Source organism: Micrasema longulum, unplaced genomic scaffold, assembly GCF_059751315.1.
Source record: "Micrasema longulum isolate JH-2025_06_02 unplaced genomic scaffold, ASM5975131v1 h1tg000503l, whole genome shotgun sequence".
NCBI classification, from domain to species: domain Eukaryota; kingdom Metazoa; phylum Arthropoda; class Insecta; order Trichoptera; family Brachycentridae; genus Micrasema; species Micrasema longulum.
The window spans coordinates 508,317-652,495 of NW_028277700.1; the positions used below are offsets into that span (position 1 = coordinate 508,317).

At 30.4% G+C, this 144,179-nt stretch overlaps 1 protein-coding gene across 1 annotated transcript; it reads right to left on the reverse strand.

Annotated features, from left to right (window-relative positions):
- Window positions 1-22,475: 22,475 nt before the first annotated feature.
- Window positions 22,476-81,821, reverse strand: LOC148281031 (zwei Ig domain protein zig-8-like). The gene is made up of 6 exons (XM_088227436.1): window positions 81,587-81,821; window positions 32,722-32,918; window positions 30,394-30,604; window positions 28,513-28,640; window positions 23,803-23,971; window positions 22,476-22,767 (listed from the first exon to the last, which is right to left on the reverse strand). The coding sequence occupies exons 1-6, from the start codon at window positions 81,693-81,695 to the stop codon at window positions 22,649-22,651; spliced, it is 933 nt and encodes a 310-aa protein (XP_088083562.1). The 5' UTR covers window positions 81,696-81,821; the 3' UTR covers window positions 22,476-22,648.
- Between the last annotated feature and the right edge of the window lie 62,358 nt (window positions 81,822-144,179).

Below are 144,179 nucleotides of genomic sequence, written 5' to 3' on the forward strand. Positions count from 1 at the left end.
TGATGACTTTCGTAAAGTTAAAGAGCTGAAACCTTGATTGATGCGGGTAAGATTCTTCTAAGTGAATTTTAAAAAATAACAATTTCGAGTGTATCCAAATGCTTGCAGACTGACTTGCTGGATTTCCTCCCTAGGGAGTTATTCATATTTTAGTTTAGTTCATTTACTTTACAAAAGTCAACAGATGAAAGAGTTAAGGAAATGTGGATGTCTAAACATGGTCAAAATGTTGAATTTTACACATTGTGTAAAATGGCCACTTAAACCAGCCAATGACAGATCGTAAGCTCTGTAAATGCCTAGACTTCCATATTCTCTAATTAAAAATGTTTTCCCTCTCAGTTGAAATAAATTTGAATAAAAAAAATGTATAATAAATTATAAAACTTCATAAAATTATACAATTTACACCTGTTTTTATTATATACATTCAAACAAAACATAAATTTATATTATTGTTATTACCTTATACTTTAATTATTTTAATTTAAACTCTTTGATTTCCATAATTACATAAAATCATGATTTACAACCCCTGCTTGCACTTGTATATAACATGGGAATTTGTTTAGTCCCCCACCATTCTGAAGATGTTGGTCGCGACGAAACCCGGTCACTGGTACAAATTTATAAAAAAAGTGAAATAAAACCATATACGTATTTTTATTATTATAATATAAATATTTATAAATCATATAATATCAGGTATTTGACTTATTATTTACAAAATAAATTACATTCCCAGAAATTATTATAACTTTATTTGGGACTTAATAAAATTATAAAATTAGTATAATTATAAAAAGAATAAAATTATAATTATTTTGAAACTCACATATTAGAATACCATAGAAACTAAGCAATTTCAACATCTTTATGACTCAGAACATCACCTACAATTAGAATTATTCCAATATATATACGAGTATATACTTCTTTGAATATTTGTTCTGTTTGAAGTGTGTCTAAACTTCAATTGTATTTCAGTCGTACTTTTTACTGGTTAAATATTTACGTTTGTTACCCCAATGAGACGATTCAGAGCCACAGTCACGATAAAAACAATTGGTTTTGGCATAAATTTTTTAAACAAAAGACTCACTCGAACGGACGGGACGTAGGGTACAAAATACAGAAACAATGGTGACAAAACTACCACTTGTGTCATTCTTTATTCTGTCGCATTGGGATGACGTCACTGGTTCTGTTAAAGTATTTAAGCTTAAGTTTCACCTCAGAGGTCTCCGAGACCATAATTTTCTTCCGATTGTATCAGCACAAACCTTTGAGTTGCCATCGTACTTAATTTTTTAGGTCATTTGACTTGCGTGTGCAATTTACTTCACTGCAATGCATCTCAAAAAATAAAAAAATCAATGTCAATGTCTTTTTCAATAAATAACAATAGAAGAAGAACTGATATTACCTCTGATATCATTGCAGACAATGAACATCGACTTGAAAATGGAATAAACATGGATATGATACAAAAATATCAGAACAATATTGCACACAACATTTTTAGACAAATAAGGACAATCGTGACTTATAAATCAGGGACTGAAATTATATAATAAACCACCAGACAGAACAAAATAAAAGACTCGAACAATCTTTTCAAAAGGGGTAAAAACTTTTATTATTAATAACAGAGTATGAAAAAAAATAATTTATACATGAATGTTATGATCCGTACGGATTAATTAATAAAATTCAATATAAAATAAAAATAACTAATGCGGTTGTATTTGGACTAACAAATACAAAATAATCATAATATTAGTCTGGACAGGTTATCTATAAATGAGATTTTATTTTTTGGTAAACGAATCAAATTGGCTAGTAAAAGTTAAGACAATATTTTTTAAATTAGCCTACTAGTCACACCCCTCCCGTCTAGAGTGCCACAATTCTAAATCCGTTGAATTTAGAAAAACGACATTGAAGATTTTGACATTTAAAATATTTTAACACAGATCAATATAAAACAATGTAATTATTAACGTTTGTCCTCTCCATACAAATCTCCCAAAATATCAATCTTATAAACTTCAATCTGTTTTCAATGCAGCAGCAAGGCTTATCACGGGAGTAAGAAAATATTCTCACATCTCACAACATCTTAGAGATTTGCACTAGTTAAAAAGCCCAGAGAGAATAAAATACAAGCTTTGCTGGACAGTATTCAAATCCCTTCATGAAATGGCTCCAAAATACCCATCGGACCTTTGTATTAGGGAAAATACATGTCAAAGAAAATCTACTATTAGGTCAGCATTTGATTCAGGAAGAGGAAAACTTGTCGAAATCCGGCGCTCCCCAAACACTAGATTTGGAGATGGTGCTTTTGCCGCTGCCGGCCGCTCTGCCTGGAACCAATTGCCTTCAAACTTACGAATCATAGACAGTCCCAGTCAGTTCATATCCCAACTAAAATCCCACTTCTTTAGACTATCATACCCTCAATTTTAAATCTGGAAATATAATATATCACTTTAGTTTAGTTTCAATGTAAGTTTAGGTATACAATTGTAAAGCGCTCTTGAGGTGATTTTTTAACAAAAATGGCGCTTTATAAATCAGCGAAATATTATGATTATTATAAACATTATTAAAACAATACACGACAATAAAAAGAGCAAAAAAAAAACATTAAAAAAAAACATTAAAAAAAAACATCTTTAACTCGCTAAAATGGATTAAAGATTCGAAATAAAAGAAAATGATTGCTCTGAATTTTTGAACATTTTCATTAGTTAGAAGTTGAACTCTTTATTTCTTCTAGACTTTGGTTTAAAAAGTGGGATTTGTAACGAGTTTCACATATATATATATATATTAAACATTTAATAAATTTCATCTTAGTGAGCACAATTGCTTCAATAAGTTATCGCACAAAAAATAACAGCGAAACTTAAAAAAATAAAACAAAATTCAAACAGAAGGTTAAAAAAATACGTGTTAAATAACTTATTAATAAAATATTACAATAAACATTGCAATTGTAAGGGGAAACATAAAAATGTGTGCTAACTTTCAAGATAAAAATAATAAAAATAATATTAAAAATAATAAATCAACAATAAAAATTAAATGAAGGGTCAAGTATAAGATAACCGCCATGGATAAATCTGAGATTGGATAGATCTCATGGACCTACTGTTCTACGACCTGTGACCTCATGAGCTGAGCATACGTTATTGCGCAAATAAGGATGAAAAGAGGGTCGCAGAATGTTTTAAAGGAGTACAGAAGAGAGGGAAATGACAAAGAAAACTTTAATAGTTAAAAAATCTAAATAATTACTATTAATTATTAACTAATTACTATTACTATACATTGATACTATTTAAAAATAATTCATAATGCAATTTTTTGAATTCACCTTCTTTTTTTCTTCATTTGAAATTAAAATGGTTTGTATTATTATAAACATGGTGTTTTGTTAAAAACATGTAATATTTAAACAGAAAAGTTTTTTTTAAAAATTCAATGATTATTTTTTTTTATATTTTTTCTTAAGCTTGAAGCGTGTATTATGGTTATGTTTGAGAAGAAACTTGAATGTATTACTATTAAATTGTTCCAAAATGATCCAAAGCTACAGTAGTCCTCGAACAGGTAGAGTTTTGATTGTTTTGTACGGGAGATCATTATTACTTCTTCGTTCGTAAATCTCTGCAGGTACAATTCGCTTAACTATAGAATACTGTAGACCCTGGATCAATTTAATATTAGTTTTAGTCGAATGTCCCCACGACTTTATACCATATCTTATTATTGATTCTACTAAAGAAAAAAATAATAATTTAAGAGTGATTTTAGGCAAAATAAAAGATAACTTATAAAAAGTACTCACAAGAGTCCGCAATCGATCACAAAGTTTAAATATGTGACAATCCTATTCAAAATTATGATCAATAAAAATACCCAAATACTTATACTCCTCCACAAATTCTATGAGTTCACAATTACATGTGTTAGAAATACCATCATGCAAGCAATTTGTGCAATGAGCAATAATATTAGGCAAAACATATTTTTTGGCATGAGGAGATTTTATGTATAAGCATTTAGTCATTTTTGCATTTATAATAAGACCATAGTCATGAGCCCATTTTAACAATTTATTAAAATCACTTTGCAATATCTCTTGTGATTCAAATGGGTTTTTATTGGAAATAACTAGTGCGGTGTCATCTGCAAAAATAAATCTCCTTACTTCTTTAAAAACGTTGCAAATCACTGACACATAAATTATATACAATTTAGGACCCAAGATAGACCCTTCTGGCACCCCTGATAAACATTTCCTTGCTAGACTTAATGAATTCTTTATTTTTATACTCATTTAAAAAGTATATTCAACCCTTTTCTTGGCAATGTATCGTAAAGGATACATACAACGTTATTTTATTTTCCAATCTTCTTGCATTATCACAATCTACAATAAATTTTGATCTAAGAAAAAAAGAATCTTTTTGTGAGGGATTTTGAAGTTTTTTCAACCATGAATGTGTAAAAAATTTCACTTTGCCAATATAAGGGTTAATTGTTCATTTTGACACTGAATAAATATGCTATGGCAATAAATAAATTTCACGTTAGAGTGCCATAATGCACTCGTATGCGATTATAATGATTTTTTAAGTTATGTCAGTTTTGCACAGTTCACATTCCGAATTGTATTAAATGTCATACTTATTCTTAAGTCAAAACACAGTTTATTTAACTTAAAGTAACCTTAACGAGGGTGAGCAAAATGTACAATAAAGGTAAGTGTTTCGGATTCATGTGTATTTTGATTCAAGTGTCAAACAATTCTATCCTTAGAACCCCTTGCTCTTGTTTTGATTTCTGCAGTCCTTGACGTCACTTCGTTCCCTGGTGGCAAGTCAAGAAACCACAGTACTTTATGTTATATCGCAGCAAACAACACGGAAAAAACGCATGTGCAAAATCAATTAAAAATAACGTGCCCGGATCAATTCAAATAACCTCAAGTCCGAATCAAATAATCGAGTGCTATTCGATAACAAGTGCTTAAGCAAGGAAAACGTAAGTCCTTATTCTTTTCTTATAATTCCTGGATTGACACATTTGTTATAGCGCATATTGAAAACCAAACGAACATATACCAATTTTCTTCGAACACCTTTCGAGAACAGTCAGGTTATGTTAACAGTCCATCAAGGAGCCGAAGGAATAACGAACAGTAAGCATTGCCAAAAATAATACTAACATACAAATTATTATTACCTTTTATATAAATATATTTGTTCGTGTGTATGTCTCTGAACTCTTCAACGGCCGGACCGATTTTGATGAAATTTTTAAACAGGTCGACTACCGGTTAAATCTTTTCTAACTACAATAAAAGTATCGAGTTGCATAGAATAATCATATTACAAAATCGGAAAATAATGATCGACCAGTTATTTTTGCACAAATTAATAGACGATAAAATTGATTCCCAAAATCTATTTAAAATACTTTCATTCCGTGTGCTGCCATCTAGACCGACAAGACAAAATCTTTTAATTTTATACAGACAACGTGTTAACGAACTATTTAAAACAATATTCAATACTTAGAATATGCGAGCAATATAACAATAGATTTACCGAGGCTGATAATATTCATAATAATAAACGTAAATTTAATTCAAACGTTATAAAAAGGTTGAGAAAAGCAGATTTTAAATTAAATTTATTATTCAATCCATCGTTTTCATTTTTAATATTTTAAATTTGTTATATTTAACATAATTGGAATGATTCATTTAAGTGTAAACATTTTTTTTGTTATGTGCGTGTGTCCAACACTAGTATACAAATAAATCTGCATCATATTTTGTAAATACAGTTTGTTTACAAAATATAATAAATTAAAGAGCTGAAACCTTTATTATGTTGATGGAGTTTATTTGACTAAACTATTTCATCTTCTAGGCATTTTTTTACTAATTAGTTCAATAAACTTGTGATGAATCTCACCCGCATGCAGATGGTTTCAGCTCATTTATTTCACTAACATCAATTAAACATAAGCACAATAGTAAATGTGACACATCAAAGTGAACACTTAAACCAGCCAATGACAAAAAAATGTTTTTTTTCCTCTGTTGCAACAAAATTTAGATCTAAACTGCCTGTCTTTCTACATCATCTTTATTGGGTAGATTCATAATTGTTGACTGAATGCTCCATTAAAATAAATAAAAAATATAAAAAAATATTTTTGCTTTTTTTAAAAATAATGTTGTTTTGTAAATCAAAAAAGATACGTTTTCAGTAGGTATGCTTATTCGATACAATTCGATTCGGCTTATTTAAAATTCCAAACATGATAATCTCGCCCGATTCAAAGCAATCCCCATTTAAGGCCTCTTCTCTATCCGCGGCTTACATTCTTAAATCTCGCTTACCGTATCTTAAATCTGTACATTGTGTCTCAATAATTGAAACGTCTACCTATGTTAAGTCTTCGGATATTTTTCTCTGAGACAATAAGGCATCGGGATCCATTCTCGAGAATTTTCTATTGCGAGATTCTGTGTTCCTTCTATCAAACTAGCCCAACTTTCTAAATTGACTTTGATGTACAAAAAATAACATCGTTTCTTGTTTACAGGTTTAGAAAATTAAAGACTTCTTTTAAAAACTGACAAAGTCCAAATTTCCTAAATCTGATTCAAATGAATCAAACGATTTACTGTCTTAGTCTATCATCGCCGTTTCTTAATTTGTACTAATTGGTACTTTAATACCAGCATATTAGAGATAATTTATTTGTAATTGAATAAGATTAATTTTTCCATTCTTTGCCAGTCCCATGGGATTTGAAATCAGTACTCGTATAGATGTTAAAAATCGCCAAAAAATGTTCATCTTTCAATTTATTTTTTATTTGTTTGTTTAGTAAGTAAATTAATGTAACAAAATGTTATTTAATATTTGTATATAACCACATACCGACTTTTCTATGTCTACCTGTTTCAAGACGTACCCGTCTTTTCGTCGTTATATACAAATATTTAAATAAATTAAGTTGAATATTTGACCACAAAGTCAATCCTTTAAATATTAATTATTAATTAATGTTGATTTACGAACTAGCTTTATACTTTTTTTTTAATAATACAAATATACTTTCCCTAAATTTATTTTTAAATCTTCAAAGTATACACATTATTCATCCCTGCCCCTTATAAACCAAAAACATTTTTCTTGATATGCTTTAGGCTTTCCTGAGGCTTTTTGGCAACTCAATAATCATTTAAAAATCATAAGAATAATGTTTTTATTTTATTTTCAGTCAGTTTTTGGATATCACCTTTCCCTCAGCAAAGACGGCATTAGTACACCGGTAAGTTAATTAAAGTTTATTTGAGCAAGGATATTATGGGTATCTATACAAGAAGTTTATGAGATGCCTATAAAACAAATCGATCTTATTAAAACACTTCACTCAAGTAGCGAATGCCAAATCACAATTTACGATTTTGTCACATATTGGTTTAAAGTCACCACCGGAGTTTGCCAGGGTTGCGTCCTTGCACCCTTCCTTTTTATAATTCTTATGGACTTCATCTTCAGGATGTCAATTCCACTAGATCGAAGAATATCTATATTTCCCTCGCAAAAACTCTGCGACCTAGATTATGCTGACGATGTTGATGAGCTAAATAGGTACTCCGCATGCATGGGTTTAAAAATCAATATTGCAAAAACCCACGTACTGTATTGATCTGTTACTTCGTGCCTTGATACTCGAAATACCCTGAATCGAGAGTCAAGAGTTTAAGATACCCGGAAGTATTTGTTACAGAAAATGGCAGCTTCCAGAAAGAACTGGGAGTACGGTTAGAAGTAGCAGGCACCACATTCAAAAGTATGAAGGATGTCTGGAGATTGAATATCTGTACCTTAGAGGCAGAAGGATGCAAATCCATAATTTGGTGAAATGATATTTTAATTTTCGTATACAGTTTGTGATCATGTCTATTGATTTTGAAAAATGTTTGTGAAAACGAAAAATTTAAATACTGAACATACAAATTAATGTTCTAAATTATTAAAAATCACTTATAGAAAGTAGATTCTTTAGTCTATTGTTGAATATTTGACGTTGGGATTTGCATTCGTTTGCCTCTGAGATACAGATATTTACCCAGTAAAAATGAATGCTGCCTATATAACACCTGCATAACACCAATTTTTCTCTACGTATGCAAATTGTGGCATCTCACTAGTGCCCAAAACAGCAAAATTCTGAGTTTTGAAAATAGGTGTCTCAGAAAAATCTTGGGTGATCGGTGGTTTGACTTTGTGAGAACGAACGCACCAAATTCCGGTGACAACTGTTGTCAAGTAGGGGCGATACGGTTGGCTAGACCATATACTGCGGATGCCTCCTGAAAGCCTTAACCACGCTTGCCTACTTTCCAAGGCATTAGGTTCTCGACGTCCTGAACGTCTACTGCTGACTGTTCGTCAGTAGTTTTTTTCAGAACTTCGGAACGAGAACCTGATTTGGAAAGACGCAAAGGAGTTGGCAGTCGATAGAGATGCATGGAGGTTATTTGTGAATATCATATACTCCAACTAGGAAGCGGACCTAGAATGATAATGGTGATAGTATAAATCTAGATATTATTTTCTGCGAGAATATTAAAACCGCCATCACCCTTCTGAATTCCTAACAAAAAATGTTCTAGACGATCATAATTGTAAGTTTAAAGATTATTATATTCTAGGAGTTATAATTTTGACATTACTCTAAGATTCTATCCATTTAAAAATATTGACAATTAAACGAATTAACGTTGAATTGATTCAATCCACATAACTCAAAAATAAATATTATATTTAGGAAACCATATTTTGGATAAATGATTTCTACAGTATTATAGCATTTTTTACACTTTTGAATGGCTTAAAAATTTGTTAAATAAATCCACAGATTTTGGATGCTCTCTTGGAGATGTAATCAATGTGATGGTTGAATTGAAGTGTGTTATTTAAAGTTATCCCAAAATTTCTGATCGTCTCAACGTTCATTAAAATCATGTTATTAAGTGAATTTTCAATTATTTTTCTTGTAAATTTGATAGACGTACATTTATATTAAAGAAAAAGTCGTTTTAATGAAAACAAGATTAAAAAAAATCTAGTTCATTTCGTAATTTATGACAGTCATCAATTGTTTTTATAATTTTGAATATTTTAAAGTCCGCCAATGATATAAATTAAGAAAAAATATTATTTAAAGCAGAGTAATTTTAAAATATCAGACATAGTAGAGGGAACTTGTAAATAAAAGTTAGAGCATTAAACGATATTAACTTTTTTATATAAAGGATACTTAATTTCTCTAATATAAATTCAATCCTGGTATATGGACCACATTTTAATACCACTCTAATTGTCTTGTTCCGTGAAATCTGGTTTTAAAAAAATTGCATCGTTTCCAAGGAACATAACAGTACAGCAAAAGTTCAAATACACTAGATTGAATTACTTATTTACTTGAATATAAATAAAAATCGACATTTTAGGCACCGGAGGCGAACATAAGCCACAATGGGCTATCCTATGCTCAATGCCTTTTTTTAGAGTTTAGCAAAATTATTATTTAAAATTATTGTCTACTTCAATTTAAATATTTTTTTATCTAAATCTTTATTTTTTCTTTTTCCTATTTCTTATATAAAACGAAAAAACTTCCGAATTTTATCTTATCTTACCTTAAAAGATAAATCACGGGAGTCATATTTAACGAAATGTACAGAAAAAAAGATTTTATGATTGTGCGATTTCCAAAACATGATATTTTTTTAACCTAATAAGGGAATTTATATATTTAAAAAACTTTCAATTTAAAACAATTATTATTTCAATAATAAAAATACTATTAAAATATATTTTCTGGGGTAACTGATGTTTTTGCATTAGAACAAAGTGGATATGATTTTTTATTCAACTAAAAAAAAACACTTTTGTTATAAATGTGGGCTAGGGTATTTTATTTGAGTATAAAATGGTTTATTCAAAACGGCAAAAAGCTGAATCACATGTTTTATATTCAAAACTACAGTTATTTAAATATACATCTACACCATAGATTTCTAAATATATTATAGATTTAGAATACTCACGCATAGGGCGTGCCTATGTAGGATTAAAAAAATAAAAAAAATGAGTTTTATAAGAAATTGTAAACAAAAAATGTTAATCAATAAATAAAAACAATGTTTTGAGTATGTCCAAATGGCAGCAGACTGGCTGGATTTCCTCCCTAGGGAGTTAAACATACGATAAAGGTTTCAGCTCTTTTACTTCACAAAAGTCAACAGATGGAAGAGTTGAGGAAATGTAGAAGTTCAAACATAGGCACAATGGTGAATGTTACACAGTGTGTTAAGTGGCCACCTCCATATTCCCTTCTCAAAAATGTTTTCCCTCTTTGTTGCAAAAAATTAAAAAAATAATAAAAAAACGGTAAAATAAATCTGTTCCCCTTTAAATATTTTTTTTTCTAGTTTGATTTTTTGTAGCATCTTTTATTGACAAACGTTTAAAGTTAAAGTTAAAGGTACTTAGTAAAACACTAAGCAACCGCCGTGTTTTACATTTAAATACTTCATTTATTTTGTGATAACATAATTGTTAAGTTCTTTGAATGTTCCGTTTAGTTTCTTCTTAAAACAGCGAGAACATTGACCTTTTATTCATTATCTAATTAAAATGCAAAGTATTTGTTTTTAAAACAAATGCAAGCTGTTTATTTACTAATTCATTTTATTAAAAGAAGAACCAGTTGCGCAGTATGTTAAAAAAGTTGCTGTCAAATAATGGTCACATTTTTACCAAAATTGCCTACATGGAAATAAATAAAGAAGCAACGTATTTTGAAGAAACAGTTAAAATGATTTTCAAATCTAAATAAAACAGTGGTATTTGGTTTGAATATTATTATTGTTAAAAATAACGTTTTTGACATTCGAGGTTCTTAAAATAGGATGTTCAATTCTCAAATAGAGTTTGGCGAGAACACTATTCAATTGTGAGAGCTAATCAAGTAGGTAGGTTCTTTTAAGAGTTTTCTCGCAAACTTCAAAAGAAGAAATAAACAAGTTGATGAATGTGAATTCGATGCCGAAAAATATATCAAAGTTTAAAAATAGGGAAGTTAAGTGTTCCAGCGAGCTCCGAATCTTTTGTGTCAGGAATTCATGTTGAAAGTTTATTTGGAAAATGCTGCCGAAAAATTAGCTAAACGAAAGTTGTTTATATAAGTAGGTATGTACCTTCCATAAGATATATAATACCAACAAAGCTGCTTCTGAATTATTATTAACAGCCTAACCTACTTATATATATAACATACAGTTTTAAATATGCCATTCGAAGAGTAAAATGAATTATTTAAGAGGAAAACGTCTTCAATAAAACTTTTTTTTAAATTGCGTAAATCCGAATCATTCATTTTCTTTAATGTGATTTCACATAATTACATTAGAGCATAAAAAAACACGTTGAAAAATATTCCTTCTAATAGAAATTTCAACTGAAATAATTATTTTATTAATTTTTAAATAATATACAAAATAATTGATATTTCGAACTTTATTCGAAAAAGTCTCATTTAGCAGTAAATAAATGTATGTGCTTTATACAGACGACCAAAAAAAACCGTAGTTCATAGTTGCATAAATTTCTTAGAAACAAAAATACTTGCGTATGGAGATATAGAAAAAACAACAAAAGTAGGAAATTTTGATATCAATATACTAGAAAAAGACAATGTAGTAACAAATGAATATGTTAATACGTATGTCAACATAATTGATATCCGTTTTTTTTTTTCAAATGAAGAGAAAAAAAAGCACAACAAAAAAAAGTACCACAATTAGTCCATATTGTATTTTCCGTCATTATTTTACCACAAAATAGTAAATAATTCTTATATTCATCATACACTTTACAAATATCACGAGCAGTTTTGGCAGGTTTATCCCTTCGACTTAACGCGAACAAAAAAAGGTGCCGAAAATGCTCATTTTCGTCTACCTGACATCCCATTTTGAAGGCTTGTAATCAAATAAAATAATATATGTAACGTAAAAACCAAAACATTTTACAGAGCAGAACATTTCGTTTTGGAGGATATGTTGTTTTACTTTTGAAGATCATTTTTAAAAAAATTGAAAAAAAGGACCCAACTTTAGTAACCAGACAATAAATTGTTTTTTTTTTTTTTAATACAGGTTTTTATTGATAATAATAGAACCCTGAATCCTAAAAGAGTGATTACGCTCAAAAACTAATATCAACAAAAATATGAGTGGATATAAGCGTCTGGCACCTTTTTGTACTAAGCTGGAGTTAGATTATCGGCAGGTTGACCGTTTGGTATTTAATGTGGTCCTACGCTGTAATATGTTATTGTTTTCCTGGTCTAGAACTTAAGCAGCGTAAGACTTACCTTCCTCAAGACCTTACCTTCCTCATAGCAAAAATGATCCAGGTGCGCAGCAATCGGAGTGTCAATTCAGTGCTCTTTACACCACCGGTTGCTAAGCCTTAAAGTCGTATCTGGTGAATCGTAAATTTTACAGGATATTACTGTTTAATGCTTTTGCCAAACAGATTTAACCATACATATTTTTACAACAAAATCAGAAATGTATATTTAGCTTAGTAAATATGCGAGACTGCCGAATATCTATTACAAAAACAAAAAAACAAGAAACGATTTTTTTAATTTCGACTTTTAGGCTTATCATGGCAGTATTGTGAAGGTGCAGTGTGTGATTTACACGTGAGTGTAATAAAAGTCCTGACGAAGAGAAAACTTAGCTTAAAACCATCCAATTAGTCGGTTACATGAATTTCGATAGCCGCCATAAGATTAGCGGAAAAAATGGCGAATATTCTTGCAGGCGTAGTATCGCGTCGTAGCGGAAAAATATAACATGTGACCAGAATAAAATATTTTTTTGATACAACTCGAAAATTGTAGAAACGGAACGACTTCACTCTGAAATGAGAGTAGCTCTGTTCAGCTACGTGCATGAGAATTTTACAAATCAAGTCTATATTTTTCGTACCCGTATGTATGTTCTTAACTTTTTAGTAGCAACGGAGGAAAAAAGTAAAATTTTGTTTCGTTCTTGTTCTCAGGAGATACAAATATATTTAGTTTATTTATTATATTACGGTTATTTAAACCAATGAATGAATATGATTTTATAATCGTGTTCCTATTTGCTTGTAGCGTGGCACTGCTAACTAAAATTATATGAAGATTTGTGAGATCTGCATAGATGAGTCATTGTAAAGGATCTAGTCAAGACTGAGATGAATTAAAATGTAAAATTATTCCATTTTAATCTGAATACGTGACAAAATATTTAAAGAACCAGACAAATTAAAGAAAAAAATCATTTAAAATTAACATACATCACAATTTAGTTTTTTTTTCCCAAAGCGGAATTCCACTGTCATGCGTCTCGAAATATATCGACATCCAAGGCGATACGCTTAAATAATAAGATCACCGGCATAGCTGCTAGTAGGTTGGTTTTTTCATCGTAATATAAATAACAACGACAACAACAACACGCCGTCACGCCGTTTTCCCGTAGGGGTACGCAGAGAGGATAGAACGCCATAGCTTTGCATACAGATCTCGCTTCTTCTACATTCATGCATTTCATCTACGCTCGCCCATTATTTCTACTTTTGACATGTCCATCTTTAAGTATCTAATGGACTTGATCGTGCCATATATTTCTCGTTCTTCCTCGTTTTCTGCATCCATCAACATTCGCATCGTAGATCCTTTTAGCCGTTCTTTCGCTGTCTATTCGCTCTACATATCCAAACCAACGCAGCACCCCTTTCTTGATTCTGTCGATAATGCATATTTCAGCCTTACATAGCTCACGGATCTCGACATTTGTGCACCTATCATACATCGTTTTACCACACATTCGCCTGAGGGATAGCATTTCGACAGCATTTATCCTACTTTCATCATAATTTTTCCAATTCTTCACTTCCATACATTTGAGTTGGCACTAGAACTCCATTGTGAACTGCTAGTTTACAACCTGGGTCTTATTGTAAACTTGAGGTATAATCTGAATTTTTTAGATTATCAGTGTCAGCTGATCTACTATCGTATAGGACATTGCAAAAACTAAATCCCGATTTCCTATGTAAAAACAATTGATTACCAAAATATCTATATTATCAATATTTTATATATATATTATAAATAGTTTGCCGAAACTTTTGTAGAATGGAACCCCTTGGGGAGCTGTTAATATTAACATAATACAACAGAGATGAAGAACATTTAAGAGAAGGTAATATAGAAGTCTAGGCATCTACAGGGCTTATGACCTGTCATTGGCTGGTTTAAGTGGCCACTTTACACACTGTGTAAATTTCACCATTCTGCCCATATTTGAACATCTATATTCCTTTATTTCTTTCATCTGTTGATGTTTGTGAATTCCCAGCGATCTTAATAAATTTTTTCTACATGAAGATAAATCTTACATGATCATCTTGATCAGTTTTACGCTTCAGGTATCAGTCCAGGGACTACGAAATATTCAAGTGTAAAAATACCCATTAAAATAAATATTTCATATCAACCATACGGAGAATTGAATCTAAGATCCTGCATATTATGCAAACGCGCTGACCATAACACCACGTGGCCGAAAAATCTATTTAATTTTCAACAATGTTTGAGTATCTCCAAATGCTTGCAAACTGGCTGGATTTCCTCCCTAGGGAGTTATTCATATTCAAATTTATTGCAACAGAGAAAAAAACATTTTTGAGAAGTTTGGATGTTTAAGTGTATAAAGTAGCCACTCAAACCAGCCAATGACAGGTCATAGCCCTTTAAATGCCTAGACTTCCATATTCCCTTCTCAAAAATTTTTTTCCTCTCTGTTGCAATAAATTTAGGTATTTTATTTAAACTAAATGGACTGAATGAGTTAGAAAATAAATAAAAAATATTCCCTCAAATCATTTCCTGCTTCATTCACATGATCAAGTTATTACTAAGATACAGAAAAATGCATAAAACATCAAATGTGGTACTATACTTGGCGATGTTACCAGCGGAGTCTTCGTGCTCGGAGTTCCAAGTTTTGTGTGTCAGGAATAATGCATGAAATTGACATGAATATAAATTGCAATCTACGTGCATGCTTCTCTTGGGATTAGGCGATAGGGAACACAGAGCGAGTAATTCATTAAGAATCTGAATTTACATATTCATGGAGTTATGAATACATGCTGACTTAGTGTCGTTTGTAGTTTTACGGGTGTTATGAGACATCTCGGAGAGACTAAATTTTAAGAGGCAGTAAACCGTTTATTGCGCAGGGAGCTTCATTATTTTAGCGATATGATTAATGAAGTTAATTCGCACTACTACAATCCGAAAATTCCACTTAGCTTGTTCATAAGAAAGAACGTCACAAGATACTTGGGAATACTCACAATATAAGATTGCTATTAAGAAATGGATAACGGAGGTGGATTGCGCGCGGATCGATGAGTGGATCAAGCCAAGTGACAGGCCAATATAAATTGGATATGTTTTTTATGATTTTTTATGAGTTTATACTGCTTATTATGTTAATAATAATTAGATTTATTACGTTTTTATTTTGTTATTATGTTAACTTTGTTAAATAACTAATTTAATGCATGTTTTACTGATTGTAAAATTTTTCTCTCGGCACGGGACACCCCAGTAAGGGAACATTATTATGTATAAAAAAATAAACAAACATTGGAAAAGTATAAATAAATCGATAATTTTAGATTTTATGCTAGTACTCGGTATTAACATCAATGAAATTATTAATAAGGCATTTAAAATGCTTAAATTTTAAATTCGAATTTCTAAAGACTTCAAAAATATATAAACATTAACACTGCTTTATAAACCATATGTGAAAAGACAATTAGAGTATGCTCTTTGTTATATGAAATCCCTTATACAAGGTTAAAAGTAATAACCTATAAAAAAAAATTACAAATTCAATAAATTTCAAATTTGATTTTACTCTAAATGCAATTCAAACGCTAGAGTTCAAAAAATTGATTGCAGATCAATTATTCGTATTTAAACTAGTGAATTATGTCATAGATTACCCTTTACTAACATTTTTTTAGAATGTCTTGTGCCTGATAGGATACGACTCCAAACTACATTTAAACGTTAGTTTCTTTCGGCCAGTTTACGAGCAAGATTCAGTGAATTCAGTCACTATCAGCGCGTTGTTACGGGCGGATTTCTTGCTGGCGCGTCAGCCGATGGTTTTAGGTATAAAATTTAGAAAAATATTGCTTTAGACTTAAATGATTGCGCCAATGATCTATGAATGTTCATTTTAGCATGTTTTTGACACGTTCGTGACGTTACAACAAGAGGTTAAGCGACATTCAGCCCTTTCATTAAACGTTGCATTTAACATTTTGTCTAAGCGTCTGTAAGCTATTCGAATGCCGGCAGATAACGAACGAATATAAAAAGGTGTCGAAAATGTTCACTTTCGTCTACTTAACACCCCGTTTTATAATCTTGTGATCAAATTAAATAATATTCATGATATAAATGCAAACGCAGTATCTTGTAGAGCGGAAAACTTAATGTCTTTCAAATGACGTAAACATTTACCATTTTTTCTACTTTTGGCATTCGTGTTAATACCCAATACATTACGATATGTTCCGAGAAACAAGTGTAATGATGTCATGTACATGTGTACAACATATTGTGTTCAACTATGGCTTGCATGCACCAATGTCCCGATTGTGTCGTATTGTAAACTCGAGACAAGATCTGGACTTTTTTGGTGTAAGTCTTTATAGATTAAAAAAAAAACAATTAGATGGACCGGCTCTTGTCTTGAGGTAGTAATTTTTGTTTTGTCCTAGCCTTAATTTTATTAAGTTGTATTTTATTTTATTAGTGCTTGTATTTATAACATGAAATTGTATTTACCATCGTTAAAATGGACTGCATAAGTCCGTCAAATAAATAAATTAAAAGAAATCCACCAATAGAAAAGTAAGTTTATTGTATAATATTGTGTACCAGATATTATGTTATTATCCTTTATATACTTATTGTAAACTAATTTTTAATATTTGTTTTTAACAATTATTTGTAAATACATTTTTTTTATACGTATAAGTATATATATACTTATATTTTTTTTGTTTAAATTCTTTACAAGTTATTTACAATTTGCTTTTTAATTCAATTACTTTTCTTATATCAATGACTCGCCTACAGTCTGTATTGAATGCTGCAGCGAGACTTATTTTTGGAATCTCTAAGTTCAGTCATATCACTCCACTACTTCGGAAATTGCACTGGCTACGTTTTCCACAGAGGGTGGAATACAAACTCTGTTGGCTTATGTATAAGTCACTGCACAACTCTGCTCCAGAATATCTAAGGGAACTTTGCATTCCAGATGAACTAGCTGACAGACGTCTTACGCTTAGATCAGCTACCTCTACGTCGAAAAGAAAAGTTATTATACCTCTACGCAAACAGCGCACTAAATTCGGCGAACGTGCATTTTCGGTCGCAGGCCCTACGGCATGGAATGCTCTCTTAGCAGAAGTCCGAAACTGTGAGAGTGAAGTTATGTTTCGGAAGAAACTTAAAACCCACTTGTTCTCTTAATCATTTGAATAAATTCTTAGCATGTGGTGACAAAGAACAATATTTTTCTTAGTTGGAAAAGTTAAAATTAAATTTATATCTATATATAATCACTTTGTAAAGCGCCCTTGAGGTATAATATAACGAAAATGGCGCTATATAAGTTATCCATTATTAATAATATTATTATTATTATATCCATATATATTTTTTTTCTTTTTAACTATGTAAAGTTTCACTTTTTATTTTTCATGGCAGTATGCTTTTTATTGTTTCTACATGTAAACAAAAAAGCATTGTTTATTTTTTAAATTATTACTTACTATGTTTGTACTAACCTGTATGTTTTTTGTAAATGCTCCTTGGGCGTATTGTAAAATTTAATGAAAAAATAAATAAAATATATCGTTGGATTCAATGCAGACTTCGTTGTTTTCCATCTTTAATAACATGTATTCAAAAGGACCACTTTTTGTATGATTTATTGAAATATTATCTTTCATATACTTACACTGCGGCTTACTTAGTGCTCTGAAAATCGACGCCTTTATGATCGAGGATAATAGTTTAAGACTACATAGTAGAAAAATTGAAAATCGAGGATATCAGATGCTAGTAACTATACCCGGCAGTAAATAAAGTTAATCAGAGTACGTATTCTGATGGAAAGCTCAAATTTATCTTTAATTTTATCCACTAAGAATAAAATTATGAATTTATCTGTACGAAAAGTAGAATATGTGTACATTTTTTTTTCTAAACATGTTCAGTTGCCGATTACCAAGAAAAATACTTAAGTATACACAATTTCGTACATACATACCGATATTAGTTTATACCGTCTCAGTATATACCGATAAAGATAGCCGTTCATAATCGCGGTCCTAGCTTAAAAAAGAGACCGCCGATTTTGTAGAGCGTAGTCCTTGTCACATGTGTCTGGTATCTGTATTAATGTATGAATGACAAAGGCAACGTCTTACCAAACTAAATTGGCTGGCAGTCTCTTTCTTAAGCCCGATGTCTTTTATTTAATGCCAACTACTACTGTATATATGCATGTTTTTTTTTTATAATCTTTGCTGCCGAAACCCAACCATGGGGTCTTTAGACACTTCGTTGTTAAGCCTAAAAAAATTGATTTTGTAAAGAAGGATTTGCATTTTAGTGTAAATAGTGTCCTGAAAAACAGACAGATATGCCTCTTAACCTATCATCACAGAAATATCGGTGGTTTTATTAAAATATTTACTAACGTTTATTGAGTTATTCGACTCCTAAGTTAATGCTTCAAATATAAGTTATATGAGATAAAGCAACCCGTTTTGCCTATTAAGGCATAAACGCAAATATAATTATTTATTTATGTATTTCAACAAAGATGAAGAACATTTTGTAGAAGGGAATAGACGTTAAAGCATTTACAGGGTCTAATATTGGCTGTTTTCAGTGGCCACTTTATCCACTATGTAACATTTACTAATGATGCCCTATGTTTGAACACCTATATTATTCCGTCTGTTGATATGTGTGAAGTTAATAAGCTGAAATCTTTGTTTATGCGGGAGAAATTCAGACTGACCTACATGCAAGAAAACGCCTGAAAATACTTTTCAACTTTTATACTTCTTCTTTAACCAGCTGGTTTTAGCAACTATATTTTAGGGTTGTGTAAATGTTTGTAGACAAGAACTGGATTCAACCCCCTTGGGAATTTTCAAAATTAATATATTAAAACAGATAAATAACATTTCAACGAAAATAAAATAGAGTAATAGGCATTTACAGGGCTCATGATCTGTCTTTGGCTGGATTAAGTGGCCACTTTACATACAGTGTAACATTAACTATTCAGCCTATGTTCTTCATCTCTGTTGCAAAATATTTTTATCGATAACTCCCATGGAGGCTTAATCAAAATGTTGTTGAACGTTTCATTTAAGCATTTTTTTATGCAACTGGCCCTAGACCAGCGCATACAACTGGTTTTCCAACCCTGTACTAACGCAATCAAAATAGAAAGGCGTACTTTATGGGCTGTAAAATTATGCCCAATAAAGGAACCAAGGAATAATCCAAAAGTTCAATATCTAGGATCAATATTTTTGTGGATCCGCCCGAATCCCAATACCTCAATATAACTTGTTTACGGTCTTTCGCAATTCCGAAGACGTTGAATATGCCATAAATCTCCCCAAAATCAATTCCAGCTACATAAAATCAAGTTCAAGACTTATTTTAAACGTTTATTCGCCAATAAACAGTAACTGAATTCAAATAGCTGAATCATAAAACTAGATTATTTGGTTTTAAAAAGATTTTACTTCTACACCTGGATAAGTTTCATTTTTCATTTCAGGACAAGGGACAGAAAAAAACATATATAATGAATCGTATTGATTTAACGTGCACTACAAAAGCTACCATACCTACTGAAGTATTTTCAGGCATCGCCTAGTATGTAGGTAAATTAATTCGGTTAGAATTGCACCGCCACAATAAAGGTAGCCATTTAATTTCACAAAGATCAACAGATGTTAAAAATAAAGAAATAAAGATGTTCAAACAAAGGCAGAATAGTGAATGTTACACAGTGCGTTAAGCAAAGTGGCGACATTATCGAGTCTTTTTTTAAAAATCAAAAATTTTATTCCAAAAACGGAAAAAATTCTAATGTATGAAGCCTATGTAAAAACTAAAATATGTTATACGCAACTATTATGGGGAGCAGGATATCAAAATGACATAAACAGACTACAAAGACAACAAAATAAAATATTAAAGTTAGTGTATGACCTTCCCTATTTAACTGCAACTAGAGAACTTTTTAAACAAACTAAGCAATTAAATATAACTGAACTCTTTCAACTAGAATCATTAAAATTTATCCATAAATTAGCCACTAATGTTATTGTAGACGAAGAACTAAAACTAGTAAAAAATTGTAGTCAACATGGACATAATACGAGAATATCAGACAAATACCATATACAACTTTCTAAAAAAAGACAAGGACAATCAAGACTAATGAACCAGGGACTGAAATTATACAATAAACTACCAGACAAAACTAAACAAAAGACTCAGACAAACTTTTCAAAAGATGTAAAAAATATTATCTTGAACAACAGAGTATAAATGAAAAATGTATATATTATTTTATGTAATAATCCGTAAGGGTTAACAGCAATACAAAAAAATATACACAACATTGTAAAAAAAAAACCTAAATAAATCCAAATCATTTTTCCACATAAATACATTATAAAAATCCAGTTCTGTTAGATATTAATTCATAGAAGTGCATGAGTGCGAGTTTTTTGTGTAAGGATGCGTGTGTTAGTGGGTGGAGTATCATAAGCTTTGTAAATGCCCCTTCTATAAAATTTTCTTCATGTCTGTTGGAATATATTTGTATCAATATTTCCCTAGAGTCTTGAATCTAGTTAATATCCAAAAAAAAATGGGCTTACTCAAAATAGTGTTGAATTATAATATAATCCAAATCATTTATATTAACGTGCCAAATTTACGTTTTTATTTTTCAAAGCTGCCAAAGTGTATTTCCTTAGTTTGCTAAGTGCAGCTTAAGACGGTGCAACCCGTATGAAGTTTATGTGGTGATTTACGGAAGACTTTGTATGACAAGCAGTGAAGGATCACACGTTGTAAGCTTGGGATAAAGAAAATGGCAGCGTTTGATGTAAACACTGCATATGCTTGTCTAAAATTGAATTTCAATAGCGTAGTATAATCACAAGGAGATTGTAAAATTATGGATTTTGAGAATGTTTTTAAAATTTTTATGCATAGATTTTAAAATAATGTGCTGAAAAAATCATTTGAAGACTGCTATTATTAATCAAAACCGATGTTTTTAAATTTATATATTTCAAAACAAAATTTTACAGGAACGCTGGTTGTTTAATAATCTTATCTACCGTGCAGAACCGAAACCGTCGCAAACTCATAACTTTGACTAATAAACTACCTTTTTTTTTTATCTTGTACATTTTGATTTTAACTTCTTATACTCTAAAGAAGTATCTGCCATCAGTTTTCTTCAAAAACCAACTAAAACGGAGTCAACCTTGTGATATGCTGCATTTAAGGTTTTAGTAATAGCTAAAAGTAGGTTTTATGCAGTATCAAGTTTTAATAATGCATTTCAACTTAATGCATTTCAACTAATTATCTTTCTCAGTTATTCCATCCTTAGTAAATATACTTCCCAGACACACACATGTGTCTACTTGTTTCAGTATAACCCCATTCACAGTGATTTTAGATTTCGTCATACTTGCATTTCTTTAAAAAATCATCATATTCAATTTATTGATTTGCTGATGAATGTGGATTTGCTGATGAATGTGGATTTGCTGATGAATGTTGATAACGTTGATCTACGATGTATAAAAGGTAAAACTGTTATAATTTTTCACAGAATAATGTTAATCGATACTTTTGTAAATAAAAATGTTCATTAAATACATGGATATTTATTAAACTTTCATATTGTATTGTTATACCATGAAACAATTGATTTTTTATTTTGAATATGTCATGTTAAAACTCTCTAGGCGTGTATAATAAATAAATACGTGTGCATAATTAGCTCTACACTTTTAAGGCTGTACAATGAAAAATCCATCTGTAAATAATATTTATTGTTTTTTAATGACACAATTTGAAAGAAAATTTAAGAAGAAGTATTAAAAATATTAGGTTCTAAATTGAAATAATACAAACACAAATTTATTACTTATAATTTATTAGTTCAACATAAAAAGTGCTATGTACAAAACATGTTTAATTTCCTCAACATTTATTTACAACATAACAATACATTTATTATACAGCTTTAATAATAATTTTTATTTCTTTACAATTTTTATGTTTAATTTATTCAACACCACCAAAAATTTTGTCATCTCTCGAGTTCTCTTAATTTTTGCTGAATAATCGGAATAAAAAGTAATGGAAGGATGTGTTGAGCACTGCTGGAGAGTCCTGCTGATCCTGTTTGCATGGCTGCCGGCCTTTCTCCTAGTAAAAAAAAAAATGTTTTTTGTTATTTTTATAAGTGCAATGAATTTACTTTTTTCGATTTCGATGCATTTCTTTTTTGGTAAAAATAAATTTTCGCGTTCGTGTAATGAACCTTAATATTTTAATTTTGCGGGCCATTTTCAAGGAGTTGTAAATAACTCACAATAAGAAATAAGAAAATCAGTTTAGGTAGAGTGGAGTTTGAACTTTGGATATCTGATCAGTGAGTCCACGATACTAGCCACGGGACCATAACCCGATTCCAATGTGTTAATTACAAACAGTAGTTATTTCTAATTCATCGATAGTTTTAGTTGTTCATTTGTTTCTCTTCTAATCATCTACTTTTTTTTTTACAATGAACTTAAATTGATCAATCTGTGAAATATTCTTGAGTCATTTTATTTTTATTATTAAATGTTTTATGACAACCTTGTTGGAAATTGAACCCAAGACCTCTTGCATGGTAGAAAAACGGACTGACCGTTTGACTTTGAGACGGGTTTTTATACAACGTTACGTATTTTGTTTTATTTTATTACATTCAAGACATAGTTTTAACAGGCAAGTTTTTTGTTCAAACAAATAAATGAATAAAAATATAATTTTTCTTTATACTATTTCGATTAAAAATGAAAATTAACAAAGAGTTTTTTTTATATAATTATTTAATATCGTGAAAATTTTTAGCACTCAAATATTTTTTGCCCAAAAAACGATGAGTGGAAATGTGTTCGCAGAAACTCATCTTTATAAGTTTAATGAGTAAACATGATCGAAAAAGCCTTTAATGAGGTATTTTTAAAAATTCATTTTTTGAGTATTTTTTTTTATTAAAAAAAATATTTTACAAAATTTATTACTAATGAAAAACTCAAAGCTTTTAGGAGTATTCGGTTATATAACGCTGAAATTTCTCTAACAGTACTATTCATTCAAGCTGTCGTTATCAGGAGTACAGTCAGACAGTAGAGATTCCATGGCTATGCTACGGATAGTATTGCAAAACACATTATACCGCTAATGGCTTACCATTGAGAACATGCACTCTCACGCTGGCCACATCTGCGTTGGATGGACTGCAAGAATATTTCCCCGAGTCGGCGAGGTCAGCGTGCTGAACTAGGAGTCGGGAGGTTGTAACTTCGCCCTTTTCAGTGACTACAGATACCCCACCGCGGATGGAATCATAGCTTATAACCTGTGAACAATTTTGTTTGCATGTGGTATTTTAATTGCTTAAGAATATACAATATTATCATCATCATTCCCTTTCCGCACCTAATGGTGTACAGGACACAGTATTGATACACCAATCGCTGCATATCTAGATATTTTTGTTTACATTAAGGCATGGTGATCAGTATTACGTCTCAGGCGCCAGTGCGAGAACTATGAAATAATCCATCCAACCATCTCGGGAATCAAACCCGAGACCTCTTGCATAGTAGATAAACATGCTGACCACTATACCGCGAGACCGACAGTATTTTTGATAAAAAAAATAAATTAAATTACTTGTAGGCGTACAATTATGTAACCGCTTTGTAATTTAAAATATAAATAAAAACATTTTGTTTTTTGTAACTTATCAATTATGTAATTACCTTCCGGCGTATTATCAAAGATTTCTTATCAAGGTGTTATTTAGTAAAGAATATTTTTTTTTTGGATTAGTTTTAGAAGTATATGTACTAATGATCGAATTTCAACCCCCCCCCCCCTCTTTGCTCACGCGATATCTTCACAAAAATAAAATACTGGGTGACATAGAGACATGATTTATAACCTCCACATGTTTAGATGAATTATTTAGTCGACATTTAAACTAATAAAATGTAATGATATTTTTAGTATATTTCAATGGTTTTACACAGGCTGGATTACAAAATAATCAATAAATAAATCATTATAAATTATTATGAAAATAAAACTGTTATCAGTGTTACACACACAGTGTAACACTGATAACAAAGTTTTATTTTCATAATAATTTATAATAAAGTGTTACGAAGTGAATGCCGATTCAATTAAAAATAATAAATAAATCAGCCAGACAAATCTCACCAACATCAATACAGGTTTAAGCTCTTGCTTCACAAAAGTCAACAGACAGACGACTTGAGGAAATGTGGAAGTATAAACATAGGCAGATTGGTAAATGTTACACAGTCTGATGACAGGTCGCGAGCCATGTAAATACGTAGATTTACATATTCCCACAGCAAAATTGTTTTTTCCATCTGTTGCAGAAAATTTACATTCACGATAATGTCCATATCATAAGTACATATACACAGATGAGGGAGCTTGTGTAGCTTTAAAACCGAACCCTTATAAAATATTTAAAAAGTGTATTAAAGCAAAGTGTTTTTATTTAAACTATAATTAAAATCCACCAAATTGTTTCTGATTTAAAATAAAAAATAAATAAATACATAAATGTAACAAACATATACTTTGAAACTTTACCACATGATTATTTTTCCCTTTTATTAATTTATATTGTGTCAAATAAGGCGGTACGATGATTTAATTTTCATAAATCGATCAGAATAAACGTGTAAAACATAGTAGTTATTGTATTAAGTGTATTTTTTGTGAGTTCATGAGTGTCTTACACTAATAAACAAAGAGATTGTCAATATTTGTGTTCACAATATTTGTTTACCCAATAAAATTAATAATTAATTAGTCTAAGAAAAACAGTAAACTGTATCTTTAAAAAATATATTTAAACTGTTTTTTTGGCACTGACTTCGTAAAACGTCAAGATAATTGACTTAGCATTTATTAATTAAATTCTTAGTCGTTAAAAAAAAGCGCATCAATAATTGTTCACAATGTTTTAAAATAATTTGAAAATTATTTTTAGTTATTGACAACAGACACTTAATACCAAAGCTGACGTTAAAAATATTTTTTTTTTCCATTATTTATAGGAAATCGTTAATGTAACTTTGAAATAATACAAAATATAATTTTTTTACGTGTATTTAAAATACTTTTTAAAAAAAGGTATAATTTTAATTTTGATTGCATATTTTACTTTACTAAGCAAGAATCGTTTGAAGCGCCGGAAACTCAAAAAGATCCTTTTTAAGAATAAACATTTGGGGTGTAGAAAATCGCGCTGGAAAAACCTTTATTGCTTTAATGATGAAAACTTTGAAGGATCTTTCTTTAGGTAATCGTCTTAGAAATATTTAACATTTTAATAAGCCTTCTTAAACCAATTATAAACTAAGCAAGATTTTGGTCGTTCTTACCAAGTAAAAACGTTTCCGTTATGTCTAAGCATGTAGAGGGAAAAACCTACATTTCATTTCAATGGGCCAAGATTTGCAAACTAGAAATAAAACTTTATTCTGGTCATTTTGATTAAAATGGCCGTTTGGTTTTCAAGATAAATGTATTTATTTTAATAATATTCTTATAATAAGAATAGCTTTTATACTTTAAAGTACTCCAAACAGTATTGCACTAATTATGTATTTGACATTTCATTATATTTTTGTTCTAGTATTCTTAGCGCTGCTGATAATCGACAATAAGATTTTTTAAATTTATTTTTCAAAAATATTTACAAAATAGTCTTAAATTAAAGTCCTGCTAAGTTGCTTACATGCAACTTGTCAGCAGGTTCTTATAAATTGCATCGATTATTCACACTAAATCTACATTAATAATAATTTTATAAGAAAAACATTACATTTTACATTATCAAAAATTAAAAACTACACTCATACAATTTTTTTTCTAGTAACCATAATTTGAGTAAACGTCTCACTCCTATATTTAACTCAGTATTTTTAATATTGTTCGGTAACATGTAAAATATTTTAGGTATACTGTATTGCAGTGTCCTTTTGCCATATTTATTGCAATATCTAGGAACAGCTAGCCCTTCCATACTAGTAAACCTGGGGTTGTTATCATGTACCAACGTGTGTTTATACTCGGAGTGCGACGCATGCTAAAAAAAATAATTTGTACCGAAGAAGAGTCCTAACTGATGATTTATTTCCAGATTTATGCATCAATGATATTGAAATATTCTGTCTCTGGCGGTATACATCTTTATTTAAAAAAATCAATAAAAAAAAAAATATATTAGTTTCACTTTATAACCCCCACGATAATTTGTATTTTAAAAGTTACTGGTATGTAGAAGAACCCGAACACTTTAAAAAATATATATTTTTATTCTTATTCTTAGTGATGGAGGTCAATAAAAGCTCCTGACGTCACTGCGACCCGCGAAGATCTATTGTGACGTGTCCCCGTGAATAGTTCTCGCTCTCCAAGTCCAGGTTTATAAAGAGCCTGGCAACTGTGTGAAAGGCGAAAGTTTACACTTTGCTTAACCTCCCCTCCAAGCCCGGATCCGTAAATTATCGGGCTACTAGGTAGGGGGTGAGTTCTTTAATATCCTTAGGGTTAAGCAGTAGTCCTCCGAGGATGAGGCTCCTTTTGTGATGTAAAGCATCAAATTCACATAGAATGTGTACACTCGTAGGTGTTTCCTCATCTGCACTGCAGAATCTACACCTTGAAGTTTGGGAAAGGTTCATTCTAGCAAGATGTTTCTTGATTTTGTAACATTTTAAAAGTTACAAAATAAATTATCAAATTACAACAGGGATGGAAAATACCTTAAATAAGGGAATATGGAAGTCTAGGCTTATGACCTGTCATTGGCTGGAAATCCAGTCTTTTGTCCACGAACATTTGGACAAACCCAAATATTGTAACAAAATAAGAATAAAAATAACTTTAACTTCAAAATCAAAATCAAAGTCAAACTCAATCCTTACCACAAAATATTTTTTTTTTAATATTTGAACTATGGAAATCAATAAACATCATTGAAAATAATTTATTAAACTGATCACAAACATTGTTCTTATATTTATTATTTTTAATTTTGTAGTTTTTTGAATACGCATGTCGGATTAAAATAGGAGCGAACACATTTGAAATTTTGTTTTTGTCGTACAAAAATTACTCATAAGAATATTTTCGGAGTTTTCAGCTCTATGGCTTAATTAGAGGTTAGAACAATATTGCTCAACAGCGTTTAGATGTTATCGTGTTGCTTATTACAAGCCCGGCTACTAATTAAAAGTTTGTGATTACTCTTATAACTCAATCAAAGTTTAAAGATGATTTATATCGTACCCATCTCAGATGGTATTTAGACCTTCATTATCATTGTGTTTCCGTGTGGAACGCAATGCGGTGGAATAACTTTTTGTTTTTTTTGTGGCGTGGTATTATTGAAAATTTCCACATAAAATTAACTTTTAAAATATTATCGATATATTATGTATCATGTATTATGTATCCTTTTCAGTTCGTGATTAAGTCAATTCAAGAGAGATTTTCATACAAAATTGGGTTGTGCTTAGCGAAAAATTTTGTTTTCTACTTTCTTTTGAAATACTAGTCATGTATTTTGACATGATTTGTTTCATTAACAAAACTACTTTCTTCATTTGCTTGGACGTAGACAGTACAATATTTCACTCTCCCTGAACTGGTAACTGAAGTGAATGACAGATTAGTAACGGGTGATCAAGAAACACTGCATACAGTGTTCTGATGTTGTGCCCCATGGACTATTGGGCGAACAGTGGCAAAATGTTGCAAATGATTTATGTAGTGAAAAAGGTCACAAATTATTAAAAAAAACAAATAGTTTCCTAAATAAAAATAAAACTAACAATGATAGTGAAATACCTCATCTTGGTGATACCAAAAAATGTACGCAGGTGGTTCTGGACTAAATTTGATGCTGCACGTCAGATTTATAGTACTTCCAAGGTCCACGTGAAGATCTGGGCCTCCGAGAATCTTGGCAGTGGGAACTGTTAAAAATACATCATAAATTAATACAAGGGAGGAAAAAAGCAATTAGATATTATTATGTAGGTTAGGAAAAGACGTTTAAATTGAGGACGGTTTATTAAAAACTCAACTTTCGCTTAAATTAATTAATGGAGAGCTTTTTGTGATTCACGTCAAATTGCGTGAACAATTTCTTTTTTAATTACATCTTACAACTAAGCTTGAAGGTAATCTCATTTTTGATCTATATATAGTTTATAATCTTCTTTCAAAATTCATTTTCACGAAATATAAGTTTTTTAAATAAAGGACAAATAAACACGATAAAAAGTCGAATTTTGTAAACAATTTTAGACTTCGATATTTTTTAAGCTGGTTTTTGACGTATTTTAGTGAGTTTTTTTTTAGGGTATTGATGCGTTTAAAAGTTGACTTGAGTTATTTTTTAAAACCCAAGATCGCTTTTTTAGATGCGTTGTTTTCTTATGTGTCCTTTCAAAATATCCATTTATGTATTGTTTGTTTTGCATAACATATATTTATTATGTTATTCCCTAAAAATGCATTCTTTAAATTGTCATGCCAGTATAACTTTATTTAGGAGTTAAATCAATAATTCTTAGGTATAGAATATTGAATTTTTTTGAGTCAATGTCACTTGTTTTTTATTTTCACAATAACTTTATTTGTTCTTGCCCGCCATATAACACTGTGATAAAAAATACGGTGAAATTATTCATTACTTTGAAAATCTTTATTTATTCTTCAAAATCTATTTTATCGCTTTCAAAGTACCCCCCCTCCCGATACAATACACTTATGCCAAAGTTTTTTTTTCTATTTCCCGAAACAATAATTGTTAAATTAGATTTTCGGAATAGCGTTTAAAGCGCGTAGCGATTCGGATTTTATCTCTTCAATTATGTCAAAACGGTGTCCCCGGAGCGGTTTCTTAAACTGAGGCGGTTTTGTGGTCAAGACGCTTGACTCACACACGAAAGGTTCCGGATTCAATTCCCGGTGAGAACACAAAAATTAAAATGTGATTTTTCTCAAGCCACGGTGTTCCGTGATGTAATTCAACACTGTTATTAGGCCTCCTGGCCTGTTGTGGTGCAAAAATAAAAAATAATAATAATAATAATAAAAAAGAATAAAGAGAATAGCCAAAAATAATACGGTGCTAAATCAGGTGAATACAATGGTTGTGAAACGATTTGAGTTGAATTTTTGGCAAAATGGTCTCCAAGGAATGCAGTGTGATATGGTGTATTATTGTGGTTCAAAAATCAAGGACTGTCTGCCCATAGTTCGGGTCTCTTTTTGCAAATATCTTTACGTAAACATTGCTTTGCACTCAAATAATATTTTTTGTTAATAGTTTGGCATTCAACAATTTTTGAGCACCAAATCTAAGATTTTTGTCCAAGGCGATTTTTGTTTTCAACGCTTTCTCTGCTTTCTTTAATTGTGTATGGGTTTTACTTGTAAACATATTTTTTTCTCGTAGTCTGGTCACCGAAAGTCTTTTGCAACATTTTCAACGTTTCTGCTGCAGGAATTTCATTCCGCAAACAAAACGAAATGAAAGATTTTTGCTTAATAAAATCAGACATTGTTAAAATCACTAAAATTAACTTTTTGTTGTTGAACATGTGCTTAACTATTGTAAAAAAATTCCAGAATCAAAGAACTCGCGTGTTTTAAATTTTAAAAAAATGTTTTTTCTATCACAGTTGTAAATATCTGATTATAATATATTATACATCTTACCAACTACATTTAAGTTGACGAAAAAACTTTTTACGGGTTGTGTTGAAATTTGACACTCATACATGCCAGCGTCTCTTTGCTGAGCCCATTTTATCTGCAGGGTCCATTCTGCTAATTCTTTGTGGTGCGTTGCCTGAAAGCGCTGGTCTGAGGTATAGGTATAACTGCCTACTGTCAGGATGTGTAGGTCTCTATGCCTTATCCAGGATACCTGTGAAACGAACACTATAAAGTTGTAATAAACTGAAGAAAATATGTTTTTTTAATCTTATAACCAAAATAAAGCATTGGAACTATGATAGGCTTTGTGAAACAATTAACATATCCATTGATAATCCATTAGAAAAGTTTTTAAGTGTAAGTTGGTATTTAAAAAAATACCTTTTAATTAAATGATTTTTTAAATAATATTGAAAAATAAATATAAATCAAATTCTAAGCATTTAAAATGCGTATATCCCAAACATTTCGCTGGTAGGTTAAAGTGATTACTTGGGTAACTAGTGTTCACCAACCAAAAATATAAGCTTAATATATTAAAACGTCAACCTAAGTATTTAAAACCGTTAACTGAATTTTTTGTTGTAAGAAAGCGTTTGTACTTTTTTATGATGATTTCATAAAAAAAAGTATGTGCACTATTTTTTTTTCAAAAATTTATGCGGTCAAAATTCGAAAAAAATTATGCTGACGTTTAATTCTAAATTTTTTTTTAATTAAGTTTGTTTGCTTATTTTTTTATACACATAAAATCCGTATATTTCATTTGATTATCCAAAGTCTAAAAACCACCTTAAAAACGCACGCAAAATTTCGTATTATTGTTATTTGGAATGTTATATTTTCGTTTAATCTGTAAAAAAAATATTTTTATTTTTTAATGACTCAAATAATTATTCATGTTTTATGTTTTGAATAAAAAAAACTTGTTTTTTTCGTTTTTTTTTACTTTCAGAGCAATAAATTTCCTAATTTTCGAATTTTCAATGCATTTTAAAGATGATTTAAAAAAAAATGTTTTTATTTTTATATTGCCATAAGCTATGGGATATAACTTATGGGACCGGACCTTTCACACCAAAAACAAAAAAAGGTCTGTTTTTTTGTATGGAGCGTGACACACCTAATATTTTTTTTAAATTCATGAATACACTTAGGATGTTTTTCTATAGTCTTTACGTAGTATTTTGTCATCTTTTATAAATAAGAGTAAAGTTCAAGTTATTATATGAAAAACATTTTTTTTTTCTTTATAAATTGTTTAAAATGCAGTCTAGCGGAATCTATTAATATATCAATCGTGATTTATTTTTTTTAAACTCTGTAAATTTGATATTTTTTTCTGAATAGAGACATTCTTTGGTTTTTCTTTAAAAATATTTCTAAGAAATTGCCAAACGTTAGGATAAGTAAAGTAGATTTTATTGAATAATTTTACAAATCGACAATTACATTTTCATTTAATTAAAGTTTTTTAGGTACCATTTATTAATTCATAAAAGTCACTCTTCAAAATAATATTTTTTTTTTTTAAAAAACCAAAATAAACAAATTTACAGTGTTATATATATTTTTGGTATCTTTTAAGTGTTGACTACATAAAATATTGACTTGTATATTCAATCAATTTTTACGGTTTTTTACGTTAAATAAATCGAATATGGTCTTATTATTTTTTTTAAACAATATTTTAAAGATCAGCATATTGCAACGGATGAACAAACAATTTTCTTCAGAAGGGAATTATATAAATTCTGGCATTTACAAGGTTAAATGATGTGTCATCGGCTGGTTTAAGTGACTAATGTACATAGTGTGTAATATTGCAACTTTAAAAGGCGTTAAAAACCTTGTTAGGAATATTTCAATATATTATTACGCATTTATGTATTTTTTGTACTTTTTAGTTAACTTTTTATATGAACAAAGGTACTTATTACAGTAAAATAATGTACTCCTTCAACTTCATGAGACCATGAGGTCTGTGTTAGGTTTGGATACAACGATACAATATAAGGATTTTGCGTTTTCATTTTCCACGGTTGAAGTCAAATTTTCTTATGATATTAGATTATGAATAGTTTTATGACCTACCGTTTTTTTATTTAAGAGTTGATTAGGATTTTGTTTCCGTTTTTTAAGGGGTAAATATGTGACAGTTGCATGATGATCGGTAATGTCGCATTGGTAAACATTCGTTTTGAGATTGTTTTTAGATTAAGCAAATACATGACCAATGCAGACAGATTTTGACGCTCTCACTTCACGGGTAGGGACATTTACAGAAGGATTGAAATCACACATAACCATGTATTTAAATGAACTTACGCTTTTGTTACCAAGATTTTTTACTTTACACGTAAGGTACGCTGATTTCCCAACAAGTGCTGTAACATTCTTTGGCACAGCGTGGAAATGTGGCTGGTTTAGATTCAAAGGAGGGGAAGTTGCAGTTCCTCCACTGGAAAGAGAATTGTGGTTACTCGATCCCTTGCTATGAACACCAGCTTGCACCAAAAGACGACCTGGGAACAAAGTAAAAATACTAGTCAATTACATACAGATTCGTCAAAAATTCAATGATTCATTATTACATTGATTACATATACAGATACAGAAGTCTACGTATTTCTTTTATAACTCAAAACTGGCTAGCTGATAATATTTTGTTTATTTTTGACTTGTTAAAGCTCTTCGAACGGTTTTGGAATAAGCATTTTTTTTTAAATGAGTGTTATCCTAAATTAAAATGTTTAATAGCTTAGTAAATAATCAATCGATCTGATTAACTAACATTATTTACCTTTTTTTATCGTTTAAATGCTGACAATAAAATATCTGTATCAGAGCTGATTACAAATAAGTTCCATATTAAAACCAAAACCTTGAAATAAAAAAATATGGTTAAATGGTGAAAAAATAATTTCGGCGGGCGGAAACAATCATCATGGCTCAGAAATTTTAGACAGCGGTTAAACACTAAGCATATAAACAAAAAATGCAAAGATATAAGCTTATGAAATGAATTCTGTAAAGCAAAAAAAGTCAATAAACTGTTACGGTAAGCAAGAAAGACAAATTTAAGTTAAATTAATAAACAAGCATGCATATATTATCGCGAAAAAAGAAGAAATAAAAATATGTAAATATAAAATGCGTATTTGCCAATACTACAATGCAATTAGATATTATAGTAAAAAATATTTTTAAAAAGTACTCGTATAAGGTAATAAAAATAAACAAGTAGGTATTTTTTTTTAATTTATGTAGTTGAATTGTCAATAAAAGTTTGACCGGGTTCAAAACCACGCAAGCTTCTTTATTAAGAAATACTTTAGTCATGAACTCATTTTTTTTTTCAGTGATTACTAAATGTCACATCCATATGTATCAATAATCAAAACGAAAGTAAGTGTTCGTGGTATTTAATTACTCAAAATGAATCACATATCTTCACCTTCATACAGTTTTAATAAATACTTCTGTTTGGCAATCCAAATAGTGTTCGTAATATCCGAATGTTTGTCCCAAGCTGAGACAAAGTTTGGCTAAACGTTCGCCTCCAGTTACCTAGAGTTTCTTGGCATTTAAACTTATTGTTTACTAACGGTTTCCTTGTTTACTGATTCGGCAGACTAAATCATCAAAAGTCGTGCTAGTGACTTAACTAGACTTATGACTTGAAATATGTCGTAAATAGTGTACCCATTAGAGCAAGAGAAGTAAATAAGGTATTAAAAAGTACCGATGGAAGTTCTATCAATTTCTTAAGTTTTTTTTCCAGGGTTTTTCTATTGGTTTGTGCATTCGTTTTTCTAAATTATTATTGTATAATTGAGCTTAAAAAATATTTAACACGTCAGGTGTTTCAATTTATTATAAATACACAACTTTGAGTGGTATTTTTTATAAGATAATAAGGAATTTTTAATTCTTAAAACATAGGCTTGTTGTAACTAATGCGGATTGAAAATGAAATTTATTTTCAACAATACTTTGAGTGTGTCAAAATGAAAGGCTGAATTCCTTCCCTTGGGAGTTGTTAAGATCTCAATTTGTTGCAATAGAGAGGAAAAACATTTTTGAGAAGGGATGGCATTTACAGGGCTTATAATCTGTCATTTGCTTGCTTAGGTGGCCATTTTACACACTGTAAAACATTCACCATTCTGCTTATATTGAAACATCCACATTTCATCAACTCTTGCACCTGTTGATTTCTGCGAATTAAAAGAGCTTAAACTTTTATTATATGGTTGAGATTCGTCGCGGTAAACTATTTCACCTACTAGGCAACGCTGAAAAAAAATATTAATTTGTATTTTTCTTATACAAGTTAGTTTAATAAAGCATGTTTTTCCTTCTCTGTTACAAGAAATGTCAATTTCATATGTATTTTGTTCCAACATAAACAGTACCGTCTTTATTATTTATGGTTTTTCTTTAAATCAGATATGTTTCAATCAGCTGTTCTGTCAACAACATTTTGAGTTTGTCTTAATGTTGCAGATAAACACTGGATTTTACTCTTAAGGGAGTTGTTAAGATAAACATATTACAACGAGATGGAGGTTTGATTTTTCTGGCCCATGAAGATAACTATATAGCAAAAGTACTGAAAAGTGTGTTGTTTATTGTTCATATTGTGAGTTCGATATCTTTTAAAAAGGGCGCTTTAATATTTTTTTGTCTTCAAATACAGTTATTGCGCATTGATGGGAACTTTGCTTGAAAAACCAATTTTAGATTACTAAAAAAATTACCGTGAGTATTAAATAAATAAATCAACCTCACAACAAATCACAAAAATGTTTTAGTACCTAAACGGCATCTGAAGAGTAATATTCACCTTTTTTTAGCCAGCTATAACCTAAAAATCTCATTTTACACTAATTTATTTACACGTAATTGAACGAATAAAACGCTTTTTAATTTATGCAATGTCATATCTGAGCATAGGCAAGAATTTGAACAAAACAACTGATTTTATAAATATTATTATTATTATATTATTTGTTTTGGTTCGTTTAACGAAATCAGAAAAAAACATTTTGTTCTGAACAAGAAATAAAGAGAAAATCATGATCAATGGTCTTAGCATTGTTTTTTTTTATTTTTTAAATAGGGTATTATTAAAAAATAAAGCTATAAAAAGCATCAATGGGCCATAAAAAAAGTTACAAAACATTTTCAGAATGTTTTAAGTTTAAGTTATTCAATAAAAATTATAAATCTGAAAAATAAGTTAATTTTTTTTTATTATTGAATAAAAGCATTAAGAACTAAGTTTCATTTTATCACTATAAGATTTAACTGTGTTTGAATCAAATAATTTTAGGAATACTGTTCAAAACGATAACCTGGTGTATATTAATCAAATATTTTCGTTGAATTTCCGTACGAGAATGAATGAAATATTTTAGAGATTTTTAAATATTTTAGCGTCCAATCTAAGGAATGATTACTAAAAAATAAAACTTCAAGAAGTATTTTTCGATTTGGCTAATTATTAAAAAAAAATAATTTTAAAAGCAACAATGTTTGAGTATGTCCAAATGATTGCCGGATGAATTTCACCAACATCATAAAGGTTTCAGCTCCTTTACTTCACAAAAGTCAACAGATGGAAGAGTTGAGAAAATGTGAATGTTCAAACATGGGCGGAATGGTGAATGTTACACAGTGTGTAAAGTGGCCACTTAAACCAGCCAATGACAGGTCATAAGCCCTGTAAATGCCTAGACTTCCATATTCCCTTCTCAAAAACGTTTTCCCTCCCTGTTGAAATAAATTTAAATTTTAAAAGCGATTATTTAGTTGATAACTAAATTCTTTTCATTGTTTTGTGTACTTTAAGTTTTACATTTTATAAAAAAGGGTTGACTCACATATTACCATTCTCACCCGTGACCAAATTGCACCCAATTCAAAAAATAATGTTCACTTTCCGTTATAACACAGGTCCAGCTTAACAAAATAACCCTTTAACGACAGTTTGCAGTTTTAAAGACATTCCAAATCAGACAAATAAATGTTTTTTTAACTCTTAAAAGACTGTGGTAAATAATCCCTTTGCGCGCGGTGATCATATAATAATAATAATTTAAAGTTCAAAAATTGAAAAAAAAAAAAACATGGAGACATTCTGTTTAATAATCCCTTTTCCATTATTTATGCAAATAAACATATAATTTAGCCCTGTTATAGTAAAATAAATTTATTATCATAAATACGCCACTCAGATTACGCGCGTGCGTTTCCCATCACTGTTATCAACCGGCTGAAATCTGAATCTATTTTACACTTTACTTACGTTTGTTTTTGTCTCATTCACACTAACACCTGCCATAGAACAGCGTTTCTGTCTTCCTTGTGATGAGTTCTATCTTCGTGCTCTTTCTTGTACATATGTGTTACTGAATTAGCGGACACTCTTTTTTCGCGTAGCGAGGATAAATATTTTTTTGTATTAATATCCAGCACAGTTATACAAAATTCACTTTCCAAATACGGTGTGAAAATGTCCATTTGAAGATTACAAAAAATACGAATTCATCATTTAAAAACAAAAGAGAGATATATCAAGTCTTGTGTCTTATGTCGACTAGTGTGACATTACAGCCACACAAGAGTTAAAAACCTATCAAGGTTAAAAGAATATCATAGTTTATTAGTTCATCATATTCCCAAATTCAACATATTCAAAAGAAAAATCTAACACTCAACTATTTGAAACCTAATATCATCCTAATCAAGACTATCAATCGACTCATAACCACAAAATATGAATATTTAATCGGATACACGAGGACAACGTCCTTAGAGAGCGGCTCTTACCTGTGTTGCTTACAAATAAAAAAGATAAATGATGACGTCTGAACTTATCAAAATAAAAGACGTACCTTCCAAAAATAAAAGAAACAAATCTTATTATACTGCAGCCAGATGTTTACATAGAAAATTTTCCTCGCATTTGCCTGCGGCGCGGCGTCTCCTCGTATCCTTTATCCCTATTTACATTTTGTTCCTTGGAGCATCGTAAAATGGAACTCCACAAAGAAAGCAATAATGTCCTTTCTTTTCGTAAAATATTAAGCTTTATAGATTTCTTATATTTTTAGGCGGTAAGTTTAGCCAATGTTTATGTTAGCGGAAATTGGAAGAATATTCAATTTATTTAAAAAAAAATAAAAAGATAAGATGCGTATTATGTTCAAATCGTTATGGACTATCCATCATCATACTAAACCCCAATTAAGATAAGGCACTGCGTAAGAATATCAAAACGCAGAGTGTTTCTCATCTGTTTACACGTTTCAGATTATATTTTTTACCTTCCTCACTGTTTTGCAAACAGATCATAATAATACTATGCTTTACTTGTAATAAACGCCAATTTTTTTCAGCACTTAACTGAATTGTTACGCGAAGGAAAGGTGATCTGTTAAATGTTCCAGTTAGCAGTTTGGAGATAGTGCAGCAATCTGCAATCAGAATTAAACCATATTTTCACGTCTGCGCTGCCTGGAAATGAACCTAGAATCTATAATGGTAGACAAATACGCCAATCACCACACAACAAGACGGAGTTATCTCCAATTTATTTCCTATTTTTGCATGAAAGTATTCATCTTGTTAAATACACTCGTTTTGGATCCTGGTGCTTTTTCACACGCATAGCTGTATTTTTTTTATTTAGGCTACAGAAAAAATAAAAATATTGAATTGCATATCCTCTTCTTCAATTTAGTTTCATTATCTTAACCTTAATGAAATTTACTTCGAAATATTGTCTTATCTTCCGTATGTCACGAGATGTATGCCTTTCACGAAGAAAATAATATTATATTAATGTCAAGAGTATGGTGAACCGAAAATTCTTTTATAAGAAAATAAATTTCATTACATCTCTTTCTTTGTACCAAGCTTCAAGTTTTTACAAGTTATTTTCATTAAAAAATCATATTTCTTACAACATGGTTTTCTTAGACATAGCACGTAGACATCATTTCCACAGCATATTTTATAAAAAGAAAATAAGTAAGTCTTAAAAACGGTTTTGTGATAAAGAATTACAATTACAAAAATATACTTTTTTATTAACCATACACTTTCTTACAAGTTTTTTAAGTAAAATTTTCTTTGGAAGCTCAAGGTACACACTTGTTGAAACGATATTTTTTTATATGTGTTTTTATTTCTAAAAAATAAAATACAAAGTTTAATTTCATATAATATTTGAATTACATTCTCAGGAGATACTGCAACTTATTTCGGAATCTCAATAATATAAAAAAAATAAATTAAAAACACAAATTCCGAGAAAAACAAAAGATATTACAACAAACATCATAAGGTAATACTTATATCACAACGTTTTCAAGAATAGAGGAAGCGTCAATCTGGGACTGAAAAAGATATGGTCTTTAAAATCGCATACTACGTAGGCGATACAATTATAGTAGTAGTGACCATTCCTGATGATTAGAACTAATTTATCTTAGTTAATAAAATAAAATACTTAAATGTTTTTAAATAAACTTATATATCATCGGTGTGTCCTTGTACTGCTTCATGATTAACTTTAAGTATTTCTAATTTTCTCTCTTTCTGTATTATCTAGATATTTTACGGTTATGAAGAGCTTTGCAGTCGTCGTAAGGTGGTCAAGATGAACTGTCACTAAATAATTGTTTAATTTTCAGTTTTCCGCAAATATTAGAGTAGAGTATTTTGAGGATGTTCAAATGTTTATAGACAAGGCTGGATTTTACTCCCTAGGGAGTAACAAGGATTGAAATTTATCCTCCCATATCAAGTTTAAGCTGTTTTTTTTCACACAAGTCAACAGATGAGAGAGTTGAGGAAAAGGGAATGTTTAAGCATAGGCAGAATGGTGAATGTTTAAGTACTTCTTTAAACCAGCCAACTTCAGATGAAAAGTCTTGTAAATGCTTTGACTTCCGAAGTCCGTATTCAAAAACGTTTTCATTCTTTGTTGTTATAAATTATTAAATTTGTTTTTTGCATATCCTTGGTGCATGAAAACTTTTTGTTTACTTATGCATTTATTTATTTTATAAAAATGCAGTAATGTTTTATAAATTGGTTAATCTGATTTTAAATATGGTGATTTTATTTCAATTGTCTATCAACTGAAAGTCATAGGTTATAAATTGTACTATTAGTGTCTCTCCATTTATTTTAAGGATCATTTAGTTTTTTTATTACTTTTTAAGTAAGAAGCCTTTTTTGAGAGTTTATAGTTGATTTGTTTTTTTGTCTACTAAAGTAGTCCTTGTATGTCATCATTTGTTTGTAAATGCCTATGCCTGCTTCACTTATTTTCTTCTTTGGATACAAATCTGGCACCTCACATAGGTCTAAAAAGAGCGAGATACTGAGTTTTGGGAATACGTAAGAAAAATTAAGAAGAATTTTGGGTGAGCGTTATTTTGAATTTACAGGGGAAGGAGAAATAAAATAACAGACCCAGCAACTTTCGGTGACAACTGTTATTAAACGGAGATGGTAAATTTATATTCATGTAAAGAAGTGAATTTGAACAGGAATGTTGCGTCTCATAAAACGAAATAATACGGACTAAAATGGACACCAAGTCATTGGAACAAAAGGCATAATACGAGTAGTACTACACACGTGCGTTTCCAGAAACTATCTACTAGCCAGCGGGCCACATGGCGACGATATCTACCTACTGTCTACAAAAGCTTCTCTTCGGACATCTATCTCCCTTTGTTAACCATGGAGTTGAAACAGTGTTTGATTTATTTAGTTTTTTATTGCTTACTTCTTGGTATGAACACTTGACCAATTTACTACTATACTCTATTTTTTATAAATTTGTTGATATTGTTTTAACTTTGCTGGAATTCCTCTCATCCATGCGCTTTGTAGCTGCACGATGATTGGTTATCTAGCTTTAATATATCAACTTTAAAATACCTTAATTTTGTAAACGGGGTCTAGAATTTCAATCGTCTATGCGCTTAGTAGCTGCAAGACGTGTTGTAATCTTACTCCTTTTTATTATTCATATTATTTTTTATTTTTTTTAGTATCACTAATACACTAAATTTATTTGTCAATTTTTAAAATGTGTAAATGGGGGCTAAATTTCTAACTGTCTATGCGCTCTGTAGCTGCAAGACGTCCTGTAATCTAGCTCCTATCTGTTATATTTTTTTTATTGATCTTAATTGAAAACGAGGAACTAGAATCCCAACCGTCCATGCGCTCTGTAGCTGCAAGACGTACTGGGATATTTATTAATTGTACAGCGCCCTTGAGGTGATTTTCACAAAAATGGCGCTATATAAATTATCCAACTATATATATATATATGGCCACATAATTTTTATGCCTCCTGAGAGCCTTAGCCTCGCTTGCCTACTTTACAAGACATCCTGGATATTTACTTTGCCCTGCTAAGCCGAAAAGTCGTAACAGAAAAAAATAAATTCTTGGTAATATAAAGTTTCACTTATAAACTGAGCCAAAAAGTCATTTCTGATTCTTAAATGAGAAATTCTTATGTAATAATAAAAAAATAGAAATCAGCTAGGCAATGCATAAAACAGTAATGTTCAATTAAATTTGCAACTAAGCAGATACGACTTTTAACCTTGACAGAACACTACTGCTGATTTTTTTGCCACCAGCTTATGAAAGAATAGAATTGAAGGATGCACAGGAGCTGGCAGCCGAAAGTTACTATGAGGCCCTTTGTAGACACCTTAAGTTTTTTGTCGTCCTTGAGTTCGTAAAATATTCCAAGATGATTCGAATAGAGAAACAGCCTGTATTATCCAGCTTAAAATAATAATCTTGTATATAAGTGGATTCTTCGAGAGGGTTCTGAGTAAGAGGGTGGGGATAAGTTAGTGATAGCCCATTACGCATGCGCCGCTAACTCTATCTTCAATGCCCCGCGAAATTGCGAGAAGTCCCGACTTTACAATTTAAATGAGGCAAAAGATCTGGTGTTACAAAAGATAATCCACAGTTACTCTTCAACCAGTCATAACGACACGGCAGCCAAGGAAATAATAATGTCAACTTAAAGCATTCCAACTAAAGACATTTAAGCTTTTTGCTAGACTTTCTTTCATTGAATAAAAAAAAAACGCAAATGCGTCCAGTGTCGGTGATATATACATGAAATGTTATTTATGTGTGGATGAAGAATACAGTACAATCTGTAAAAAAATAGCAAAATTCTTGAAAAAGGTTGTAAACTCGATGGTTGCTCCCAGGTAAAAATTTTGAAAAATAAATCAAGTATTGATAAATCTGCCTCGTAGTGTAAAAGTTAGAGCGTTTGCCTACCATGCGTGAGTCCAGAAGAATGGACGTGACATATTTTTTTTTAAAGTGTTCTCTGTACACTGTAAAATTTTATTGATTGTGGAATAGATAAGAACTTTGATCGAATAATTCTAACTCATAAAACACAATTTGGACTTTGACTAGAGTTTGTGAAGAAATATGTCTGATCATTCCAATTAACTTTTAAATCAATTGCCCAAAACCGTTAGAAATTTCAAGCAACCTGGAAGATTGACTCATCAATTATCTCCATTAAATTGCGAACAGTATACTTCAATAATATTATGAATTGACTTCATTGGTCGTAAATATTATCACCGTGCATTTTTAACATAAAGAATCTTCTTGCGGTGCCTTGTCTGGTCCGCCCGACGCCGACGTTGGCGATCACTAAAGCAAAAGCATCTGGGTCCTGATGTACTCTTATATTCCGCAGCCTGGACAACTGCTTATTGGATGTACTCGCCATAGTAATTCTTGGAAAAAGGTGACCAGAGTGGTTTTCCGTTGCCTTCTCTGGTAGATTTTTTTGTCACGGTTACCTTTTCTGGTTGGTTCTGGTTTTGAGGCGCCAGAAACTCGCCTTTCATCCTCTCGCTATCTGCTGCGATCACACCGTTATAAGTGTGATCCCATTGCCCGGGGTTTGCGATATGGACGCTAACGAGTGGGACTAGTTAGTAGCGTTGCCGGTGGAATGCAACTGGGCGTTTGCAGCATTTTATAGAATCCCACCCTGTATTAAACAACATAAAGTATAGTTTATACAAATCAAATCTATTCAATCTTTTCAAAGAAAGTGAATGGTAATTTACATTTGTTGATTATTATGCTTTCTATGTATACTTATCTAAACTTTATGTTTATTATTGTATATTAACCCGTATACTTTATTGGATCTTTTCGGATTCTTTTGCTTTTCACTTATATTTTGTATCCTTTTAAACTTTTTTTTTTTTAATCTACTTATGCGTGCATGTCAAAATATCACACTTACATTATGCTTCTCCTTTTTTTTTCAATCTTTATAATGACCGTTTTTATTAAAACTTTTTACAGTGCCCATCATGTTCTTCATATGAAACGTTTGTGTTATTTATGTATGTATAAATAAACTTTCGATTTTTAAAAGTAAATATTTATCGTCTGGTGAGAATAAAGGGATAAAGGCTTTTTATAAACCTGGGTTTGGAGGGCGAGAACTATTCACGGGGATCCGTCACAATAGATCTTCACAAGTTGCAGTGACGTCAGGAGCTTGCATAGCTCTGACCTTTAACACTAAAAATAAGAATAAAAATAAAAGAGAACGAGAGCTACAAATTAACTCTCTGTCTTTTTGGTTCGAGTAAAACTGGTCTTGATCGTTAAAACAAAAAATGAAACGTGTTATTATTTTTAAATACATCGTGTTCCTGAGCTTAGCAGTTTTTGAGGCCATTTCCTGATATTTGAGTTTTTATTTCATGTTTTCCTCTATAAAACTGTGCCATCTGTAGGCCATTCCCGTTACTTTTCCAATTCTCACGTAATCCCAACCCGTTAGTAAAATGAAACTCATTTAATAATTTTTGACACGTTTTGTCAAAAAATAAAAAGTTACTGTCCTCTTACGAGTACTTTGGATGGAAATAAATTCAACTAGTTTTAGTAAATGTTAGTATAAAACCACATACCCACTTTTCATATCTACCGGTTTCGAGACGTCTCTATCTCTTCGTCGGGACTCTCACTACACCTACTTGCAGATACAAAATACACTTTTGCCTTTACTATCGCCCTTTTAAACAGAGAACTTAAGCAAAAATCAATTAAAAAGATCATTAATCCCCCTCCAACAAACATAAAGCAGATACTCGTTATTGGAGAAAAAAATATGAATATGTTAACAATGCCTCAACTAAAATTGCAGAAAATTTTATACATTTGTCTCGGAGTACTCGATATTTTCTTATTTTCGGAGATTCCGATCACATTCTGACTTTTTTATGACTGCGTAGGTTTCAAGCCCATCTCTTTGTCAGGACACTCTATATTGAGATCCATCAATTAAGATACATTGCCATTTTCACTATAACCACAATACCTACCTACTCATTTATTAAATTTATTTAAACAATTGACAAAACCTACAAAATTAATACGTAACATTACTTTCTTTTAAATCATTTGATTTGACGGAATGAGTAGCACTACAAAGAATTCGATCTGTTTTTAATAATATTACAAACCCGAAACGCACCCGGAAACCAATACCCACTGCCAACTTACGTATCTTCGTCAGGACAGTGCAGAAGGTAAATGGTACATTTCTTTTACGTAACAACAAAATAAATTCAAAAAATATTAAGACGTCTAATTGCCGTAAGGGAAAAAAATTACTTCATTTCCCTACTCGGAAGCAATGAAAACAGTATGGACAACAACCATAAAAGTAGTAGAACCCTTAGGGTTCCATCAGTATAGTGAAGTTTAATTCAGACGGTAAGAAGATTTGATGATGATTAAATAAATAAAACAACTTTGTTTTTAACCGATAGTTTTTTTTCCGCCTACCGGTTTCAAAGCTAAACAAGCTTTTTTCTCAAGGTTTACTTAAGAAATGAATTTTTTTCTGATTTTATTTTATCAGTATGTGTAGTGTATTTAAAGTGAGTGCTTCAAATAAAAAATTCATAGGATTAAATTAGTTTAATTAAATCATTGCCGTTATTTTTATGCTTCATAAACAAATTATAGATTTTATTACATGTAATGATTACATGTAATACTTATTGTGAATTCAGTTGATTTGCAGTATTTCATTTAATTTATTGGAAAAATATCCAACTTATGGTAACATTATCGGACTCATAATTTTTTTTATGTATACAAGAGTGTTCAATGTGACGCGTTTCTTGCTGTTAGGAAGTTGTCAAACCACCTTATATATTTACAAAATTTATTTATATACTAGCAATAATTGCTGTTGAATGATAAACATATGTGCACACTGGTCATAATAGTTTAAGGGGTCATATTGTATACACATTTAACAAAATAAAAATAGAATTGAATCTAGTATACCTTTGTATTTTATTTTGGATGCCATACCAATAATAATGTAAAAAATACACATCGAAGCATACCGTCGTTTTGTTATGTCATCTCAACTGGAGTAGAAGCTCCCAACTGCAGAAGAAGCATCAACAAGGTAAAATTCTACGCAGCGCACAACTTGAATGCTTTTTATGTAAATGAGTCATTTGTATAAGCAGTTTTCTGGTAATATTAAAGTCAAACTATAGTGAGAATCAAGAAACTATAAAAACCGAAAGAATTTCTCCCATCAAAGTTTGAACCGTGCCTTTTTTTGTAGATTTGATGCTCGTGGAAAGCATGGGAGATCTTATCCAGTTGGAGGTTGACAGAAGTAAACGATGTTGTGGCTTGAGGCGAATTTATTACATCGTGAATAAATCGTGTAACAGAAAGGAGAACTGCGTAGACGTTTTACGTTGAGTCACTGAGCACTGAACTGGACTACATGTTGGAACTCATTGTGGCTGACCTTACTACGTATTGTAAATAACGATGTTACCACTTATAAATCTACTGTTCAGTGTTCACTAAACTTACTAGAGGTAACTTGATTTTTCGTACTATTTCCTTGACAGAAGCAGTTTAATATCCGTACGCATAAACGATTTGTCTTTAGTAATTTGGGTGTTTTCATAATCGATTGCTTGCACACAGGAAATGTGTGATTACGTTTCTGCACTGTCGTTAATACGATTATAAGCCGGCTGACACTGAAAATTGGGTTCTAAAAATTTTATAAAAGCAAACCATTGTGTACAATATTAACATAAGTGTCCATTTAAATATTAATTTTACTTGACATTTTACTACTTTTTTAACCTCAATAAGGTTAATTGAGTTTCACAAAATCCAATTATTCCAAAGACATAATTCGCGGCTCAAATGAAAGTTAAAACACGGACATATTTAATTTCTCACGAACTATTAATTTCATTAGGAATTTTCAAAATCTAATTATTTCCAGCGTTATTAGGCATTTTACTAATAAAACAAACGATTTTCAATTACGCTAAAATCATTATTGAAGTAGCGTTTTTAGGTGGAATATACAATATTGTTCTATCCCAAGATCTGACCTCTAGTCTCAATCGCGCACAGACAAGGCAGTAGGACAATGGCAACTTGCTCAACGCGCGCGCTATTATTATTTAGGTCATACTTTAATCATTTCAATTCATTTTGTTATAAAAAAAATAATATTTTTCGTAAAATCGCTCGTAACAAACGCTGTTGTGTATTCATTTTCGCAGCGCTAGAGTAAAAACTACGGCCGAGTTTCAGTATTGTTCCGGGGACCTGTCCTGTAGGGTCGAGGCTGTTCTCTGAACAGGGATAAAACAGTATTGTCCTGTCTATTGTATTGTCCTGGTGTAAACGGTACTTAAGAGGAGAATTCGCAAATAAGTTAAAAACTCAATTCACAATGTTTTAACATCTTACACATTTTATTTTTCCTTTCATATTATTAAAATCATTATTTTTAAATCTAACACTACATAAGATGAGATACCAAATTTTAAATGAACGAATTAATAGTACCCTTAAAGCATTGGGTATATTGTAATAGTGGTTGTACATATGCTTAATATTTACGCATGCATAACTCGTTTTTAATAATGTACTAAACATCGAAAACCTTTTTGATTATTGCTTAAATAAAGTATTTACCATTAATTATTATGAATCGGTATGTTCCTACACCTAATAAGATAAGTGTTACACAATATTATTTTTGGTATGTGTATATATATTTACATATTTATACACACACAATTCTGGGTTTTATCCCAAGGGGGAGTAGGTATATTTTTATTTATATCACTACAGAGATGGGTAAAATTTTTGTTTCAAGATTATGGATATTCGAGCGTTTACAGGGCTTATGACCTGTCATAGGTTGGTTTCAAGTGGCCACTTTTATGTAGATACTCTACAACATTCCCCATTCCGCTTATTAGCGAATATCCATATCGGTGACATTTTTTGGTTTTTGTATATATGTCATGAAACAAGAAAAGCTTTCGCTAGCGCGTTTGGAGCGCCATCTATGTATTTGATATTGAGGTTAAGTATTAAAGCAAATTAATGGACCTTATATGCATTTTCAAAATACTTAATGCTTTAAGTGATGTCCCATCTCTGTTGCAATCAATTTCTTTTCATGTTCCCAACCATGTCACCAGAAGTCAAAATCTGCTATTTATAAAATCGTCTAAGAGCAACTTTGGTTTTTATGCCCTAATGTCCAGAATGTGTAGATTAGTCAATTCATCACACGACTTAGAATTTTTCGGGATAGATCTTCCGGCTTTTCGTAGATCTCTTCGCGACTAAACAGTGTGGGATGAAGTTGGATTGGCATGGTTTAGCTCAAAATTTTTGGTCTTTCGTTTTTTTTTTAAATATATTATATACTATTATTGTTTTGCCCTTGTTTGTCTTTGCTAAATAGTTTTATGTTTTTTTTTATTCAGTTTCTTGCATTTATGTTTCTTCATGTAACTGTTGTTATTGGCTTAGGCCGTATATATATAATAAATAAATATATTGTATTTATACAAATACATATATCGTCGTTTCAGTTCATTTTTGTCCAGCAAAACAAAACGAAAAACTGCAGATTTCTGCAGTTTTCCTCTATTTAGATATTTAGAGTTTGTTTACGAAATAGGCATAAATAATCACCACAGTCTAAGACAAATTCGTTAAAAAAACCTTTACGTTTTTTTTAAATTGTTTTTTAATTTGAATTTTATAAATTAAGGCTTTTTTAAAACTCTTGTACACTTAACTTAATTTCATTAAAAATGGTATGTTGGACCAAAACGAACTAAACCAACGATATAAAACAAAACAAATATAAACGTATCCCTTACTCAATGAGGTCAAGAGCCCCGTATTGAGTTAGAATACAGCATAATGGAAAATGGAAGCATGTACATTATTACACAAAAGCAACAATAAACATATAACAAACACATATATTTCAATTAACTTCCGAACAACACGCTTAAAAATTTACAAGTCTATGCAATAATCTCAGCAACTAACAATCTCCTGCAATGGTCTCTTCCCTTAGCCGAAATCCAAAATTGTACACTTCTCCTAAACATGGCTTTTGTTTTGGAGAATTTTATGTGTTCAGATATTGAACACTTTTGGGGTCACAAAACAGATATTCCTTTGAGCAAATATGTGTATGTGACAATGCGTAGTGAATGTAAGTGGACTAAAATAATAATTTCAAACTTGATCAGTTTTTTTTTTAACCTCAACGAGAAAACCTATCAACCACTTTATCAATTGTTGTAAAATTGTCAAGAATGCTCCGGACTTGACCTGTCATTGGCTGATATCATCATAATTGTAAAAATCCGCTCAAAATATTTAATGTATTTTTTACATTATTCTTCAATTGTGAAAACATCCCATTGATACAAAAATAAATTTAAACGGAATGGCGCGTTACGTTTTTTTTCTGTTTTAATGGGAGCCTAAAAGCCGTGATACATACGAACCGTTATCTATAGATTATTCTTGTCTACATATTAGTGATCCATCCCTAACGACTTAACCCTTGTTCCAACTGGTCTCCAGAGTGCTATATAGAACGGCAAAACTGAATAAAATACCGATGTTTTTGTTCAGCTAAAAATTAAACTCACCTGTAAATCGCTGGATACAATAATTGGGTAGGTATTATTTGATTTAGTAGATAAATAAAAGCGAATAATTGTGCAAATCGTTATCAAGAGTATTCTGTGCGTGTGGATGAAAAACCGTAGCTTCTAAAGCTTTATTGCCTAATTTGTCGAACGAATCAATAATTTTGCACTTCGAGCAAAGGTCCTCACAGTAAAAATGTAAAAAAAGATTGATGAAATTCAACCCATTCTCATTCTTGTTTGCATACGTTAAGTTTAATTCCTGTATCTTTCTAAACCCGTAAGCTGATTTCACATTCCTCAAAATTTAATAAAAATACTCTCAACTTTTATCTCCATTAAAAAAAGTTTTAATTTTTCGTAAATCGAGTATTTTTTTAACTTTTTTTTCAATACAAATTTTTGATTACATAATTTTTGTTTTCACCATTTTCTGTTTGGCTGAAAGATATTGTTTTAAGCAATAAGTCCGCTAAAGTATTTTGTATTTGAATATTTAATAAAATATATATTAAAACCAAATAGAATTGAATGTCGGCTCCAGGACACTCCATTGCGAACTGTTAATTTCCCTCCCTGCGACAAACATTAATTTTCCAATTTTAGGTTTAATTTGGCTCTGTTCACTGTCGTTTGAAATATATAATATTTTCCGGACCATGAGGCGTACTTTTTTACTTTGAAAATAAAACTGAAAATTAGGGTGCGTCTTTTGGTCCAATGCATCTTATCGTTCAAAATATTTTTTTTTCTAAAAAATTATAAATTTGAGGCGCGTCTTATAGTTCGATGCGCATTATCGTCTGTAAAATACGGTTTTTGCAAAATTTCTAAATTACAATTCAATCCTATGGAGTTGAAATAATAAAAACAGTGTCAATTAAAACAAGAGACATTAAAAAACTTTTAAATATTTTAAATGAAAACCACGCAGGATTGTAAATTTGCTTTAAGAATTGCAAATTACAGCACACCTGCCAATTACAATGTGCACACGAGTATTATAATAAAACGAGCTGAACCCGGCAATGCTTTGCTATTGCTAGATTTGAGTTCTTGCTAAATAGATTAAATCCTCCTCCCTTTACGGGGAAGCGGCGTGATAGTTTGTTGTTGTTATTGTAAAAAAAAAAACATTTCTTAAGTGCCATAACTCGAAAATACGTGAATACGTTTGTATGAAGAAAAGTCAGACCGCGTTTCCTCTTAAAGTAAAACATAAATAAGTATATTTACAAAAATTTACTAAAAAATCTTCAGTAAAACCATTCGGATAAACGTAAAAAAGATGTTGTAACTTTTCATTAGTAAGTAGGTACCCAGGTACTCGTTTATGATTGTATTCCAAATAAAAAAATAATAGATATTCAATTTAAGTAGGTACCCAAGTACTTGTTTATGTTTGAATTCCAAAACATAAAATAACTAAATATTTCAAATAAAGCATTCTTTGAGCAAATGTCAAACTCTGCTCGGGGATGCATTTGGTAAAGAATGCGATTTTCAAAAATGTATAGAATGTTAGTTGATATTATTTTAGTGTAAACTAAAATCCAGTAAAAAGAAATAAATGGGTAGAAATTATAAGAAATTCAATGAAATAATCTGATTGGGATCCATAAAAAAAACCAATGTTGTCTGAAAACATTCAAAAACAAACTTTTTTTTATTCACAAAAAAATAGCATTCATCTATTTTTTTAAAACGCATTCTCGGTGAATGCAACCCTGGTGATGGATAAAAAAACATTTACTCTCCCAACTTTTTTGTTCTTAATAAATTGAAGATTTAATGAGCTTTAAACCTTTCCGTGGCAAAGATGTACATTTATCTGAAAACCGTACGTAAATCCGTCCGGTAGTTATCGAGTCCATCGAGGAGAACAATTCGAACATTTCCTTTTATATATATATGTAGATGAAAATAAAACAAGTGCATTAATATTAAACATGCTATCCTTGACAACAACAAGAAAACCTTAATCATCAATACATATCACGTTATGAGATTGAGTTTAAAACTGGTAATTCTATCGTGAAAAAAATCCACCTCTCTCCGTAGGCTGTTCAACAAACCCAACGGTAAATTATTCCTGAATTCAGAAAGAACAAATGGTTTGTATTGCCCAGCTCCATTAATTAATCCATTCCGAAGTTTAAACGATAGAATTCTGAGAATTATTTCAATGAAAAACATTCTCCATTTTATTGTTTTTCTTTTGTTTACATATTAAAACATTGCTTTACTTTTAAAAAATATTTTATGTTTCACTTCAAAAAGTATTAAATGATTTTTTTGTAATATTTATTTTTTATTGTGAGCTGTTATTTTACAACAACAACAAGGCATCACGCCGTTTCCCCGTAAGAGTAGGCAGAGAGGATAGAACGCCACATCACTCAATCTTTGCATACAGATCTCGCTTCTTCTGCATTCATACATCTTCTCATGTACGCGCGCCGATCATTCCGTCTTTTGATTTGTCCATCAAGTATTTGTTGGATTTGGTCATGCCATGTCTCTCTAGGTATTCAACTGTTTCTGCATCCATCAACATTCGCATTGTAAATATTCTTAGCCGTTCTTTCGCTGCCCATTCGTTCTACATGCCCAAATCAGCGCAGAGCTCCTTTCTTGATTTTGTCGATAATGCTAATGTCAGCCTTACATAATGTACGGATCTCAAAATTTGAACGTAGTTATGCAGACAGCAGCCAGCCCCCAACTTTGAAAAACTTAAATATTTATTTTAGTGTCATCGGGTACAAAAAGGTCAATTCTATGTTCTGCTAAAATCAACCGAACCGCTTTTACATAAAAAAAACTGTTTTAATCACCTTCTGAAAAAAGTGTCGATCACAAAACGGCATTTCTTAATTTTGCAGAAAACACCCTCAGCAATAGAAAAGTTTGACGGCACTTCAAAAGTCATTAAAACAGGTCAAATACATAATTCGATAATTGTTTGTGATAAAAAAAATCTAACACATACTGTGCTGTCTTTAGACGGAGAAGCAATACCCCGTGTCAGGTCTCGGCTCACTCCGTACTCCGACAACACCTTCCATATTTTTTCTCTGTTAACTCTATCAAACGCTTTTTGCAGATCGACAAAATCGCAGAAAAGCTTTTGGTTTTTAGTAAAAAAAATACACCTTTATTGTGTATTTTATTGTATCGCTTACCTGCGATAGTGGTCAAGGTGTTATTCTACCATGCAAGAGGTCTCGTGTTCGATTCCTGACACAGTTGACAAGAAATATCCAATCGAAAATGTGTTTATACACCAGAATATTTCAAAGTCCCTGGACTGGCACCTGAAGCGTAATATTGATGATCTTACCTTCATATAACAAACAAAATAATCAAGATCTGATGCGATTGGTGCACTTATGCAGCGTCATATGTACTTCTAAGATTAAGTGCGGAAAGGGAATGAAGATGATGATACATTGAAGAAAGCAACGCAAAAAATATTTGATTTAAATTATTTATTGTTAATTCTTGATGGAATTCTATTGTTTTGATGTGTTTACTTATATTTACATATAGTTAACGAATTAAATATACTTTGTACACTTTAACTTATTTGTTTGACCAATAAGAGCTTTTACCCAATGGGCATCTTCGGACTGGCATCTGAAGCGTAAGACTTATCAACTTACCTTAATGTAATGTAGATGATCGATTCGCGCTGCATTTAGTGTACCAATACAGTGCCATGTGCACCATCGCGTCAGAACACGTAATTTACTGATCAGCATATATTATTTTACACATGCGTCAAAAGTGACAAAATTGCTTTATTTTTCTTTTAATTATTATATTGAAAAGTTTATAGAAAATATTTTTACTTCAGATACGTAAAATGTTTGTGTGAGAACAGCGCTTAAATTTGTTACATTGAACAAATACTTCACTGTTTTTCATATATTTTGTTAGTTACGTAAATAACTGGTATTTGAGTTTCAAAGCTAAATTCTAAAAATATAAATATTTTAGACAAATTGTTAAAGAATACTTTTGAACAGGGGCATATTGTTACTTTTAATAATAAAGGCACGTATTGTTTTGAAATACGTTTTTGTTACATTACGTTTGTAGATAGAATGTGAATTTATTTGAGTTATACTGACAATTTTTTATGGTAAATATATAGTGTAAAGATCATTTATATAAAATAATAAATATTTAAGGTGTGTATCGACAAAAAAAATGAGTCGAAAGAGATACAATATAAATTATATTCGAATCAAACACAGTGGGACAAGTTATTGAAACATGTGTTGGCGGTGCGGTGTACTGTAAAAGAGGATTCTATTCTATGAAAATATCTCCCGTTTCATTGCTATGTACAAAGTCAAATTCTCCCTGAATTCAATAATAAATACGGGAAAAGAACATAAGAGTACAATTGACCAAAAATTTATAATGCGCTCTTTTTAAATTTAAAAAATCAAAAAAAAATATGTTGCTCAAGAGAAAGACGTCCGCTGAAAATCTTGCTTTTAGAACGTGGTTTTTTATATTGAAATTGTTTGTGTTTTTCTTTTTTATTTTGGTATTTTTTTTTTCTTTTCGATGTACATGGAAATATATATTTTTCTTTTTTTTCCACAGTAATAAGAGTTTTTTTTTTATTAAAAAAAAATATATTTGCGTTCTTATGATTTACCCAAATATTTTATTTTGAAGGCCCATTTTTAATGAGTTGTAAATAAATCACTATTAGAAAATGGGAATCAAGTTGGGGTAGAGTGGAATTCGAACCACGGACCTTGGTCCGTGAGTCCGAGACACTAGCCACCGGACCACAACCCGATTATATGTTATAGAATTTAAGAGATAAGATTATGTATATATATTAGAACTTACTTTTAAGCACCTGCTGACGAACTGCCTTTTATGCAGTTCAGTAGGATTTGACAATTTTTATTTTTATTTTTGTATGCTTTAATAAATAAATAAATTTAAAAGAATTACTAAATACGAAATAAATTGACCATAATATCTAAATCGTAAAATAAAATAAAAAATAAACGTAATATCTATTTAAATATCTTGGTGTTAAGTATAATTGATCCATTTATATTTTTACAAATGAAAATAATCTATCTACACAAACCTTAAAAATTACTACTTTTTTGAACCAAATTGAAAACTGTGTAAATATTTCTACGTTCATAAAAATAAAATCAACCACTGTAATTTCTGCTTAATATTAATAAGGTCTTTAATAATTTTTAGTTTATAGAGCAAGTTGTTCAATCAGTTATATAATAATTGAGTAAATTTATTTGAATATATATCAAATTTGTTTTGAGTATTGTCTCCGTTACCTCATATTGTATAAAATTTAAAAAAAAACTAATATCCTCCTCGCTTACAAACACACTGTGCAACGCAAATCATGTTCCGAATATTTTCGTCATATAATAAAAGAGAAACGTCCCCAGTTCAATAATTAGCTTAGTTTTGCGCGAATCTGTGAGCTAAAGTAATTGCATGGGAGTGAACGAGGCTTTAAATTAGATACTCGCAGACTTGTTTTCGTCGTTTATCTTTCCTTCGTAAGGGAAATGCTTTTTTTTTCGTTCTCGGAATATCCGTTTAAACACATTTTCGGGATTTTCTCGCGTCAATTAGCTGTCCCGACGCCGACTCAGGGACAGATATGGAGGAATTATTTGTACGTTCTTTTTCTATGATTGAATTAATGGATTTCAGATTAATGTAACCAATTTGTTGCTTTTGTGAAGGAAACTTTTCTTCAATGTTTTTCAGAAATAAGTTTTTCATGATTTTTTGCTGGCTCAACTTTATTCTGAGATCCAAAAGTTTAAATAAATTTAAAAGTACCTACACGTGCCTGCATACTTAATCAAATATGTTCAGAAAAAAACTTAAATAATATGTTACTTTCGGTATAAATTATACGTTAAAAAAGTATCGCAAATTTTGAATTTCCACGGGTTACGTATGTTCCATTGTCGATTTATTTGGGCATTTTTTAAAAACATTTTTTTTATTTGTTTATTTTTCCATACATATATTATTTACATAGAAATATAATTACAAAAATACACTTTAGAAAAATACATACAATTAAGCTATGACATGAATTGGAAAAAATGCCCACAAATACTACAGCGTCTGAGCGTGGGTACTTCCTTTTTAAATTATTAAAAAGTTTATGGCACATATATATGGTATGACATGACCATAAAAAGAAAAGAAAAGAAAAGAAAAGAAAAGAAAAGAAAAGAAAAGAAGAAAAAAAAAAAAAGAAAAAAAAAAGAAAAACCAAATTAACATATGCTGAAATTACGAAAATATGATTTATTTGCAGTATGCGTTTTTTTTTTTTTTTTTTAAGAATGTGTCTGCTCCTTCCATGCTAATCCAAGACCTCGAACCTTCTTTAAACTGTACCAGTGATTTAATGATTTGTAGTTCCTTGGTTAGAAGATTAAAGGATCTTGGACCAACATGTAAGGAGTGCCAGGATTATGTTGGCAATTGGCACTTATATCTCTAACTTATGCCGATAAGTTTGGCCACTTAGAATGTTCAGTAAATTTTTGACAGCTGCTTTGCTTGCACGTGTTTCATCTCGTCTTCGATTTTTGCCTATTCCAAAAAACGGATCAAAGAGTCGGTATCAAATTTTGTGTGAAAAACAAAATAAAGTGCGCGGACGCATTCCAAATGTTAACTGTGGCATATGTTTAAGCTACTTTGGATCGAAACATTGTTTATCGGTGGAACAAAATTTTCTTAGACGGCCGAGAAGATGTGGACAACGAAGAGCGTGCCGGACGCCCGAGCACGTCAACAATAGACAAAAACATTAATGCAGTGAAGAAGACAGTATTGGCCAATCATCGAATCACAGTGAGAAAAGTTGCTATAGACCTAAACATATCGATTGGCTTGTGCCATTTGATTTTTACCAATGATTCGCGAAATTCGTACCAAAATTATTGCTCAGGAGCTGTTGGACTCTGTCAGCAAAGACCCAAATTTGCTTCAAAGGCTCATAACTGGTGAGAAATTATAAGTTTATGGTTATAAAGTGGAAACCAAAGTCCAATCATCCCAATGGAAGCAGCCGCGCGAGCCAAGGCCGAAAAAAGCGCGCTAAGATCGGTCGAATTTAAAATCTTTTACATTGCTAATTACATGTCATTAAAACACAAAACATTTTCACAAACTTTCGAACATGTTCAATAAATCATCACCATCGTTCCCATTTCCACACCTGATGGTGCGAAGAGCACTGTATTAGAATTCAATTTCTTACGTTAACCGATTTTATAGCATATTAAATAGGTGCGAAGGTTTTCACGGTCACTGTTATCAATATTATGTATCTTTTTTGGGTGATACCGTGTATCTTGGATTGGATCAAATCCAACATACACGGTATCACCCAAAAAAAGATACATAATATTTATAGCATATTGTTTTTAAAATTAATAAAAGCTTTGGTTTTCTTACCAGCAATACTTGGAACATTTTTAATAAAATAAATTTTAAAAAGTCTTTTAAACTTAATACGGTAAGGAATATGAAACACAACTTTGGAATAACCAATGACCGGTTTCATCGATTTTGCGACGAACAAAAAATGACACAAAAGCGATGAACCCGATCACTGGTCATTCCAAATTCGTCGATTTGGGTATTACTAGTTTTTTATTTATTTCATTGATCTTTCACCAAGAATTTCAATCAACAAACTTGTTTTTTTTTATATTAATAGTTTGGGTTTATTCTTATTATCATATCGGTGTATAGGAAACTGCATTGGTACACCAATCGCAACGTATCTTGATCATTTTTGTTACATGAACGTAAGATGACCAGTTTTACAGGCTTCTTACAGCTTCAGGTACCAATTCATGGAATATGAAATATTATGGTGTAAAAACACCCTTTTATGTTAATATTTCATATCAACCATGCCGGGAATCGAGTTCTAGACCTCTTGCATGGTAGGTAAACGCCCTGACCATAACACCACGAGGGCGACTTATACCTTGCGTTACACGTTTTATTCTAATTCCTTGACAAGAAAAAACTGTCATTTAACTTTTTTTTATTACAATTTTATTTAAATAAGATAAAAATAACAAATATATTTTTTTCCGTGTGACGTCGGATAACATTTTAAAGTTGTTTGAAAAAAACGCACATTTTGAATTATTGTTGAACTTCGTTTATCTGAACTCCAGTCATCTGAATGGCCAAATATTCGGATCGTTATCAGAAAAAAAAGTGATGCTTTAATATCAAATGAATCTATTTACTTTGCCGGACATGTTTAAGTAAGTTTTTTATGTAATTGCAATTTGCTGAACTATTTCAAAAGTGATCATATAGTAATTTTTGCGTTAGAAGCGTTCTCGGGAGGCATGACGTTTGACATTAAAGGGACGTGAAGCCAACAGCTTAGCGTTTTGTATGTGCTCGCTTTAAAATCGAAAATTTATAAATAAACATTACTTTTTTGCATTGGCACATCATTCAAATTGTTAAATTCACTTAAAATAACATATTATGTTTAAGATTATTTCCGTAAAATAACAAACGAACAAAAACAAACAAACCAAACCGTTTACAGAGAAAATAGATCGCCATATCACTCTGTCTTTATTTATTTATTAACAGACATTGCCCATTTAAACAATTTATAGAGTTTTGATATAACAATAAAAAAAAAGTTTAAAAAAAAAGTTTTAAAAAAAATACATTAACAAACATAAGGGACATCAAGCTAAGATCTGAACTGTTTATTTAGTGCTCGCGTAAATTGCTGTAAACTGAAACCAAAAAAAGACCAGATTTTGTCTTGATTCAACAATACGACAAAGACGGGTAATTGGATCTTGGCTTGGGTCTTGGCATACATTCCTCGCTCCTTCAACATTCAGGCATCTTCTCATGCACGTGCGCCAATAATCAAAATTTTTATTTATTCCATCCTGTCCATCTTGTATTTGTTGAATTTTGGTCAGCCACGTCTTTCTCGGTGTTTCTCTATCTCTCTATCCGCCAAAATTCGCATCGTTAATCGTTTTATACGTTTTTTCGCTGTCCATTTGCTCTACATGTCAGCACCAACGCAGAACTCCTTTGTTGATTCGGTCGATAATGCTTATCTCAACCTCGTACGTATCTCAAAATGTGTGCACTTATCGTCTGTTTATAATGAATTAATTCGATAAAAATTCCTCTCGTTTTGTATATTTTAAAATTCAAATGGTTGACGTCAAAGTTTTTAATTTATTTTCGCAATTTACATATAAAAACGGAGGGTACATACAATTTATATTGTATGTCAAGTCTCGGGTGTATTAAGCTAAGACCGCGCTTAAATCATGCGCAAACTTTTCGCTACATCTCAACACATGCGTATCAGCCAAAATGTTGCCATTTCCTAGGGGAAAATGGTACCCGCTCACATTTTCCTCTGGCATTTCTGTGCTGCTAAGTGCGATAGAAATTTAGTTTTTTTTAAAGGTTTATGAAAAGTCGTACACACGCATTAGGGAGAATAACTGCTTCATATAACAAACTGACTCAAAAATAACCTCTGACTACGGATTTAAAAACTATTTGAACTTTCATTCACCTGGTAACTGTGTTTATACATATTAATGATCCATACTGACTTCTCCCGAGACCTCTTCAGTATAGAGAATGACCTAGTTCTTAATTACTTTTGCTAACATATTAAACCCATAAATGTATAAAGCGTGAAAACTGGCTTTCGAAAAACGTAAATTCGTTTTGATTTGATTATATATTCTATTAAAAAAAAACAAAATTCGTATTGAATACGTTTAAAATTAATTATGAAAATATTTGAATGAAGACATTTCTAGTTATTATTTATGTTCAAAGCATTAACATTTAGGTCGAATGTTTTAATTCATGTTAGTAAATATTAGTATTATAGTTATTTTCAAGCAATATTTTTAGTTTATTTAAGTATTTGTAGAAAAAACTAAATTTTACAGTCGAGGAAGAAAAATCTAGCAAACAATTCCGTATTTTTATTAATTCACTAACTAGATAAATTAAAAATAATCTGGATTTAGATGAATTCAATAATTCATTACAATATTCATTCGAACGGCATAAAAATTACTCTGACTCTTATTATTTAAAGTACAAAAATAAAAAAAATAAATGTGGCTGACAATCTTATGGAGCAGTTCATTGCTAAAAATTTTCGTCCAGAAATGGATAACACTTCTGATATATATATTCTTCAGTGAAACACGTATTAAAGTAAGATGAAATGGTTGATGTTAGTAAATATTAGTATAAAACCACTAACCGACTTCTTATGTCTACCGGTTTCCTCTCTCTCCCCCCCCCCCATACATTTTGCAACATCTCACATACTATTATAAACGTAACTTTCGTACATGTTCGGACATGGTGGTGTTTGCCTTCCCTTTAACTCTGCATGTAATTGATGTATTTTTCGTTAATAATGTGTATTGGTACGGTGATGGTAAAGGTGAATGTGCATTTAAGTATCTGCATGTAAGTGTAGTGAGTGTTCTGACAAAAAAACGGATACGTCTCGAAACCAGTGGACATAAAAAGCCGGCAAGTGGTTATATACTAATGTTTACTAACATCAACCATTTCATCTTACTTAAATACGTGTTTCACTACAGAATATATATATTAACATTTTACAACACAGATGAAGAACATTTAAGAGAAGGTAATATGGAAGTCTGGGCATCTACAGGGCTTATGACCTGTCAATGGCTGGTTTAAGTAGCCACTTTACACACTGTGTAACATTCACCATTCTGCCTATATTTGAACATCTATATTCCTTCAATTCCTTCATCTGTTGATGTTTGTGAAGTTAAAGAGGTGAAACCTTTATTTATGCGGGTGAGATTCATCTAATTGAATTATTTCACCTACATACTAGGCAACGCTTGAAAAGATTATTTTTTCAATTTCTATACTTCTTCATGGACCAGGAAATTCATCAACAATATTTTGAGTTTGTCCAAATTTTTTTAGACAAGGACTGGATTCAACTCCCTGGGGAGCTGTTTATATTAACATTTTACACTTTTTAATATAAACAGCACCCCAGGGAGTTGAATCCAGTCCTTGTCTACAAAAATTTGGACAAACTCAAAATATTGTTGAATATATATATATATATATATATATATATAGGAAGTGTTATCCATTTCTGGACAAAAAATTTTAGCAATAAACTGCTCCATAAGATTATCAGCCACATTTTTATACATAAGACATTAGACATAAGAAGTCGGTAAGTGGTTTTATACTAATATTTACTAACATCAACCATTTCATCTTACTTAAATACGCTTTTCACTGAAGAATATACATATCAGAAGTGTTATCCATTTCTGGATGAAAATTTTTAGCAATGAACTGCTCCATAAGATTATCAGCCACATTTTTTATTTTATTTTTGTACTTTAAATAATAAGAGTCAGAGTAATTTTTATGCCGTTCGAATAAATATCGTAATGAATTATTGAATTCATCTAAATCCAGATTATTTTTAATTTATCTAGTTAGTGAATTAATAAAAATACAGAATTGCTTGCTAGATTTTTCTTCCTGGACTGTGAAATTTGTTTTTTTCTACAAATACTTAAATTAACTAAAATTTTTGCTTAAAAATAACTATATTGTTTTTTGAATTGATGATTTTTTAGTATCACAATTGCCATTATATTCTTACAACAAATTCATTTAACAGTACTACTTAACTGACTAACTTTATGTATGTATGTTTGTAACTTGATTTAAAACCTTTTTATATGTCAACCCAATAAAGACATTAAATTACAAACAAAGGTTTATTCTTGACACACATTTTGTACATTTAAATTAAAAAACATTATAACAATTTTTATTTTAAAAAAATGTTGTGATTCGAAATCGCCAATAAAGAACATGAAGCTTTTTGATTCAGCTTTGCTCTCATATGAATATGAACACAAAGTATTGATTTATGTCACATTAAAAAGATCGATATTTTCCTTTTCGTTTCGCTATTTAGTTTTGCAATTGAACGAACAATAATACGAGTAGAAGCCCCGATTTAGACTTCCTCGCTTCATTATTTCAGCGCTCGGCTCCTGATACGGTCGATGATGAATAGGTTTATTTAAAGCCTGAAAAGTCATGAAAGAGTTTTAGATTCGGTATTGATAAGCCACTGGAAATTTCCGCATGGCTGTTATGTTTTCATGAAACGCATAAACATTGCTTTTAATACCGGAGTAATAAATATTTCGTTTCATTGAAATGACGTTAATCGTGGTCAAGTGTCGTAATTTTTGTAAGTTATGACATTTTACTTAATCGTTCCAGAAGATAATATATTAGTTCCTTGATTGGTTTAAAATACGACTGACTTTCAGTCAAATTAATTGTGGCCAATTTTTGTATGCTTTGTTGGGTTAGTTATAAACACGTCAGTTTTATCGTATTTTTGAAAAATGTATTTAACGAAAAACTAAACACCGATTTTTTTTCTTTATAAAATATACAACAAAATGTGTGTGAATATCTTTGCCATTTATTTTCATATAAAAATGTGTCGAAAATAAAATATTGACGATTTAAACATTTTTTTAAAGTTTAAACAAATACGTTTTGAATATTGGAAATTTCGATATACGATATAAACTACCCCCATGATTTATCATCTAATATTTTGAATAATGTTATAAATTGTATTTGCTTGGTAAATTAAATAAACTAGAATTCCCTTTAAGATGACTAGACTAAGTTGTGCTTTCCACTTATAATCTATTACAGCAAATTATATCCATAGAGTTTTTTTATTGAAATTTATTAGTAGAACGGCATTTTTAGTGAATAATAAAAATTCGTATTCAGTTTGTCTGTACCAGTCTAATAATGTTGGTCATGAAAAAAATCCGGTCAGTGGTAAAAATTATAAATAATTATTTTATTTATAACTTCAAGTAAAGAGAATAAGTACAAAAAGCAATATCTTCCAGCCAACCAAAAGACAGACTGCCCAAAAGAACAGTAGGTCAGATACGTGTCCTAAAAAACAAAAATATAAATCATAAATGGGTACTACTTGCAAACCTGGCAAAATCCAAAATTAAAAAAAAGTGAGATATTGATTGAAACTTTTTCAGAATACATTTTTACAATAATTTTAACATTGTCTTTTAAAAATACGGCTGAAATTAAGCTGTATTTTTATTGTACCGTACATACAAATTGTATGACTTGATTTTTAATTTAGCGGCTTTGTTGTAACATGGCAATCTCTACTTGAGTATTTGCAAAGTTGGTAATGTATACAATTTTATTTATTATTTCACTACTGTTTCTTGACATAATCCTGCTTATGTCATCATTGCTTACGTATAAAATATTTACTGGTTAAAATAAAAAAAATGAGTTTTAAAAAAAAGTTAAGTATTGTATCAGTATTTTGTGATTTTCTCAAAATAATGAAAGATGGATTTTGCCAGGTTTGCAAGTAGTACCCTCAAGCATATATACGTAAAAATATAAATAAACCTAATTAATTTTAAAAAGCAGTTGTTTTTTGTTAATTGGGAGATAAGGCAAAAAAAATTGTGATAAAATAAAATACAAATTTTTATACTAAGTATTTTAATCATAACTTTACTATTAAAATCAAACAATGATTTGAAACTACTTAAACATTTTACATATTTCATGTTAATAGACAGTTAGACAGCCGACTGTGAAACTTACGTCACGGGTTCGATTCCCGCTAGTTGCAAGAAAAAAATCCAAGAAAGATTTTCTTCTCAATTGATCAGGGTGTTGTGGTGAATTTTCCACTACCTTCTTCTATATCCCCTCTTTCCCACCTGCTGACTGTGAAGTACAACATATTTAAAAATTCAGAAAAAAAATGTAATGAGTCATACCTTTGCTACTTCATTATTATTATATTAGTCAATGCATGTACATGCTGTCAATGCGTAAATATGCATATTTATAAAATTATAATGTATTCCTAGACCCATTTTGTCATATTTATTTTTTCCTTTTTTTTGCACCAAAATAGGCCAGGAAGCCAGATTACATTGGTGAATTTCATCACAGAACACCCAGGCTTAAGAAATATCACATCGTTTTTTGTTGTGTTCTCACCGAAAATTGAACCCGAAACCTCCCGTGAGTGAGTCAAGCGTCTTGACCACTACAGCATGGAGGCCGCCACACTACTTACTCGTGTAATAATTCTTTCAGTGATTGTCTTTTCCTTTTATTATTATTTAAACTGTTACTTACTTATTCTATTTATGTTTTTATTCTTAATAATTCAATTATTTATTTACACTAAAACCTGATTAGCCCCAATGAATGCTGTTTTTGTATATTTTAAAACATAACTATAAAATCTTTTCTGTAAATGATCTTTCTGTAAATGCATAGTCAACTCCATTCCCTTGTAATGATATAAAGTGTTTGATAATAAATACAATTGACTTTGACCGGCCTGTAGTTCTTAACTACCTTAACAATATTAATTTATACATGGGTCCTGGAATTTTCTATTATATATACAAAATCTCTAAGAGATGGACATTTCCCTAAGATATGGAAGAAAACGCTTATATCACCTATTCACAAAAGTGGAGATAGATCTAATATTACGAATTTAAGGCCAATATCCAAACATCCACTATTTGGAAAAATAATGGAAAAAATATCGTTGGTAAACTCAGCCCAGTATTGAGACAAGAAATTATCTCTAACCAACATGGATTTTTGGAAAGTAGGTCGATCGAGTCAAATTTGCTCGAATTAATTCATTACACACTATCAGCTATGGAGGAAGGCTTCTAAATTGATACTGTATATCCCGATTTCGCTAAGGACTTCGACAAAATAAGCCACAATATCTTGATTCGTAAGGTACGGAAAATGGTCATTCGAGGTTATCTGTATAGGTGGTTTATTTCTTACATCAAGTGCAGAAGCCGAGCAGTAGCCGTTTAGGGATTTATTTCAAATTTCAATACGATTCACTCTGGGGTCCCTCAGGGTTCTCATCTGGGCTCATTGTTTTTCCTGATATATGTTAATGATAACAATTTTTATCTCCAATTAAATTTTCTTATATTTTTATATATGTCGATACCAAATTGTTTGTAAAAATAATTCTTTAGACGATTGTTCGAAATTGCAAAGTGATCGCGATAATTATGTAACATACTGTAATCGTAATCAGTTATGCCTGAATGTAAGCAAATGTTTTTCAATATCTTTCACCAAACTAATAAAATTATCTTTGACTACAAAATCAACAATACTAGTCTCGTAAAAAAAAAGAGTTGAGAGATCTTGACGTGATCATTTCATTCCATATTCAGGCGTCTGTTTGCAAGGCTTACAGAAACTTGGGATTTATTATACGCAACACAAAGTCATTTTAAACTACAGCTTCTCTTAAAACTTTGTACAACTCCTACGTTCGAAGCCACCTTGAATGTGTTTCTGTCGTCTGGAATATCCAAAATCTTACCTACATAAATCAATTAGATTGAATTCAAATAATTTATTGAAAGTTCTCAACCGTAAAGCACCTGTAACGTTCGATTCGTGTGATGACTCTTCCACTTTCCATAATCTGACTTCTCTCACCAAACGAAGAACTGTTTCTGACATGTGCTCCTTATTAAAGATCTTAAATAATGTAATTGAAAGTACTTATTTTTTGGAAAACATCAATTTCAACTGCCTTACTAGATTTACCAGACAGGTCCGATTTTCGTACAATCCTGCACCATCCAATAAATTCGCTCGAAATTCCTTCATTAGCCGTAGCTGCACAGAATATAACAAAATTGGTTCCTCCCTTGATATATTTGATTCAAAATTATATTTTAATATTATAATATTAGAACTCTTTTAGTGAAATATGTATCACTATCACGTTATTCTCCTGTCTCTATTCTTTATAGATATTTGAAGGGTAATCTTCTCAACAAAATCCCCTTGTGTTTCTTTATTATCCTTATCTTTTATCCTAATCTTTTTTTATCCTTTTCATCCCTCCTAACGCTTTGAGAATTAAATCATTATTATTTCATTCGACTCTCTTGTATAATATATATAAACATATATATATTATAAACTTATTCATACTTTAAATCTGTTCATTAGTATGACTACAAAAAATATTTTCTATATACTTTAACTAGACTATTTGTGTAAAACTTTAATTGCATTCATTCATTATATGAATTGTTTGTAATGTTTCGGTTGTTTTTCCAAATAAATAAAAAAAAAAATATTTTTAATTACATATTTTTCATTTACTTTATAACCTCTTCTGTGTAGGATGCATATCTTTTACCTTTCTTTTCATTGTTTATTGAATTTTTTACAATTCTGCATTGACAAAGCTATTACAATGTTTAATGTACTAATAAAAAAAGATACGCTTGCTTCACGTATATAGAGTTTCAAGTTTGCTTATCTGTGTGATCACAAGAAATATGTGTAATTTTTTCACAAGCCTAAGTGCTCAACTATGCAATTCTACTACTCAAATTAAAAATACTCTACTTATAAAAAACACAAATTATTAAGTAATACATTTAAAAGTTTAATGAAATACTATTTTCATCGACTTGTATCCGATACCAACTCGGTGTTGTAACGCGTATAGTTGTGAGAGGCACTATCCCAAAACAATACTCACTTATAAAAATAAAAACCTACCATACTAAAAAAATGATGGTAAAAAAAGTTATTTTTAATAATGTCATACTTTAATAGTTTATTAATCATTTTATAGATATTTTTGAAATAAAAAAGGACATTCTTTTATCGCTTTCTACCCGATTCAGATTCAATCGGAAAATGTGACAAAGTAGATATCCATTACATCATAAAAATACTTTTAAAGCCAATTCAAGTAAAAGCATTTACTTCTCCAGACACAAATGTGCACAAGATTGCGCCGCTTTAGCTTGATGAAGTGTTTTCATTTAGGTCGTCAAGTGCACAAAAGCAATGTGATCATTCTTACACTTAAAAATCTTACTGAGAAAATGAATTCAATTTAAAAACTATATTTATTTTAAAATCTTAAAATGATACAATGTTTAAAACGTGCACAGTGTGTAAGGAGGCCACATTAACCAGCCAATAAAATGTCATAACCTCTGTAAATGCCTTGTGAATTTCCACATTCCTATCGCTAAAACAGTATTGACCTTTCTTTTGATAGTATGCTGATCATGTAATGTATGTTGTTTATTGATAATTTATACTGTTATTAGATGTAAGTATGCTTACGAACATCCCATCACTATAATTATTTTATTACCATAACATCAACTGATTGGAAACTGTTCAACAATAATATCTTAAATAAACTCATACATTATAAAAAAATCAAGTTGTGTGATACAAATTTTTGTAAAAAAGAGAATGGACTCAGCAAACTCCGGTGACAACTGTCGTTAAGCAAAGGCGATACAGTTGGCTAGGCCACATACTACGAATGCCTCTTGAGAGCCTTATCACACTTGTCTACTTTACACAGCATCAGATTTTCGGTGTCCTGGACGTCTAATGCTGACTGTTCGTTGGCAGTTTATGACAGAACCTGACTTGGGAGGACGCAAAAGAGTCACCTGCCGATCAAGATGCATGCAGGTTCTTTGTGGATACCATATGCTCCAACTAGGGAGCGGACATGGAATGCTAATGATGATATTTAATGTTTCAACAATAAGTAACATCCTAAGAGTATATACATCTTATACTCTAAGGTAACATCATTTGAAAAAGGAATCAATTCGAAATCAATTGTATGAATTTGAAAAATTGACTTGATTTATCTATGATTAGTTTGGTTGGCTTTTCGTTTAAGTTTTGTAGTAGGATTTAACAACAATATGTATATATGGTAGACCTTAATGATCTTTAATAATTTTTTGAATGCAATGATCTAATGAGCCTAATCTATATTACAGTACGGAATAATCGGATGGGGTGGTGTTTTTAAAACAAATATTTTACCGGTCAAAAAAATCAAAAAAATAATTTTAAAAGTTATTTTAAAAAACCGTCTTCTTTTCCCACCGTTCAATTAATTAAAAAGTTAAAGGTTTTAGATATAAAAATAGTGGTTTGCTTCAAATACATAAAGACAAAATGAATAGTAGTGTCTAGGACACAAAACGTAAGTACGCGACCTAGAACAGGTGGTAATATCTTAATTCCCAAACTAAAAACAACTACAGCACAACATCATTATACTTACAGGGAATTTTTTTTTTTATAAAATGAACAAAAAAATAAAAAGTGCAGTCAGGAAAAAAATATATTTAAGAAAGAAGTGAAAAGTTACATTTTTAATTCTTCATTGTGAAGCACTGATTAAAAACACCGTGTAAAATTATTTTTTTATAATTTATATTTTATCCAAAAAATATTAATAATTAAAAATAACAAACTATTGTAAAACGTCACTCCCAATGTATACAATTTTTTTTTTCACGTAATGGGAAGTGTTTATGTAAATAAACATGTATTTAATTTTTTTATTTAATAAAAAAAATAATTATATATTTATATGCACAATTAATATTGTGCATATAAATATATAATATATTATATACAGACATAATTGTCTGTACTCTTTCATTTGATTATTAATTAAAACTAATGTCTGAGCACCCAATGACGATATATTATTTAATGGTTTATCGGGAAAAATTATGAATAATACTTTGCCTTCTTCTTATAATCTATTCACATTGTAATAATTTGTATTATTTTTAATAAAGACTCAATAATAGTTTTTAAAAAATCAAAAAAAAAATCTCGCTAATACCGCGTGAGTGAATCCACGGGTAAAAGCTAATATTTCTCTAACATTTTGTCAAATTATCATTATAAAAAAAAATCATTTAATTTTGCATACCAAATTACAACACTTGAAAATTCCAATGATGAAGTTCAAATTTTTCACGTATTTTAAATACTTTGGACCGTATTCATAGGAACATCAGTTATGTATGCAATGGTGTATATTTATTTAACACATATATTTGCGGTCAGAATTGTTATATGGAAATATCAATTATTACCACAATATTATACATGTTATCAATCTTAAGGCTGTAGTCTGGTAAAACGCACGCTAAATGAAAAAAATCATACGATTTTGTAATTTTAAATGTTTTTTTTTTAATCGCGCAATAATAAAAAAAAAACACGAAATAGATAAAAACAATAATTTTAAAAGGTATTTCAGTTTCAAAATATACTTAAAAGCTTTATTTAACTTAAATGTAATCACTTTTAGACCGGCAGATCACCCCATTTCAAATTTAGACTAAACTGAGGTATTTAGGATCTCAATAAAGACTAATACCCGTATGCAGAGACAAAACTTAAGGAGAGGAAAGTACATTCTAATCTCAAATGCGAAGAATAACCCGAAGGTGAAAACAATAGAATGTACTTTCCTCACCTTAAGGTTTGTCTCTGCATACGGATATAAGTATTGAACAAAAATTTGTTTATATATTTTAAAACATTAAAAATTAAACATGAAAGTGATCGAACAAAAACGTTATTTTTTTGTTTTTGAAAATAAATACAAGTATTTTAAATCACATACATTTTTGTGTCATTTTTCCTTTATTTTTACATAAAATTATGCCTTCGGTTATACTTAAAATAATATTTATTTATTTAAATATTTTAGCTGAAACCTTTTTTTATGGAATTGTATTTTTCTTCTTTTTTTTTTAAAGAAGAGAGTTCTAGTTGTAATATTTAATTTATAAAAATATCTTATTTACGTTAAGCTATTTAAACAATTTCAAACAAAGTATTATGTGTTGAAATTTACCAAATAGCTGGAGTTTTTTACTTCATATTTCTTTTTGGATCGGGTTGCGGTCAGATGGATTGCTGGATCAGAATACCGAGGTTCGATCTCCGCTCAATCACAATTTTCCATTCCCTAATAGTGCGTTATTAACAATTCGTTACAAATGTTAAAATATGTAGGTTAATCATAAAAATGATCAATCATTTATTTATGCAAAACGATAAAACCCTAATAATACGATAAAATATAATATTTTTTATACTTATGTACAGTTTTTTTAGGATATACATTTAAACTAATTAGGAACAATTATTTTATGATGTACTTTTAAAAATATCTTTAAAATTTTTAAAAAATAGCTTTTTATGACTTTTTTTTTGTTGGCCTCGTGGTTATGGTGAGCACGTTTGCTTACCATGCAAGAGATCTTATTTAAATAAAATAAATAAAAGGGCATTTTTACACTAGAATATTTCGTAGTCCTTAGACTGGTACCTGAAGCGTAAGACTGGTCACCTTACCTACCTTACCTTCATGTTACAAAAATAATCAAGATACAATGCAATTGGTGTACCAACGTAGTGCCATATGCACCATTAGGTACAACAAAGCTTTATGCACTGGAAGCAAAATGAGGGAAAGGGTTTGTGGAAGGGATGTAAGTCTGAAAAATTAAGAAAATAAAAATATAATAAAAAATATAAAAAATTACTTGAGAAAACAAGTTCTCAAAAAAGAAAAATTCGACAGTTAACCTTTAGAAATTTTAAACTAATATCATTGTCTGACATCTGTCATTGGGTTAGGTATTTAAAAAAAATTCATTATTATTTCAATAAATTTAAGGCACAGATTCAGATCATTATACCCACCGGCGTTTTGTATACTTCTAAATTATAATATGGTTAATAATAATATGTTTGTTAAATTATAATATGATCTACTAGATAAACTAATAAATGCTATATTACTCTCTGGCATTAGTTTTTGATTTCGGCATTTTAAACAATGATTTTATAATCATTTTGAATACGGTTGCCGCACAGATTGAGAACCGCTATGTATACCGGTGTGGCGTTGAATGTTCCTGTCACAAATAATAAAAATGCAAGAAATACTTTCTTCAACAGCATGGAAGACTTTTTACTATACCAGTGGACATAAAACTTTTTCAGGCCGGTAGACCGAAGTTGAGAGCGAGTTGGGAAATGCTCTTACCCGAGTCAGGCTCTGAAAACTAGAAAATGCAAATTGTTATTTTATTCAACCTATAAAATAAACTCCCTTCATTTTGAATTGAAGTTAATTTAGATTTATATTTTTTCTTAATAAGATTGACAGCAATAATATATACATATAAACAAATAATCTTGTATTCAATTTTTGGGATTGATGTTCGTTGTTAGATGTCGTCTCTCTTTTTAAAAAAATATTTACATGGTTCAGAAATGTCTTCCTTATGTCGTATGTCGGTTTAAATGCCAAAATACGTACCAGATTACGTTTTCACGGGTACAAAGTATATTTGGTGGCATATCACAAACTGGCCCAAAAATATGGCAAATCATGTATTTTCTTAGTATCGCTATAGTGAAAAACTAGTTTAAGTTCATCGACTAACAATTCATACAATATAATAGTAATAGAAAAACCAAGTGCAATATAGGATCGATCGCAGCAAGTTGACAAAATCAAAGTGTTTTAATCTTATATTTTTTTCTGCTGACGCCATGGTTAAAATAAAATTCAATTGGTATAAAATTGACATATGTCTTCTAGACGTAGAGACAAATAGAATTCTAGAGCTGGTAAGAGAAGCTTTGAAAATATGTGTGTCAACGAGTCACTTTAGCCAGCCAATACCTAGTCATAATCCCTGTAAATGACTAGACTTCCAAATTCCTTTCTCAAAAATGTTTTCCCTCTCTGTTGCAACCAATTAAGTTCTAAATAACTTCCTAGGGAGGAAGTCCAGCCTGCCTACAAACATTTACACATACACAAAAAAAATCGAAAATTCCGAACAGTTGTTTTACCTAAGTTGGCATAGGATTAAGGAAAAAAGTGGGTAAATTTAACCAGTATTTACTTTATGTTACATTTATTTCTTATTTTCATGAAACATAGGTATTGAAACAAAAAAGGATCATGTAAAGACGGTATGTTTGTGTTTTATTTGATCCTGTTTTGACATTAGAATTATAAAATAACAAATGATTTATAATACATTATTCCATAAATTATGTTTCATGCGGAAGACGGAAGGATTTTAATGTTATCAGGAAAAAATTAGAACGCACAAAAAAGTGAAACCGTAATTTACGGCATTCAGTTCATTTACATGTAAAAAGATTCGTAAAAAACTTTAATTCCTCTTCATTGGCGTCACAATCCTTATGTCCTCGCAGCTATTTTTACTGCTTTTCCATTTCCTGTTGACACATTTCCTTTGCATAATCTACTTCAAACAAAAGCATACCTTTTTCTGTCGCAAAGCTTCTCTAGAAAAATCTCATTAATGGGCCTTCCGCTCCGATTTGAGAAATGTAAATTTGACGGTTTCTTCTCATTGGTAAGTTATACAAATTGCATAAATATTTCTGCTTGCTCCAAATGAAAGATTTCCTAAAATATATACATTTTTTTACACGTATTTGGTCACATTTTCTTTGCTGAGCCGTCTAAGTTGTTGAGTGGATCATCATCATCATATCCTTCTCCGAACCCAGTGGTGCATTAAGCACCGTATTAAGAAAGCAAATGCGGCATAGTTTATTTATTTGTTGTCATTTACCAGCAACGATAGGAAGGCTGTCTGGAAATTGGATATTTATATCTGTGAAAACCGATTTACTTAAAAATTTCATATAAATTTTACAAATATTAAATTAAATACAAAACGTTAGTAAAGTGGGAATAAGCAAAAAACGTCAAATCATTTAAAGCTGTTTACCTGTTCTATTTTGATGTTTCATGTAGGTAGATAATAGGGGAGAGTTGGATATTGGCGAGCCCCTAAGGTATATTCCATTTTGCAACTACAACTGAACAGATATTTCAATTTTAATTACATTTATTGGTACATTCATCTTTTAACTCTAACAACATAAAGGAAAATAATGGAAAATTAGTTGTTTGGTAAGTTTTCTATGAAAAAACAAAAACGTCACCAAAGCGTGGTATTATCAAACCGGTATGTTAATAGCGTGCCTTTGGTTTGATATTACCGCGCCTTTCTTGACACACAAAAAAGTTTAGTTTAAAATAGAGATTTTCCACAAACAGCGCAAAGCTAATTTTAATCACTATTCACTATGTCATCATCAGAATCATCATCATAAATAAAGGATATCTATTCATTACTCGTTTTGTCGCTGGATTCCAATTGTAATTTCCTCTTGTAAGCTGGTTTTACTTTATGTTTACATCATTTATTGATGTTTTCGTCCTTTTTTTTTGATTTTTCGTTTTAAGCATTGTTTTTAGAGGTGTGGCAGTTAGAAATGGCGCGCGCGGCTTAAACACGATATTAGCCAACTGGGTCATTTTAGTTTAAAAAAAACATATTTAAATAATTGTTGTGAAAATTTAACAAATGTATTGTTTAATGTAAGCATGAATAAATTCAACTCTGTTTTCTATCAAACAAATAGTGAAATAATAAATAAATACCACACACCTCCAATATTTCAATCAAACAAAAATTATAAGAAAACACACCAAGATCGACTAGTCCAACACGTTTAAGACACCGGAAGCTTCTTAAACAAGTGGATACTGGAATCCTACTCCAAGCCAATTGTATTACATTCAAACTTGCATTGTTTAGGAGATAGACGGGGGCGCGCCATTATTAACCGCGCGCCAATATCCAACTCTCCCCTACTATAGTTAATTTATAACTCGACATTAGCGTTTTTTTCCGATAATTCGACAATAAGTGGTTGTTTGTTGTTACCGACATAGTTTTTTGCCAAATTTATTTTTTATTTGTTTACGTACGTGCTTTTTAAAAACTTCTACACTCGTCCAGATAATAAAAAAAAACTTTTTCTGTTTGAGCGTATTAAATTTAACGTTACTCTAATATTAACTCAAAATTTTTACTTAAAGCTTTTTGCCAGAAATAGGATGATATGTTACTGTAGGTTAGATGATTAGTCTTACGCTTCAGATGACAGTCTATGAACAATGAAATTTTGCAGTTTAAAAAAAAATTCAATTAATTATATCACAATCAAGGTGTTTTTTTCGCGTGCGTTCTTTTCGGATTTTGAATTAACATTTTTCACAATATATTGATATGAAATATTTATTCATCATCATTATTTCCCTATCTACACCCAGTGATGCATAGGGCACTGCATCGGTACTCTAATAGCAGCGTACATGAATTGATTTGTTAACATTGAAGATACAATCTTACACTTCAGGTTCCAGTCCAGGGACAATGAAATATTTCACCGTAGAACCACCTTTAAAAACAATATTTTTCACATTATTTGACAGAAATTGAATCTAAGACCTCAAGAATAGAAGACAAACGTACCAATTAATACGCAACGAGGGAAACTTATCTCCACTTAATTTCCTCCAGATTTCTTCAGGGTTTTAACCATAAAGAAGCAATTGAGTCAAGAGTCCAGAGTTCTGGATCTATTTCATCATCTGCCTGGAGGGGATGTTAAGTGGAATTTTGAAGAATAAAATCTGTTATTAAACGTTTTTTTTAAATTAACATTGACTTTTGTAAGTGTACATAAATTTATTACCAGTAATTTTACAAAAATCATGTACAAATTTTTTGATGTTCTCTATTTTAGAGGTTTGTGAGCGTTGACTTTTTTCTTGCAACTAGCGGGAATCAATTAAACTAGCCAATTACAAGTCATGAGTCTTGAAAATGCCTAGACTTTCATATCCTGTCTCAAAAGTGTTTTTTGTCTCTGTTGCAACAAATTTAGATCATAATACTCTTGTATATTACTTGTTAAAAAAATAAAATTGTGTTATTATTTCATAAACGCCCTAACAAATCAATATTATTAAAATAATCGTCTTATACCTTGTTGCAAATCCAGTGCGTCGAGATATTTGCTATTTATTATTTTTCAAAGGGGACGAAAATGTGTCGTATTGCGCTATTTTTGCAGCATTTTTGGACCAAACTCCGCCGCGCCGCGTGTAGGACATAACATTAGGCCCCCTGTGACGTAATATCGTAAAAGGTTGTTCAATTTCACCATGTTCTCATAGTTATGTTTAGTTAAGCGAACAAACAATCCCAAGACACTTTTGTTTATCGATAAATCGCAAAAATATCTGCTACTGACGTGTATTTATTGTTTATGAGTAGATAACTCTACGGCTGTATGGAATTTATGGTCGTGTCTCACTGTTTACCCCTGGACGGCAAAAGCCTTTTTGTAGTTGAAGCAGAAACACTAGTCCTTAACCCACGTGTAAAAAGCGTTACATGGCTATTACACACTTCGTTTACTAGTGTACAAATTCTTGACCTTTTTAGCCTGGTGTTACCGGACTGTCTGCGTCTGGTCTTCCGCGTACGTCGTAAGTTACACGCGACGCGAACCCTATAATATTAGCTATATCACAAATCGTACATTACAACAGGCGATTACGTTCGGCCACGTTGTGCGGAAGCCAGGAAAAACAAAGAGATTTACTGAACTTGTAAGCAACCTTATATTTTCCATCCCGATAAAACATTCGATGTTGCAAATAAATCTGAAACACCGAGTCGAACGGTTTTGTTAGTTTGTTTGAATGTTATAAAATACTTAATACCATTAAAGAAAAAAAAACTTTGTTAATTTGTTAAACTTATTATGATTTGAACTTTATTCAATTTATTATTCAACATCCTATAGGCTTTTATTAAAATTTCACCAGAAACTTATTCATTGCGAAAATCCAGTGATTTAGTCATTGCAATTCGTAAACTATTTTCAAACGATAACATTTTATCATTTAAATTTGCAGTAATGAGAAAGTTGACTGGTTTTGTATTTTTTTTTATTTGTCAATTGAATATCAAACTAAGTCTAAATTTATTTTTAAATATTTTTAAGTATCATATTTTCCACATTATGATTTTCTAAAGTTTTGTAATCTCGAAATTACTCAAGCTGTGACGTCACAACTTTTCTTCATTGAGTTCTGCTGATTGATAATTTGGCTTCCGTTAACCAAAAATCTATCACAACACTATCATAGGTGGATTCTTAAGAGCTTGTAACGTAGTTTAAACAAGTTCATTTTTCTTTTTTTTGCATATGTATTCTAGAAACTTTGCCATATAATATGCTCTAATTTTAACCACGTTTAAGATAAAAAATGGTATTTAATTTCTCATAGAGCTAAACTTCTTCATCCTTAAAGCTTTAAGCTAAATGACGTTAGATTTCTGAAGGTTTTTTTTTTTCCTCTATTTGATTACAGTAAAACGTTTCCTTTATCGTGTTGTGGTTTTCGATTATTATTCTTTAAGTTATTATTTTTACAATATTTTTTTTTAGTAAGAGACATGGACAACCAATTAACCTAATAAATACAAAAACCGCACCAAATCAATTTTGTGGCTAGTTGATGAATTTTACCAGCATAAATATTAATTCAACTTCAAAATAAATATCTTTACTTAAAACAATTACAGTCGAAATAGGGGGCAGTAGTTATACTGCGTCCGCTCAGTCGAAAAAAGGAAAAAAAAACATTAAGAAAAACGAATATACCATGAAAAAATAATATATATTTAATTCGAATTTAAACACATTCTTTACATAGCATTAATATAAAAACTCTTGATTAAGAAGCCGATTTCTATTTTTTTTTCTTATTACATATATTTTTAAATCTAAGGTCATTTAACGTCATTATTTTTGTATTTAATACAAACGTTTTATGACGTTTCTTACATGTAATTAGATATAGTAGCCACATCAAAATAACCATAAGGCAACAAATTTAAATTGTAAATAAGAATTTTTTATGTTTAACACCAAGAAAATATTAAAACGTTGCCGGTTTTAATTTTTTTTTTTATAGTTATTTGAAGAATAAAAGTTCTTGTAGACTAAATTATAAACGAATCAATTGTTTCCTTTCTATCAGTCAATACTTTAGGAATGTATTTATGTGTAAAGGTTAACTTTCAATACCAAAAGAAATTTGTGAAAAGTTTTTGAACGCTGAAAATTTTAGTGAAAATGCATTATTTACGCGCGTGAGTTACTTTTATTGTAGTTGTAAATTCGAAATCTCAATCTAACCTAAACAAATGGAGCCGCGGGAAAAAATAACCTCTCGCAAATGGGGAAACTTTCGGTGGAAAGGTCGACATTGAGTTCATCGATAAATTTTCATACAAAGCAAAGCGTACCGGGTATTCCAAAACAGCGTACAATTTCAAATTAATTTTTTTTAATTATCATTATCACTCTCTCTACCTGGCTCTACCATTGGTATCTTAGGGTCGCTATGCGGTAAATAATGTAAGTATTTTTTGTTCTTCTTCTCACCTCTTCATTTTTGACTCTAACTTTCAAACGTATCTCTAACATGCCTCCTTTTATGGCTCTTTGTATCACTCGTAGTTTTTTGGTGCTTTATTTGAGCTGGTTTACCGTTTCTAGGGCATATGTAGCGCACATGTTGCGTTTACTTTTCTCTTTAGATTGATGAGTATTTTCCGGTTTTTCAAAGTGTAGATCATTTTTTCAAAAGCGCTCAAACTGAATGTATCAATCTAATGCAATCAAAATCCTATTTCGTTTTCGTTTCCGTTGCAGACGATAACATAAGAAACTAAACAATTACAGAAAAACAGCCCTGTTTTAGTACATTAATCGTAGCGTACCTCGATTATTTTTTCTTTACAATAGATGACAAGTCTTACAATTCAGGTATTGTTCTTGGAAGAGTAAAAAAAGTTATCAAAAATCGAACCCAAGAACTCACTGGCCAACTAAATAAATACGATATGCAAAAGTAGAATTAAAACTTTCAACTTATCGAATCAAAAGTAACAGAAATTTCTAATGGATATAAGAAAAATGTTTGCAATTGGTTGTTGCACATCGATAGAGACGAGGTTGTCTTTTTTTTAAAGTTCAAGATTAGCAGTTAGCAAAAATTGACATTTTTGTCAGATATTTTTATGTCTTTTTGTATTTTTTAATTTGGTACTCATTCTTGTATGGCATATAATTTATTACTACTATTTTTTACTTAAGTATAGAATGAGTTTCTAGAAACCATATCTCAATTATCATTTCAATAATGTTTATATATATATATATTATTTTTCTATTGATTTCAACGATACTATTATTTTTTATATTTGATTAAGTATAAATCTAAATTTTTATAACTTATATTTTAATATTTAGATCTTATTATCTTTTTAACATATTATTCTTTGGAATTTTATTATTTATTACTTTTTTTTTTCTGGATTGTTATTCTATTGCATCACATGTCATTATAATTTAATCTTATTAATTTTACAGTGTCTTGAAAAACCTCACTGAGCAAGACTCGTGTCAAGGCATTTATTTACATTCTTGAATTGATGCCTTTAGTTATTGTATAGGTATTTTGTATCTAAATAGTAAAAACATACCTTATGTACACGCACATATATATAAATTCAATTTGGATTTTTGCTTTTCAAAAGACATTTTTCGCAATCCCTATGTTGTATTCAGAAGCCGAAGTTTTATCTAAAAAGCAACAAATACGGGATTGTGGTGAAGTCATTGATTTTCTGGATATTGAACAAAATGAGGGTCTTGTGTATGGGAAAGAAATATTTCCGCTTCATCGTGTTTTATTTAACAATAAGTTGACCCGGTTTTCGTGTGATATGGAAGAATGGACCTTGAAAAAACTGGGGGTGTTTATTTTTGTGTAAAAAAGTCACCAAATTCTATAATAATGCCGATGTTTTGTTTTTTTTCTAGATTTATAAAAACAGTTTACAAGGTTCAAATCAAACCTTTCAATGACGCTTGTTTGTGACATCAAATAACTTCACAAAAACGTCACAAAAATTAACAGTTAGATGAATTTAAGAAACATGCATCTTCAAACATTGACAAAACAGTAAATGTTACAGAATGTGTAGAGTGTCTACTTAAACTAGCTAATGGCAGGTTAAAAACTCTGCAAATACCTAGACTTCAAAATTTTACTCTCTAAAAGGTTCAACATCTCGGTTGTAATAATATTGTAAAAAGACAAATGTTTTTTGTTACATTTTATTTTAATTAAACTAATTTGTGATTCTCATTAAGCATACGCGATTTCTTCCTAATTTTTTCCATTCCCTTATTTGTATTTCACTTATCTCTCCCGTAATAGTAAAATAAAGATATTACACGAAAGGTATTTAATTATATTGTGTACTTCATTTTTAAAAAAGCTTTGCGTTCTTATGACTGCAAAAATAATTAAATTTTAGGGGTCCTTTTTTAACTAGTTGTAAATAACTCACAATTAGAAAATAGGAGTCAAGTTGTGGCAGAGTGAGGTTCGAACTTCGCACCTCTGATCTCACCTTTTTACACAGTAATAAATGACTGGGAAGAAGAAATCGACTAAAATAATTACGAATTAGCAGTTTTTTTAGATTTTAAAAGGGCATTTGAGACTATTGAAAGAACAAGAATACAAAAAAAATAAAAATATTTGAATAAGAGGAAATACCTGTTATTAGTTTCAAAGCAACTTGAATAACATATTTTAAAAAACAAAAGTGAAAAATATTATTTTACATCCAATAAAAAATAATTAAAGAGTACACCAAAACTCAGTGCTAGGGCCCATATTGTTTATCATATATATAAATAACATCGGCGATTCTCTAAAATATTGTCAAAATCTAACTTTTTGCGGATGATGCATTAGTTTACACATCGGAAAATAAATATGACACAGTATAAAAAAAGGTTAATTACAATTTAGGAAATATATCAAAATGGTTCAAAGTGAATAAATTGAAATAAAATGTCGCAAAAACAAAATATATGAATATGTATCGGAAGAAAAAATATACCCCAGGGATACAACATTAATATTGATATTGTAAATATAAATTTTGGGTATGTAATAAAATATCTCGGAGTTTACTTAGATTGATATTTGAATTTCAAAACAAATTATCAATATGTGTCAAAAAAAAAAAAAAAAATATGTGAAGAATCCAAAATGTAATAGATATGTAGTGTTCTTCAAAGTAAGGCGATAAGAATTATACTCAAAAGAATATGTTTTCTAATGTGGAAGTACTGCACAAAGAAATTGGCTTGCTCACAATAAAGCAGCAAACTAAAAATAATGTTGCAATTTTTATGCATAGAATAATTAAGGGGATGAAAAAAACTAAAAACCACAACAAAATTTAACCAACTATGTCATACATATGAAACAAGGGATAAAAAAAAGAAAGAGAACCAATGAGGAGAAAAATAGAATTTCAAAACTCACTGTACAAGGGATTGAAGCTGTACAATTAGTAACCCGAAGAAGTAAAAGAGATAGAAAAGATCTAAATATTTCAAATCAATTTGAAAAAATATGTAATTGAGAAATTTTGATAAAAAAATGTAAATTTATTTAAAGTGAATATTTTTTCTTAAGATGTTATAAACTAACTTAATAAAGCAAAAATAATTAAGTCCACGATACAAGCCACGGGACCACAACCCGGTAATTTATTCATTCAACACATATGCCCATATAATTATTATTTCTTAATGGCTGAAACTGTTTGGGTAGGTAAATAAAAAATGCCTCAACGCAAGAATTTCGCATTTTTGTATTTATGCATAAGTGTGTAAATTGTTTACGTAATGTACATAAAGTGTTTAAATAAGAAATATTTACCATATTAAATGTTTAAGAAGTGTTAAAAATATCAAAATATATTAAAAATTTAATTACGTTGGCTGAATTTTGTACGTAAAAGGTACTGAGGATGTTTCTCTTCCGAATGCTTTTGCCTATACCTGCTTACTTTGAAAGTCATAATGTTCGCATTTTCTGGTTTGGTTGCTGACAGTTTGTCGGCAATTCGCGTCTGACCGTGGACTTGACTGAATAAAATAAATATTGTAGTAAAGAACTGGATTCAACTCCCTGGGAATCTGTTATTACTAACATTTAACAACATAGATGAAGACCATTTTTGAGAAAGTAGTATGGAAGTCTAGGCATCTACGGGGCTTATGACCTGTCTTTAGCTGGTTTAAGTGGCCATTTTACACAATGTGTAACATTCACCTTTCTGTCCATATTTAAACATCTATATTCCTTTAATTCTTTCATCCGTTGATGTTTGTGAAGTTAAAGACCTAAAACTTGTATTTATGCGGGTGATATTTATGTAATTGATTTTTTTCACCTACATACTAGTCAACGCCTAGAAATATTTTTTTTTCAATTCTATACTTCTTCGTGGACCAGGTGGATTTATCAACAATGTTTTGAGTTTGTATAATTTTTTGTGTTTAAGGACCAAATTCAACTCCTGAGGAAGCTGTTTATTACAACATATTACAAAAGAGATGAAGAACATTTCAGAAAAGGTAATATAGAAGTCTAGGCAGAAATTGAAACAATTTTTTTTTCAGTCGTTGCCTAGTATGTTGGTGAAAAAATTCAATTAGATAAATCTCATCCGCATAAATAAAGGTTTAAGCTCTTGAACAAAAATCAACAGATGTAATAATTGAAGGAATATAAATGTTCAAATTTGGGCAGAATGGTGAATGTTACAAACTGTGTAAAATGGCCACTCAAACAAGCCAATGACAGGTCATAAGCCCTGTGGATGCCTAGACGTCTAACTTATCTTCTCTAAAATGTTCTTCATCTCTGTTGTAAATTGTGAATAAAAGAACCACAGAAAAACTGCCGGAATATCAGTTAAGAAACAGTTTGTGTACTTACCATATTCTCAATGAAGAAAGCAATAATACTACTATGATGTAATAGTATAAATAAATAATGACATGATCTTTGTTGTTCCTGAAGAAAAATTACTGCTTTTTCTCTATGGTTAGAGAGTTTTAATTTATCAATGCTATTAAAATGCGATGAATGGCGAACGTGCTGTTAAACTTTACACGGACATAGATGCATACATTTCAAGAACTGTCAAGTAAGCTAGGAGGCACTATTGACAAAATCAAAAAAGAGGTGCTGCGATGGTTTTATTCAATAAAGTTTCATCACAACATTAAAGTGGCAACGAAAAAGTTTGCAAAGATAATATTTTTTTTGTTGTTGAAAAAACCGAAAGATTTGTTGATAAGGTTTCATGCAAAATCACCTACAAACACAATCACTGAACTACACATTAACCATCGCAGTAGCACATTATTTTATCAAACTACGAAAATTTACAACAAAACAAATTTCCAAGAAAAGAAAAGTTCTAGTCATTGAATTTGCTCATTGGTGAGTTGGTTTCCCGAAAACTAGAAATCTATCATTGGTTGATGTGTGAAAAATTGTATCGTGGTTCAAAGTGTTTAATTTTTTTTTTGCGTTTTCGAGATATTTTACTCTAAAATCAATTGTTCTTATTTTTACCGCGTGAAAGAAAACATTTTTTATATCCAGTTTCTCATACTAATGAACTTTCTTGTTCGTGCACGAGAGGGTTAAGCAGTATTTTAGGTCAACCATGCCAGAAATTGAACCCAGAGCTTTGACCATAACGCATTAACCACTACTACCACTAGTTACATTACAAAACGGACTTGTGTATATTAAATTTATCAACATTTTTATTGGAGTTAAGGACTGAGTTTTCCTTAGTGGGAGGGATTTGAGAAGGAAACTCTTCGATGATTTTCCTGGTGTTTAAGTTAGCTGTTTACCATATCAATGTGCCATATATGTATTTTTTAATATTATTATTATGTTTCTGATCCTATGTAATATTTGTTTTGATATACTCGTATGTTTGTGTTAACTTATTACTCGTCCCAACTCAACATGGGACTTTAGTTCATGGAGTTGGGACTTATGTCACAATTTTTTTTAACAAACTGTTTGTAAGTAAATAAATAAAATTGGCTATACTCAAGTTAATTTTTGTTATTTTATATGGATTACCGGGTTTAAACTATGTTGTAGAAAAACAATGTACTCTTACCTGTTTCTATGCTCAGTACGACAGCTGCCAATATCCATTTAATCCATTTGGCAACAGTAATAATTTGAAGATTACGCCCGTTTCCTAGTCCCCCCCTGTGATCATACATCCCAGAGTTGGCTCTGGACAAACAAATGTCAAATTGATCGCTCACTACTATTGCACATAAAATTAAATTTGTCACTTTCAGTAGACGCAAAACAAATAATAAACATGAAAAAACTGCCAAAATACATTTTATTATTTATGTAATTACTAGCGAAATATTTTAAAAGTTACCATTTAAATAATTTTTAATGTTAATTTAACCTTCCATTAAAATCTTGTCAATATTATTCCTTTACATTTGTCAAAAACTTTCTAAAAATTTATTTTCTATTACTTGCTCACTCACTATAACAGTCAATTTTATGTTGTTATTATTTCGGGTACACATCTGAAAAAAAAGATACATCTCGATTAATTTTTAAAATACATTTTGGTATATTTTTTTAAAAGAAAAAACAGCAGGTGTTAATAAAATATTAATAATGGTTTATACATCTAGTTAAAATTGTTCACAAATATCATGAAAGAATATATTACATGGTAAAGTTTAAATATTATATAAGAAAATAAAAGAAGACAACTTGGAGAAGTTTGGGGATGAGGCAACAGAGTGAATTTTTATAATACAACTGACCAATGCAAAATTTACGTACGATAATAACTTAAGCAAATAAAAAGGTACTTAAATTAGGAACAAATTTGACATATGTTTCATTTCAGTGTTTTAGTTTTTTTTTTTAGATGTTAAAATTTAGTGATAAAAATATCTAAATGAGGACAAAGTTAAATTTGAACCTGCTATGTTGATTTAGTGAGACAATTTATTATATAGCATTATTTATATGGCAATCGTTCTAGTCAAACATTTGATTAATGTTAGTAAATAATTGCATATAACCACTTACCGACTTTTCTTTGTCTACCGGTTTCAAGACGTAATTTTCTTTTCATTGGGACATTAATTCCACTAATAGCAAATACCATTACACACCTTCAACAAAGTAGAAGTTGCACAAAAATATCAAACCAAAACAAAGCTGACAGAACACATTTCATTCGAATCTAACACCAACGGACACGTCTTGAAACCAGTCAACGTAGAAAAGTTGGTAGGTGATTCTATACAAATATTAACTAACATTTAATGAAATGTTTGACCAGAGCAATTGCTGCATAAATAATGCTAAACTTTCAATTTTCCTATTAAATCAACACGCCACATTTAATCAAATTTACTACTTTTTAATATGTTGTAATAATGATATTTATATATATATATTATAATAACCGGCTTTTGCGCAGTTGTCATGTTAAAACTGATAAGTAGCATGCTTAAAACAATTTTGAGTCTGATTCTCGAAGACATTAAATAAATCTCAACTGAATTTTCTAATATTGGATGTTTGCGCTTTAATTTACCGTTTTCATCGAGTTCTTCGGCTTTTTTCTGTTTGAATAATGCATTTCACTTCCAGGCCACTTTGGTCGAGATGTTTTTACTATTATTCAAATGAAATATTAACATATTTATAAAAGTACTTCAATGTAATATCATGTTGATGATACGGTTATTCCGAAACATATTTGGTTGAATGATTCATTTTCTAATCAACAGTATTATTGGATGTATTTAGGCGGCCTCCGTGGTGTAGTGGTCAAGACGCTTGACTCACGCACGGAAGGTTCCGGGTTCGATTCCCGGTAAGAACACAAAAATAAAAAATGTGATTTTTCTCAAGCCTGGGTTCTCTGTGGTGTAATTCACCACTGTAATTAGGCCTCCTGGCCTGTTGTGGTGCAAAAAAAAATGTAAAAAAAATATTTGTAGATAAATAAGTTTTTAATTTCACTATAAAATTTAGTGTTTATGAAAAATGTAATACATTATGGAATAACTGTAACTACCTTAGGCTATGACTATTATCAAAATCAAACCATTATCTACAGCTACTGATGCGTGGAGCACTGAATTGTCAAATGGAATTCAACGTAATATATGATATAGAATTGTAAGGAGATCAGTTTGAAGTTTCAGATGCCCGTCCAAAAACATTAAAATATTACCACTATTTTTTATCCACGCTTTCTGGAATCAAACCCAGGACCTCAAGAATGGAAGATAAATTTGTCAGCAGTACAATAATGTGGTGGAGTTATCCCCCTTTGATTTTTTTTCTGAACTTCTACCTGAAAGCAGCCATCGGATTGAAAACTTCTGGTTCTTTCTCTCAATCAGAACTGTATTTTTTTATCCACCTAAACTAAACTATGTTCTTAAACCTACTACGCCCACCACCCATTTTGAGAATGAAAAAATTTATATAACCCTGAAAAGCTTAACACAAAGCACATCGCCTCCCTTAACCTTCTCAACGCCCCTGATTTTTTTTTGACCTTCTAACGCCTCCCCGAAAACCTTCAGCGCCCACAAGTCTACTTTGAGAATGATTGACCTAGGCACAGAGGAAAAAAATTACACATCTTGGAAATCACCTTAACTACCTTTTTAAAAATAATAAAAATAAACATCTTAAAATTGTGTTAACATTATGATATATGAATTTCCTAACATTTATTTTTATATAATTATCATTAAACTACCTATAAATTAATTATCAACATTTCTACACTATCACTGAACCACACAACCACGCAGCAGCACATTATCCCATTAAACCACGACAAATTATAAACAAAATGCATAACATCGCTGCTGTTTTCATTATTATCCATATACGTATATCGTATATGTGTATTTCATCACTGTCATACGTATTATTATATAACTTTTGATTCCATTTTTGACATGTATTATAAATTTTTATAATTTTTATTTTTCTATTATTATTTTGTATATTGTTTTGATCATTTTGCATATTTTTTTGATTACCTGTATATTGTTTTAATATGTAAATAACTATTTTTGATTTTTGATTTATATATCGAAGAGTCCCGACTTAACACGGAATTTTCTAACAAGTCGGGACATAAAAAAACATACAATTGTGGCTATGTAAAATTGTGTATTTTGTGCATTAAAAAAAAAAAAAAAAAAATAAAATAAAATAAAAAAATTCACCATATTACAAAACAAAGCTCTACAAGCAATCTCGAGAGAGAGAAAAAAACAGATACACCAGAGTAAAGTCAATAATATTTAATATAAGCAGTATGATAATCATGAAAACCGAATTAATTTTTTTCTTTCTATAAGACGTTTTCAATACTAAAATTTACATGGTTATTATTGTAAAATGAAATTATAAGTTTATTATTGTTAACTTTAGTTGGAATAGAATTTCTGTTTCGCGCTTACATCAATATCTCTCTTAATTATTCCAAGCACATGGCTTCGGAAGACTTCGAAACAGTAAAACTTAAATTTGAATTCTATGAACCCGACAGGAATAACCGTAATAAACAAATGTTACAACCGTTCCAGGGTGTTTATGTTACAGGGAAATAAATGTTACGGAAACACAAGGCAGATGGTACAATCGCCTACCGCTTACCTGGATTCTTACAACGAATGTGCCAAGTTGGTGAACCTGAGAACACTTAAGTTAAATAATCTATCTAGTCATTTCACGAAAGTGTTCTCAATAATATATTATTCTTAGTGTATTATATTGCGTATGTATGCTAAATTACGTTTGTATGTACCATTTGATAAACATAAACGGGAATATCTAATTTGAAATGCCCGCGCTGCACTAATCAGTATTTTTTTTTGTAAGTCACGTTGGTAACCTTAGAGTATATGTATGTACACTAAGGTTACACTGTTTTTGACAATCTAACACCCTCAAAATCCATCCCAAGATACATATATATGTTGATGCTTTTAATATAAAAATCAAACACTGATTGAAAACTTTATTATATTTATACAACATAAAACGCCGGCAAACTGATACGATCTATACTGACTTTAGTAAAGCTTTTAATAAGGTGTCACATGCAATTTTAGTACACAAATTAAAACTATTAGGAATCTCGGGAAACATTTTAAAATGGTTCAAAAGCTACTTATCATCTAGGAAAATTTTAGTCAAAGTATTCGGTTATGGGTCGTATCAGTTTGACGCATCTAGTGGAGTTCCTCAGGGATCTCATTTAGGTCCTGTTTTGTTTTTGCTTTTCGTTAATGATATTGTATCGATATTCGAGGGAGTGGACATTCTTTTATTTGGTGATGACCTGAAATTATCTAAGACTATTGCTTCTGTTAGTGACTGCGAATCTCTTCAATCAAACCTGGCGAGTCTATATACTTGGTGTCAGAGAAATGAGCTTTTTCTTAATATTGACAAGTGCAATGTTATTACGTTTACCCGTAATAGAACTTCAATCAACTTCTCTTATAATATAAATAACACAGATCTCGTAAGAGTTACAGAAATAAAAGATTTGGGTATAGTGTTCGATGACAAGTTGTCATTTGCTTCACACATTGATGCAGTTACTAACAAGGCAATGAAGTGTCTCGAATATTTGCTGAGAACGGTGAAGGATTTTAATTCCATCGATTCGCTTAAATCTTTATATTTTGCCTTAGTTCGGAGTAAATTAGAGTATAATTCAATAATTTGGTCACCTTGCTATAAAATGCATAACATAAAATTAGAAAAAGTCCAACAGAAATTCCTTCGCTTCATAAATTTTAAACTTAATATTCCTGTTGACCAAATCGACTACAACTTCCTATCAAATAATTTAAAATTGTCTACTCTCTCGAATAGGAGAATCTTAACCGATTTAGTAAACCTATACAAAATAGTAAATGGCGCGCTGGACAGCCCTGATTTAACGGGACTGGTTAATATTAAAATACCTTCCCGCCGCACACGAAATAAGTCGGTGTTTGTCGAGGTGTCCAGCGGGCACAACTACTATGTAAATTCACCTATAGCTAGAGTCTATCGCCTTGGTAATGAATATGGCGATGTTGATATTTTTCGTTACTCATTGAGCATATTCAAGACCAAAGTACTACAGGCGACCGTCGCGACGGAGTCTAGTCAATAAATCTTCGATCGTATTTATGTATGCTTAAAAGTTAGCCCGTGTTATGTTTTAAATTTTTAGTTTATAAAACCCTTTTCAGTTTTCAACATTTTGGATAACTTCACTTGAAAATTTAGTTTACCGATGTAAAAAAAATTCAATAATAATAATTATGTTTTATTTGAATCCTACTATGCCTTATATTATAAACATAATATAATGTATGTATTATGTCTTAATAGTGTGTCATGTTAACTATGTAACTTTATTTTAAAATTTTAAAAATATCTTTTAAAGATTTTTATATTTGAAAAAATGGCGTCAAAAGAAAGAAAAAAGAAAAAATAAAATAAATAAAAACTAAAATTTCTGTGACAATTGTTTCGCCTTGTTAAGACATTTTCAAATTTATGTGAAGATTAGAAGACAAACAATTGTCACAGATTTTTTGTTTTGGTATTGTCAAATTTAAATACAGCTTTCAGTTAACTCAAATCAGTGTTTGATTTTTATATTAAAAGTATGAATATGGAGTTCAGCAAAATAAATGCCATCAATAAATAAATTTTATATTCACTAAAGGTAGTTAGAACATGTTTATATTTCTTTTATATGATTTTTTATGTGAATTCTCCACCCTTTTACTTTTCTTTACCTTTATACATCCCTTTCTAATCTCCAATGCTCCGCACACCGCCACTTAAAAACTCCGGACCAAGTTCGGTGGGGAAATGTGTTTGGATAGAAGCCTAATGTGCTTTCAATATAACGGCTTTCTTGGCAAAGCCACCGCAATATACTAATTGAATAAAGTTCAAAAGGGCATTATGCGTCCGCATATTCGGTATTTATTGTTTACATAGGCACGTAAAGAGGCTGAAAGGAAAAAGCCAAAACAACTCTTCGTTTGTATTAGATAAGATTATATTTGTATTTTGTTATTTGTTATTTGTTTAACTTCAATCACAAAAATATATATGAACTTTAGTGTATTAATTCCTGAAATCAATATTTTTCAGCTAAACAAAATAGACTGCTAAAAAGTTGATTGAAATTGTACTTAAAAAATAAATACGTTGGTACGAGTAAATGTACCCTTTTTTTAAAATTAAAGTAAAGTTATTTCTTACTGTGCAGATAGAAATTGTACATGTCAACAAATATTTTGTATATGAATATATCATCATCATTCCCTTTCCGTACCTTATTGTGCAAAGGGCACTGTATTGGTACACCAATCGCATCGTACTTAGATAATTTGTGTTACATGAAGGTAAGATGATCAGTCTTACGCTTCAGGTACTAGTCCAGGGACAATAAAATATTCTAGTGTGACAACACACCTTTAAATAAATATTTCATATCAACCATATCGGGAATCGAACCCGAGACCTCCTGCATGGTAGGCAAGCGCGCTGACCATCACACTACGAGGCCGACAATATTTACATAAAAAAATATTAACATATTACAACAGAGATGAAGAACATTTAAGAAAATGTAATATAGAAATCTAGGCATCTACAGGGCTTATGACCTGTCAATGGCTGGTTTAAGTGGCCACTTTACACACTGTGTAACATTCACCATTCTGCCTATATTTGAACATCTATATTCCTTCAATTCTTTCATCTGTTGATGTTTGTGAAGTTAAAGAGCTGAAACCTTTATTTATGCGGGTGAGATTCATCTAATTGAATTATTTCACCTACATACTAGGCAACGCCTGAAAATGTTATTTTTTCAATTTCTATACTTCTTCATGGACCAGGTAATTTATCAACAATATTAAAAAAAAAAAAAAAATTACTTAAAGGTAGTTTATTACACATTATTTGAGACATTAGTTCCAACACCATATTTATAAATATTAATTTTTATTTTCGTTACGATTTTTTTTATCATTGCTTCTACTTTTCATTATGTTGTATTCCATTTCAACAACAGGGCTCGTGGCCTCATAAAGTTAAGGATACGTTTTTTATTTGTAATACGTATCTTCGTATGAATAAATTTAAAAAATAAATAATGCATTACATGATAAGGAATGTGAGATCGGGTAAGGAGTTTGGTAGTAGACAGAAAGAAGATTCAGGAAAGAAAAGGAATAAAAAGTAAGGCAAGTTAGGGTTCTAAGGATATATTATAATAATGTTTCGGGGGTTTCTTAACCCACTCGTTCATGTGATTTAACCGACCTTGGCGCGGGCGTTGCAAATTCTACCACTTTAAATAATATTTTGGCAAATAATACGAATATTACCACGAGTTTTTTTATTGTCTCCAAGTATACATTAGGTATATTTGATAATTTGAAATAAAATATGTGAGTTTTTTAATGTTTCGATTATTTATCTTTTCGTACCCAGTGGCACATGGGGTACTGCATTATTCCTCCAATCGCATGTGAATAGTTTAACGTTTCAGGTGCCAGTTCGAGGACAGTGAAATATTGCAGTTTATAACAATCCTTAAAACAAATATTTCACGAGACCAATATCAAAACGAAGGCAACGGTAATTTTTTTTCGACGGATGTATCAAATAAGATAAATAAATTATTGGTGAATGTAAAAATTTAGTCAGTAACAAGGCTTATGCTTTGTGATTGGCGGATCAATGGACTACCCATTTTTCATCGAATGTAAGTTAATTATTTTTTTAAGTTACTTCTTTTTAATATTGTTGATTCTCCTTTGTGCTGCTACGGATATTCAAATTAATCTTCTGAACACATCCAGTAATCTTATCACTTTCTTCTCTCTACAAATACAAAATTAATTATTTTTATACACTGTTAACATTTTGATGATTAAAAATAAAAAAATACACTAACTAAAATCCCACCAAGCCACTTTCTGTAGCCTGTCTGATCAAAATTTATAATATACTAATACAATATCACCAAAGTTGATAAAAATCATGAATTTACAGATATTATTAACAGTCATAAAGATCAATTGTACTGATACAAATCAATTTTTTTTTATACGAGAAAAAAAATATTTATAAAAAATATATATAAATGTATTAACACATAAGCTAGTTCAATAACTATTCGTATAAAAATTTTGATGGAGTTGCCACTCTTTTATTTTGCTCTTGTTACATTGTGTGTTCAATTTAATTTCTTTTGGGAATAAATTTAAAATGCTAGGTACTTAATAATAAGCATCTTGCTACTATCTGTGGCCCTGTTAAAAATTAAGATCTGGTGTCTTTCGAAAAGAGTTCCAAGGCTTTTAAAAAAGTTTGTAGTAATTTGGGCGAATTGATCAAGTCCAATCAATTTAATCTCAGTAAGTAAAGAATTCACTTCCCTTTTTTCCAAAATCCAATGAAATGCATGTTTAAAATGAACTTTTAGATTACCTTAGTTCAGCACAAAGATGCCAAGGCTACTAGATTACATGAAGCTACTTAGGGCAGTTTTTTTCTTTGACTGGTTTAAGCAACCACTTTACGCACCGTGTTACATTCTCCATTCTGTTAATGTTTATGATATTTACACCTACACAACTTTAAGAAGTTTTATATGTTGTCAGAGCAGACAATCAATCAAAGATTTAAATCTTCCTCATTCATAGAAGAGATCTCTTGCATTTTTTTATTAGCTGAATTTTTTTATGGCAACATACTTATTTTACACAAACAGGCAGAATATCGAACGTTACGCAGTATGAATGGATCTCTAATACCAGCAAGTTACAGGCCAAAAGCCCTGTAAATGACAAAATTTCGATATTTCCCAATAAATCGTTTATCTAAGTTGAGATGTTTGACAAAAAGTTATTTATTTCTTCTTTGTTGAGACATGCACTCTTGAAATCATATACTTTAAAAATTAGATTCCAAAAATAGTTTACGAACATTTTGATAAACGTAAAACATCGGCAAATATTTGACGTCCAATTTTCCAAGAATCGAACCTAGGACCTTATTAATGGTAGCCAAACGCGCAAACCACTACACCACAATGCGAAGTTATCTTTACTGAATTTGCTTCCAGGATTATTACCTAACAGTAGCCATCTGGTCGAAAGCACACTGATTGTATTTCACAAGCAGAGCTGGATTATTTTCAACTGCTCGGACAGATAAATTATAGGGGTCGGCACTCGAAGTGTTACCAATGAAAAATTCTGTAATTTTGACAATTATTTATTTTTTAAATTTAAAAACTTCAGTAAATCGTAAAAACATATTTTTTTATTTTTAATATTTTATTTTTCGATGTAGCCATCTTTAGCGCGGATAAAAGCATTGAGTCTATCCGAGAAGGCTTCACACGCTGCACGAATGAGGGCTGGTGGTATTTTGTTCCATTCTCGGCGAAAAGCAATCTTTAAGGCGTCAACCGTCTCATACTTTTTAATTGATACTTTGGCTTCTAGAAAAAACCATATGGAAAAGTCCATTGGGTTAAATTCCGGGGAATATGGAGGCCACTGTTGTGATAAAATTAAACTGGGAACTTTTTCTTGTAGAATAAATTGGGTTTCACGGACTTTATGGGGTGGTGCTGAGTCTTGTTGAAACGTCAAATGGTTTCTTCTGATTGTTTTACGTGCCCAAAAAACAACGCATCAATTAAAATCTGTTCGCGGTAGATTTGCTGATTTACCTTTACGCCCTGTTCAATGAAAACGATTGGAGAGCGTCCCGTGGCAGTTACAGCGGCCAAACTGATGCAGGCGCTTTTTTTTGCAAAGCAATTTGCTGATCCAAATCGTTTTATAATTTGCACAGTAACCATACATGATCGTTTTGTTTGTTTACATATTGCTAAACCGTAAAAAAAATCATTAGAAAATAACAAACTTTCTAGCTTGCCACTAACGTGCAAGTGTTTTAACACCTTTGCTCTTGCTAGGCGAACTGCCTTTAGTGCAGGCGTTAAATCTAGCACTGTTTGTATTTTGTAATAGTAGTTAATTTTTTTATATGCGTTGCATCCTACAAACAGACACATTTAGATTTTTCGCCAATTGAACTGCGCTTTATCGTGGATTACGTTGAATTCTGGCCTTCACCTTCCAAATATTCCTGTCGATGATGCTTTTTTTGGATGTCCACCTCCATGGCGTTTTTTAATGCTACCAGTATCATTGTAACGGGAAATGGTCCAATACTCAAACATTTTGTTCACATGTAAATGTCGTGGCTCATTAAAAGTGGCTGGTTGCTATTTTCTAGCCAAATACAGAGCAATAACACTGTTGAGTTTGAATTCCATTTTGATAACTTTTTTTATCTGTGACGTTAAACAATATTCTTCTCTAGAATTATTGACAATATAACAGACTGACACGTGTCAAAACATGAGCGCACTGTCATTAGCCGTTTGATAGCTACAGCATCGTGAAGTTGGTAACACTTCGAGCGCCTACCACTCTATATACATAAAATTATACATTTATACAACGTTGCTTTGACTATCTAACTAGGGTAATTTACCACGTTCTAAGCCAGTCAAAAAAATATACAAAAACAGTATTCTAAACATATAAAAATAAATAAATATTTTATACACAGTGAAAAACAAAGTGAAATACTGAGTTCAAAAAAACAAAGTAAAAAATTTAGTTTGGAAATATATAAAAAAGTATTTTAAAAACTAGTAAAAGACAGTAAAAATCATATTTTTAAACCCAGTAAATATGTAGTAAAAAACAAAATACAAAGAAAAAAACATGGTGAAAGACATAGAAATATTTATATAAATATATATGGCAAACATAGTAAAAAAAAAAAAAAAAACAACGTAGTAGAAGATGTGATGAATAAAAAAAATATGTTAAAAGTAAAAACAAAATTATGAAGATCTTTAAAAATGAAATCAAAAAAGAATTTATTATGTATGGAAAAGAAATTATTAATTATTATGTGTCAATGTTTTTTTTTTCAAATCTAGAAATTTAAGAATATTCCGTCTTTTGCTTGTGGTAATACGACATTTCATCACCGCGGGCAAAGGAATTATATACCAGTCTTTTAAGAGTGAAAAAAATACAAAAAAGTCATGCGGAGCAGTATAGTAAAATATTGTGATGTTCCCATGACATTATTCTCATATTTATGTAGAATCAGCGTTGCTTAATAATTCAAAGTTTTCAAAGGTTATTTGTAACAACAAAGGTGAAATACGGTTAAAGAACACACAACAAACCACGTACCATATCTACTAAAATTTCGCTACACTCAAATCCTTTACGATATTTTAGAATTCAGGATGGGTTTATGCGTCAGCAAGGATTACCTTTGAGCTTTTATCTCAACTGACGTCATTAATTTATTAAAACGGAACTCCGTGTTTGCAAATTCATCAAAAATGAGACCCTTATAATATTATTATGTTCGAATTGAAAAACGCTTTCTCATACTGGAATTTAAATGATCTTCTTTGAATTTAATTAAATTAAAGGATAAAAAACTGTGCACACGTCTTTATTTTAATTAAATTCTCTAAGTATATTGAATTACCAATTTAAAATATTTTACTCCCAATTGTGGATTCAATAAAAATAAAAATGTCTGCCTTAAAACAGGTTGTACCTAGTTAGGCAGACTAGACATGATCCAGAGAAATCTATTACCTAAGTGTTTATGTAGTAGATAAAGTTATTGTTACTTTTGTTAATTAACTTTGATTATTATTAATATGTTTTTTTTTATTTGGGGGAAATTTTCTAATTATCTCTTCAATTATCCGGATTCATGAGTGCAAGATGACATCCAAATAATTGGATGAACCATTGAATAAGGGCAATGTTTTGAATACAATCGCAAAATTTATCTAATGATGGGGGTTGCTTCTTAAGTTTTGAGATAGACAAGTATAAACAAATGTTTATAATCAAAAATGGCTTCAATGTTGCTCAAAATATTCTCCTTGAAGACCAATACACTTTTGCAAGCGTTTGAATCAGTTTTCGAAGCACGTTTTCCAGTCCGATTAAGGTACCTCTAAAACATGTGATTTGAACGTATTAACCGCTTCTTCAGGCTTCAAAAAACGTTGACGTCGCAATTTATTTTTGATATGCGGGAATAAGAAAAAAATCATTGGGTGCCAAATCAGGACTGTACGGTAGATGACCCATCAATTCGATTTTTTGAATGCTCAAAAATTCACTTGTTTGAGCTGATTTGTGACAGCTTGCATTGTCGTGGTGGAGAATGATTTTTCTTCTGCAATTAGTTTCCCTTATTTTTACAAACACTTCCAGCAAAAAAATTGTTGTGCACCATTAAAAATTGGCCGTTTTACGTTGCTCTAATAAAACGGTGGTGACACGTCCAGTTATTTCGAAAAAACAGGCTACCATTTGCTTCAAAGTGCTTCGTGCGCGAACAACTTTTGTTGGATTTGGCTCGTCTTGAAAGACATACAGTCGATTGTTGTTTAGTTTTGGGTTCATATGCATAAATCCATTATTTTTTACCTGTCACAATCCAATAGACGTTTTTTGAAGAACTGCGATTGAATTTTTAAAACATTTGTATGCACCAATTGACACGAGTCTTTTTTTTGAGCAATTGTCAAATTATGCGGTATCCAACGCGAACAAACCTTTTTGACGACAAAACGTTCATGCAATATTGAATGTATGCAAATGAGACTAATGCCTAAGCATGCCTCAATCTCACGGTAAGATATAAAGATCCGGATATTTGGCAATCCGGATAACTGATGTTCAGATAAACAGGGTTCTACTTTATTATTTTCTTCAAACAACCGAATTCCTGTTCTAAAATATTCATAAATTATGAAATGATGTAGCATATAAGAGAGGTCGTAATTTTACAAGATATGGTAAATCCTAATCATTAATATTTACGTAAAGCATTCACTTTGAGGTAAAACATTTACTTATAAAATTGTATATAACCACTTACCGACTTTTCCATGTCTATTAATTTCAAGATTCATCGGGGGACGTTAATTACACTAAAATGTAAAACATATTTTTCAACTATTACTCCCACAAAATTTAACCTTAAAAAATAAATATAATTATTGTACGTTGGTCTTAGCTTCTAATAACACGGGTTCTATTAGCAAACTGGTTCTATATTGTTTTGTAACTGCTATAATGAAAAATTACCTTAGTGGATTATGTATTTTATTGTAATAAGCGTCCGGACAAAGAGACTGGAAGGTTTCAAAACCGCTAGACACATAAAAGTCAGTGGTCAGTTTTAAATTTAATGATAAATCCTTGTACGTACAAAAATCAATGAATTTTTCGTTTGGTTGGTAATCGAAACAAATGTTAGTATACTTTTGATATAACCAAAATGAGATTGTTTTATGGGATACTGATAAATTTGTTGACTTACGCGAAACAAAGGTATGATATGCTTTGCATTAGAATTCGTTGTTCTATAATTTGCATTTTGGTTTTATTGGAAATATCATTTTACTTGGTATTTTTTAGTTGATAAAGATACGATCTGATTGTTTAAGGTACCGATGGTACCAAGGATTAGTACGGAAAAGGGTTAAAAAATAAAGTTAAACTCGTATAGTAGATTAAAAAAGCGGACACTAAAACAAGGTCACTTATACTAAGGTCTTAACTGTATTTTAAGGTCATTTGGTGTCCACATAAGATTTGTCATTCATTTTTATTTTTCCAACTATTATTTTGCAAAAAACAGTAAATGCTTTATCGTCTCAACAAAAACTTACTAACAACACGTTCACAAAAGTAAATTGATTTTGGTTTTTCAGAGGAAAGAGGAAATAAAAGGAGAGGAGAGAAGATAAGATTAAGGAAATGTTTCTTTATATGTGATCAAAACAAAGTTGCCGTTTCATCTTTGACAGCACATGAAAGATGATTTTAACGTAGTTATGCAGAACGCAGCCAGCCTTAGAAAAAAGAAATTGAGATAATAGCACATTTGTGAAAAGAGTAAATAATCAAATCTATACAACAGTTGGAATGTTTTTGACTATGACAAATGATAAACTATTAATTCGTTTGTTTTTTTTATCTCACACACAAGAATCCAATTATGCATTTAACCAATTTTAAAGATTTTCAAAGTACCGTAGGATTCTTTTAGTGCTGTGAGAGTTTTTAGCAAATTGTGAAATGCCGTTTTTATGATCGACAGTATTTTCAGGAGGTGATTTTTACAGTTTTGTGTACAAAAGCGGTCTGGCTGTTTTAGCAGAACATAAATTTTCCTTAGTGCAGCCTACAACACCAATATTATTTTTTTCAAAATTGTGAACAAGCAGCTTTCTGCATAACTAATTTCATTTGACAGTCGATCAAACTATAACGTTATGCCAATACGCTGTGATGTCACACTAGTCGATATAGGACACAAGACTTGATATATCTCTCTTATTTTTTTATATGATGAATTCATATTTTTTGTAATCTTCAAACTGACATTTTCACATCCAATTTGGAAAGTAAAATATGTAAAACTATGCTAAATGTTAATAGAAAAAATATTTATCCTCGCTACGCAAAGAACGAATGTCCGCTTATTCAACAACACATCTATACAGACATCTTATACAAGAGAAAACACGAAGATATAAGTCAAAACAAGGAAGACTGAGACGGTGTTCTGCGGCGGGTGTTGTCTTAAACAGATTCAGTCATTAGTTGGTTGATGGCAGTGATGGGGGACAAACGAGCGTAACATGAGTGGCGTACTTGTGATTTTTAATTTATTTTGCTATAACAGGGCTAAATTTAATGTTTATTCGCATAAATTATAGAAAAGGAATTATTAAAGAGTATGTGTCCATGTTTTTTTTTCAAATGTCTGAACTTTAGAATATTACGTATTTTACTAGTGGTAGCACGATGTTACATCACCGCGCGCAAAGGAATTATCTACCTCTACTTTTGTATTCCTATTCCTGTTTCTCAAACATCTTCATTCTTAAACAAGCCTGAATAGTTTTCGTTTATACTAAATTAGTCCGCTTTTTTGTTTATTTTCGTCCTTCGAGCCGTATACGTATATTCATTAATGTCGGTCACAAATACATGAACATATTGTTTTGTCGTAGAAAAAAACTTCCACGTTTTCCAAATAATTATTTCTAAAATACTAATCACTAAAATATCTCATAACTGAAATTTGCAATTACCGTTATTCGGCGTTATTTGTCATAAGCACTAGTGGGAGTTCAATTTGTCGTTGCGCACAATACATTGTTAATATTCGGTCAATTATTGTAAAACCCCGTCACAATGGTCTATCTTTGTCACATAATAGGCAGTGTGCTACCGCTCTGAGTGGGAGTAATAACTACCATTAGCATCCTTCAGTTCATATTAGTTCGAACAGAATTAATGCGCGACTAAAATGTCACAACCATAAATATTCGACAAATTAATTATGAGATTGAATGGTTAAACAACTTGAAATTTTAATAAAAACATATTACTCTTCTATATCAAATAAAGAGGATGCGTGGTCTGATTTTTCTTTATACAAACGTATTCCCGTATTTTATCCCAGGATTATGGATGGTACTAGAGCGATGTTTTTATTTATTTTTGCTTTATTAAGTATGTAAGTTCATAACATCTTAAGAACTCACATATACTTTGAATAAAATAAAAATATTTGAAAAAACTACTTTGTAGATAAAACAATGGGGGGTGTAGAACCAAAACTGTTTAATTTAATACCTGTTGAAAATCGTGAGGAAAAAAACCTAAATACATTTTTTTTAAATGGTCAAAAACTTTTTGAAAACAGCAAGTGAACCTTAAGTGTGCATATAAATATAATTTTCATCTATTATTCAACTATGTACCTTTTATAAATTATAAAAAAAAATGTAACGTAACCCGCAGACAAGCCTCAGCTTTGCGGGAACCAAAATATAATTCTGTATGTTATTTTATTTGTTATAATAATTAAATATATGTATATTTTTTTTATTTTTTTAAATAATTTTCATAGCAAATTCTCAAGAAAATACTTTTATAAATTAATTTTTATATGTGGCAATGCTTTATATTTATTTATTTAATATACAGATATATATCACTGGCGTGTCCCGACCGTTTTTATCAAAATTTATAAAGTGTCTTTTATAATAATAAATCTTTTTTAATCATAATTATATATAAATATACATAATATGATAAACATGAAAATCATTTTCTTAAATAAAACATATGCATACACATTTCAATGGCGAACTCATTGCCACTAGCAATTTCTTACAGTTTGACCAAAAAAAATAATAAATACAGCAAATAAACAAAAAGTTAAGAAAATACAGCATAGGATTTAGGACCATCCGAAAATCCTTAAAAGCATTTAGTTTAATCCAAACGGTATACGAATATGATTGAAACTATTCTTGAAAAGAACATAATGCGCAGACACGGAAAAGTTTGTTTTTTCTTTGTTTAAGAAAAAATAAAATCTGTTTAATTTTGGAGTGCGAAAAACGGGATTAGGCGACTTTGATTACTCCAACAATAATTAAGCGTAATAAGTTCGACGCCGAAGTTCAGTTGTCTTTTTCGCGCATTATTCGGGGAGGCATCCGCGGGAGAGTGACAGAGAAACTGTATTCAATACCTATTTATTTAACCGCTCTTCACCACATATCCTAAGTTTGTAGGAATTAGTGTCAAGCGTGTTAGGCAAACGCTCACGGCGCTACATTATGTGTTTAATGAATTTTTAGGATTTTTCCCTGAGTAAAAATAATAGTTCAAAGTTCGAGTTCAGCGTCACGCACATAACTGTATTATTCAACCCCCCAAACACAAGAATAAATAGCAAATGTACTTACAAAAAAACACATTGCATTAAATATATCTAATTATTTTATCGTCAACTATTTAAAACATGTTATTTTTTAAAATAAAAAGTCCCTCAATGAAAGAGATAAAAGCGGTTAAAACTATAAAGCGACGAATTCGCCAGACGAGCCCATGTGAGAAATGAAAAGTTTACACAAGCGGAAAATTGCATTAATAATTCATTAATTCAGTTAAAGCTAACAATATTAGACATTGTCTATTCAGTTGTTAGGAAACATAAAAAATCTATGGTTTGTCTTTAATAGAGCTTGAATTTATTTTAATAAAACTTAACTCTTGTGTGACTGTGATGTCACACTAGTTTACACACAATAAAATACTTCACATATCTCTCTTCCTTTTTTTTTAATGATGATTTTGTGTTTTTTGTAATCTTCAAGCGGACATTTTCACACGGATTTGGGATGTAAAATTTGTAAAACTATGCTGCATTTTAATACAAATATAGTTATCTTTGCTATGCAAAGAATGAATGTGACACCATTACAGCAATAAATATGTATAGGAGAGAACACGAAGATAGAACTCATAACAAGGGAGACAAAAAGCTATTCTGTAGCAATTGTTTGTGTAAAACAGATTCAGTCGTTTATTGACAGTGATGGGGGACGCAAGCGCAATCGGCGGATTTATGATAAAATAAAGTTTATTTTGCTATCACATGGCTATATTTTGTGTATTTTTATGTATTATAGAGAAGCAACTATGAAACAGAATGTCTTTATTGACAAACTACAACAGGGATGGAGAAAACCTTTAAGAAGGGAATATGGAAGTCTAAGAATTTACAAGGCTTATGACCTGTCATTGGCTGGTTTAAAGGGCCATTTAACACACTGTGTAACATTTATCATTTTGCCTCACTTTTATTACTTGTAGGTAGATGTCCTCAATGAAAAGTTAGTTAGAATTAGTTGTTAGTAAGTTATTATACGTTTTGTATTTGCTATATATGTTTTTTTTTTAAAGTTAATTTATAAAATGTTTTCTTTAGATTATTACGTAACACTTCTTTGTTACTGGTTATTTTTAATTTATTTTGTATTTATGTGTTTATTTAACCTATATTAATATTTCTTTATCCCGAAAATATAATTGAAAGTTATAAAATAAAATACTACCTCCCTCAATGAATGAAAAGAAAATGATTATCTGCAAAATTTCATGACAAATTTTACCGGCAAAATTGACTGAGTTTTTCATTTTTTTTATTTATTTAAAAGTGATAATGTTTTTGAATTGCGTTTATACTTTACATTGAAGTTGAAAATACCGTACAAATAATATATAATTACCAACCACCTACTTGAAAAATCTGATCTTCAAGAAGAAATTGAACTCTAGAAAAACACTAAAATGGCTCCCTTGAACATTATTGATTTTGTCACTTGGTCAATTTGTCTTGTGTGTCCACGATATATAAAATCCTTTGATATTAATTTTTTCTTACAAATAAAACAAAAACCTTAAATTACTTATGAATTTTCGTAGATTACAAAATCTGTATCAAAACATTAAAAGTAACAAGCTCATTTAAATTATTTGTTTTGTACCAGAAGTTTGTTAGAAAAAACAGTGATGGCAAAAAATGATCCATGATTCTAGTTTGTACTGTCAATTTGTATTCATCAACCATTTTTCTGTTAGACACCCCAATTTTCATTGTCAAATGATGTTGTGAAAAGAGAATCACATTTTATTTTACAAAAAAACATTGCAAGCAAAAGTAACGAAGCAACAAACGCTCATTAAATTTCTGAATCATTCGTCGGACGATATAATTAGTACCAGGAATAAATTTCCTTTGTGGATAAAGAGAACAAATTTTAAAAATTCAGAATACAAAAAGGAGCATTTTTCTGCGTCACGTTTTTAATTTTTAATTTTTAATTTACATGAAAAATGGTATTTTTGTCTAAAATGCTTCATTATCTGGTCTTTTGATCCACGACCCTAGACACAGAAATGTGCGTACTTTAAAAAAAAAACGTATTTATAACTTTAAAATATATTCTTCAATAAATTAAAAACTTGAAAAAAAATATATAAAAATAGAAAAATTAGAATTAAGCACATGTCACAGAGTTTTCGTTTGTTTGAAGCGGAAACGAGTACGAAATACGATGTAGATAATATGAGAGTGAGACATTTATAGATAATACAGAAGATACCTGCAAAACGAAGGTAAAATCGGATCAGTACAAAATGTCAGCAACAAAAAAAATAATAGTTTCTTTTGAGCAGCGTATCTTAATTATTTTTGTAATCACATGGTCAGTACAGCAAAATTTTGCATAATTATAAATATTTTCCGAGATTTAGACAAATTTGAAACATAAACCATGATAAATATTTTACTTTTTCAACAATTCATTATAATTGTTCCCTTCCCGTTCTTAACTTGTTTGGTGGACCAACTACAGCGTATATTGACTATTTTTGTTACATAAAGACAAGATAAGTCATATGTTCAGTTGTCAGTCCAAGAACCAAAAAATATTGTTGTGTTAACTACTTTTAAATTGATATTTTATGTCAACCATGTCGGGAATCGAACCAGAGCTCTCCTGCACGGTAAGCAAATATGCTAGCCATTTGAACACAAGGCGGACAAGTTCATAAATACCCATGATGAGTTTTATAGATCAAAAATATAAAGGATATCAAATTTTTTAAAATCTAAAGAAAATCGTAAAATAATTTTATGTTCAACTGCGATATTTCATAATACGTGTACATTGGTATTTTCCACTTTCGCTCTGAGATAAGTTCGCTCTGAGGAAACCTCGCCGGCAAAATGATCATTACTGGAGCAATAAATCTTGTCACCGGTTTTTATATCCTTTAATACATATTACATATATAAAAACAAATATGGCGCCTTTCCAGAGTGTAGCTTTTAACGCGTTCCCGCCTTTTTCGGGTTTTCGAATCATCCACAGACTGACTGAGACAAAACTGTCACTAGCACTGGTAGCCACGTGGTAATGTGACGTCACACTCCTGGCGTCAAATTACAATAGTTGAAGACGGTAAATATTATGACGGAAATATCAAAACCGCGGGTTTTTGTATTTTCTGAATAATATTCTATCTTCCTACCCACAACTGTAAGATGTTTGTATTGTAATGAAGAAATATGAATGGCAGTTTTACGATATAAGACTTTGAAAAAGTATAGTCATTTATTAAATCCATTGATCATAATCATCAACATCTCACCCACACCTTGCAGTGCTTAGAAAATTGTAATGCATCTCAAACGAAACATTTAAGCTATAATTTTTTTGGTTTAGAATTTATATTTTAATATTTTAAATTTAAGGGAAATTTTTAAAAACTTTTTTTTTTTAATGGGAATTAGTTTGAGATACAGCGACGGTCAAACCTCAGGCCTCTGATGCGTGAGTCCATGAAGACATGTTGGAAATCTAATGTTAATCTTAAGAATCTGAATTAATAAAAATTCTTCATATTTGAATTTACATATTGTTATTTCAAATAACATTTGTCAGTTAAAGTGTTAGTAGTTGCTATTTTTTTTTGAGAAAATTCATAATTAACGTAATAGAAACAAAAAAAATCATTATGGTACAGCAAGGTTTGAAACTTGGATTTCGGATCTGTGAGTCTATGACGCTTCTACAAGACCACAATTAGTTACATTTTATGATTATTTCACGTCGATTCTGCTAAGAAGTGAACCCAAGAAATTTAGAGTTAGAGCAAAAGCACCAGCAATTAGACCACAACGCAGTTTGATTAAGGGCCGGTTGCATCGACAAAAGTTAAGTTAAATTCAGGGCTAAAGTAAATAAAAGTTACTTCAAAAAAAGTTAACTAAATATTAACAAAAAAGTTACTTTTATTTGACCGGCCGCCAGGGGACCGTTTAAAGTTAAGTTTAAAGTTAAATGCGATCTGCCATCTGTCAAAAAAGCGTCATGAGTGTTGAAATATGTTGATCGATCTGTGAAAAGTTGCACAAAATGTCAGTTTTATCTGATTTTCTTTTTATTTTTATCTGTCTGTATTTTTATCTGTCTTCCGATGACGAATTTATTATCGAGTATATTCTAAACCGAAAAAAAAACTGTTCAAACCACGAACGGACCATTTTTTGTGGGAAGAGTCCGACTTTATCGCAAGATTTCGAATGTCAAAAAAGTGAAGAACTAATAATTATTTGAAATTATTTTTCAAAACACAGGACTTGATCATCAGTGGCGTGATGTAAAATAAATCTAAATCATCACCGTATTGAAATGCTGTTTATTTATTTTTAAATAGAGATAGATTGAGCTCAGCTAACTCTTTCTGGGCATTTAAGGCTGCCATAGTTGCCCGAAAAATGTCCTTTTTTTGCTCTATTTCTAAAGTAAAAAGTTCTTCATTTTGTTTTAGCTTTTGCTCTTTTAATTTTTCATCTAGTTCAAAAAGGACGATGTCCCTTCTGTTCTTTTCTCCTCCGAATGCGCAGTGTTGCTTCGTCCTTTCGCACACACTGAAAATTGAAACAAAATTTAAACGTTTGTGCCCAAAGACGCGTCGCGGGGCATGTGTATTGCTACATGTAAATAAACAAGTACGTGCTTGCACAAAAATCCCAACAATTTTTAGAGTGAAACTTAAACCTTTACTAAAATAATGTTGATGCAACGGAATTTTTCAGTTACCAGATTTTAAGCCTTAACTAAGTTTAAATATTTAACTTTAAACTAAATTTATACCAACTTTAATGCAACCCGCCCTTGGAGGTTTCCAGTCGATTCCTTTTTTCAGGATTTTAACCTAAGAGAAAATATTGATTTCGGATTTGTTTTGATCAATAATCATTTTGCGTGTTTTTACGTGATAAGAACTGTAGTTACGATAATTTTTAAGATAGTAAAAATATAAAAAACGAATACTTAATTTATGGTAATTGGTAAACAATAATTGGTTTGGGATACGTTTACTCGTGAATTTCTAACTCGTAGTCTATGAAAAATTATTAGCTAGTATAAAAAGGCGTGTTAAGTAACGTTTCATTAAAACGATTCGTTATGATAAATTAGTAAATTCTTAATAAATCCTTTTTTTTATTTCATAGGACACTGCCACATTCAAGGTGCCAATAAGGAAATACCGCATACTACGAATACCGATAAAAATATATGAAATAGATTAAGGATAATTATTGTGTTTTCGAAATCAATATGGATATTGCGGCGAAATGTTTTCATACATAAATGTTAAATAGAAATTAAATAAAAACACGTTGCTAGAAAAATGCAGCACGTTTGACCTTAACAGTTGTGACGTCAAGATTTGTGACAATGTTCTAAACAAATTTGAATGGACCGGAACAAACAAACGTGAATCATGACGTGTTAGGGGCGTGGCCAATGGAATGACTGTTTTTGAGGGAATTCAAAATTATAAATTAAAAAATATTTTTTATGCTTCTAATAATTAACAAAAAACCTGGACAGTATTTCATAGACCTTAGTGACTTTAAAGTTTTTTTTTTGAATACGTGATATTTCCTTATTATTGACTACGAATTTTTTTTTATAATTATTTAATCTAAATCTTTCTTTATAAATAAATCTCTAAGAGCTTTTAATTATCATATCGTATGAGCATATCAAATTATACGTTTATGCAAAGTTGATTTGACTGTCCAAGTAGGGTTATCCCCATTCTAAACCAGTCAAAATATAAAAACAATAATTAATACATGTTTTTAGTAAAAGAAAGTTAACATTGTAAAAACTCTTTTAAAAACACAGTCAAAGACATAATAAAAAACTTAGTAAGAAAACATTGGAAAGAACGTGGTAAAAATAAATAATGATTTCAAAAATTAAATAAAGAAAATAATACATTTTAAAAAAAAGAACGTTTGTTGAATCATGCATTACAAATCCCTTTGTGAAATCACCTAAAAGAAAACAATTGAATAACACAGCATCCGGTGTTATTTGGCTGCACGTAATAATAATTGTTATTTCTCAACATAAAGGGAACTTTGAGCTTCCGGGCAAGGAAACCTCCAATGCTTTTGGCCTTAATTAAAGTAATAAAACTTTTTGAGAAGTTGTTCAATTAGAAGCCTGGACAAACTTAAATGGTTGATTTTAAGGAATGTTTAGTGTTTCGTTGACGATGACTAATGTGCTATTAGCTGAGAGAAAAATTCCGCATAACCTTTGTTCTCCGACTTTACTTATGAGTAACACCGGACTTGTAATGTACCAAATAATTATGTGATAGGGTTATGATTGATAACTATGCTGTCATGAGTAACTAACGATGGTATAAAGCAATAAAACCCATGTAAATTTATCAACCTTGTGGATGTAAGAAAAATACGTTAGTGACTAATTTGTTTTAAAATAATGAAGAATTGTTGGGGTCGGTATTAAAAGATAAAAAGGCTTTTATCAAAAACTACCATGGTATTTCCATTGTAAAACTTTTACCTAGAAGTGTACAAGGTAAGTTCGTTTTTTTTGTTAAATAAAGAGAACAAAATATAACAAATTGGTCAAAAATCTTTTTTATTTATTTGCTTTCTCCTTTATTCCCTGGATTAAACGCGAACAGATAGAGGTGTCAAAAATACAAAACTCTTCATTAATTTTTTTTTCTTTCTTATGGCGTATAACTTTTACCGTTTTGTTTTCATTTTGGAGTATATTTTTAAAATTAAAAAAAAAAAAAACATGTTAACACCGAATACTATTGTTTTATTCCAATGATTCACTATTTTAATGACAATGGTCTGCTGACTGTTATTATTATATTTCATGACTGTTTTTATTTGATTAAGATTTGCATACAAACAAACATATTGATATATGTTGAGAAAAGAAACAAAAATAAATTAAAAAAAACAGTTAACAATTCGCATACGTGTGTTTTTTTTACTTTGGCAATTACCGCTTTTTTTTCTATTTGTCGCCCAACTTGACAATAGTCTGTTTTGGTAAATAAATTGGTGTTGTTGTCTTACCGTGGCTAGTAAGAGTTACAGACTCATGGATCAGTGGTCTGAGGTTCAAACCCCACACTACCCAAACGTATTTTCTATTTTCTAAAAGTGAGTTATTTACAATTCGTTGAAATGGCCACCAAAACAGAAATATTAAGGTTTATTCATGGAACAAAAAAATGAAAAAATTAAGAAAAATATTTTTACTTCTTAGCAATAGAATATAATAAAGTAACAGGATACAAAAAAAATACCCTGAGCATCAAAAAGAAACTAGAATTATGTTTTAAGTTGGTTTCACTGCATAGCCTGGAGTAAATTTTAATTATTTTGTAGTCCTGTACAGTAATCCACTTGGTCTTATTGACTTTAAAAGTATTTAAGTTATTTGTGGTTAAAACATAATGTACCTTCTATTATAAAATCATTGTTAAATGATTATTGCCAAAAAGTAATATTTTACGTGACCAACTGAAATAAGATTTTTAGCCAAAACAGAAACTCATTTAAATAAATTTGAAGTCACTTTAAAACGCCCAAAATTAGGCGTTTTTATGGATAAACCTAAAGAGTTCATAAAAATAAGTGTTAAATTAATGTACGTCGGTAGAGAGGTCCAATATCTTGCACGGCACCCGCTGGCACAGCGCGGGTTTAAACTGTGCAACTCGGTTATAACCAATAACAATTAATGATATGAATCATAATCGTATAAAACATGTGATTCGAGTTCTTGTAAAAATACCAAGATGTCCAAATGTTTGAAAAACTGGCTAGATTTTCTCCCTAGGGAGCTTTTAAGATCTTCATTTGTTGCAACAGACAAGAAAAACATATTTTAAAAGGAAATATGAAATAAAATAACATTTTTGTTACAACAAATAAAGATAAAATACAATACCCAATGAAAAAAAATATACGAATTCAATTATATATTATATCATTTATCGGTAAAAGTTCTTCATTGTTCGCTATAGGTTATAGAAACATTAACTTATTAACTTTAAAGGAATTAAAAAAATATAAATATATCTTGGCGCTACGTACTTTAAAAAAAAATATTTTGAATAACCAGCAACTACATATTTTGCATATAAAACAAATCAAATTACAAATAAGCCAATCACAGGCTTTTACAAGTAGCGTCGAAGATTAAATTTGGTTAACTTTTGAAGATAACAAGATATCACCAACCACACTCGTTTGGTTTAAGTGTTCTTATAATTAATAATATTTTAGTTTAGAATTAATAATAAATTGTCATAGTCACGACGTACTATGTTTGAAATCTAATTTCAATGTGTTCTCCTGGAACCAATGTATTGGGTTATAAATTGTATCTTTTCATTAAATGGAGGGAATAATAATAGCTTCAGTTAAGGAAGGGGCAATTTGGAGAAATTGCAAGGTATATCTAAACAATATTAAAATAAGGTGTATCATTTTAATGCTAAAGATATGATCCTTTAACCAAGAGATACCTGCTCAAAAGACATTAAAGAGAAATTTAAACAATATTTCGTAAATGCATTAAGACAATGAATTATTAGCGTGTATAGGTAGATGACCACCAAAGATGACCACCGGAAAATTTGTTGTTAATAACTCTTGTGTAAAAAAAAAGGAATACAAAACACATTGGTAAAAATGTGTATAGGCAAGATACAAAAGATGGCCCTCATATTGAATATAACCAGGAATTCGGCTAGTTTTTAATAGAACAAAGAACAAAGAGGGTTTGAAACAAGACATTTGACATTCAAAATATTTAAAATCTAATAGTCTGTGCAATTAATTAATAAAATTATGTGTTAGACATGCTTATCTCTATGTTACGAGTACGAAAATAAAAGTTCATGCACTTTTTTGGGATAAAAAATGTGACTGAAATAAACGTTAGGTATTAGGTATATATTATTAATATGTAAGCTGTACACTATTTACTGTATTAGATTTTTTTCAGAGCTATATCGTATAACTCTATTGCTTAATCTTTTGAGACTAATTTTATTGGATTATTCGAAGAAAAAAATCTTTTAGACCGAAAGTTTTTTAATTTTGAAATAGTCCAACTAGTCTAAAGAAACTACAATTTTACACTCAGGAGACTTCTTTATATAAGAAAATCTCTATTCCACACCACTTTACTTACTAACATACCTTCGAGTATTGCCAGTAAAAACGCCATCGTTTACAGAGTAAAGGGTCCATTGAATATTTGAGGGTAGAAAATTGAAGGGCCGTCCTTTATAAACTGAATTAGGACTCAACCCTCGAATACTTTCTTTAATGCGTGCATTGATCAACAATGAAAAAGGAGGTTCTTGTGAAGATTTGGAATAAATATGTTAGGCGCTTCAATAAAATTCCATCGCGAAAGGATTGACTGCCTTCGCGATATAATACGGTCAGTAAACGTGATGAAAATATTTGACGAATCAGCTAATAGTTTTTATGGTCGTTTGAGCATTTCTGGGAAAAATATTCTTTGAACCCATGAGTTTTTCAGGGACAAAAAGAGTAACTATACATAAAACGTATTTTTTTATCATAAGGACGTGCTGACGTATTTTATTTACCTACCTTGTATTTTATTTACGATAATTTATTTTATTACACTATGGTAAATACTATTGAAAATTTAATTTCTTGTTTGTTTTTTTACAATATAAAATTCGGGTATTAAACCGGGTTGTGGTTCCGTGGTGGTAAAATGGGTAGTTGTTTTCTGTTTGTGTTTACACAAAAAAATTGACATATTTTTTTATTTGATGATTTATTTTGTACAAAAGTGAGTTTTAAATTATTGCTGAATTTCACACTCGTATTGTATTTATTTTAGAAAGTTTTACAAATAAAATTGGAATATCTTGTTACACCTCAACTAATAAACAAAATATAAATAAAAAATAATTTCAAAAACCAAGCATTGTTATAAAATACAGACGCTTTTCGATGACCCTATACCCATATGGATGTTAGTTTTTAGCAAAACTCATCGCCATCCCACGAAACGATGCTATAGACCCAGAATCTCTCATCTTTTTTGGTAACTCAGTAAACTTAAAGACCAGTGTAAATATTTTTTTATTTCTTTAAGTTGGCAAACTAAATTACATAGCCAAAACGGCAAGTTTAACTAAAAAAATGACGCAAAGCGTGCGTGCGCCAAAATGTAAGTATGATACTTTTAGGATTTAACCCGCAATGGGCCAAATAGTGTAAAAAAAGGGTTTCCATGTAGATGATGAGATTCTAGAATGCCGTGTTTACTCGAGGCCAGGGCATTCGGGAGAAGGGTTAACCTAATAACTCTATAAATATTTACACCAACTTACGCAGGGTTACCCCAGTCATCAAATTATTTATGCCGCCAAATCCAGACAAAACTAAGATAAGCAACGGGTTTGTTTATAGGACGAGTCAAAAGGTGGCAACTGACATGGAAATATATCTGTGTTTATTCAAACCGGTTTATTTATCACCCCAAAAGTTATTAACGATGTTTAAACATACCGAAGTTAAGAAAAACCCTTACAGTGGGTACATTATTTTGAATTTAGGTTTTTATTTAACATTTATGAATAATGTAGGTATTCTTAAATTTTTATTGCATTCACGTATTTTATCTCCAGAGCTAAATATTTCTTGTAAATATTGGATATACATACATACTTTTTTAACAAGGTCAATTAATATAATATGTACATAATTTAATCAGGAATGATGGATTTAGAGCCATACATAAGCTTTATCATTGTGGCATATTTTCTGCTGCTAGACTTTCTAACTGGGATGGACTGCTGTGGCATCGGACAGCCGGCCTCAGAGAACGGCGAAAAAGCCATTAATCAGCCAATTGGTGGAACATTGCTAGGAATGGAGATTGTGGCAGAATTGAAGCAGCACTCGAAACTGAAGTTCTTCTTAATTTTGTTACCAAGTATGGTAATTTTTTTATAATATTTGCTTTTCACAATTTTATTTGTTAAATATTGTTAACATCTGTTCATGTTATTGTTTGTCTCGTTTTCTGATTATTTATACATTGTTATAAGACTAGTCGAGTATTGAACTAGTGGACGTGGGCGTGAGCGTGGGCGTGGGCGTGGGCGTGGGTGTGGGCGTGGGCGTGGGCGTGGGCGTGGGCGTGGGCGTCGGCGTCGGCGTCGGTGTCGGTGTGGGTGTGGGTGTGGGTGTGGGTGTGGGTGTGGGTGTGGGTGTGGGTGTGGGTGTGGGTGTGGGTGTGGGTGTGGGTGTGGGTGTGGGTGTGGGTGTGGGTGTGGGTGTGGGTGTGGGTGTGGGTGTGGGTGTGGGTGTGGGTGTGGGTGTGGGTGTGGGTGTGGGTGTGGGTGTGGGTGTGGATTTCGTATTTATACAGTAAATTACAGTACTCATTTTATGTACGTTTGACAGAAACATAGAATGTGTTGTTGACGAATTTTTATTCAATTTCAACATGATTTTTTAACAGATTGATTTTTAATATACCTTATGTTTATTTATTAATTTATGTTTTTCTTTCAAATTATAAAGAATTATTAATAATAAAAACAATATGTTCTCACTGGGGTTACCTGTTCCGATGATATCAATTATTATCAAACAACAAGAAATTGTAATTAAATTGTAACTCCTTCGCTAGCCACTGCAGAGTAAATCCACTCACCCCTGTTCAAGCAGTGGCTGAAAAAGATGAGACCACTATAAATACAAACATAATATAAAATATATAAATAGTAAGTTCCTGACAAAATCCCAACTTTTTTCATTCTTCGCCATTTATTTTTTTATAAAGTTAAATTATACTAATTATTGTTTTTATTTTAAGTATCTAAGATAGTTAAAAAATTGTATTAGACAGTTCGAAGTGTTCTATTCAATCAAAAATAATTGCAGCATTTAAAGTTATTTGATGTAATATTATATACTGGATAATGATTCCACATTATTCGCAAAGCAACCATATTTGATTACGCTTGGGTCCTTTCGTTTTAATGAAATCCCATTTTAATTTACATACGGAATGACGCAACCCTAAGGATAAGTAAACCAATATCTTTACTGGTCCTTTTCGTTTTATGTGGCTTTGAAATCAAATCTTATTTGACTATTCCCTAAATAGATACGCGCTTTATAAAAATGAACTCTACTTGCCCCATGAAACACTTTTTATAAAAAAGCAAGACTGACGAACGAAAAAAATTCATCAAACATAAAAAAGGATACATTTACTTCACAAAAATCAACAGATAGAAGAATTAAAGATAAGCGGATGTTTTAATACAGACAGAATGTAATATGTAAAATGGCCAATGACAGGTCACAAGCTCCGTTCTTAAGTTCCACATTATTAATGACAAATTTATGTAAAAGTTCTACTAACGAAAACATACAAACAATATTCACTACATTCCATAGCACATAACACATAAATAAGAGTAAATACTCCACTCTATGCTAAAAAAAATATGAAAATCAACACAACCTTCGGCCAAAAAATATTGGCCTACATCTCAACTAAAATTTACAACCTTCTTCCATTTTCCATAAAGGCAATTACTAAGCACTGTAATTATAAATTTGCTCTTTAGGAATGGATAATGGAAAAGGGTTACGCACGGATCAATGAGTGGATCAGGCTAAATAGGTAAACATTGTTTTTATGTATGAATCATTTTTGTTTGTATGTTTTATATGGTTTTAATATTTTTAATTTGTATTTAAGGCATGTCTCAAAACGATTTGAAACCCTTCCTTTGGCACGGCATACCCCCCCCCCCCCCCCGCCCCAGTAAGGAAACATTAATATTTATGTTAAAAAATAAATGCAGTATATTGAAGAAAAAAAAAATATCACTGTTGTAATCGATTTCCGAACAACAAAATAAATAAATAAATATACGTATGTATCTTAGAGGATAAAACACGGGAGTTCACTTTTTGCCGTTTTGAAGTTAAAAATGCAGAAATTATCGCAATAAACTACCGACGTCCACTTTCGTCTGAAAAGTTCATTATAAGTTAAAATAAAAATCCAAATTCCACTTTGTTTTAATCCATAAATCATTAATTGTTGCAGATGTGCTATTTTAATATATACCATTATAAAAAAAAACTTTCATTGAAAGTTCTTTATATATTTAAGTTAACTCTTTGGTTCAAAAGAAATTATGTTTTGGAAATCGCACAATCACAAAATATTATATCCTAAACATTTCGTTCAATGTGGTTTATCGTTTAAAGAACAGATAGTAATTCATTACTAATATTTATACGTCAAGAGACACCTGTCGAAGGAAGGAGTACTTTTCTGAAAATTTAGCAACGTTTTTTTATTTATTTATTTATATTTATATATCCGCCCAATGGACATTTTCAAGGACATATGTTGTATTTATACATGGAAAATTATTGTAAAGGAAAATAGAAAGAAAAATTGGTATATAGTAGACTTGGTGGGAGTGGAAGCGGAGGAGAGGTGTTTTTAATTTAATTTGATTCAGTGATCGTAAAAAATAAGACAACTTAATATCAAAGAAATTTAGACTGGTATGTTTGTTTGCAGACCTCAGAATTCTAGGCATAGGAGAATGAAAACCATCAATATTTCTATGGTTATCGGTATGAAAGAGTAAGTTTTGTCTGAGGTTTCTAGTTAGGATATTTAATGTTATTGAGCTCAGCAGTTCAGGCGCATCAAAGAGTGAGTTGAACATTTTAAATAGGACTAAAAGGTCGGTATAAATCACATTAAATTGTTTTTTTTTTCTCCAGACCCCTAAATATGTCATCGGTAAAAGAAAAGAGATTGGTCGTGGTTGGTTTACCAGACCGAAAACCAAATTGCTGATCAAACATGATATTTTTAAAAATAGGAGTGATTTTATGCGTTAATATTGCTTCGAATAATTTAGGTATGTGAGATAGAATTGAGATTGGTCTATAGTTAGTAACTATAGGTTGGTTTTTAGTTTTTATTTAATAAAATCATCATCATTCCCTTCCCTTTTCTAATGACGCATAGAGCACTGCATTTGTACACCAATTGCAACCTATCTTGATCATTTTTGTTCCATTTATGTTCGATTTTCAGTCTTACGCTTCAGGTGCCAGTCCAGGGACTACGAAATATATATACAACGAGTATCAGGTGAGGGTATTGTTAGCAAAGATAGCAAACTCCCGTTTCGGTGTTTTTGAGAAAAATAACAAAAACTGCTACACTAATGCCAAAGAGTCTTTATGTTAGAAATGTTATTTTCACTGAACTGAAGAGACTAATAAATTAGCTTTAATAGAAAAAAGAATTAAAAAACCTTTCTTAATATTTGTATGGCACGGCCATTTTGAAAATTTAAATCTCAAGCCCAATCATTGGTCGAATAAAATGGCTGATGGATATTGTTATGTTTGCTTAACATTATTTTCAAACCATCAGAAGTATGATTTTAAACTATATTTGCAACTCAACTCATGATTTTTATAAAAATAAAGTTGATAAACTACAGAATGACATCATATCCAAAAAAATTTTTTTTTTGAAGATTGATATCTCTGCTTCCAATGCCCTCAAGTATTCCCGAATCTTCTATTTTCAAATTATTCTTATTCATCTGAACTGCTTCATCATCATTATTCCCTTTCCGCACCTAATGGTGCATAAGAAACTGCATTGGTACACCAACCATAACGTGTCTTGATCACCTTTGTCGCACGAAGGTAAGATCGTTTTCAGTTTTAAGCGCCAGTCAACGGACAGCAAAATATTCCAGTTAAAAAGCATTCCCTCGACATACTCTTTTTTCGTCTTCTTATCTGTTTTTCTCATACTAAAAAACTTTTTTTTACAAAAATCAAGTTTTTAAGTAATTTTATTTTTGAAATTTCGTTTTCATAAACCACGATTTCAATTGAATTTAAATCTTTTACTTTTATTGAAGTAATTTCAGTGTAAAACAATATTTGAAAACGAATATTTCTTGTCAACCTTCTCATCGAATCCGGGACCTCAAGCATTTAGGAGAACGCGCCAACCACTTCATTTCGAAACGGACCGTTTTTCACTCGATTTCACCGGGTTCAAAACCTTATATTATATTACAGCTCAAAAATAATTAACCAGAATATTACGAGCATTATTGTATATTCGAGTATTACATTACAGCTCAAAAATAATGAACGAGTATATTACGAGCATTGTTGTATATATGACATAACAGCTCAAAAATAATACAATATTTTTCATTTCTTTTTTTAGTAATAAAAGAAAACAGTTTTTGTTTGTGTTTCTATAAAATCTTAGCAGATTAAATAACGCATTAAAAAGCTAGCAAACCGAATTTAATGAAATTTGATATATTTTGAGGAAGCGAATATACTTTAAATATTGAAATATGTGTTATTTAAATATAAAAGACTATAAAAAAGGTATATGTAGTATAAAAAAGGGTATACTCTATACATCAAAATACATACCGTTGCGTCGGCACAATCTTAATGTACCTTGAGTCACTAAATAATATCTTCACAGGATACAGGAAAAACTTAATTAATCAGTAATTTTTAATTAAACTTGAGTTGTTTTTTAGTAACAAATATTTGTTTTTAAGATAAACGTGACTTTAAAGTGTTAAATCCAAACAATGTAAATTTGACCACCTACTGACACACGCTGTATTCCAAGGAATATACGTTTTTTTGAGATATGCGTAAAAATTGTGTTTTATCTCTTTTTTATCAACAATTTCTCTGTTCAAACGACAGAGATAGATGTTAATTTATACAATGAAAAATATTCAATCAAAGTCTCAAATTCATCAAAAATTGACTTACGTTGAATTTAAATTAAGGCGAAGATAACATTGACGTATACACAAGATAAATACTTCAAAACAACTTACCAATAATTTATTGTAGGTTGTATTTTAAAATACGATCAAAACAGTGCCTCGTTCAATCATGATTAGGTTAGTATTTTTTTTTATTATTTATTTATTATTTAACTACTTTTCTTCGATGTTATTCACAGAAATATTTACAACTGTCATACAGCGATTTCACGAGACAGTAGTTCACAACACCGCCGTCAGAGGGGGACTGGCGCTAGCGTCGCGGTGCCCCAAAAGCCTTAACTCCCACCCCATTCCTTCACCAGACCTCATTTCAGGTGCTTTCAAACACTGAAACGCTGAATTTGTGTACGTTTTGAAAGAACACAAGGTTATTTATTGAATTCAGTTATCAAATGAATCGTGAATGAAATTTAATGATTTCTTTTTCAAAAAATAAGTTGGCAATAGAGGGACTAATGCGAGTGTGATGATGGTGGATGAAATAGGGTATCTTATGAGCGCATATGATTAAAAAAATGTTTGGATTAAGATTTCGGATGATAAAAAAAAGTGTCATCAAGAGAAACTTTTGTAGGTAAAATGACGCAAATATTTTTATTTGTTTAAAGAGAAATACTTAAACTCTTATTATTTAAACTTAATTTATTAGAAATCAAACATTGATTTGAGTTAAATTGGTTTGAAAATGCCCTAACAAGGCGAAACAATTGTCACGAAATTTTTGTTTTTATATTTGTAAAAATAAAATAAAGTCTATTTAAAATAAAACACTTTGTAAATTTACCACACAAGAGTTTATTACATTAAATACACGACTAGTTTCGGGTAATCAGTATTACCCATTCTCAGGTGTAAATAAACTCTTGTGTGGTAAATTTACAAAGTGTTTTATTTTAAATTAATTCAAAATGTCTTTCCACAAAGTAAATGCTGAAACAATAAATAATATAAAATAAAGTGTTCAGCAGACTCAAATCAGTGTTTGATTTTTAATATTATAAGTTGAAATGTGAAGTTCTACAAAAAAAAAACAAAACAAACAATACATCAAATTCTTATTATTTACTAAAAAATTTCAATTTTTGGACCATTTCCTAAAAGTCGTAAATAACTTGGGCTGGAAAATATTGAATGATTATCTGATTTACAAACTATTTTTTTTTCATGTTCGTCAAAGTTGTATAGGGCACGGCATAGGTGCACCAATCGCAGCGTATCTTGATTATTTTTGTGACATGGAGGTAAGATGATCAGTGATCAGTCTTATGCTTCAGGTGTCTATCCAGAGGACAATAAAACATTTAAGTGTAAAAACCTCTATTTAAATAAATATTTCATTTCAACCATGTCGGGAATCAATCCCGAGACCTCTTGTCTGGTAAGCAAATGCGTTTAAAACTACACCACAACGTCGACATTTTTTTAAATTTTACTTTAATCAACAGAATCGGAGAAATATTGAGGATCAAACATAAGTAAAATGGTGAATGAAACTGTGTGTAAAATGGCCACTTGAATCTCTCAATGACCGGTCATAAGCACCATAAATGCCTGAAATTCCATAATACCTTCTCTTAATCCTCCATCCTCTATATCTGTTGTAATTTGTTAATCAGTTTTGTAAATCAACTTTACAATTAATGAATTTAGGCACTAGTAAATTAACAAGTGGGTTTGTCCAACAACGCTTTGAGTATGTCTAAATGTTTGAAGACTAGCTGGATTTGTTTGCAGGCAGGATTTCCAGTCTGCAAACATTTAGACATACTGAAAATATTGTTGAATCAATGAACTGATAAAAGAAGTAATTTAAAAATTGGAAAATTATTTTCAGACGTTGCGTATTAGGCGTTTGGTTCAGCCGGATGAATTTCACCTACACGATAAAAGTTTCAGTTCTTTTACTTCACAAAAGTCAACATATCGAAGAGTTGAGGAAATTGGAATGTCGAAACACAAGCAGAATGGTAAATGTTACACAGACTGTGTAAAGTGGCCACTTATACCAGCCAACGACTGGTTACGAGCCCTGTAAATGGCTATCCTTCGATAATCCCTTCTCGAAAATGTTTCCTTTTCTGTTGCAGCAATGTTATATGGATTTGTTTTTAAAAACTCAATAAAAATAATTTTATTTGTGTAACTAAATCTAAAAATCTTTACACCTACCTCTTTTTGTTCATAAACATAAATTATATCAGCTTATTTTTATTTTTATTTTATTTTAATAGGTAATTCAACAAAGATACATACTAGAAAACATACAATTTGAAAGCATTCGTCGATACAATTTTACATGCATATAAATCTTCAATTATAGAATTCCACAAAATAGATTTGTATATTAAGTTGTAATACATATTTTTTTATACAAGATACAATGCAATAAAAAATAAGTAGTACGTGTGAACTTGCGGAATACGATTTATTCCTAAGAGATTATTCGCAAAAGCTGAGAGAGTATCATGAAAAATGACAATTTTATTGTTTCGGCAGTATATATTATATTCTCGACACATGCGGGCAATAGGTGTGTGGTATGTAGAAATTTATTTATACTTTTATATACTTATTTTTGCACCACAACAGGCCAGGAGGCCCAATTACAGTGGTGAATTACATCACAGAATACCCAGGCTTGAGAAAAATCACATTTTAATTTTTGTGTTCTCACCGGGAATCGAACCCGGAACCTTCCGTGCGTGAGTCAAGCGTCTTGACCACTACACCACGGAGGTTGCCAATTTGTCGTTATTTGAAAACAAAGGTAGTTTAAATATTTAAATATGTCAGTTTGAAATTTTAAATTCTACAAATCATGAATTTTTATTCTAGCAAATAAGTAAGTGTATTTTTTATTAATCACTAGACAAAAACAATTTTATTTTTATAACTAAATCTAAGAATACAAAAATCAAACGTTTACCATTTATTAAATAAATACTATTGTCACTTTTGTTGTTGAAACTCTGCATTAAATATATTTCAAATATCTAACTTAATGAAAAATATTTATTTAAAACAAATACTTATTCTTTAATCAAATGAAATATGTATTTATGTACATATATGAGTGTTGCAGAGAAGGGTTTACGAATAAGCTTAGTGTGGCAGTTCTCTCAGCCCTTTATTTTGACAGGAAGAGTTTCCTTTGCCTTTTGACAACCATTTTCACTGGATTAAGTTTGAAAAGTTTGAGAGACAAAGTATGATTTTTTCAAATAATTGATGGTTAATCTTTTATACAATCCTGCATTAGAGATGTGTTATTAAATGCTTTTAAATAAATCTGATCCAACTACTATCACACCATTTCTCAAAGGGGTAAGCAAAGATAATGGACCTTTGCACACGCCCATCCTAACATACATTTTTAGTTCCCATTCATACATATTGTAGTATATCTTTTTTGGTTGTGCCTGCTTTCGCCAAAACACAGACTTTAAATTTTGATTTATCTAATCGTGCCACGTTTTTCTGATCATGCCACATGCCAAATTGGTTAACAAATAACAGTTATTTAATAACTGCCCTAAACTAAAATTTGTTAAGCGTTTAATTGTTTAAAATCGATTAAGCTAATTTCATTTATTAGTTCTAATGGAAGGTTTAGTTTTTTTTAAAGTTATGTAATTTGGTGTTTATAATATGTTTTATTTTATCTTTTTTACAGATTTAGGAAGACTTACTGGTTTTTATTATTTGAATATTTCATTTGTAAACTTATCTAATTTTTCCTGCAAAAAATCTTGTTGTGTAGCTAGTGTTGTAGACTCGGACGTCCGAGGTTTGAACCCTACTCTACTACTTATATACAACTAGTTAATTTCAATATTTGGATCATAAGAACGCAAATATTGTTTATTTTCCATAAGAAATAAATGTAACCACTATTCACAATAACTACCTACACTTATACGTCATTGCAGCTTTTAAAAAAAATTTGTTTCGACATAAAATAAAATCCGTTGGAAAAGTTAAATGAATTTTCTTATATCAAGAATTATCTAAAAAGAAAAGTTTTTTCAATTCTAACATTTTTTTCTAGTAATAGATACAAACCTGATTATTTATGAGACTCGAAAAAGCATCTTGTTGATGGACTGGTTATAATTTTTTATTTATACATTTGTGTTCATCAGAAAAATACAGGACATACTCGTTAACGCCCGAGTTTTGATCTCCCACTGGTCAAAAACCTAATTTCTATTTTGTATTTAGTGATTTATTTATTTCGTGTTTAGGCGGATGAATAATACAGTTCACAAAATGAAATAAAACCAGAGCCTTGAACGAGCGTTTTCAACTCGACGGGCACTCTCAGGTAAAAATCCTAAAAATATTAGTCGAGTGGGGTAATGGTTCGTGCATTTGCCTACCATTCCAAGGTCCCGGGTTCAATGCAAGATACATTTTAATAATGTGTTAACATTGCAATATTTTAGTATCACTGGACTGGTTCACGAATCGAAAGACTGATCAATTTACCTTCCATGCAACAAAAAATATCTAGATACTCTGATATGGGTGTGCCAATGCAGTGCCCTGTATACCAATAAGTGTGGATAAGGAAATTATGATTTATTTATATAAAAGACGGTTTAAGCCAATTACAACAGTTGAATGAAGAAAGATATATATACAAGTAACTGAACAAAAAAAACATTAAACTATTTAGCAAAGACAAACAGGGGCAATAAAATAATGGTATTTAAAAAAATTAGAGATACAATCAGCTGAAGTTGTGTGACAAATTGACTAATCTACATTTTATGGACATTGGGGCTAAAAAACAAAAGTACCTCTTAGAAGATTTGATAAATAGCAGATTTTGATTTCTGATAATATGGTAATTATGATTATAAGTTTCAGTTTGCAACGCCATAATCTTGAAGCAGAATGCAGGAAAGATGGAATATCCTTAACAGATATCCACACTGCAGTTAAAAGAGTTATCACGCGCCATTGTTCTTGAACTTTGCAACAGTGGTGATTGGACTCATAAAGGTAATAAACCAAAATCAGTGATCGAACATCCCATTTCCAAGACAAACAAAAACGATTTTTCCGAGTACCTTAGCCTTGTACATGACACGTAAGGCAACTTAATACAGGGGTCCAAATATATATTTAAAAAAAAAGATTATGAGTTGACAATTCGCTAAAACGGCTCATTGAAATTTTTGAGTAAAACATAAGAACGCAAATATTTATTTTTATAAACTTAATAATACATACGGTGTTTTGCGGGCGCTTGGGAGCGCTGCACGATTTTACTTATTTCAAAATGATTTTTATTTGTTTTTCGTGTCTGGTGGCAATGTATACACAAATATACGTGGTAAGTTGCATAGAGTTAATGCGTGATCACGGCCTGAATACAGGAGGGCACTTATTTATGAACAACGTACGTTGGGAGAGCGCAAATGAATAACCGTGACGCTGCCTGCAAAATAAAAACCATACATGATTACTCACGCTTGTATGCTCGTGCAGCTATTTTTGCATGTCCTGCATCAATTAGAAATATAATTTGATGACATTTTTAATTCCCGAATTGTAAATGTATTTCAAAAAGACAGAAAGAAAGGGTCAAGCATGAACGTCAATTTGTGATTTTTCGACAGCAAAGGTCGAGTGACAAAATGTGATTTTTCGGGTTGTTTTCAAATTTGTTTCCAACGTAACGACAACAACAACAACAACAAACCATCACGCCGTTTCCCCGTAAGGGTAGGCAGAGAGGATAGAACGCCACATCACTTTATCTTTGCATACAGATCCCGCTTTTTCTACATTCATACATCTTCTCATGCACGCGCGCCGATTATTCCGACTTTTGACATGTCCATCTTCAAGTATTAGTTGGATTTGGTCATGCCATGTCTTTCTCGGTCTACTTCTATCTTTGCATCCATCAACATTCGCATTGTTAATATTCCTAGCCATTCTTTCACTGTCCATTCGTTATACATGTCCAAACCAGCGCAGAGCTCCTTTCTTGATTTTGTCGATAACCCTTGTCTCAGCCTTGCATAAGATACGGTTCTCAACATTTGTGGATGCACATTGATGCACACGATAGATGAATCGTACATAATTTTACCACACATTTGCCTGAGAGATCGCACTTTGACAGCATTCAGCCTACTTTCATCCCGTACGTTTCCAACGTAATTTTTCAAATAGTAAAATAAGTCGTTGTAGTGTTTAAGTCTATTGCTTAGTATGTTTGACTATCTCGCGTTTGTCATTGCTGTATTATTTTGGTAGTTTTATTGTTGTCTGGTATTATAATTTTGTATGTCAGAATTTTTGGTTAGTGTCTATTTATTTATTTATTTATTTTTACATAAACGGCATAAATTGTCTTAAACATATATTGAATAAAAATAAGGAAAAAAATACATAAATAAATACATAACAAAAAATTATAAAATTGCATAACTACTACAATAGTAACAAGTTTTTAATACACATACACAACCAAAAATATTTACGAAATAAATACATAAATATGAAAAAACAAAAAAAAGGATAAACATTTTTAAACATAAAGAAAAGTTTAATAATACTATTGTTAGAGAAAAAAAGAAATCAGACTTATTTTTTTTACCAACAAGTCCAGAACTATAGTCCTTAAAATATAGCTTTTTTAAAATGGCAGCTGTCAAACTAATTTTATTAGTGATGGGAAATTACTGAACACTGATCAAATCGATTATATCAGTTATTCTATGCAATCATGAAACTCTATATCCAAAAATTGATATAAAAAACGCAAAAACAAGCCTATTATAGTGTGTTTAACTCAATTATTCACCTAAAAATAAGACATTTATACTTTTTTCATGAACAACATCAAATGAATTATTTTTTTATTCGATCAATTTACATTGATCAATTCGTCTGATGAAAAAATGATGTAACCTTGTAAGAACGTCATAAATTATTAGGTTTATTTGAGTTTTTTCTTGGGTTTTAAAGCTTAAGTTAAAAATATATTTGTGTTTATTTACATGTCAAAAATTATATTTAAAAAATTAATTAACATACCAAATACGAATGATTTTTCGTGTGTCAATATAAATTACTCCTTAGACTTTACTACAAAGTTATGTCTTTAGTTTTTCTGACAACTGTCAATCTAATGATGCTATATTTTTAAGGCTTAAAATATACCGGCCTTGTCCTCATACTGATTGCCATATCTGTAGAGCCAAGGGACAAGCGATATGTTTTATTGTCTTGAATGTTTTCCATTGCAGTTTTGCGTACACTTTTTAACGTCTTCATTTTCGTCAAGTATCTATGTCAAACTTTTGAGGTTTTTTGTTCACTTCAGTTTTAGTGGTAGTAAGTTGTAGGTTAGTTTACATAATTGCTTAATATGAAATTATAATTTAAATATTAAATTACTAGATTATACATCAGGCCAATTAAATAATTTTCTGTGCGACGCAAAAGGGGCAAAACAAATTTAGGCAACGTATGATTTTTTTCAATTCTTTGACCAGTTGGCTGATTCAATATTATTTTAAGTTCAACAATGTTTGAGTATGTCCAAACGCTTGCAGACTGGCTGGATTTCCTCCCTAAGGAGTTATTCATAGTATGAATTCATAGTCCTACAGAATTTACAGCAATCCAGCCGGTCTGCAAGCGTTTGGACATACTCAAACATTGTTGAATTAACTACCTGGTAAAAGAAGAAGTATAAAAATTTGAAAACGGTTTTCAGGCGTTGCCGATTAGGTAATTTGTTTCAGCCAGATAAATCTCACCCACGTGATAAAGGTTTTAGCTCTTTTACTTAACAAAAGTCAACAGATGGAAGAGTTGAGATAATGTGGATATTCGAACATGGGCAGAATGGTGATTGTTACACAGCGTGTTAAGTGGCCATTTAAACCATTCAATGACAGGTCATAAACCCTGTTCATGCCTAGACTTCCATATTCCCTTCTCTAAAATGTTTTTTCTCCGTGTTGAAATAAATTTAAATATTTTAAGTTCGTCCATAAATATATTTTTTTTAAATTGTGATTAAGTTTAAATGATATTTATTATTTGATAGTGGCATAAGATTAAGGCTCAAGTAGGGATTTGATTAATTAGAAATTTGTTTCTGTGTTTTAAATAATCTAAATAAGCAATAATACATGTTTGTTTTTTGAATACTAATAAAAAATCAAATAGTCGATTTGCATTTACAATATCAAATTTCGTTGGTTTGTTAGTCGAATATTTTTTACGATTTACTAAATATCACATCATTAATTGTTATCCTTCTAATACATTATTTCGTAGAATCACTGATTAAGTGTGTTAAAATCAGCAAGTACTTCTTTGATCTGAAGAGTATATCAAACAATCCAGAAACGTCCTATATAAACAGCATTTAATTTTTTGTTATTTCTATCAAATTCAGCAATATTTAAGCATCATTCTTCAATTTTTTTACAGTCCTTGTAATAAAACGAAGCATAAATTTAATCGTAAACTTTTTCTACTGTTTACTTTTAATCGTTTCGATCCGGAAATTGAAGATTTTTTCCCAAAATTCAGAGGAAATTTAAAATCCTTGGTTGAAGATTGTAAGATTTTTAGGAGCATTGTATTGATGGAAGTAAAATATAAACTTATGGTTGTAGTCATCCAGTAAGTAAATTAAAAGCTTTGTGGAAAATTACCCAAAACGCTTATAACCGAAAACTTTTAATCGGTTATGCGGTGGAATATAAATTTGATAAAAGGGTATTTGTAAATAGTTTTTTTGTCATTCCGTCGTAGATTCAAAAAATAATAATACGAATTCACCTTTTTCCAGAATCGTAAATTATCATAGCAATTTTTTTTCCGAAATAATTTTCTCACTCTAAATAACTATTAAGAAAACGCTAGAACATTATTTTAAAAAAAAAAATATTATAATTTAATTTAACGGTACCAATTTTTTTTTTTTTTTTTGTATTCTTTCATATTATATTTATTTTCTATTGTTTGAATGAAGAAGAGAAGGCGTATCTGAAGTAACTAAGTACATGTGTATCCGCTGTGCTGGCGCAAAGATTTTTCAGACCGAGTAAAAAAAAAACTCTTCGTTTTACATGTTTTTTTTTATTATTATTGCAATATTTTATTTTTTACAAGTGAAATGGTACGCAGTGGCTTTTTACGAGTACAAATGTTTTCTTTTTTTGTAGCATTGTATTTAGTTATATAATGAAAATTATAATTTGCGTATGGTTTTCGTTAATTGGCCAAATTTTTTGCTATTGTTATAATGGCTGTTCTTTTCTTTTAGTAAATAAACAATAAAATAAAATAAATAATGATGCCTCTCTGATATTATACGAAAAAAACAACCGTTGAAAAAAACCTGTGGTAAAATTAGTGCGTGCATAAAAATATGTATGAATGTAGAGGAAGCGTGAAAGAGTAATATGACGTTATATCATCGCTTCCTTTACTTACGATAAAACGGCGTGATGGTTTATTCGTATAGATCTAAGGCAATATTTATGGCAAAACCTACGTAGTCAAAATATTTAAGCTTTATTAATTTCAATATTATTTGGTGAAAGGAAATATAAATCAGATACAATCAATAGTTATTTAACGATCGAAATAGCAGAAACAGATTCTCCAATTTACACGTAGGTACTCGTACATATCACTATTTTATATATAATTGACGGATTGATTTCCTACCCAGAAGTGAATCCGATCAGAGCGGCAATTCGTGTTTCCGGTTCGCGACTTCCGGCCGGAAGCGGAAGGAGCAGATGACCGCCACATTTGTGAATTGCAGGCTGCGACGGATGCCACGGAGCGGAAATTCTCTGGTTCAAAACACAAAAGAGAGTGACTTTCAGAAACTGTTGATGACAAATCTCCTATCAAAATATTTTTGAGGGGTACTTTTATTTTAATTGTCAAAAATGTATAAATAATTCCCATTTTAAGTAAAAATCTCATTATAATAAAATAAAAAATACAACTTAGATTTTAAACACTATTTTTTTTCCACCTACCAGTTTCAGAGCAAAAACTTCTTCCTATAGGTTTGCGTAACTCATAAATTCTTTCCTATTTTTTTTCCATGTTTACTAAAAACTACTCGTGGAGTATCAAGTCTTTTTTTCCCTAAAGGGGAGCTTATTTGATATTAATATTTTCGAAGCTAGAAAAATTGTTTGTTTGGTTATAATTTTTTTTTTCTTATAATGAATCGCTTTTTTAACTTCTAAGATTTCTAAGTTGCCTTATTTCAATATTTTATTTTCAACATGAAGTACTTTTAATCCAGTGTCTTTATTGAAGTTATGATTATTAAATGGTTTGCGAGTCCAGAAAAAATAAATATTTAAGCACCGTAAGTGTACTTTTATTCTAATATTAAAGTTTTTCCAATGTTGATTGAATCACAATCAATACGATTTAATTGGAATATGCCAGATTTATTGTATTTATGGACTTTGTTTTTATGATTTTTTAACTATATTAGGAATATATGATTAGTTGTGTAGAACGCAGGTTCAATGTTTGATGGTAGGGAATAAGATAATTGTTTTGAAAAAAATGTCATTTATAAAAAGAATCCGCATCCATTGTGTAGGTGGGTTTGCTTTATTTACTGTGAGAGTAGAATATAAATATTTATTTATAATTTTGCATTTTTGTATGTAGTATTTAGTAAACATGATAAAAATAAAATAGAAAACTATAAATTAGTTGAGTACACCTTGACAAAGAAGCTTGTTTGCTTTTAAACCTGTAAATGGATTTATTTATAATAATAAATTAGTCGTTAAAAACAAAATTGTTTTATTTATTTTATTTCAATGAATGACCACTAAGTAAGTGTTTCAAATATAACATTTATAAAAAATCTTAGTATTCATCATTTGACACAATCTCTTTTATTAAGCAAACTTGAGTAAAGAGAAAAAAGAATTATGTTTTGTATGTCTAAAACATTCATTGTTCGTGAAAATTCTTCGAGATAGTTCATTGTATTTAATTAAAGTTTTTTATTATACATACATATAAAATATAGGCAAATTTTAAATTGCCCCAACACACTATCACGGGTCGTTCCTTTTTAATAAAATACGATTTGCTCTTAAAAGGCAGTGCTACAAAATTCCTTTATACGCGGTGATGTAACATTGGGTTACGTCAGGCAAAAGATATAATATTTTCAAGTTCAGTCATTTGAAAAAAAAACGTAGGGGCATGTTGTAAAATTTTAGCTTCTTGATGTAGTGGTCAGCGCGTTTGCCTACCATGCAAGAGGTCTCGGGTTCGATTTCCGACATGATTAACGGTTGTTTAGTACTGAATTCACAAGTCCACGCGTGCAAAAATTGAGATCCTTAGAAACTCAGTGGAAGCTTTTCTAACAAACCAGTTCATGTTAATTTTTCATATATTTTGAGTATTTTATAACAAATTTAGCACATGAATTAATTGGTACGATGGTACCATAATATTAAACTATGAAATATTTATAACTTTTTTGTGAAAAAATATTTTTTTCTAGTTTACTCTAAAACTCGAATTACTGTGTTGGTATTAGGAGCTTATTTTACATGTGTACCATTATCAATTGACTTTTTCTCTAATCTAAAACCTCACAGCACGCCCCTGAAGTACATTTGTGGAAAAACAAGTTTAAACAAACCATCACGCCGTTTCCCCGTGGGGGTAGGAAGAGAGGATAGAACGACATATCACTTTATCTTTGCATATAAACCTCGCTTTCTTTACATTTATACATCTACTCATGCACGCACGCTGATTATTCCATCTCTTGACATGTCCATCTTCTAGTATTTGAAGGATTTGATTGTGGCATGTCTTTCTCAGCCTTACTCGTTTTCTGCATCCATCAAAATTCACATGGTAGATCTTTATAGCCGTTTTTTTGCTGTCCATGCTCTCCATGTCCAAGTTCACCCCGTTCCCGGCGCTCACTTAACTTTCAATATCTTTCTCGGTCTTTCCATCCCTAGTAAACATACTTCCCAGATACACAAATTCTTCTACCTGATTCAAAATATCTCCGTTTATACCGATCTCACATTTAGTTATATTTTCATCTCTTTCAAATTTCAATTATTTACAAAATTAATCCAATGATACGTTTGATACCTTCAAAAAATAATAAAATCCCAACTATTTAAAAAACGTAATGAAGGTACGTTATTTAATTAAATGGTCGTCTGCTCCTTTTATTTTACGAGTAGTTTATTTACATTCTCGTTCTGTGTAACAAAATGCCCTTTCATTTTCTCTTAAAAAACATTATCACTTTACTTTATTTGAATTGAACGGTTTGTTTCACAAAACATTCTAAATCCACCCCTGACCAGAGGACAGGGCAGGCTGAGTACGATGACGTCACTTCCAAGCGTCGTGTCACGTGACCATGTGCTACCCGGCTGGCAAAAAACATGACGTGACGTCACACACAACAGGGGATGATGCTCGCTCGTCTGTAAAACCGTCCGGGTAATTAGCAAAAAAAACACAATTTGCGAATTTTATTCTAGAAAATTTCATCGGAATACGAGGGTAGCAAGGTAGGTATATTTGCCTGTTATTATTAACACATTTAATTAACCCTTTCAGATCTGAATTAATTACTGTTGATTTTAAAAGTATATTTTATTCTGCTTGTACTAAAGGAACTATTTGATTTTTTTTAGCATTGTTAGTGTTTTTATATATTTAATACTTCAGAAATAATTTAAGCGATAAGTATCAAACCAATAAATCAACCAACGAAAACCATTAAAAATCTGTTATTAACTTACAACATAGTTCATTCAATCATATTAATTAAATTTTACCGAAATGTGTTACCGAAACTGCCATTTATAATAATTTATAAAGACGATAGAAATTCGCTCCAAACAAACAAACCAGCCAGAAGCTGCTGCCAATGTTAAAAACGAACTTTTTTGTATGATGCTGATAACCGACGCATACAAAATAAATTTAAGACGAACTTAGAGATTTTATTAATTGAAAAATAAACTCATTACTTTTGAATTTCGGTGGGTACAAAAGTAAACGAATTTTTAAATTCGTGTATATTTAAATGAACACCCTGGCTGAAGGGTTAAGGGTGCAAATTGAAAAGCATAACAAAAAAAATGTGAAACTGATGTTTTTTTTCTAACGAAATTTAATTAAGAATATTTAATGATGACGGAAAAACCAACAAAGAAAATTATACGCCGCTTAAAATTTTCCTCATTTTTATTATTCATTTACATTTTGTAAAAAAACATGAGTTTCAAACGGTGCACCATCACATCGCCATCTAACGGTATTGTATCCTTACATAAAAAAATAATTAAATATTTCAAATTTCGGTAGAAAAATATGAAAGGGTTTCAGAAAACACCAACGAAAAAAATAAATGCAATAAATTTCTCGTCTAAATAACATATTTATGTTATGCAAAAGCAATAGAACTGTAAACATTATTAAATGGGTTAATAGTGAAATATATGGTCATCATTTTGGTAGCAACTAATAATTATTGTGTTGGCATATTACAACAGAGATGAAGAAAATTTAAGGGAAGAGAATATTATATATATTTAATCAGATGTACCTCACGCGTATCAATAAAGGTTTCAGCTTTTGATCTTGTTTCAGGCAATGTTACCTGTTGAATTTCACAAACAAGTTATAAAAAATATATATACATCCCCGTCTTCACGTGAACTTCTTCATTTTTTTTTTACTAAACAATAGTTCCACGTAATTAGTTGCGCTTCACAATTATTGAGTCAAGCTTGGCGTTGTACTTTAATGTTAATACTGCATATGTGTATTCAAATTAAATTCACTCTATATCTTACGAAAAAGGCCATATTCTTATGAGTATTAAGTATAAGAGAAATTGTTCATTAAAAGGTACAGATTTATATCATTTAAATTTTTTTGCCACACTGCATAAAAGTTTCTACATGTTAACAAACTTCTAGTATCGTAAAAATTGTGTCCTACTGTTTTTTTTCCATCTGCTGACAAAAAGAGAGTATAGCGGTTTCTCACAAAATTTACTTTCTTACCTGAGTTTCACAAATTCCTTGTTTGGTGAGGCTGAACTGGCCATCTGGTCATAGATTACGGTTAGTATCTATAAAATATATGGTACAAACTTCACAAACATCAACATATGGAAAAATTGAAGGAATATACACTCAAGTGGCTTTGTTTTTATCTGCGCATAAACTTTTGATCGTTCTCACTTCTTATATACTTTTGGTCTTAGAAAATATGATCAAATTTCTGATTATCGTAGGCAACTGAAATGGCTCAACATTAGACAGTGGAAAGACAATCACTTCCTTTCACTTCTGTTCAATGTACTTCATAGTCCTAAAGCCCCTATATACCTGCGTAAAAAAATCAACGCTTATTAAATCAAAGTTTACCTTGTCGTTCTTATTCTCAAAGCACTCTCTTATACTCATCCACAATTTCTCTTTCTTCTTTAACTCAAATAGTGTCCATGCGGCTCGACTCTGGAATTATCTCTCATCAAGATGTTACTACAGTATCTTTGTATAAATCGCGTTCGAAGAAACATCTTCTTTCTCTTCCTTATTCTCTCCTCCTTTCCTCTTACCTCTTTTTTCCTTTTTCCCATTGAGTAATGGTATTGATTTAAGATAATTTATACACAAATACATCAATTTCTATTTTTAAATATCTTCAGCTTTTGTTCATTTATATTTTACATTGAATATGTTTTTAACTTGAATTATAAAAAATAAACTTTTATTTTATTGGTTGGTTAAAGACATTGCCATTTGGCAATAAGCCCACTCATGTACAATTAACATTTTGTACAAAAAGTTGAATAAAAATAAATATTTATATTTTTCACAACCCTTGTGCTCAAAAATATCTTGCTGAGAATTTAATTTGCCTTTTTGATCAAGATCTTTTGCTTTACTTTTCTTGGAAGAGAACACTTTCCATTACTAGAATTAACACATCGTTTTTTAGCTATTCTTTTTTCGTATTTTCTGACTTGAGAATGAGCTACCTATTCATATGGAAAATGCACCTTCTCTAGCCATATTCAAGTAACGCCTGAAACATTACTTTATATCCTTAGAATCCTGACCTCCCTCTATTTTATTGTTTTTTTTTAAATATATATTTCCACCCCTCTTCTTTCCTTGGTTCCTCTTTTGATCTCCTTCCTTACTCATTATCTAAGTCCACATTCTTCATCCTATAATATGCATATCATAATGTACTTTGAATTATTATGTACATAAATTGAGTTGATACATGCAAGTCTTATCTCTCCATTAAAAATCAGCTGTTATTTATGTTTATGTAGGTTTTTTTCATGTTTTTCTTTTTTTATCTTTTGATATGTGTATATTTTCGTTTTTTTGTACAAACGTTGAACTAACTCTTCTTAATTATTTTTTTTATAATTTATTTATTTCATCAATAAAATAGCACGCATATTTGTATTATTGTTCCCGCAAAGCAGACCAGTCCTTTTTTTTGGGTTGCTGGAAGATATTGCTTTTATCTATAAGTCCGCCACAGTACTTTTTTTTACATGAAGATTTGAATAAATAAAAATGATAAAAAATACAGATTTTCAAATAAAGGCTGAATGGTGAATGTTACAATATATGGTTGAATAATTTATATAACGCCATTTTTGTGAAAATCACCTCAAGAGCGCTGTACAGTTAATAAATATCCCAGTACGTCTTGCAGCTACAGAGCGCATGGACGGTTGGGATTCTAATTCCTCGTTGTCAATTAAGATCAATCAAAAACTACAACAGATAGGAGCTAGATTACAGGACGTCTTGCAGCTACAGAACGCATAAACAGTTAGAAATTTAGCCCCCATTTACACATTTTAAAAATTGACAAATAAGTTTATTGTATTAATGATATTTGAAAAAAATAAATAATATGAGTAATAAAAAGGAGTAAGATTACAACACGTCTTGCAGCTACTAAGCGTATAAACGATTGGAATTCTAGACCCCATTAACAAAATTTTGGTATTTTGAAGTTGATATATGAAAGCTAGATAACCAATCATCGTGCAGCTACAAAGCGTATGGACGAGTGGAATTCTACCAAAGTTAAAATGATATCAATAATTTTACAAAAAATAGAGCATAGTAGTAAATTTATCAAGTGTTTATGCCAAGAAGTAACACAGAATACGTAAATGTCTAATGTATTCTATTTTCAAAAATTTACTTCATTTCCGTTATAAGTTGTTATTATTAGCTCTGTAATATGTTGTTATTGCCAGCTCCCATGGTGGTTTAATACAGTTATGGTCTTTAAAAATTTTTAGAAACTTAAAACATTGCTACGAACTTTTTTAACATGTTACACAATAAGGTTTTTAAAATAATCCAAACGCTTCATTGATTTTTAATACATAATGTTTTTTGCAGTCAATGAGAAAAGATTACAATTTCAGTTATGCAGAAAAAATCGTTCATTTGTATTCTTTATGGAAATAATTTGTTATCCTTAAATATATTTTGGTTTGTATATATAATTTTTTTAAGAGGATTTATGTAGAGAAAATAGGCAGATTCAATGTCATCAATGATAGTAGCTTATAGTATTATTATTGAATCCTCTTACACATTACGGGACTCGGAAAATAGGGCGATTCGGGAAAATTTATTTAGATTCCTGTTTACCCTCTGTTTTATTTGACAAGTTTAGCTATCAAAGTTTTTTCCTGTTTATTACATCACCCTTTTTAGCGTTACTTTTTTCAATTTAATAAATGAATTTCCTTTCTAAAATTTTGAATTTCGACTTTTGATAGCATTTTTTTTTTCAACGGTTCAAGGAACCTTTTACAATAAAAAGTTTTACAGAAATAATTGCAGCAGTTAACAATTCATTAAAAACCTACAAAAAAATAAAAAAGAAACATAAAATATCCAAGATGACAAATAAAAGATAGCAATTAAAGTGAAAAAATTTAATGCTCTGAATATAAATATAATAAAGTAAAATTAAGAATAATTTAACATAAACATAATATGGCTAGTATTTAGCCAGGTAATAATAAAAAAAAAATGCAACAATTATACTTTATAAATAATACGTTTTTTGGATCAAAAAATGAAATAATGTGACCTTACTAGATGTTCAAACATAGGCAACATGGTAAATGTTACGCAGGTTGTAAAGTGGTCACTTAAACCAGCCAATGACATGTCATAAGCCCTGTAAATGCCTAGACTTCCATATTCCCTTTTCTAAGGTATTCTCCATCCATGTTGTAATTTGTTAATCTTAAAGACTCCCAGAGGGGGTGAAATTCAGTCTTTTGTCAACAAAAACTTGGAAAAACTCAAATATTGTGATAGCCGGATATTTTATATCCTCAAAAGCGTAATTCGTCAAATCGAGAAACATTATTTTATGTTCGTTAATTGAAAGGTTGAAATTTTAGGATGTGACAAAAACTTTTAAAAACTTTGTATAGTTACAAATTAGAGCAAAATAATGTATATTACTACAATTTCGTAATTTTTTCAGCATGTTTTGACATCTCAAAATGAATTTTATCATCACAAAATGAGTTATAAGTGAAAAATTTAAATCCCATTCTCTCTCATACACAGCGTTTAGACAGTATTATACCGCATTTAAGCGAAAAATTGTATCTTTTGAAAATAAGTATATTTACTTAAAAGGATTGAGGTCTAATTCCTCTCACCTTAATTGAGTCGATTGTTTAACATAGCATGGGCGATGTAATAACATAAGGAGGATTCATTATCATTTTTTTTTTAATTATTTCATTTTTCAATGGGCAGGTGAACACGCGAAACAGTACATCATTACTATCAACTATTTTCTTTCATTGACTATTTTCCACTCGATTTATTTGAGCAAAATGTTCATCTGCGATTATAAACCATATTAATTAAACCAAAAAAGAAAAAATTGTGGAAATAGAAAAAATAAAATAAAAGTATCCAACCACCGTAATTTCACCGGACCGAGTGGATTGACACGATACATGTGAATCGGGCTCGTACATGACAGACATAATCAATCATTTTTCGAATATTTATAACATTCAAATAAAAATAAGAATATAAAAAAAGGGAAAATATTCAAATAAAAACAACATTCAAATAAAAAAATATATAATCAAAACGTCAGACGCCGAACTGAACGAAGAAGAAGTTAAATAAGAGTCTTGTTTTGTCTCTAAATGAGATTGTTTACAAAATAGACAACTTGAGTTTATTCTCTTGTTCGCAGAAATTTTGAAATTAAATATTATTGATGTCGTTTATTTTCTGTTTAATCCTAATTCGTTTTTAAAATGAAGATTTACAACGTCCACTTAAAGGGCTGAGAGTAATTTAACGTTACAGGCAAGGCTTTTATCTCTAGTTTATGGGGATTAAATAAAACCTTTCTCTGAATTGGACCTTTTAAAATTACAAAAGTGTGTTTAAAGGTTAAGAAAAATTTTAGGGGTAGGTTAAAAATAATAGGTGTTTTGAGATTACAGAAATTTTCACAGAGTACTTTCGTTAAGTAATGTTTACATTATCTTTACTCCATTACTTTGCCACTCTTCTATCTAAGCGTATTGGAAACTTGAAAGAAATTAAACAATCATGTTTTGAATTAACATATTTACTATATTAACTAAACCGTTTTGACGAAACTCAAATCCTTTTTATTAGAGATGTTAGGATTTAAAGCGTTCATTTATTCTATTTACTTTTCCATGTACCAGTTTCAAGACATACCCGTCATTTTATCCGAAAACTAATAACGCTTACATGTCAATCACACTATACAAGTTCACTAAAGTGGCGACACAAAATTGTGAAACAAACGCACTGAAAAGATTCATGGTATAAGAAGCTCGCACCAATGCTTTCTGATTATAAAATTAAAAATAAATCTTGAGGGAGTAACAGTTTAAAAAAAGGGAAGGGGAGTAGTATGAATTTACTGGGTATAAGCTCTGTTACTATACACACGTAAACATTATTCTCTACCTTCCATGACAAATACAAGAATTACTAGATACTCCACCCTGATGCTGCAAAAAAATAAAATAATAAATACAACCTTCGGTCAAAGAGGATTGGCCTATTACTCGGTTAAAGTGTACAATTTACTTCCATTATCCATAAGGAAAATTAGTAAGTTCTCACAATATAAAATTGCTATTAAGAAATGAATAGTGGAGGTGGGTTGCACACGGATCGATGCGTGGATCAAGCCTAATAGGTAAAATGTGTGTACTGTTTTATGAAATTTGGTCCATTGGTCTATATAAATTGGTTATGTTTTTTATGATTATTTTAGTTTATATTGTTCATTATGTTGATAATATTTAGGTTGATTGGATAGTTTACGTTTTTTTATGATTATTATTATGTTAACTTTGTTAAATAACTAATTTAAGGCATGTTTCACATTTTGTGAAATGTTTTCTTCGGCACGGGATACCCCAGTGAGGTAACATTATTCTGTATTTAAAAAAAATACAAACAATGTAACAGTATAAATAAATAAATAAGGTGACGATAAAAAACGTATCGTATATGAAGGATGTTTTTGTATCAATCGGAAAGATTTTTCTACTGTACAACAACAATAGAAGTAAAAAGGGGAATTTCGTAACTTAAAGCTGCCGAAACTGGAACAGTTAAGTCGTTGGTGGCTGTGGAACGGAAAATTGTACAGCCTTCAGACCACCTTGTGGAGCTGGAAAAATGCTCTTACCCAACAATGATGAATAGCATGTGCGCAGAGTGTGGGGCAGATCTCCGCAGCAACCTGACTACCGTTCCCAACTCTACCGCAACTGTCCCCATGGTGCACTCCGTTGCAGAACTCAAGGTGGGTGAGGAGGAAGCCCAACGTCTCGGGAGGGAAGACAGCGCGCGCCTGTTGCAGGACAGGAAATTACTTGTATTTGTACTGCTGATGGACTTGGACCCAAAAATTAAGATAAATTTAAAGATATTTAATTGCAGAAAAATCCACTTTTTTAAATATAAACCTTGTTTTTTATAAGCAAGGTAAATAATAAAGCAACTCCCATATAATTTTTTTTTTAAAGGCATACTCTAGGTCACAAAGTTTTAGGAAGGAAGAGATGAATATTCCTCAATCTAGTGGAATCGACTTCCTTAGTATAAAGTCAATGAGAATTATAAAAAGGAACGGTGCAAGGACGCAAGCTTGATAAACTCCGGTGGTGACCTCAAACCAATCTGTGACAACATCGTTAATTCTAATTCGGCATTTGCTATTTGAGTGAAGGGCTTTTATTAGTTCGATTAGTTTAATAGACACTTTATATGGTTCTAGTATTTTCCAAAGTGTAGGTCTGAGCGGACTATCAAATGTTTTTTGTAATCTGCGAATCACATAGCCAAGGAACTATTATATTCTTTGTTCTCCTGTAAAAAACAGTGTATGTTGTGGATATGATCCGCGCACGACCTATCAGGTAATGATAAAATAGACTCGTTTACCAAATATTGAGAACTAAAGATATCAAATTTTCTAACGGATTTTTTTTAATCGATCATTTATAACTAAACCATTATTTTATATTATTAGGAAATATCACATTTACATAGCAAAAAATAATATAATATACAATGTTATTATAAAAAAAGAAATTGTCCTTAAATAGTGCAGTACAATATACTTCTTATATACTCCAATGTTAGTTTTTCGTTGCATCTATCTTTATAGGTAAACCCGTTATAACATAGATGCAAGTTAAATGTATGAATATGGTGAGGTACCGGTAGGGGATTGCACTCCTAAGCAACATAGCAAAAAGCGACAGCAAGGCGATCCACGATCACTGGCGGAAATATTTTTATGTTCACCCGAACGACAGTAGACACCCTCGTTATCACCGCTCACCATGTTTATTTAGTACGTTTACGGCCTAAGCCAATAACAATAGTTACACGAAGAAACTTATATACAAGAAATTGAACAAAAAGAACATAAAACTAAGTAGCAAAGGCACACAAGGGCAATAAAATGATGATTTACAATATATTCACAGCAACGATAAACATATTAGACTTCGAGATAAACCATGTTAATTTATCTTAATCCCACACAATATCCATTAGGTACATAAACATTCATACATATCAGCAGTAAAAAATGAATAATTCATAAGTAATATACCTTAAGAGGTCAATGTTACTACTAACTGATGAAGGAAATGTAACACATCATTTTTTATTGGGCTTGAGCATTTGCGTAAGGGTCTTTATTTTTAAGCTTTTGCTCTTTAATTTAAAACCATAACAATTAATCAAGCCAAGGGCTAAGCTTGGTAATCAGTGTATTTTTCACGTCATCGAAGCATGCGAGGGGTGAGGCCGGTAAAGGTTTGTTTCAGTAGACAAATTTCCATTTTCACGTGGTGATTTATAGAGCAGATTGCATGTTCTACCAAAAAGATGCAAACCCGATAGTGTCTAGAGTTAGTGGGTCTAGACCAAATGCTTTGGTATATTTAAAGCCAAAACAAATAATACTTTCTAAACAATGCCATGTCCTAATAAATTTCATGTTAAATCAGGTGTACTTTTTATTTAAATATATTTTATTTAAAACAATATTTAAAGCACTTACTTTGTGATTTTTCATGTTAAATAATATAACTTTGATTTTATAATGTGTTTATAATTACTAATATATATTTAGTATCCGTTTTCAGAATTTGACTGCTCCATTTTCTAAACAAAATAAGCTTTTTTTTATTATAGATATAAAAGACGAGTGATACTTTAATCCACAAATTTGAAATATCTGGTGACCGGTTTCATCACTTTTGTGACATCTTCGAGACTGGTATTTTTATTAAAACAAAGGATAAAAAGTTGAAAATAATATGAGAGTAAATTAAATTAAATTATTTTTGTATTAAGGATCATTAACTAAGTGTTTTAGGTTTTAGTTGATATTACGATATTTCTCATGAGTTTAAATATTGTATTTATATTATTTTTAACGGTCCCATCCTTCGTAAGTTGGATTTTTGTCAATAAGGATTTCTAAAAAACAAAGGGTAAAAGTAATTAGTACAATTATTACAATGGGTAATGAGGAAAACACTTGTGCTAGCTGTTTATGATGTAATCATATGTCGGGTTTTTTTTAATTATTAATTTTGAGAATTAAAATGTTTCAAAATAAACTTTCATTAAATATTTCCAAAACTAAGACCAATTAAACTCAGTTGGTTTTTTAAAGGTGAGTTAATTTACTAAAACCTATTTTATAACCGATCTCGAATGATTATTTTTATTCAATCCTTTTTTTAAAAATTAATATGAAAACTTTATTTAGTTGTGTTTTTTTTTATCTCAATTTTAAAAGGAATTAAATAAATATAAAACGACATTATTTTTCAACAATATGTTGAGTTTGTCCAAGTTTTTGTAGACAGGGGCTGGATTTAACTCCCACCCTCATCTCACCTTAATTGGTGAACGTTACACAGTGCGTAAAGTGGCCACTTAAACCAGCCACTGACAGGTCATAAGCCCTTTAGATGTCTAGACTTCTATATTACCTTCTCTTAAATGTTCTTCATCTCTGTTGTAATATTTTGACATTATTATTAACACCTTTCTCTACCAACCAGTTTCAAAGCTATACAAGTTTTTTTATCAGGGTATTCCTAGCGAATGAATTCTATCGCGTTTTATTTTTACGGCGATAATTTAATAGGACATTTTTGATACATATTATGGAGCTAATAAGTCGAGTGTTTTTGTCATGTTGTTCTTTTAATGACGAGACGTGTGAAGTGAGATGGATACAATCTTTGAAACTAGACAGGAGTGGACGAAAAAAAATATTTTTTCTTTGGTTATTTTTATAATTTTTCTTACTATTGTAATATTTTTTAAATAATTCTAAGGCGTAGAATATTTTGTAATTTCAGAGCTGCAAACACAAAACTATATACAATTGGCGGTAGTAAAATTAATAATATTATTATTATTTTATTTTTTTTTAATTTTATTTTACAATACGCCCAATTACAAAAAATATACAGGTAAGTACAAACATAGTAAAAAACATAGTAAAAATAGTAAGGAAGTACAAACATAGCAAGTAAAAATTTTAAAGATAAACAACGCTTTTTTGTATACATGTAGAAACAATTAAAAGCATACTGTTATGCAAAATAAAAAGTAAAACTTCACATAGTAAAAAAGAAAAAAATATATATGGAAATAAGAAAAGTAATTGAATTAAAAAGCAAATTGCAAAGAACTTGTAAAGAATTTAAACAAAAAAATATATACATTTACATGAACTTATACGTATAAAAAATGGTATTAACAAATTGTTGTTAAAAACAAATAATAAAAATTAGTTTTCAGTAAGTATATATAAGATAATAACATAATATTTGGTACACAAAAATATTTGATACATTATTTCAGAAAAAGATAATGATATACATCAAAAACAGAGAAAAAATTATATGAAAAATAAAGTTTTATTGCGACATTAATAATTAGTTTCAAACATCGCATTTAAGAACGTTTTATAATGGATAATTGTCGTATTAAAAATGTCTATATCACAAGTAAATTTGTTGGCTAAGGAATGTAAACGCGGAATCGGAGAGTGTCGTGCATAGTTAGTACCTACGTATGTACTCGTAGTTGCAAACAACTCCGTACTTCTAGTGACTTGATTAGGTATTTTGAAGTTAATGAGATTCAGGAGTTCACAACAATCGAGCTCCGAATTTAAAATTTTAAATAAAAAATGGTCATTTATTTTTCTACGATCTTCTAATAAAATTAAATTTAAAGTGTCTAATAAATACGTGTAATTTATGTGATCTATGGGAATATTTAATTTAAAATTTACGAATCTCAAATACTTTTTTTGAATTCTTTCTATGTTCCTAATGTGTCATTTATACTGAGGAGACCAAACAATGGAATTATGTTCTAACTGACTACGAACTGATGTTAAGCAAATATTAGTCCAGAACTTACTTCTTCCACATCTCGATTATGCAGATGTATGTTATCCAAATACTTACTCTGAATAGCTTGATAAGTTGGAACGATTGCAGAATTTTCATAAACGTTGTATCTTTAATCTTCGCAAATTCAACCACATAACCGAATATTGCACGGAACTATACTGGCTCCGTATCACGCATTATAGAAACATTCACATTATATTACTTTTTCACAATATTAAATCATCCCACTTCGCCTATTTATCTGAGCGAACTTTTCCAACCTCTATCACAAAATGGATTATCTTTTCGTTCTAGTAACGAGAGAACCCTTTTAATATCCTTTTACCGCTCTAACTTTCTTGCCTTTTCTTTCACTGTTGGAGCTGCTTGACTGTGGAATGATCTACCTAGTTATGTTAGAGACTGATTTATTTACATTTAAACCAAGATTGAAATGTCACTATCTAATTATTATAGTTGTTCCTTTCACCTTCTTTTTTCCTTTTTATCCCCTCTCCTCTCTTCAAAGCAAAGTGTTGACTATTTCTTTTGGTTAATTTTAGTTTTTATTTTTTTACAAAATTTTAAGATTCAGTATAATTCCTTAGTAAATGTTCATGTACCTGAAATTTTACCAAACTGAACGGTTTGGGTAGGTAGGAAGCTTAAGGTAATATGCCCGCCCTTATACCTACATATATGATATATGTATATAAAGTGTCAAATAAATTAATAAACATTTTTGTACTTAAATCCAGCATATTTTCACAACTTTAACTTTTCAAATCCGATGTGAAAATGTCAATTTAAAAATTAAAAAAATTACAACTTCTTCATCATAATAAATAAGAGAGATACATTAAGTCTTGTATCGTATCACACATGCCACGCCAATCCACCCGGCCCGGTAACTTTACCGGGTAAACCCTACAAACGTCTACACAGTGTGTCACCTTTTGTAGGGTGTACCCGGTAAAATTACCGGGCCTGGTGGATTGGCGTGGCATGTATGAAAACGGCCTATCTAGACTAGTGTTACACCACAGCCACACGAGAGTTAAAACAACACAAAAAATTGTTTGGGATTTTAAAGTCATTCTTACCAACAAATGTGTAAAAACATATATCTTCGTTGTACCACGATAAGAGTTAATAAAACAAAATTCTTGTAGCGTAAGACATTTTTTCAGATTATGCGCTATGCATATTAACAAACAAAATTATCATGTTATTTTTACTACATAATTAAGGAGGGAGGCTTAAACTTTACTTGGGAGCCGTTTCTTTAAAAATTGAAGCCCCTATACTAAAACGTTACACGTAGCATTAATTACGATATAAAATTTGGTTAGAACAGCTCTTTTATCGCGGTCGGATAGCTAAACTTTTCATTTGAGAGTAATTGTTCTCTGGGGGCATTTTATCGCTGGGACCAGCTCAACAAGAGGTTACATTATTTCTCTTGCGGAGACCATTTATTTTATCGATGTGATTCACTGCTGCGATTGCTAAAAACTGTATAATGCTTTAAGAAATGTAAGAGACCAAACGAAAGTATTCAAATTATATGCGCACATGAGTTGAAGCTGTAGTCCGATAAAAAGCACGGAAATAATACGATCTCGCCATTTTAAAACACCGTTCTTTCAAAGTCACACTGATTTAAAAATATAAATAAACATTTGATAAAAATTATCATTTTCTAATAAATTTTGGATAAAAAATACTCTTAAAAGTTTTACATAATTAATATTTAATTAATTAATATCAGTAAATATTAGTATTTAACCACTTACTGAGTTTTAATGTCTACCAAAAGCCAATTGTTGTAAATTTTTCTGAAGTGACATAATTTTAACCTGCAACGACGGACCATTGTATGATCGATAATTCTGAGATTATGATGAGCATTGGTTTGTATGTTCCTGATAATTACCTAAGACAGCGTCAGGATAGATTGTTTCATATTCCGATATTCAGGACCAACCTGCCTATAGTTATGCCTGTTGGAAAGGCTACTGATATGCTGAAAACCATCGCTCTGGATATTGATCTGTTCTATGTATCCGAAGGGGTTTTTCGAAGCAAGATTCTCCTACTACTTTGACATGAGTCTCTTACGTGTATTTTTTTTTCTTTTTTATAATATGTGCGTATTGAATATATGTTTGTAATGAATATGTTATATTTAAAATAAATGAATTGAATCGAATTGAATACTGTTCAATGTTCAAACATATCTAAAGAATTTATTTATTCTAGTAGTGCTGTCTATTTTACAATATAAGGAATAATCATAAGGGGATGTTCAAGAATACTGATTTTAGTTCATTCATAATTATAAATGCCTTGGTATTATTAAGACTGACTTAATAAAGGAAAATTCCGAATTATAACCATTGTTAGTAAACGTTAATATTGATTAAAGATATACATCTTAACAATATTATATACTCATACTAAACAAAACATACTTCTTGATGTTACTGTAAAACTTATCAAAAGAACTTATTATACGAATATCATTCTTAAACACTAAATACTGGTTACTATAATTATTAAAATGTAATATGATTACAATGACAGTTATCAGAAAAAGTGACGACATAACTTTGTAGTAACGTCAAAGGAGTTATTTATATTGACACATGAAAAATCATTTGTGTGTTGCGAGTTCATTTATTTTTTTATTACAATGGTTGAAACATAAATCAACATTAATATATAAATCGGCTTTAAAACAAAAAAAACCTAAAATAAACGTAATTATTAACAACGTTCTAACAAGGTTCCATCATTTTGCAAAAAATGTTAGAGATGGGACAAATTGATCAATGTAAATTGATCAAATAAAAAAATATTCGTTTGATGTTGTTCATGAAAAAAGTATAAATGTTTCATTTTTTGGTGAACAATTATGTTAAACACACTATAATAGGCTTGTTTTTTCGTTTTTTATATCAATTTTTGAAAACAAAGTTTTATGATTGCACGAAATAACCGATAAAATCGATTTGATCAGCGATCAGTAATTTCCCATCACTAATGAAATTAGTTTGACAGCTGTCATTCTAATCAAGCTTTATTTTAAGGACTATAGATGTGTACTTATATGAAGTTGCTGTATGAATATAGGACATTGAGGTACTGCGCGGAGGTAGGGATAGGGGTAGATCCATCCATGGAACATCCTTGCCTAAAAGTTAATTTAGCGGTCCCGTAGAGTATTCTCACCTGAATGATCGATGACCATGGACGAAAATGTTTACAATGGTAACATATCATGAACGCCTTCTTACATTTTTTTTCAGTTGGAATTGCACATTGAACATAAAAGAAATAGTCATTTGGCTACTGGTTTTGTTGATCTAATCATGTGATTTAGTGATCCAGTGGCGGTTTTGCATTTAATCACCTAATTTGCTTATGTATTGTTTCTGATTGATCAGTGGTATAACAATCAACTTGGCGTAATGGAGATTGTTTTTTTTTTATGTTTCTAATAACTACCTTATGCAAAGGCTGCTTTAGCTGTTTTATCTTCCTGCTTGCAGAACCAGCCTGTTAATTGTAATGCCAGTAAGAAGAGCAATGTCTTTACTCAACCGTATCTCTTCGGATATCGACATCTTTCGTGTTACTGAAAGGTACAGAGATGATAGCTTCATTTTACTGTAATTACTGGGCATTTGTATTTTTCTTCTTTATCACACATACATTGAAAGGCTAATTCTTTTCGCGTTTTGCTTGCCTTAGAAAATTTTTAGTCATGTACATAATCTAATAATAATTTAATAAATACATTGAAATTTATAATAAAATTGTAATAAAATTTGAATTTCCTTACCAAATAGATTTTCTATCTCTGTTTTATTATAAATTTATTGATCCTTAACAAACAGTTTATTTTACAATACCCACTATTCTTCTACAAATATTCAAAAATACTTATTAAATTGTAGTTATTTAGACACTTTAAATAGTCAATGACATGTCGAAATCCATTTAAATGACTTAACTGTCATATTCTATTCACAATGAGGTTTTTTTTTAAATATACACCATGTCAGTTGTAAATATTTCATGTCAACCGTGACAAAAATTTAACCCGAGACCTCTTGCGTGGTACGCAAGCGCACTCACCATTTAACTTCGAAGTGGACAAACTAATATTTTCACTAAAAAAAAACAACGGGAGGTGTTTCTTGAGTGAAAAAATTCTAAGCTCTTTTCATTTCAAATTTAAATAAAAACGTAAGGCTTTGATGAAAAACAAAAATTTGGTATATTTTGTTACATTTATTTGAAAAAATGCTTTTGATTTTATTTATCTTTACGTCACGTGTCAAAAAGTCGAAAGCCAAAAAATATATCATTCGAGAAAACAAATATCGTATTATATCGTGCATCATATATCTTATTCATACACAGACGACAAAAGGAACAAATACATTTTTCAGATAGTGAAAGACCTTGTCAAATACAACGGCGGGTATGACAAAATCAACATTGTTCCATTTATTTCAAACACAAAATCTCTTTGTGCCAAAACAACGTCGTAAGCTTGGATTAACAAATACAAGTAACGTTTTTGGTATATAATTGTAAAATATATTATCTTCTCCAAAAAGATAATACAACGTATTTCAACCCTTGAAGTATTTATCATCATAAATTAAAGAATTATAAATAATGCTTTAAAAAAAACGATATTATTTGATTTTAAGATTGAATGTAGTGTTGTTCATTTATTTAATATTTTAATTTCTTACTGTCGTATAAACTGAGTTCATAGAAACCATATCTCAATTTTAATTTCAATAATGTTTTTGTATTACTTTCTTTTGATTTGAATAATACTAATATGGTGTATATTTGATTACATATGTATCTTAACTCGTATAATTTGTATTTTTTATATTGTACGAGCTGAACACGGCAATGCTATCCTAATGATAGATTTGAGTACATACTCGTTTATGCATATATATTTAATAAACACAATATAAATTATTGTATTTAGTACAAATTAAATATGTACGTATGTATGCATTATTATTGTTGTATTTCGGCTTACATAAATTATGAGTACGGAGAAAATTGATAAATAGGCATTCACAAATACACATTGTTTTTTCATCGCTGTCTTTCAAAAATAAACCGATTATGTTGTTTTTTTTAGACAAAGCATCAGAATAAAATTTTCTGTATCTGTGCGTTTTGAGTTTTTTTAAAATTGTTTGTATACTTTGCGCCCAAAGACACTAGATTAAACTGTGTCTAGTTCCCATAGTATTTTTTTTTGTAAAAACAAAACAACGAAGACACGCCAATAGTAAATATCTAGAGTGTATAAAAAATCACCGCTCTAGTGTCATGATTCAGAGAGATGATACGGGAATATGTTTGTATGAAGAAAAATCGGACCGCGTTTCCTCTTAAGATTAAACATTTTTTAAGTATACTTACAAAACTTTACTTCAAAATGCTTTTATGTAACCATAGAAACATGTTTGGTGTTCTTAATCAAAACCATCTACCCATTAATACCTGCATCTACCCATTAATAGCTCATCTCCAAACGATCAGTCCTGTCCTACGTGTATTTAGTAGTTCTTTAACCGCCAGCCAGGTTTTGACGTGAGCTGGACATTTAATTCGATACCGAAATGCTTGGTTGTGTCGTGAAATTGTGTAACAACCATTAGGATAAACGTAAAAATGATGATTTAACTTTTAATTGGTAAGTAGATACCTATGTACGTGTTAATGGTTGAATTCCAAAACTGTAAATAATTCATTTTTAAATA

Excerpts from the sequence above, each read along its gene's own strand:
- LOC148281031 (XM_088227436.1), bottom strand. The coding sequence starts at position 81,695 with ATGTATGATCACAGGGGGGGACTAGGAAACGGGCGTAATCTTCAAATT. Across the intron at positions 28,641-30,393 it reads CGTCAACTTAAATGTAGTTG|TTCCCACTGCCAAGATTCTC; the intron begins GTAAGATGTATA and ends TATTTTTAACAG. Across the intron at positions 22,768-23,802 it reads GAGAGTGCATGTTCTCAATG|GAGAAAGGCCGGCAGCCATG; the intron begins GTAAGCCATTAG and ends TTTTTTTACTAG.